The sequence below is a fragment of the Trifolium pratense genome, linkage group LG2, assembly GCF_020283565.1.
Source record: "Trifolium pratense cultivar HEN17-A07 linkage group LG2, ARS_RC_1.1, whole genome shotgun sequence".
NCBI lineage: Eukaryota > Viridiplantae > Streptophyta > Magnoliopsida > Fabales > Fabaceae > Trifolium > Trifolium pratense.
Window position 1 is genome coordinate 12,460,564 of NC_060060.1, and position 143,119 is coordinate 12,603,682.

The 143,119-nt window shown below is 32.8% G+C and overlaps 13 protein-coding genes, 1 long non-coding RNA gene and 1 pseudogene across 17 annotated transcripts; 5 read left to right on the forward strand and 10 right to left on the reverse strand.

Moving 5' to 3' along the window:
• The first annotated feature begins 1,630 nt into the window (after positions 1 to 1,630).
• LOC123910401 (GATA transcription factor 6-like) lies at positions 1,631 to 3,327 on the forward strand. Its single transcript, XM_045961497.1, has 3 exons — positions 1,631 to 1,809; positions 1,928 to 2,263; positions 2,390 to 3,327. The coding sequence occupies exons 1-3, from the start codon at positions 1,696 to 1,698 to the stop codon at positions 3,107 to 3,109; spliced, it is 1,170 nt and encodes a 389-aa protein (XP_045817453.1). The 5' UTR covers positions 1,631 to 1,695; the 3' UTR covers positions 3,110 to 3,327.
• Positions 3,328 to 7,378: 4,051 nt separating this feature from the next.
• Positions 7,379 to 10,346, reverse strand: LOC123911045. 2 transcript variants are annotated; one of them, XM_045962364.1, is made up of 4 exons: positions 10,191 to 10,346; positions 8,614 to 8,718; positions 8,260 to 8,441; positions 7,379 to 7,520 (listed from the first exon to the last, which is right to left on the reverse strand). In XM_045962364.1, exons 2-3 carry the CDS (start codon positions 8,687 to 8,689, stop codon positions 8,335 to 8,337), a joined length of 183 nt encoding a protein of 60 aa, XP_045818320.1. In that variant the 5' UTR covers positions 8,690 to 8,718; positions 10,191 to 10,346; the 3' UTR covers positions 7,379 to 7,520; positions 8,260 to 8,334. The 2 variants fall into 2 exon arrangements, with proteins under 2 accessions (XP_045818320.1, XP_045818321.1); XM_045962365.1 differs by having other exon boundaries at positions 10,195 to 10,344.
• A 5,360-nt stretch (positions 10,347 to 15,706) lies between these two features.
• Positions 15,707 to 18,906, forward strand: LOC123910207 (pre-rRNA-processing protein TSR2 homolog). The gene is made up of 4 exons (XM_045961291.1): positions 15,707 to 16,026; positions 16,109 to 16,197; positions 16,525 to 16,638; positions 18,379 to 18,906. The coding sequence occupies exons 1-4, from the start codon at positions 15,876 to 15,878 to the stop codon at positions 18,679 to 18,681; spliced, it is 657 nt and encodes a 218-aa protein (XP_045817247.1). The 5' UTR covers positions 15,707 to 15,875; the 3' UTR covers positions 18,682 to 18,906.
• Positions 18,907 to 28,802: 9,896 nt separating this feature from the next.
• On the reverse strand, positions 28,803 to 31,496 carry LOC123908889 (annotated as a pseudogene).
• A 2,005-nt stretch (positions 31,497 to 33,501) lies between these two features.
• On the forward strand, positions 33,502 to 39,489 carry LOC123907682 (cytochrome P450 84A1-like). The gene is made up of 2 exons (XM_045958042.1): positions 33,502 to 34,754; positions 38,671 to 39,489. Exons 1-2 carry the CDS (start codon positions 33,819 to 33,821, stop codon positions 39,292 to 39,294), a joined length of 1,560 nt encoding a protein of 519 aa, XP_045813998.1. The 5' UTR covers positions 33,502 to 33,818; the 3' UTR covers positions 39,295 to 39,489.
• A 4,356-nt stretch (positions 39,490 to 43,845) lies between these two features.
• LOC123910254 (protein FMP32, mitochondrial-like) lies at positions 43,846 to 47,909 on the reverse strand. The gene is made up of 8 exons (XM_045961342.1): positions 47,669 to 47,909; positions 47,231 to 47,533; positions 46,724 to 46,855; positions 46,498 to 46,557; positions 44,938 to 45,014; positions 44,781 to 44,837; positions 44,608 to 44,674; positions 43,846 to 44,292 (listed from the first exon to the last, which is right to left on the reverse strand). Exons 2-8 carry the CDS (start codon positions 47,426 to 47,428, stop codon positions 44,173 to 44,175), a joined length of 711 nt encoding a protein of 236 aa, XP_045817298.1. The 5' UTR covers positions 47,429 to 47,533; positions 47,669 to 47,909; the 3' UTR covers positions 43,846 to 44,172.
• A 2,250-nt stretch (positions 47,910 to 50,159) lies between these two features.
• Positions 50,160 to 57,701, reverse strand: LOC123904146 (transmembrane and coiled-coil domain-containing protein 4-like). Of its 2 annotated transcripts, XM_045953840.1 has the most exons (15): positions 57,212 to 57,701; positions 57,011 to 57,092; positions 55,571 to 56,074; positions 54,930 to 55,098; positions 54,677 to 54,829; positions 53,981 to 54,078; positions 53,703 to 53,794; positions 52,619 to 52,689; positions 52,395 to 52,530; positions 51,936 to 51,995; positions 51,769 to 51,851; positions 51,457 to 51,533; positions 51,273 to 51,343; positions 50,651 to 50,708; positions 50,160 to 50,520 (listed from the first exon to the last, which is right to left on the reverse strand). In XM_045953840.1, exons 1-15 carry the CDS (start codon positions 57,433 to 57,435, stop codon positions 50,398 to 50,400), a joined length of 2,001 nt encoding a protein of 666 aa, XP_045809796.1. In that variant the 5' UTR covers positions 57,436 to 57,701; the 3' UTR covers positions 50,160 to 50,397. The 2 variants fall into 2 exon arrangements, with proteins under 2 accessions (XP_045809796.1, XP_045809797.1); XM_045953841.1 differs by lacking the exons at positions 50,160 to 50,520; positions 50,651 to 50,708; positions 51,273 to 51,343; positions 51,457 to 51,533 and having other exon boundaries at positions 51,781 to 51,834; positions 57,212 to 57,639.
• A 953-nt stretch (positions 57,702 to 58,654) lies between these two features.
• On the reverse strand, positions 58,655 to 62,861 carry LOC123904147 (zinc finger CCCH domain-containing protein 44-like). The gene is made up of 6 exons (XM_045953842.1): positions 62,343 to 62,861; positions 62,163 to 62,242; positions 61,006 to 61,190; positions 59,291 to 60,823; positions 59,101 to 59,158; positions 58,655 to 58,960 (listed from the first exon to the last, which is right to left on the reverse strand). Exons 1-6 carry the CDS (start codon positions 62,615 to 62,617, stop codon positions 58,956 to 58,958), a joined length of 2,136 nt encoding a protein of 711 aa, XP_045809798.1. The 5' UTR covers positions 62,618 to 62,861; the 3' UTR covers positions 58,655 to 58,955.
• A 4,801-nt stretch (positions 62,862 to 67,662) lies between these two features.
• LOC123908644 (zinc finger CCCH domain-containing protein 44-like) lies at positions 67,663 to 74,537 on the reverse strand. Its single transcript, XM_045959338.1, has 10 exons — positions 73,837 to 74,537; positions 73,494 to 73,573; positions 72,601 to 72,788; positions 71,571 to 72,441; positions 71,348 to 71,475; positions 71,179 to 71,238; positions 71,046 to 71,096; positions 70,441 to 70,511; positions 69,777 to 69,931; positions 67,663 to 69,678 (listed from the first exon to the last, which is right to left on the reverse strand). The coding sequence occupies exons 1-10, from the start codon at positions 74,115 to 74,117 to the stop codon at positions 67,847 to 67,849; spliced, it is 3,717 nt and encodes a 1,238-aa protein (XP_045815294.1). The 5' UTR covers positions 74,118 to 74,537; the 3' UTR covers positions 67,663 to 67,846.
• Positions 74,538 to 81,681: 7,144 nt separating this feature from the next.
• On the forward strand, positions 81,682 to 87,096 carry LOC123907363 (PHAF1 protein At3g51130). 2 transcript variants are annotated; one of them, XM_045957585.1, is made up of 15 exons: positions 81,682 to 81,970; positions 82,378 to 82,460; positions 82,725 to 82,799; positions 83,816 to 83,883; positions 84,224 to 84,329; positions 84,417 to 84,477; positions 84,554 to 84,720; positions 84,868 to 84,930; positions 85,078 to 85,125; positions 85,716 to 85,829; positions 85,919 to 86,018; positions 86,123 to 86,202; positions 86,445 to 86,549; positions 86,653 to 86,708; positions 86,836 to 87,096. In XM_045957585.1, the coding sequence occupies exons 1-14, from the start codon at positions 81,874 to 81,876 to the stop codon at positions 86,701 to 86,703; spliced, it is 1,218 nt and encodes a 405-aa protein (XP_045813541.1). In that variant the 5' UTR covers positions 81,682 to 81,873; the 3' UTR covers positions 86,704 to 86,708; positions 86,836 to 87,096. The 2 variants fall into 2 exon arrangements, with proteins under 2 accessions (XP_045813541.1, XP_045813542.1); XM_045957586.1 differs by having other exon boundaries at positions 81,711 to 81,970; positions 86,656 to 86,708.
• A 486-nt stretch (positions 87,097 to 87,582) lies between these two features.
• Positions 87,583 to 92,505, reverse strand: LOC123907362 (probable serine protease EDA2). The gene is made up of 12 exons (XM_045957584.1): positions 92,169 to 92,505; positions 91,651 to 91,776; positions 91,278 to 91,433; positions 90,802 to 90,984; positions 90,565 to 90,681; positions 90,415 to 90,468; positions 89,974 to 90,045; positions 89,606 to 89,811; positions 89,393 to 89,487; positions 88,455 to 88,529; positions 88,257 to 88,340; positions 87,583 to 87,884 (listed from the first exon to the last, which is right to left on the reverse strand). The coding sequence occupies exons 1-12, from the start codon at positions 92,361 to 92,363 to the stop codon at positions 87,769 to 87,771; spliced, it is 1,479 nt and encodes a 492-aa protein (XP_045813540.1). The 5' UTR covers positions 92,364 to 92,505; the 3' UTR covers positions 87,583 to 87,768.
• Positions 92,506 to 94,365: 1,860 nt separating this feature from the next.
• Positions 94,366 to 97,388, reverse strand: LOC123909575 (B-box zinc finger protein 18-like). The gene is made up of 6 exons (XM_045960440.1): positions 97,082 to 97,388; positions 96,841 to 96,957; positions 96,260 to 96,356; positions 96,058 to 96,173; positions 95,606 to 95,854; positions 94,366 to 94,753 (listed from the first exon to the last, which is right to left on the reverse strand). Exons 2-6 carry the CDS (start codon positions 96,931 to 96,933, stop codon positions 94,748 to 94,750), a joined length of 561 nt encoding a protein of 186 aa, XP_045816396.1. The 5' UTR covers positions 96,934 to 96,957; positions 97,082 to 97,388; the 3' UTR covers positions 94,366 to 94,747.
• Positions 97,389 to 103,215: 5,827 nt separating this feature from the next.
• Positions 103,216 to 105,083, reverse strand: LOC123911006 (glyoxylase I 4-like). The gene is made up of 3 exons (XM_045962317.1): positions 104,738 to 105,083; positions 104,536 to 104,653; positions 103,216 to 104,030 (listed from the first exon to the last, which is right to left on the reverse strand). The coding sequence occupies exons 1-3, from the start codon at positions 104,911 to 104,913 to the stop codon at positions 103,731 to 103,733; spliced, it is 594 nt and encodes a 197-aa protein (XP_045818273.1). The 5' UTR covers positions 104,914 to 105,083; the 3' UTR covers positions 103,216 to 103,730.
• Positions 105,084 to 114,203: 9,120 nt separating this feature from the next.
• Positions 114,204 to 115,799, reverse strand: LOC123909075. The gene is made up of 3 exons (XR_006809813.1): positions 115,725 to 115,799; positions 115,506 to 115,555; positions 114,204 to 114,524 (listed from the first exon to the last, which is right to left on the reverse strand). It is a non-coding gene; the product is annotated as an uncharacterized LOC123909075 (long non-coding RNA).
• A 2,336-nt stretch (positions 115,800 to 118,135) lies between these two features.
• LOC123905493 (kinesin-like protein KIN-7F) lies at positions 118,136 to 124,590 on the forward strand. The gene is made up of 13 exons (XM_045955115.1): positions 118,136 to 118,955; positions 119,104 to 119,193; positions 119,295 to 119,395; positions 119,610 to 119,723; positions 119,807 to 119,888; positions 119,998 to 120,065; positions 120,156 to 120,221; positions 120,349 to 120,473; positions 120,742 to 121,081; positions 121,162 to 121,269; positions 121,359 to 122,327; positions 122,922 to 123,241; positions 123,997 to 124,590. Exons 1-13 carry the CDS (start codon positions 118,742 to 118,744, stop codon positions 124,322 to 124,324), a joined length of 2,925 nt encoding a protein of 974 aa, XP_045811071.1. The 5' UTR covers positions 118,136 to 118,741; the 3' UTR covers positions 124,325 to 124,590.
• Positions 124,591 to 143,119: the final 18,529 nt, after the last annotated feature.

Sequence of the window (143,119 nt, forward strand, 5' to 3'; positions counted from 1 at the left end):
GTATTGCTAACACCTTAGAGTACTTGTTAAAAACTCAAATGTACATAAATGACATTGATAAAACTAATATTTTTTTATTTTTTTTATTTAAACGAATGCACATATTTTAAGATGAATATTTCTATATTGTGTTTCTTAACATGTGTTCTTGTAGAGCATATGTTATAATTCTTCTTTTGTATATAGTGGAATTACGAATCATAATAGAAGTTTTTGTTCAACTGGCAATGTTAATATTACTAGATTGAACATCTTTGTGTAAATTCAAACCTAAAATCGTGCAATGTAGGTGACTTTCATTAGTATTTACCACATGATTGGAATAAAAAGAAAGAAAGAGAGCACGAAAATATATAAGGTGTTAACAAATCAGTTTCGATTTAGATCGATTGTCAAAAATCAATTTAAAATCTAATCGGTATCAACAATTTTCATAAAAGAATATCCAAAGACACCAAAAATATTTTGATTTTTTTTTTATAGTTTTTTTTATTGACTTGCAGTTTTAATTTAGATCGATTTGAATTTGAAAAAATCTAAAATAAAGTATATAAAAGTTGTGAACAAGAAGGAAAAAATGCTAAAATTATCACATAAGTCTTAGCTCAACTGACAAATATGCCAAAATTATTAGATCAGACGTCGTGAATCGAATTCAAACTTGGAATCTCACAATTATATGTGAATTTAATTTCAGTGGATTAATTTGTTTAAGAAAAAAAATATTGTGAAGAAGCAAATCCAAAATGAGCGGCAATCAGCACAGCACAGCACAGCACAGCACAATAATGGCAACAATAAGATAAAAGAGGTAATTGAGTGAAAGATTTGTCCTAACTAATTTTCAGATTTCAAATCACTTCTATCCCAAAGGGGGAAACAAAAGTTAAAAAGAGAAGAATAATTATAATTATTTTCTAAGTTAAAAAAGAATATCGTGGTTTCCTAGGTCTCACAAATTTTGATTTTCCAGTAGGAAAAGATAACACACATTGTCACATACAGTGAATGAGACACACACATACACTACCCTAACTTTGTTTCACACAAACAGTTTTAAATTTGTAGATACGGTAACTACGACTCGTCCTATTCCTACAAAACATAATAGGGAATCCTCGCTCGAAATTTCAGGTTTATGTTTAAATTTTTCACTAATTTATTACATCTACGGTTATGTATCAAAACCATATAAAAACGTATATTTTCAAATGTTTCAAATTTTTCACTATATACTCCTAAGGGTGCGTTTATCCGTAAAAGAATAAGTATCGGATAAAACAGAACAACACAGCACATGACAGAACAACACAGAATAAACTTTTATGATATTGAACATTTTTTTTCTCTTAACAATGTTTGGTGAATAAAATGATATTTTGGTATTTTAGACACTTGTACTTGGGACAAAAAGTTGTGTCGTGGTTTAGTGAGGGACAAAAATTTATGTTTTAGTCTTATCCTTTGCCTCTCAATTTGTATAATCCCTAAAACAATTTTACAATCAAACACAGTATAACTTGAGTTGTCATGTTCAGTCCCTTATTTTTAGCAGATCAAATGCACTCTTAGGATATATATAGAGAGAAAAAAAAAAAGTTAAAATTAATTTAGAGGGAGTGGAAAGAAAGAGAAAGAAGGAAACGGGCACTTTATAGTAATAATAAATTCTTGGACACTTTCACCCCTTATTCAATGCTTTACCAAACTCCCTATCCTCTTCTCTTTCAATTTCATCCCTTACCTTCTTCTTCTTCTTTCACCATTCCTCTCTCAACCATATCACAACCCCAACTTTCTCTCACAAAGGTATTAACACACGAATTATATATCTCAAATTTTCAACAAAAAATGAAGAAAAGAAACGTTTTTTTTTTCTTTCTTTTTTGTTTTTAATATTAATATATGTTATTATTTGTTTTGTTAGGCTTCAAAAACAGAAATGGAGTGCGTTGAAACAGCGTTGAAAACAAGTTTAAGGAAAGACATAACTCCTCAAACATTTGTTGATGAGCTTACGGTACTAAATGCACAAAATGGAACAACCTCTGACGATTTTTTCGTTGATGACCTCCTTGATTTTTCTCACGTTGAAGAACAACAACAAGACGAAGAACAACAAAACCAACAACAACAACAAGACTCTGTTTTTGTCTCCCTCAAACAAACCCATGAAATTTCAAACCTTAACAACAGCAACAGCAACAGTTTTTCTCTCAAAAATGATTATGCTTCTCTACCCACTAGCGACCTCAACGTCCCGGTAAAAAAAACTCTTTTTTAAATATTTTTTTCCGACAATATTTAGAAACCTTAAAAAAATCGAAACTATGTTGTTAACTTGTTTATGTTGTTTTTTATAACGAAAGTTTGAATTTTTATTGTGCAGAGTGATGATGTAGCAGATGATTTAGAATGGCTTTCACATTTTGTTGAAGATTCTGATTCTTTCTCGGAATTTTCTGCTGTTATGCCGGTTGTAACTTTAACAACAACGGAGAAAAACCCAAAGGGTGTTGTGGTTTCTGAGCCCAAGCCCAAGAATGAAAGCCCGGGCCCGGTTGTTACTACTTTCAAAACTCCGGTTCAGACAAAAGCAAGAAGCAAAAGAACAAGAAACGGTGTTCGGGTTTGGCCATTCGGGTCAAATACTTTAACCGAATCTTCTTCAAGCTCCACAACTTCATCTTCAACTTCTTCTTCATCTCCAACTAGTCCCTTGTTGATTTACACCAACTTGGTCCAGAAATTTGACTCGGCTCCGGCGAAGAAACCGAAGAAAATGACGGGTTTTAACGGGTCGGGTCATGGCACGGTGGTTGTAACGCCGGCGGCACCGCGACGGTGCAGTCATTGCGGTGTAACTAAGACTCCTCAGTGGCGAACTGGTCCTCTTGGTGCAAAAACGCTTTGTAATGCATGTGGGGTCCGTTTTAAATCGGGTCGGTTATTACCGGAATATCGACCCGCTTGTAGTCCTACATTTTCAAGTGAATTGCACTCTAACCACCACCGGAAAGTTCTTGAAATGCGGCGGAAGAAGGAGGTTGTTGATGGTGTTGAAATTGAAACCGGTTTGTCCCCTTCTCCGGTTGTTCCAAGTTTTTGATTAATTATTATTTAATTAAAAAAGAGAGGAAAAAAAAAACTAGATAGAAAAAATGTAGTGCAGATTTTAGACCCGGTTCAATAGGACCCGAGCCCGAGTTAGTGTACACATTTTTTTTTCCTTGTATTATTGAGTGCGGTAGTTAATTAATTAGGCTTTTGTAACTGTTTAGGAGATTTTAATTTGATATGCATTATGCTTATGCAACTCCTTTTTAATTTGAGTTTAATTGTTGTGCACCGTCGGTGTAATTTTTTTTTACACATACATCCAATGACGCGTTGCCACATCATTTAATGAATGTGACACATCATGTGTTTTTAATTACCATACATGATGTGTCGGTATATTATTGGACGCATGTGCAAAATAACTTTACACCGACGGTACATATAAATTAAATTCTTTTAATTTTGCTTTTTTTCTTCTTTATATTTTTATTTTTAATTTAGAAATTGTTTAATTTACGTTTAAAATTTAAATGAAGTGTGGTGGGATGTGTGTTAATGATAGTGGAAGTGGTTTCAATTCAAAATGAAACTGTTTATGGCTTTGTTTTTGTCATGGCCGTTGAAAGGCATGAATTTCATGAACCAAACAACACACAAAGAGAAGTGGTGTTAAACTAAACGGCTTCTTTGTTTGTGTCTTAAGATAGAAGGAAAGTAAAGTTAAGTACTTTATGAAATTGAATTATTTGGAAGCTTCATAAGATTGAAGATGATGGTACCATCCAAATCCAACGGCCCAAATTGTTTTGGTGAGGATTAAAGATTTTGTACTAAATACTCAGAAACTTGGTTTGAACTTTATTCAACACTAGATTTTGGACTGACATTATTCATGGGGTGGTACCACCGCCTTTTACCAGTTTGAAGCAAGTCTCTTGTGTTTTCTTCTTCATACTATAGACTTTTTTGTTTTCACTTGGCTTTATCTTTTCAACATAAAGGATATTCTCTAACAAACAAATCAGAGCATTGCAAATTGGAATCTCCGTAATTTTAATGATTTTAATTTGGTCGAAATAGTGGCTATCATATCTTGTTGATTTTGTAACCAAAAAAAATATCTTGTTGATTTGGTAGAGCCAGCAATCCATGAACATGCATGTTAATCACCATTGAAATCGAGATTATGCGGATTAAATTTTGAATTTTTTTACGATATTTCACTGTAATTAGGATTTTTGACCCTGACGCTTATGACTTAGACTATCTGGGTCTTCTATGAATCTAATATTTTAGTAGGCGATAGAATATCTGAAATTGTACCGTTCAAGTTTTAAATTAGGTGTTTTAGTTTTGTTCTATGAAGTATGAACACTCTTCGAAGCGTTTTCTGATGTCGTACATGCATTAGTGTCCAACAACGACACTTATGATTACATATTGAATTATGTCATTTTTTAAATTATTATCGGTGTCAATGTGTCAATGTCCGTGTCGTAGTTCATAGGTTTTGTTAAATCAAAATATGGGTTGAAATTAGGACTACTCAATCGTGACCTAACAATCATCTACAAACTAATCCAATTTCATCAGATATTATTACATATATAGTAACTAGTCCCGTTAACATAACTTAATTGGTAGAAAGATATTGCATCTTATATGCAAGAGTAAGAGTTTTTAAATTCTAGACACTTTATTTATTTATCTATCTATATAGGTGAAATTTTAGTCACGAAACTAAATAAAAAAAATGTTATGTAGTAAATATTATGGTATTAATATCATTATTGCTTGCACATACATATATGGTAAGTTATGCAGGGAAAACTACATTGCAGAAGAACACATTTACCTGTAACTGAACCTACACGGCAATCTTATCAATGGTACCAAACCAAACACAAGAAGGTATACACCACATCGACATTTCTTTGTCATAAAGTTTAGCAAAAGGACACAACATTCAAATTTATTTTGAAAATTGAACACTCTCGAACAATTACTAGTACAATTGTTTGGAGCGCGATACACGTGCATTGCTGCTACAAGATATTTTAGCATATTTCATGTAAATGCAGATGTAGTTACATCATAGCTATAGTCTATATTTGATAATATAAGAAAAAAACTACCTATATATGATGCATAAGGATATGGTTGATTTTTCAGAAATTAATCAAATGAGTTCCCTCCCTTTGTACTATTTTGCATTTTTGCTGACGCATTGGTTATAATTGAGAATTTTCATATATGATGTTATTTGTTTTGCTAGAGAAAATTGTGATGTTATGTATTTACAGGTCCTAATGCAATGTTAAATAAATGATGACCGGTTTTATAAGTGGAAATTTCTACTGTTACGACTTTTTTTTTTGTTAGGTAGCCTAATCGCTACAATTCCATTTTTTTTAAAGGTGAATAAGTGGAGTGTCCGAGGTTCGAACCCCGGTGCCTGCTTTACGACCTTTTTTTACTAGACTATAGTTAAAAACCAATAAAAAAAAATAATAAAAAAAATATAGGAAAATAATTGAAGAATAGAAAAAACATCAACTAATATTTTGTGGTTATTGAAACCATTTTTTAAATTGATTTTAACTTTTTAGCTTTTGTTTTCAGCACTAGTATCCAGTCCACTTAACCGTTTAATCTGATTCGGGGGTCATTTCTTGTTGATTGCAAAGTGGAAGCTGCATCTTATTCATTATTGAGAATGTCTTATATAGACTTATTACAAACTAAGTGCTTAAGCTAGTTTCACTTGGTCAAGCCAAGTTTGCTCGAAGCCTTGCCTAACTAGGCTTGACTAGGCGCGCGTGCTACACAACAATACACACTGCACATTATTTCGACTAAGCACATTACATGATTATACCTAACATTTCTGGCATCAAGTGGTTCCACAGCACCCTCCCGATCGTAGTTGCGGGGATCAAACCATGCTCATTCCTATCAAGTCTATCGTCAATCACCACTGTACCAATTAACGATTGATTATTTAAACAAATATATATATATATATATATATATATATATATATATATATATATATATATATATATATGTTAATTTCCTATTTTTTTTTTACTTAAATAGATAAACAGATTAAAATGATTGGACCATAGAAAATCTCTTTAAGTAACAGAAAATCTTTATGTAGCCAATGAGGTATACAAAAGGGATGGAGGGTTATACATTGTTTTCGAACTTACTACATTGTGTTTAACTTGAGGAGGAGCAGTTTATTTGGATTGGTATCTAAATTGGTTAGGTTTTGCTTTAGTAGGTGATCTTTCAAACTTTAATATTCAATGCAAACGAACCATTTAGTTATGGTGAATAAAGTTCCTACCTGACATTTTCACTCATACTTTTTTGAAAGTGATGCCACCTCCTAGGATCACTATAATTTATTAGGGTAAACGTAAGGCTCACACAATTCCACTTTATTTTTTTTTATCATGTTGTCAATGTTGATATTGTTCAATTCTTGAATTATTGAACATTTCTTAGTTTTAAGAAATCATGGGTGTCACATACCAACTTCAATGATACAAAAAATAAGGAACCACTGTATATCTTAACTCACAAACTCGGTCAACTGAAAATGTCATTAGAGCATTTGCAAGAGACACAATTTAAGTAATTCAATTTGAATGATTCATTGTTCATTTTGCTACATTACATTTGAACAACCCACTACATTTTTACTGTAATGGTGTAAACTAAAATAACTATTTCACTATCATTCAAATGAAGAACTCATTCAAAAAAGTTGTAATGGCATTATAGACATGATGTTTCTATCAATTAAGAAAATATCTTTGTCACTTTCATTACGACTCTAAAACTTTAGAAAAACATCAACCAGATCTTCTGCTCCACCTTGACCTTCTTTTGATTTTGCTTCTTTATGTACATTGATGTTTTCTAGTATCTAATCAATTTATCTATCCAACCTCTCTTGACTCGAGATGGAAAAACAGGTTTGGCACGTCCGGTTGACAATTTAGCTCATCTTTTTTGACAGGATAAGTTTCGATTTTGAACTCTAGTCAATCCGCTCCACCTAATCTACTCAAAAAGGGTTAATGATGTGGTTGGGGGAGGTTTGGCCATTCTGTCATCCCTATGTCAAGCTTAGGCCTCAATCCATAAACAATTTGAAGCCATTCAGCTGAAGGAAACAATTTTGGCTGTCCTTTTCCTGGTGATGCAAATTCTTCTTGGACTTCGCATTTTTTTTTGCAAACACACCCCTTGAATAAATAAAACTAAGAATCGTCAAAATAAAACTAAGTTGAAGAAAGTAAAGTGGGAAACCCCTTACCAAGGATCTTACAAGATCATCGTAGGTGCTGTGAAAGGCATGAACACATAAACTTTTTACATAACCCTTTCAGAAAGATTCTGATGTCAACAGATTTAATGTTTTACTGACAAAAAACAAATGCTATCTAGGCCTGAGCATCGGTCGGTTTCGGTCGGGTTCGGGTCGAAAATCACTAAATCGATAAAAACCGCAACCATTTAATTTGGACCCAATTCCGACCGTCTATATCTTCGGTTTGTTCGGGTTCGGGTCGTACGGGTGGTGGGTTGAACGGGTCGGTTATTACGGGTTATATCGAAACTTTGTTTACATCTAAAACTCATTCATTTTTCAAAAATTCCTAATTTTCGAATAGTTTAATACCTCGTACACAATGCAACAAAAGATATACGAAGTAAATTAAAAAACAAAGAGGGTTGGATGCAGTTACTTTTTTTCAATATGTAGATCTAAAGACAATAAATATCAAGTAGAAGAGACGTAGAAATTAAAATAGATCTAGAATATATATATATTAGAATATTTTTCCCACCTTCTTCATCACCATATTATTAATTATAAGCTTTGTAAAATATAACATTTTTATCTTATATCAAAGATGGATAAAAATAACAAAGAGAAGAGTATATGAGATTGAGAGGGAGAGAAGAAAAAAAATTAATTTGCATCTAATGGTTGTTCAGTCGGTTTCGGTTATGGAGAGATAAAATTTTAGAGACCCGCACCCGCCCGTATGCAACCATTCATGCTCGATTTTTCGCAATTTGTTGACCCGAGACCCGACCCGACCAAATGCTTCAATATGTTATCGGTTATATCGGTTTCGAGTCGAGTCTCAGGTTCATGCTCACCCCTAATGCTATCCATTTGTTATTGTTATTTTCATATCAAAATCTGCTAAATGGTACTACAATGTATTCATAAGTGTGCGACACAGCTTAAACGTCTTCACCATTGCTTTCCCCCAATTCCATACCCTTCAAGCCTTCAGCCAGCATCTTCTGCCTATTCTGTTTTTGTCTTTCTACAGCAACCATATACAGACCTAACAGGTATAGTACTAGTCATCCATAATGAGAAAAAAATATATGATTATACGAACAAAGTTCTACACGAAAAGGGAAATAAATATAACATAAAAAGTTATATTATATGTTAGTTCGATAACAAGGCCTCATGGAAGAAGATTCAATTGAGAAAAGGTCAAGAATGCTTACTAACAGCGCTTCCAATAGCACAAGCCCACAGAACTCTCATAGACCACTTGTCCGCAATCACTCCTCTGGTTCCCATGGCATCCAGTAAAGTCCAGCAACTTTAATCTGAAATCAAGGGTAAGGTGTGAAATTTGTATGTACAGCAAGTGTTGGGAATAGGATCCTTTCTTTGGGTAAGAAAGAATTCTCAGAATAGAATAATATTGAGTAATCAAAATAATGAAGATTGCAAAAGAGATACTAAAATTCTTTATTTTTCAAAGTTATCCCCTCCGCTATACGGCTATACCAATTGATGGTTATTTAACAACTACCTAACAAACTAACTAACTTCTCTAAAAGTGTTAACTACTCTAATAATCTTTTATTCCACATCCTAACAAGCTTTAGCCAAAGAGAAACATTCATAATTTGTTGAACTACTATTCCATCAATTGAAAACAAACCATTTGAAAATTTGAAGAACATAATAGACTTTTCTAGGTTACCACCAAAGTTACCAGTTCCAGCAAAAGCATTCAGAGACTATATTTAGGCCTTAGGGTGGTGGCCAATCCATCCCTGAATTTTGCAGTTTTCGTATCTCACCTCTAACTTCACGGCAATCTAAGAAACAAAGCACCATCTCACTCAACCTTGAAAACAGAATGTAGGGCATTAGCAACCAATAGTTGACACTCAATGGCTCACTTTCGTCCTTCAAGCAACAAACACTTCTATACTAAGACAACCATGCTACAATGCATATTGCAGAAAACCGTACTTTCAATAAACAGAAATAGACTTGTATCCCAATGGATTTTTCCGATAAGGTTTTTAATGAGGCAGTTGTGTTGACACAACATCGTCTCCTTGGATTTTGGCCTAGTCCCCCAAGTCTTATTTTTCCTTTGTTTATTTTAATATACTTATTAGAGTGCTGCAAGCAAATGATACGTGGTGACTCTGGGGTGGCAACATAGTTGGGATGTCACGTCACAGCTAATATGTGATGCCTCTGCACTCTAATTTCTTTGCTTATAAAAAAATCATACATAAATAGATTGTTACATATTATGTGAGAAAGCCAATGCAGACTCCATCCATTTTATGCCTATCTCTTCCAACACTCAACTAACAAACATCTACGATGCAGACACGACACGAGTATCAAATATATCAATATATAGGCCCTGTTTGGATAAACAACTTATTTGCAGCTTATAGCATAAACGCTCATCACAATACGCGCTTATGTATAGGCTCTTCCTCTTGAAAAAGAAACAATTAATTTTAATTGTTTTCGTATAAACTATAAACTATTTTCATACGCTATCTTAAAGAACTTATGAAAATAAGTTAAAAACAGCTTATGAATATGTCATATCATAAGTTGTTTTCATTTTCATAGGTTTTTCTTAAACAATCTCACAAAAATTATGTTAGATAATTGGATCTCTATCTAATCTATATCAAACTTGTCTAGATCAATTTCTCCAAACTCATCTAATGCTAAAGCAAATACAAATTACAAATTTTTCGAAGCTACCAATGATTATCCAATGAAATGAAGAGAACAAGAAGTGAAGAAAGAATACCTATCTCGGAGCCGCCCTTCAACTTCAATAGCAGACAGACAGAGCTTTGCTTACGGATTCAACACAAATAGAGTTCAGACTTCAGAACACAACGCAACGCCTTTTTAAGCTTTTTTTTTAAATAAAAAAAGAAATGATTTATGTTAATGAAAAATGATTTATGTCTTTATACTATTATCATAAATTTAATAAGGCAACATTGTTTTTTGAAAGTTAACATTTTTTAACACAGTGACTATTTAAACGGAAACTGAAATTCAATATTTTTTAATAACAAAGATTAAAACATGATAATTATACATCTAAAATTAATTTCCAACAAGTAAGGATTACTGGAATTTCCACCAAGTATTATGATAATACGTTGTTTTCATCTATCTTCATTTTGGTAATTATACATTTAAAAGTAATTTTGTTCAAAATTATCCAAGCAACCTGGATTGACAACAATCGATTTTGCGTTATTGTATCCAAACATAAATCAATTTTGTCAAACTTAATTCTGTCAAAATCAATTTTTTCCACCGCAGAACCAAACACATACGAAAAGAAAGATACTATTAAAAGTGGTCAATTAGATTTTTCGATAGAGATTAGTTATCAGCAAAAATAAAAGATACTTTAAATCACAATTGATCTAGATAACCAAAGTCACAAAAATTCAAAGATTTGGATTCCCTGTTGTTACATCGTCTTGCTGTAATAGATCAGGAATTCTCTGATCAACAATCAAAAGTTGAGATTTTTTATACTTAATTTTATTATATCTAATTTAAACTGTTCGATATGTAGTCAATGACTGAGATCGACTACAATGACAAACTGTGTGTGTTCCTGCTACTACAGGCAATCCAAATCCATACATACAAAGTTATAGTACTAAAGTAGCCAAAATTCAAAGATCGTCAATCATGATCCATTTTACACATGTCTTTTTTTGTTAAGCTGAACGTGTTCATATCTTAACGGAGCAATTCTTGTGTGGACACAAATATGTAATCACCTCTTTTGGTAACACATTCAAAAAAAATTTAAATCATATTTTTTTGTGTGTGACCAAAAGATGTGTATAAAGTTTTATGTCCATCTAAAAATTTCACATTAACGATGTCGATTCTCGAAAGTACTAAGGAAAGTGTGGGAAATGATGTTGAGACAAAATCCAACATGTTCACCATGATGAATCTTGTTTGAATTGGATCATGCTACCATGTGATATCTTGGTACATATTTTGAGACTTAATCTGAGTGTGGATTCAAGTTTTGAGATATTTTGTGTAACTGTGTCTAATAATCATTTATGGTTTCACTTTCCTTCACAGTTCACACCCATCAATTTAATCCATCTTGAGATTCTTTCTTCTTTGCTGAAACCAACTTGAAGGACCAATTTAAAACGTTGTATGATTTAAAAAACCAATCAAGAAAAAACGTAAACAAGAAACTGAATGAAACTGTTAATGCACCCAACCAAGCAAAGAAATAAAACAAACAAATTTCAATCTTATGCCAAAAATAAACGGTTTTGAGTTTAACACATTATGATGGCTAATATTTTTCTCCTTTACATATATTAGCTTCTATAAACTATCTATAATATAAAGCATTAAGTTAAATAGAACATAAATTGAAATCTAAACTCAACTATAATATATCACTAATTCACTATGACTAACAAAACTAAGAATTTAATGCTATAAAAAAAACAAAGCTAAAGCAAATCATATAGTTGATGCTAGGTACAAATCTGAATCTACATAGCTCCATATATTGACCAGCACAACCAATTTCTCTGCTCAATCCTTTATCCTAGGCTTTAACCTGACACAATTACACATACACCTTTGTTATTTGTAGAAATAATTGAAAACACACAATGATTAGAGACACTTAATGAAGAAAGTGGAATACTAGTAGTATGTTAATTACTTGTTCTGTGTTGGATTTGGTCTGCTTGGTGGTATGTGGTGAAGACTAGCAACTACCTCATGATGAACTTGAGTTGATTTTGATGACCCTTTATGTGAGAAAGATTGGAATGATGAGAGCATTTTTGAAACTTGAGATGAAGATGGGTGAGTTCTAGCTTTAGCAACATTTACCTCAAGTGAAAGGATTAATGTTATGGCAAAGATTATAGCAATGATTAAGGATTTCATTTTGGTATTTGTTGACTTGGAGGGATGTTTTTCACTTGCTTGATCTATGTAATGATGAGTTATTGAGTACTATACTATATATTATTAACTCTTTCATATATGTGTGTAGGGCTAGGCATCGGTTCGGTTCGGTTCGGTTTCGGGCTCAAACCTTAGAACCAGTCGGACCGATGGGTGACATATGTATAACCATATCGAACTAATTAAATACTCGGTTTGGTCGGTTTATGGTTTCTCGGATTGACTCGGTTTCGGTTCGGTTCAACGGTTTAAACCATTTTTTAAAAATTTTGTTTTTCTCAAATTTTTAATTAAAATTGGCCCAATATAATTGCAGGTTACTTGTGTCATTTTTTGTCCAAACGTTTTTTCCCCAATTTCAGGGCCTTTAAACTTAGCCATATTGTTAGCCCATTATTTTCTATTTTTTTATCCAAATATCTTGTCTAAATCTCTGGTCTAAATTTTTAATTACTTATTTTTTTAAATGATTATGCTGTTAGTAGCTATATGCTTGATAATAATTAATAATAATAAATTAATAACGGTTCGGTTTCGGTTTGCGATGGGCCAAAACCTTCCAACCGTAAACCACCCATTCAATGCCTTAATATCCACGGTTTACACAATTCCAATCCGCGATTCCACAGAAACCGACCCGAATACTCTGTTTCGGTTTGGGCCGAACGGTTTCAATCGGATTGGGTCGGTTGTGCCCAGCCCTATATGTGTGTAATGTTTTTTTTATATGAATACAGTACATAACATATGTAACTTGTAAGTATCTAGTTGATCATATTTTATTGCTATGTAACAAAAGCTGAGCATGTGCCTTGTAAGCAGAACGATCAAATTGATTTGTATATATGAAACTAAAACTATAGAAGTTGAGTTATGACTAGGTTGTGCATTGATGATTGGCGCAGAATTTAGTAGAGAAAATTACGGCTCGATCTCTCATAATTGCGATTGGGAGGAGGCTGAAATCACTTAATGCCAGAACTGACTCTCAAACCAGATTATGCGGTCTAGTAGGCCGAATATTTGGTGGTGATTTTTGGTAGCCTAATTGCTAGAAATTCCACCTTAAAGGTGAAAAGTGAAGTGTCCGGAGTTTGAACCCCGGCTCATGTATATACAATGTGATGTTCTTAATGGCTAGAAATTCCACTTAAAGGTGAATAAGCGGAGTTATAGTTAGTTGGTTCAGTGATAATTGATGCTGAACTTGATAGGGAGAACCACGATTCGATCTTCCACAACAGCGATCGAGAGGGGATTATAATCACTTTATGTTAAAACTAACTCCGAACCAAATTAAATCGATACTTAAAGAAAGAAAAAAGTGTCAAAATATCATTTATAAGATGATAAAAATATGTTAGTATTGTCCGATAGTTTGGACTAAAAATGTGAAAATTCAACAGGACATAGTACATTGCAGGTGTGATCATGTGCCAAATCTTTGACTAATTCAGCTTACAAGTCCCAAAGCTAAATGAGCACATGATTAGGTTTACATTGATTTTGATTATTCCTTGGGAGTCACGTGATGTGGAAGTGGAACGTGATTTATTTACAGTTGGTTGGTTGGCAGCTTTGGATGCTACTATTATTTCAGAGATTTACAATTGCTTTCAACTGATCATTGTTGATCAAACCAAGATAATCCAAGTGACTTTAGTTTAAAAGGACCGGTGAAAGATTAAAAATATGGCAAATGTTAACGAGTGTTTTCGGGACGCTCTTTAAGATCTTAAATAATAAATTTTTTATAGAATTTTTATGGAAATGTATAAAGTCAACGCATTGAAAATTATAATGTTTAACTTTTTGAATAAAAAATTTCTTTAAATAAAATACTTAAAAAATACTCCAAGAGCACTCGTTAGCAAGACCCTATTGTAGTTGTAGCTAGTGATTTGGTGTGTGTGTGATAAGAAAATAGTACACATTTTGTTATTTAATTTTTTTTCTTTGCTAATTGCTAATAGTACACACTTTTCTAACAGTTGAAAAGTTTGAATGAACATTCATCATCTTTTTCATCATGTTCATCAACTTCTTCATTACATGATAACAAAATTACATAAATTATATATTTTGTTTATCTCAATCTTATTTTAAATTAGAAAATTGAAATCTCCAATTTTCATTAAACCCTAAAATTCCCATATATAATCCTCAAAATTCGTAAAAATAAATCAACTCAAAAACAAATTCTGAATTTTAACTCATAATGAATGTTGTCTCAAAACCTTTGTTGTTCCATGTTTTCTATTTGCTAGCAAGTTCTCTCAAGCAGCAGCTACATGCTTGTTGAGTGAAGGAGTTATTGGGCATAACCCATGAGATTTTTGCGTTTCTCTAAGCAACTCCTTAGCCGTATACAGTATACTGATATCACACTAACTTACTTGAATTTTTCTCTTTCCCCACCACTCTTTGTTACGAATTTTTTATTCAAGAAAAAAAAAATGGAAAAACGCATTTCGAAGTTTTTATTTAAGCACAAAAACAAAAATTCAGGGAGAGAAAAGAAATGGAGAAGGGGGGTCCATTTAACACTTTAAAAATTTAAATTTTTATTTTTGAGACAAAACTCTTCTTTTATTTTCTTTAAGATAAAAGTGATCGACACACTTTCAAGATGTTGCCAAATCTAGTACAATTGCTACAATTATAAAATATCGTCAATCACCAGTTTACAATCTAACTTGGTTGACATTCTAGACATTTGTATCTCACCTAACGAAATTATAGTTTCCTTCAAACCCAATGCTCTTGCTTCCATAGTCGAGGGTGTGTCTTCAAACCACATGGTCTATACTTTGAGAAATTGACCTCTATCATTCTCAATACACACGTACATACCAACTTCAAACCGTTGGTGTAACTCACTAAAACTTACAACATCGACGTTACACTTCACCTCTCTCTATTTTTTTTATAAGCACTTCACCTCTCCTTCTGATGGAGGCTGACACCAACAAACATTCAGACTAGAGAATTTCTTTCCACCCCCCAACATTTCTCGCGCGCCCTCGAAAATTAAAAAAATACCTCATCGCTATTTAAGTAGCGAGTGCTAAAGGGCCGAGAATATGAAAAAACAAAGTTTGCTACTTAAGTAGCGAACTCAGGGGACAAAATCTTAAAAAACATAGTTCATTACTTAAGTAGTAAATTGTGTTTTCTTATATACTTTGCACCCTTTAATACTCGCTTGTATTTAAATAGTAAAGTCGAAAAGAAGAACTTTTTAAATCATCCAAAGTTTTTTTTTTTTTTTTGACATCAAAGATTATCTAAAGTATGTTGGGCCTTAATTCCCCATATGCTACTTAAACCCAACAGAGTGAAACATTGCCACGTCCACAAAACCCTCATAACAGAATTCTACTGCCTTCATCATAGCTGCTGTTGCCGCGTCCACAAAACCCTCCGTCAGCAAAAGTAGCCGCCGCAACCACCTCTTCCATATTTATCAATTTTCATCTCTCACTGTCACACTCGTCACGCTACTATGGAAATATTCCAAGAAGGAATTGCTTTGGTTTTTAGCCGTTGGTCGGCACTCAGACTCGCCGTTGAAAACGAGTGGGGTGGCCGAAACTCTCACATCAAAGCTCAACAGTTCGCCGCCGATATATTTTCTTGGTTCACTCAATCCAGAGGTACTATTTACTATTAATCACTTAATTCAATTCCTCTAGAAAAAATTCAATTTTTATTGGTTCACTCAATGTTTTTGCACAGACCCGCTTTATATTGATGACCTAGAAACGTTACTCGAAGAAGGTGCGCTTGAGTTCAATCTAGGGATTGAAGATGGCAGTGTTGAAGAGGTGGCAATTTTTTTTTTACTATAAAATTATTTATTTCCTTAATACTGCAAAGAATTGTGGTTAAGTGCATGTTTGGTATAACGGTAGGTTTGTCAAAATCACGGTGACACTTAGTGATTTTATAGAAGCTGCAAAGTATAGATTTTGTAAAATTACGGTGGCTCATTGTGATTCTGTCGAACTCACTTCAAATCAACAATTGCGACCTCAATTGCGGTCGTAGAGTCATAAAAGCATTGATGTTGGTGACTTGTTGAAAATACATGCGCATGTATGTGACCACATTGTTCACTTGTTCTTACTTTTTATGTACATGTTGATGATTAGGTAGCTGAAGAACTAATGATTATGCATGAAGAATGCTTGGCTGGTAATTTTGGGTCTGTTGAGCGTCTCAGGGAAGCTAGTCATAATCCAGCTAATTTTCCTCGTGCGGAACCGGTAAATTTTGGCAAAATGCATTTGGAATGGATATAAACTGTTTTATTATTATATTTGCAATGTAGAATTTGTGGGATTATGTGTTTGATTGATTTAGGTTTTCCAATTTCTACATGTTGGAGTATTTTAGGAGAAAAGAATATTAAATTATTACTTGATGTGATGCATGATTTGGTTGTGTTTTATTCTATAATTCTGCATGCTATATCTATAAGACTGAGTAATGTGGTGCTGTCTCACAGTAGTATATGATATTGGGTTTGATTAAAAGAGAGTGCAAACTTTACTCAGTTCTCTATGATACAATAGTCTCATTGGTATCTTTTTGTGCTCCAGAAATTTGGCTTTTATGCTATATATGAATAGTCAATTGAAAAATCTTCAAGCCTTATTATAGTTGCATAACATTTGTCAGTATTCTGTTTCCTTCCTTGGTACATCACATTTGTCATCCATGGAGGTTGGAGTGCTGGAATATATTCACAAATAAGCTTAGACTTATTGTATTTCTCTATATTAGAAAAAGGGGTAAAAGTTACCGTGCTTCTTGCGAGTAGGAATTGATATGTTCGTTACTTTCACTTATAGAAACAGTGAAGATATACGAATGTTTGTAGTTACTGTAGTATTAAGATTAACATTCACAAAGGCACTCTTCTGTCAACATAATGTTAGAAAATTTGTCTGTACCATACTAACATTTCCTACCAGATTTGAGATTTCCCTCCCATAATCTTCCTCACGTCAATTCCCTCTCCTATGTGTTTAACTGACACGCTTCTAAATCCTCCCATGTTTCACTTCCTCCCCTTTTGCCAAACACCTCTAGCATCTTTGATATACACTTTGCTAAACTTAGGTTTTAAGCCAAATAAGCTACTTGAGCTGTTGACACTTGATCCATTCTGGTTATTGAAAGTCACATTGAGTAATCTAATGAAAGTTATAATCTTTTCTACATGATATTTGTGTAATGATATAAACTACTCTTGTGCACCGTGTTAAAAAGAAATGATCAACTTTAGGGACTGCTTGATCCCTGGATTAAACGTTGTTGATTGGATTACTTATATGTATTAAGCATTTAATTTTAGAATGTAAAAAGAAACGGATTAAATTTTATGATCTTATTAGGATTTGTGCCATCTTAGAGTATGGTTCTATTAGGATGTTCGGCTTTATTGAGTATTTCGGTCTATAGAGAGGTCTTCACTGCAAAAGTTTGAGTTGTCGTTGCACCCTTGCTTAAAGGAATATTTAAAGTTTTATGAGGTTGGGATGGGAGGATATCCTGTCAAGAAAAACACTCAGAATACTCGTACTCCATTAAAAATCTACTCATGCTTCCTTGCCTGCATTCTAGCTTACCCAGTTTTTACGCCGTTATTTCTTTTTAATTCCTGGTCATCAGTCCATCACCCTCACTCCTCCCCTCCAAAAACCAGTTTATATCACAAACCCTTAATTAGATGGAAATGTTCTATAAGTGAACTTAATAAACATTGTGTAATTATAACTTTCATTGTTCTATGTAGCCAATCACAACATGTAGGAAAGAATGTGGTTGTTGATTTTCATATGAACAACATTTATGTTAATTTCTTTACATGGGACTAAATGATAGCAATTGTAAATTTGCCAACAATGTTAACTCATGTTTGGTTAATTGGTGTACATATTTCTTCTTGATTACACAATTAGATACTTTCCTTGAATTAAATGAAACATTTTTTGTGCTAGCTTGCGAATGGCAACGAAGACGACGATGATTCTGATGAAAACATTATTGAGGATGATGTTTCAGCAAACATGGATGTGGATATTCAACAATCCATATCTAACTTGAATTCCATGAACAATACAGTTAATGAGCCTCAACCAACGGTTGCAGGTGAAGCAGACACGGACATTCAAAATTCCGAATCTAACTTGAATTCCATGAACAATACAGTTAATGAGCATCAACCAAATGTTGCAGATGAAGCAGATGATGGATGGACTACTGTCTCCAGGAGGAGAAATAATGGTAGAAGAATTAGATGAAAAACATTTATATTATTAATTTTTAATGATATGTGTAGGCTCCAATACTTTGCTATGTTTGTAAGCCATTTCAAGCCTTATTGAGTTGTGTAATTGTGATTTATGCAAACTTTTTGTTTACTTATTTAAAAGATTCCATTCTATGACATGGATATCTATATGAAATTGAAAACAGATAAGTTGAGTGAATGATTTTTGAGAATGTTGCATCACTTTTTTTCCTCATACATTTCAATACTTTGTATAACAGGGGACACCCTTAACTCATGAGGGTTGAGACTTGAGATCCCTACTCTCCAGTCTCCTTCAAAACCCGTGATATATATATATACTTTATCATTTTCCCCTAGTTTTCTTAAAAAAATAAAAGAAATTTTAAATTTCTTCCATCCACACCTATACAACAATGTTTAGTCAGAAGGCATCTCATAGGTTCCCCGTTGCTACTTTGGTTAAATCAGCTATGTTTTTTTAGTTGTTTACGATATTTCAGATATGGATACTCCTCATGGTTCTTCCACTTATGCGAAGTCAAAAATTGCACATAAAGTTGTGGATCCTGCCGTTGGTGTGAAGTCAAACATTGCAACCATTCCATCAATGGGAGAATCCACAATTTCAGCTACAGTGTCTGACTTTTCATCAACGGAAGAATCATTCACATCTAAAACAACGATAATAGTTTAAGAAAATATAATTGTCTCAGGAAAGACATGTTTCAAATTCTAGAATTCAGAAATAGATTTTGAATTTTAGAATTCAAACATGCAAAATTCTAAAATTTCATACATGTATAAGGCGCGTTTGATTCTATAATCCTAATAGACTACTTTTATAAAGTTAGGATGGGCGCGAAACGTTTAGGCGAATGTAAAAGAGATTCACTTACAAAACATATGATCACTTGTCGAAAAAACAAACAATACCAATCTACCATTCTCAATTTGAAAAAAAAAAAGAAAAAGAAAAAATTGATACTCTCTTTTGAAGAATTTACTTGAAACTACTGCACCTAAGGCCCATACTCCCACAAATCATATATTCACATGTAATTCTAAAAGGATCTTTTAATTATTTCAATTAAATTAAACAATAAAAATAATTAATTTTTAACTATGTAAATTTAATTTATTTGTCTAATATTATTTTTGTTAACTAAAATATTAATTTAAAGTTTAGTAAAATTATTTACATGTTATAATTAAATTAAAACATTTCTAGAAATTAAATTATTGATGAAATATCTTCTATTTATTTTATTTTATTTCATCTAATAAATTTTTTAAAACTTCTTCAAACCCAACCCCACAAAATCTGTTTGTCAACAGAGCACCCCCCAGCCTCATTTATTGAAAAAGTATGGAAGCACAACACCGCAATCCCACAATTTTAAAAAATCAACGGCCATAATTAAAGAACTTTTTCAACCATATACATCAATGTTTTGAATAATTCTTGTCACATTAAGAGAAAAGTCTCTAATACTTGTATTTTCTCTTTAAATAATTTTGAAGTTTGGAGTGGATAGTACTATTCTTTAGACGGCAGTTTCTATGATGTTGGTGACAGAAAGGAGGATGAAAAAGAAATAAAACCAAACATATGATATGATATAACTATATATATAAGTGGTGCATTATTAACCAAAATAAATATAAATGGTGCATTATTAATTAGAGATGGTGTTTTTTATAAGCTAAGATGGAATTATTTGAGATGGTGAAACTAGGATTTGGGGACAAAATCATGAACCGTAACATGTACTACAAGTGAAACATCTTTTATGTTTGTTATATATTGAGGCATTCAACTAGACAACTAATATATTTTTTTGACACAAGGCATTAAAATAATTATTAATATTAATATGGACAACCTATCATTTTCTGAAATAAAGCATGCAATATGAATTCGTAATTCCTTTGAACACAAACTTATCCTAGAGCGTAACGTGTGTGGACAGAGATACTAATATGCTTCCTAAATCATAATTTCTTAAATCCTAATTATTCCAAAATGAAAGATGTTATGGACTTAATTCCTCTATGATATATAAAAAAAACAAAAATGTTATTTACTTGTTTCGTGGTTGAACTCTGTATTATTGACAATCTATTTTCTTGAGAATTAGAGGATTAAAAAAAATAAAATAAAAGATGCCATTTTATTTTTTTTACAAAATGAAAGATTTTATTTGAACATCTTAAAATTGTCAACGTATTTGACACCATACAAATGCATCATTTATACTATTTATTCAGAGAAAGAAAAAAAAAAACCTAATAAAAAAAAATGAAATTATATCTATAGGATATAATTATACAATGTGGGATAATTTTATACTATACGTTAATAATCACCATGTTTCTCGCCACATTACATTAATTGATTGTATTTGATTAGCAATGATTCATCAATGACTAATCAAATACAATAATAGTCTAATACTTAATATGACATGACAAATTGATAATTGTGTAAAACTATTTTACAATGTCAATCATCTCCATTAAACTCAAACTGTTCTCCAAAAACTATTTTTGTGCTGGAACCGTTAGAGTCATGTGTGGTGGTGATATTGGGGTCTGATGGTGGTCTTGGTGGGATATGAACTTGTTTTTTGTCTTCTTTTCTTGATTTCTTCTATTTCTCTATTTTTGGCCGTTTGGTGTTTTGGGCATTGGTGGCTCTCAATCTAGTCTGAGGATGTCTTAGGAGTTTTTTATATATGAGTTCACTGTATTTTTATTTTTATTTAGAGAATTAGTAATTCTTGTACTCCCTTTTATGGATTCTCTTTAGTATATTCTTTCTCACCTTTTTTTTACTCTCTTTAGTATATTTTTTCTCTCCTATAAAAAAATTTTTCGGCAGTCTCTTTTCATTTGAGCGATTTTGACATTTATGCTTTTCTTATTTGTAATCGGTAGGCCACTTGAACTTTTCTCATAATTTTATGTTGAAATAACATAACTTATTGATGTTGCCAAACTCAAATTTTAACTTTTTAAAAAAATGTAAAACAAAAAATGCCAAATAAGTTTATACACGTGAAAGGAGAAGGAAGTTACCACTTCACATGCAATGACCTGATTATTTGATTTTGCATGCATACTTCTTATGGTAATGTTAATGTCGGCTGTAAATTTACTCCTTATAATTTCTTTTTCTGAAAAGTGTATATTGACATTAATCATGTATATCTCTACTAGCTTCTCAAAAAAAAAAAAAAAAGTATATCTCTACTAATTCAAGAAGTCTAACGCCATTTTAAATTTAATCATATGCAGCTATATTAAATTTTCACATCACCTTTTTTATACTTTTCTAAGATATGTATGTGTATTCATGAATATATTATAATTAAGCACCCAATACTAAAATAATATTAACAAAATTAAAAAATGATTATGATGATAATTTTAGGGTACATATTTGTGAATATCTGACCAGTATCGGTATCTGATACATATAGTCTGTTTTTAGAGTATTATGGACTCCATATATTTTTTATTTTTTTATTTTTATTTTGTCAAATAATTTAGTGGCTATAAATTCCACATGTATAAGTGGGATGATTGAAGTTTGAACTATTTTTTTCAAAGGAAACAAAGATCTTCACTTAGAATGGTGTCTTATATATATAGATTATTTATTACCTAACCCATGCATCATTTTTACGTAAAACCACTCAAGTTATCATCACTCAGTCGCTGTCATTAATGTTGATTGTTTCTAACTCAAAACATTATAGGATGGAAAGATTAATTAAATGATAAGAATAAATATAATGAATAAAAAACAAGAGAGACATGCAAGATTAACCAATGATATGTTGAGCAAGGTTTGGATGTAATAATCAGACTGGCTCAATGTTTCATTGAGGATATATATGAGGAAGTTTAAGCAAAGAATTTAAATGTAATCATGATGCAAGCTTTGCATCTAATTTGGTCATTATCCTTGAACTCTTAACAATTAATTAATTAATAAATGACAACTAAGTTGAATTGCTATTATATATATACGACAATTTAGCTGAGAGTTGAGGAAGACATATCAAAACATATTAACTTTGAAAATTAGCTAGTATACAATCCTTTCAAACTCATGGAACTGTGGCAACTAGAAGAAAATAAATATCTATTTCCCTACCTTGTTGCTTGCTTGAGAAATAGAGCAAAAATGGTAGGTTTTGTTCTTAAGTAAAGAAAGCTGGGAAAACAACATCATATCTTTTCCATAAACTGATAATTAATAAACAAAATTACTGGTAGGTTTTGTTCTTACATTATTTTTCAAAAAAAAAACTCTTATATTAAATGATTATATTAAATGATAGTATAAAGTTTGAAGCTCAAAACATAAATTTAAAAGTTAAGACTTACCGCAACTGATTTTCTAGAGTTAAGTTAGGTCACTTACTAAGATGATATATTCTTTCTTTTTTTGTTACAAGATGATATACTCCTTCTGATCTTAAATATTATAATATTTTTTTTGTACGTAATATCATAAACATTTATTTGACAAAAAAATCTTCTTAAATATAAGCTTATTTAATAAACACATTAATTAACTGCTGTCTCTATGATCATTTTCAATATTTCTCTGTATGGTAATCTTACTTCAATGTATTCAGGTCTTACAAATCATTTTGTATTTCAAAAGCTTTTAATGTGCAAAACCATCTTCCTAAAGCCTCTGTCATTACTGAAATTATTTGGCAACCTCTCCCTCTCAGGTAGGTTAAGTGTAACTCAAATGGTGCTTCCAAGGATAACCCTGACCCTTCTGCATGTGGTGGTATCTTTAGAGACAATCAAACTAATGATGTAGGGTTTGCTTCCAATCTGGGTGTGTTAGCGACACTTTCTACTGTGTTTATTGGTGCAATTACTGCTACATGAGATTGCTCACAATAGAAGTTGGAATAATCTTTGGCTGGAGTGTAATTCCAAGCTCGCTTTCAAGTAAGAAACCGTTGGAACAATTGCTTACATCTGGTGAGAAGTATGTATTTTGTTGTCACTCACATATCTATAAGGAAGGAAATCAGGTTGTAGACAAGCTATAGCTAATTTAGGCCTTACTATTAATGATAGATTATAGTCTGATAATTGCCCCTTTATTTTTAGGAGTGACCTTGTTAGAAAAAGACTTGGTTCACCTAATTTTATTTTCTTAACCTTGGGGAAAGGTTTGTTTGTTTCTCCTTTGTAACTCTTTTTCATTTTATATTATATTTCTAGAAGTTGCCCTCTATGGCTTTTGTCTTTTGTTTTTAAAAAAAAAACACACATTAATTAACTACACTTCCATCTTTTTATAATAAGACGAGAGTGAAAAGAGCAATAGGTTTTTATATTTAAAGATAGATAAAGTATATTAGATTCAAATTTTAAGACTCATTGAATCACCATTATTAAATAATGCTCTAAATATTTAATCATGATCAGGATTCGGTGGTGTCAAGAGTTCCACCTTAAATGATAGGATCATGTTAATTGAGACACTAGTTAAAAAAATTTAAAAAGATAAATTTTACATAAAAAAGAACATTTTTATATTTTTAGAAATATACTATACAAGTTTTAAAATTGTTTTACTATGTTTGTTTTTTTTTTTTAACTAGTGCCCATAAATTACTAGTTAGTATTTTTCTAAATCATATATAAGGCTGGAACGTATATATATAAATTTATGAGTGGGACATATTAAGCTGTTTTTTTTTAGAGTTATGTTGGATTTAACCTAAATTCTAAAATTATTATTACATCGTTTGTTTTGAGTATGAACACTACGACGTGTATATATAACTAGTTCACCAAACACGACAACAACATCATCCATATCGATTAATAATATATGGCTACATTTTCTTCCCTATTCTATTTACTATTTAGAATATGATTATTTCTTTGGGCATTGACAAACAAATGACAATATAAGTCTATGATTTTAATTATTCAGAAAAAGTCTATGATTTTATTTCGGCCATAAATACGTGTTAGCAAACGTAGGGCCAATTTAAGGGTAAGGAAATTCAAGTAAGAACTTTAGGTATCGGAAAAAAATAAAATAAAAAATTATTAAGGAAAAGAGGTCCTTATAAATCATAAATCATAAGCTCGTCTGTTTAAATCAAGAAAAAAATTCATAAAGATTTTTAAGAATTTTAAGAATTTTTTTATAAAAATGAGACAACAATTTTACAACTTTTCAAAAATTCAAACAATTATAACATTCAAATTGAAACTAAAATTAATAAAATCTTATTTTAAATCAACAACGTCACAACAAAGATTAAATGTACTGACTTTTTCATCAATTTAAAAAGAAATGTAAAAAAAAGTATTATGATAAAAAGAAATGTAAAAAAAAAGTATTATGATAAAGAAAATATAATAAATGATTTTGGTTTGGAAATTTGTATTCTTAACATGTGTCCTTGGTGCACATGTTTAACATAGTGTTATTCTCTAGTTGTCATTTGACAATGATCGTAGTTTTTTCTCCGGTTTAGAGTTTCCATGTTATATTCTTGTATTTTTATTGTATTCTTTTATTTTATCCATGTTTGATTTTCCCAACATCTGGTATCAAAGATTTTGGTTCGATTCAGGGATGAAGTTCTTATCCCACTACTAGAAATTCGCGAATTAGTGAGGGAATTTAGGGAGGGAAACAAATCCCTCACAAATTGCCACGGAATTTTTATTTTTAGTGATGGAAAATCATGTTTTTTTTTAAATCAAATTTCTTAATGTTAGTGACGGAATTTGTGACAATTTGTTTCCCTCATAAATATTCCGTCACAGAATCCGTCATAAAGGTGGAAAATTTGTACCATGATTTATTCTTTCTCAAGTGATGGATGTTAATTTTATTAAACAATTTGAATTATAAAGTTTGTGAGGGACAAGCGAGGTACAAGCGATCTAGATCTTCCACTTATGATGGTATCTCATCATCTGAATATCAACACATGAGGACTATAATTTCTGATTTGTCTGCTGAAAATATGACTCTTAAAGAGAAATTGAAGACTCATGAGGAGTTGATTCATCAATCCCAGGAAGATTCGCATTTGCTTAGGGAGCAATTATTTCAATTTATGGAGAAGTTTTCTTTGAGTCATCTACCTCCACATTCGGATGCACCTCCGCCTCCACCACCCACTACTTGATACATATATTTAGTTATGGTTGTTTTGAGTGTTTAGTCGTATACACTTAATTTCAAGAACAATGCTTTTTTGATAAAAAAAACAATGTTAGTAGTATTAGTTTCAAGAACAATGTTATATTAGTTATGGCTTCCATGTATTTTGGTGATTGTGTATAAATATTTATGAACACAATTTAAAAAGTATTTCGTATTAAATATTGTGTATTGATGATTTTAATTTTATTTATTTAATATAGTAAATGCAATTGCTATATCATGAGTGAAATTAGGCAAGAAGTTTGCTATATTAACCATAAATTTAACATAGCAGTTTCCTTCATAATTAGTGAGGGAAACATAAACCTCACAAATGCAATATCAGTGACGGAAATGTATTCAGTCACAAATTTGTGATATAATGAATCCCTCACAATTAGAAAAGATTCCCTCATTAATCAGTGATGGAAATAAAATTGGTCTAAGATTCCCTCATTAATCAGTGACGGAAAAATTGGTCCATGATTCCCTCATTAATCAGTGACGGAAATAAAATTGGTCATGTTTGTAATTTAGTGACGGAATTTAACTTTAGTAGTGGATATATTATGTACCAGTTTGTGATGGAATTGAAATTCCCTCGCTAATAATTTGCGACGTTGAAATTGTTTACGGATTTAGGGCCGCAACAAATTCCGTCATTAAATTGCTTTGTGACGGAAATTTAGTGTTTAGTGACGGAATACTTCCCTCGCTAATTAGAATTTTTCTAGTAGTGTCCGCTGTGAAGTTTAGGCTAGAGAAAACTGGTGGAAGAATCATGTTTGACTTATAGAAAATCAAGTCAATGATGTGTTGATACGATCATGATATCTATTTTTTTATTAATTGATACGATCAAGATTACACAAGGTACTACTATTGGTTAGTACACATGCATTGATTGATGCAATGTGTGCTGTCAAATTATGTATTTTTTTTTTTTGAAGTGGTTTAACTTCAAGTGAAGTATACTCTTTGGTGAAGTATGATAATTCTTTTGAACTATGATTGTCGATGACGTCGACAATGAATTAAAGCTCATGTATTACTGTTGGTAAAAAATTCTTGTTGTATTATTTTCAATTATGGTGCAACTCCTGTGTTGACTTTCAGGAAGTTCTTCAGTCATCGACACATCTCACCACACACCTTACATCAATATCAATCAATGGATATGTGTGTTGTTCTGAATCCTCTAGCAAGATATAGCAGAAATATCATAAAGACGCACTTTATCTTCTAGATAAGATCATCATCATATCCCAAAACAAGGGAGATGTTGCTAACACTTGCCTAAGAGTGTGTTTGGATGAGGGATTCTAGAAATTCAAGGGATTTTAAATACTAAGCAATTCAATTGATTCAATTGAATTCCCTTGTTTTTCAAATTCCAGTATTTGGATAAAGTGTTGAAATTCCATCAATTGTAAAATTCTTTGTTTGAATAATGTAATTGAATTTCCTTCATTTAATTTTATTTATTATAATAAAATCGACCCTAAATCGGAAAATTTAGCTGAAGAAAAACCGAAAAAATCAGTCGAAAAACCTAAAATCGGTCAAAAACCATAAATCTGCCGATTTTAGGGTTTTTGGACGATTTTAAGTTTTTCGGCCGATTTTAGGTTTTTTTTGCCAATTTAGGGTTTAAAGTCAAATTTTGCGATTTTAGCCGATTTTTTGGGTTTATAGTCGTTTTTTGGGATTTTGGCCGATTTTAGGTTTTCGGCTGAGTTTTTTGACTTTAGGGTCGACTTTGGGTTTTTCGGAATATTTGTTTGTTTTTTACCGATTTTTTGGGTTTTCTGTCAATTTTAGATTTTTCGGCCGATTTTTTGGGTTTTCGGCCGATTTTAGGGTTTTATAGTCGATTTTTTGGGATTTTGGTCAATTTTAGGTTTTCGGCCGATTTTTTGGGTTTTCGGTCGATTTTTGCTTTTTCGGACGATATTTTGGGTTTTCGGTAGATTTTTGGTTTTTCGACTGATTTTAGGGTTTATAGTCGATTTTTGAAATTTTGGCCTATTTTAGGTTTTTCTACCAATTTTTTGGGTTTTTGGCCGATTTTTGGGTTTATAGTCGATTTTTGGGCTTTTGGCCGATTTTAGGGTTTCTCTACCGTTTTTTGGATTTTCGGATGATTTAGCGTTTATCGTCGATTTTAGGTTTTTCGGCTAATTTTAGGTTTTACGATCAATTATTAATTCTTAAAAGTTTATAGAGAATAAGGAATTTCAAATTCTTTAGTTTTAGATGTCATTTTGAAATTCTCTAAATTTAACTTAAACAAAATACTTCATAAATTTCCATCATTTTGAAAAATCTTCAAATTTTAATCCAAACAACGAAATTCACCTCAAATCATTTGAATTCTCTCAAAACATTACTTTACCTCAAAAAATTCTCTCCTCCAAATACACTCTAAAAAGTCTTTTTCATATATTGCTGCACACATCTCGCAACACTCTGTCACAAGAGAAATATGTGGATGCCACTGGATCAGAAATTCGATCTTTTGACTCTTATTAGACTACATACAATGGTTTCAACACCAAAAAATATTCAACACCCACTTTTTCACTCCACATCATTTTCTCTTTCTTCCACCTAATCATTCAACACACATTCAACTTTTACCCTCTCCAATGGTTTTTATATTCAACACCATACCCCACCACTTTCTCTACCCAACCACTTTCTATTTCATATTCTTATTTAAATTTTAATTTTTGTTTTTATGATTAAATAACATTATAATTATCGATTAAAATTAAATTAAAATAATACACTTAACAAAATTTATTTAAATATTTTTTTTCTTAATTTAAAATGCAATACATCACACAAATAACGTAATTAGTACGATACAAATTAACTTAAAATGCAATACAACACACAAGTTACGTAATTAATACGATGCAAACTAACTTAAAATACGAAACAACACACAAATACGAAACAAATCATCTTTAATCCTGAAACATTCCAAATTTTGTCCATATGTGCTTCACTAGATCTGCTTGCAATTCGTGATGAGCTTTTTGATCACGGAACTCAGATCTAGCACGCACATGATTTGCAAACGCGGGTAATACCTCGGTTGAATATGGTCGCGGTGCACTAGATCCACTTTCCTCAGACTGCTCAAATTCGGTCCAACGTTGAGCATATGAATCTCGCTCATCCTCAACAATCATATTATGTAATATGATGCAAGACCTCATGATGATACTCAGATCGGCTATGTCCCACAAGCGAGCTGGTTCACGGATGATTTTAAATCGAGCTTGAAGCACTCCAAATGCACGTTCGATGTCCTTCCGACATCCCTCCTGATATTTTGCAAATAACTTATCGGGTTCACTTTGAGGAAGTCTAATAGATTTGACGAAAGTTGGATAAGAAGGGTAGATACCATCGGCTAGATAGTATGTCATATCATAGGGACGTTGATTCACATAGAAATTCACACTTGGAGTCTTTCCCTGTTCCACGTCATCAAAAACAGGTGAACGGTCTAGAACGTTTATGTCGTTCAACGTTCCCGGACATCCAAAAAAGGCATGCCAGATCCATAGATCATGAGATGCAACTGCTTCAAGAATAACTGTGGTGGTTCCCTTATCCCCCCTAGTAAATTGACCTTCCCATGCTTTAGGACAATTTTTCCACTCCCAGTGCATGCAGTCAATACTCCCAATCATCCCTGGGAACCCCCGTAGTTCACTTACATGTAGTATTTTTTGTAGGTCATCTTGGGTTGGTGCTCTGAGATACTCTTGCTCATACAATCGTATGATTCCTTTACAAAATCTACGTAAGCACTCTAATGCAGTAGTACCTCCTATTTTGATGTACTCATCGACCGCATCTGCTGCCATACCGTATGCTAACATTCGCATTGCTGTGGTACATTTTGCTAAAGGTGATATACCTTCTTTCTTGGCAGCATCAGCTCGCTGGGTGAAGTAGTTATCACTACTTGAAAGGTCCCCAACGATTCGAAGGAAAAGATGTTTTTGCATGCGGTACCGACGACGAAACATTGCATCGTCATATGTAGGCTCATTGGCAAAGTAGTCGTCAATTAGTCTTTGGTTTGCAGCTGGATGATCTCTATTGACATATTTTCTACTACGAGGTGCACCATCTTCCAATATTTTTTTCCGACGCTCTCTAAATCGGTTGAGTACATAAGTTTCTTCAACTTCATGATTTTGCAAGTAGGCTGCGACATCAAAATCATCGCTTGATGGATCCATTGTTTGTGATATTGGAAGTAGATTGGGTGAGATTTAGGATATTGATACATAAATGGATGAGTCCCTATATATAGATTCAATTTGGTCCACTGACGGATTTCAAATAATTATTGTATAGAGTTAATTATCAGATAAGAATTGAGTGGTGGACACAATAATTAAAGCAAGTTGGGTGGTGGATACAATAATTAAAGCAAACACGTAGTACAAATACTTAAAACAAACCTTACACTGACATATCACAATAATTAAAGCAAAGACTACACTGACTTTCTTCCGGTCATCGAGATTCTCATCAGAACTTAACTTCAGATACATTTTCATTTTCTTAAGTCTGTTTTTCTCTTGTTGATTGGAAACTACCATTGCCAAATGTTCCACCTCTTTCTCCCTCATTTTCATGTAAGTATCCCATTCTTTGTCCACCACCTCTGTGGGTGTGGAAGCTTTCTTTTTTCCCTTCTTTTTGGCTGCATCCCTACCTATAGGACGAGCACTAGATCCTACAGAGTTTGAGCCACATGCATCACTCTCGTGAGATCTCTTAGATCCACTACTTCCAGATCCTACTTGACTACTATAACGTGGTTGATCACGGAGAGCATTCCATTCTTCCATTAAAGTGAACCGAACATTCTTCCCACATGCATATATTTCCTGCGCTTTTGCCAAAACATCATTCTCGGACCAACCACTTCCTTGGAGACGCTTAGCGCCATCATAAGCGCCAATCCATTTACCCAGTATTTTGTTCATATAATTAAAACGATTTCGGCATGCAACTCCATCACGCGGAGGATCGAATGAGCAATGCTCATTACAATAGTCAGCAATTTGACCCCAATATGTTTCACCTTTCTGGTTTTTCCCGACAACACTGCTTGTTCCAAATTTGATCCACCCACTAATTAGCACCAAATTTTGTTGAGTGTTCCATGATGGTTGATGGTTTTTCTTGCTCATAGGAGTTGAATCTTCATTAACAATAGTTAATTGTGTTGAAAATTCGGGAAAGTTAGTTGTACCACCACTCGAAAAATTTTCATTAACCATCGGCATGTAACCATTAAACGGGGGTGTTTGAGATGGATTTCTCAGCATAGTTCCATAATATGGATGAAAGTTTGGAACAAAGGATGATTGGTTGAAATTTGGTGTTAAACCAAAATTAGGTGTGTTTTGAGGATGTTGATTGAAAAATTGATTTGAATTTTGATAATTGTTGGGATTTTGATAATTGTTGGGGTTTTGATAATTGTTGGAGTTTTGATAATTGTTGGGATTTTGAGAATTGTTGAGATTTTGAGAATTGTTGGGATAATTAGAAGAATTGTTGGGATCCATTTCACTAAAAAAAGATTAAAACTTTAAAAGAAAGACTAATTAGAAAGATAATAATAGATTAAGATAGTGAAAAACTTGGTTTTTTTTTTCTGTGTCCAAATGAAATGAACCAAGTCTCTATTTGTAGAGAAAAAAAAATCACGAATTTTGGTAAAAAAATAAAAAAATAAAAAATTAATTTGCAATAAGATAATTGAGTTCAAAGGATAAAAATCAAAAAAATCGCCCGCCCCAATCAGAAGCAGCCACGTGGCCTGCTTTATCCAAAAGATGTTCTCTCTCCACGTTGAAGAAGCATTCACGCGCGCTGTCTGCGCGTGTTCCACACGCGCCTGTCTAGGCAAATGAAAGCGCGCCAGCTGTCCTCGATTGCAGTGTTCAACTGAGTTGAATATATTCATCTCCTCTTTCATCCAGCTCAGATTCAACATGGTAGGTGCAATGGTTTCAACACCAAATTTGCAATTGAATATACATTCAACATGACCATTGCACATAGTCTTATATATATGAAAGAAGACAATTAGGCTCCACCTAAACACAGTATGAGAATGTAGGCCATTTTCAAATGGTTATAATTGATTCACCTTTGTTTGTAGGTCTCACCCGAGAGTAGCATGTCCTGCAAATAATACGGAGGTAACTCCATTATTTGGTTTATCAGAAAGTTTTGTTTCCGTTTATTTTTTTTGATATGTATGTATGTATGTGTATGTGTTCTATTAGCTTTCTAATTTGTATGTACAGGTTTCTTGCTTCTTTTTTTTTTTAAAAAAAAAATAACAATCCTCCACTGTTGTCATTTTTTTTTTTTAAAAAAAGGATACTCCTCTTTTTCTTTTTTGTCACTTGTTTTTAATGTTAGAGAATTTGGTATTTTTGTGGTAATAATTATGAAAAGTTAATACTCAAAGTCGTAATATAGAATAGTAAACATTTGAAACAAGTATAAACATGATACGTATGATGAGTAATGACTAATGACGGTGATAGATCCGTATTTTCAAACGTGAAAATTCAGAAATAAAAATACTTTGACCAGTGTCATTTTCTTTTTTTGACAAACCATTGTCTTTTTTTTTTTTTTTTTTTTTGACAAACCATTGTCATTTTATTTATACATGTAAATATCTCCTATTATTATTCAAAAAAAAAAATGCTATTAGTAAATTCCTCCTTTTTTTTTATAAAGTTTTTCTAAACTACTCCTTAATAATTTGAAAAAATTTATCCAACAATCAATGAAAACAAGTCGTATACATTTACTAAAATAGTTTTTTCTTAATTATAATATGAAAAACACTACTATATAAACTACTCTTCACGGAGACATGCATGTTCCATGAGAATTAAAGTGTTATTGAAATCTAAAATTTATAGTGATTTATACGAGTTTAGAAATAATTTTATTATACTGTCAAAAAAAACTTGATTATTTGTAAAAAAAAAAAGAAATAACATTATTAAACAAAACTAAATTAGTTCTAATATTTTCCAAAAAAAAAAAATAGTTCTAATATTACAACCTACCAAATTCGGATGTTTTAATTTCTTATAATAAAAGTTAGAATACAGTCTAAAATATAATAAAAGTTAGAATAACAAGTTAATTAGCATAACTCGATTAGTTACCGAAGACATCCTATCTTTTATGCAGGAACATTCTACTTGACAAAAAAAAAAATAGCAAACATATTAACGTTACATTCTCACACATAAATAGTTAAAATCACTTAACTGCTTTCAATTGTTAAAAATAAAATTTTATTTAATTAGTTATTATTCTTTTACCTTTTAATTAGTTAATTCTTCTCTATTATTTTAATCTCTTAATTTTATCGGAGTTTGGATACTAATCATACATTTGGAGAGAGGACCCACATATATACCATGTGTACAATGTGAGATTTTTATTTTAAAATACACTATTTAAAAAAAAAAAAAAAAAAAAGAAGTCGAAATAGCAATAGAGATTTAGAAAGAAAAAAATAATACAATTCGGCTTGAGTTTTATTGTTTAGTGTTGAAAATATCAAATTTAGTCCAATAGAGACAAAAAGAAAAAAAAAATACAATGTTATTTATCTTTTCACTTTTAGCTATATATTTAGAGGTAGAATCCCCTATTCTTAATTACGTTTATCTTCCAATCAACTGTCGATAAGAAATTTGTATAAATAAGACTCCAACAATCTCCCTCAACTTAGCAACACTTATCATAGTTGCAAACAATACTCAAACCCCCAAAAATACTATATGCACATTCTCAATCTGGCTAGATATATATTTAGCCATCCAAATTAACAACACAAAAATAATAATATGGATTCTCTTCTAAAATTGCCAATCATAGATAACTTTAAGGAAGAACCATTATTCATGGCCATCATGTTCATCTTACCACTAATACTTCTTTTGGGTTTAGTATCACTAATCCTCAAAAAGCCAAAATATCCACCTGGACCAAAAGGGTTACCTTTTATAGGTAACATGCTAATGATGAACCAATTAACCCACCGTGGTTTAGCCAACTTAGCAAAACAATATGGTGGCATCTTTCACCTACGCATGGGATTCCTCCACATGGTAGCTATTTCTGACGCGGACGCGGCACGTCAAGTTCTCCAAGTTCATGACAACATTTTTTCCAACCGTCCGGCGACCGTAGCCATAAAATACTTAACTTACGACCGTGCTGACATGGCATTTGCTCACTATGGACCCTTTTGGCGCCAGATGCGAAAACTTTGCGTCATGAAGCTCTTCAGCCGCAAACATGCAGAGTCCTGGCAATCAGTTAGAGACGAGGTTGACCATGCTGTCCGAACTGTTTCAGACAACATAGGAAACCCCGTCAATATCGGAGAGCTCGTGTTCAACTTAACCAAAAATATTATCTATCGAGCGGCTTTCGGGTCGAGCTCGAGAGAAGGACAAGATGAGTTTATTGGGATATTGCAAGAGTTTTCCAAATTGTTTGGAGCTTTTAATATTTCTGACTTTGTACCTTGTTTTGGAGCTATTGACCCTCAAGGGCTTAATGCTAGGCTTGTTAAGTCTCGAAAAGCTTTGGATAGTTTCATAGACAAAATCATAGATGAACACATGCAGAAGAAGAAGGATGTTGGTGATGAAGAAACGGATATGGTTGATGAATTGCTTGCTTTCTATAGTGAAGAGGCTAAGTTGAATAATGAATCGGACGATTTGCAAAGTTCCATCAAACTTACGAAGGATAACATCAAAGCTATCATCATGGTATGTGTTCATTTTCAAATAACACTTATATTGGTAAATTATTGTATATACATGGTCCACGGTCGGTAAAAATGTTCAAAACATCGATGACGTTAAATGTCGTCTCTTAGTTTTAGAGGGTAATCGTCTTTATAATTTTTATAATTTAAAAAATAATTTAATTGATATTAGATTAATTAAAACAACAAGAAAGAAATATGCACGGGGTATATTAAACTTGTAATCAATTAAGTAAATTTTTAGACCATAAAAAATACGATCGTCATATATTTTTACTTTTTTAAGAGCATATCATCGATAATTATTATAATTATAATTTCTAATCATTTTTTACACTCAACCTCCATCAATTATTATATAGATAGATAAGATAGATAGATAGATATATCTCATTTTCTTGAATTGATAGTAACAGTTTTATTTGCCACGACGAAGGCGCTGTGGGTCTCATAGTCACGACATACAAACTACAAACTGTTCCAACTTCCAACGTGTACCAATATACACCCTACCCCGCTTTCTAGTATTTAATTGCACAAATCATTAATTTATTTAGCGGCGATTGACACTGAATTTGGTAGGGATAGCCACAGTTCGATTCTTGCAACTATGATGGGAGAAAGTTGTAATCACTTAATACCAGAATTGACTTCTGAATCAGATTAAATTACGATCCAGTGATCGGATACATGTGGAGGGGCGGAACCTGCCACAAATTTCTAGTGGGGCTAAAAAAATTTAGACATCACAATTTTTTTTCATCTTGATAATAATTCAGTTAAACAACAAACAATATTACAATATGTATATCCAAAAAAAGGACAACAAATCGGAAACTATTTATTCAAAAAAAGAAACCAATAAATTATATCTAAAAACCACAAAATTTCTATTCGGAAAAAAAAACTATAATTTATTGAATATATGTTAAATCATGCATATATCACTTGTTTAACTCAATCAGTTTATAACTTATAAATTTTTATTTCAATTTTACCTGTATTAACTTACTTGAAAAAATTAAATATATTAAACATTTTTTTATGTCATTATATTTACATGCTAGTTCAATTGCTAATTTTACCCAATCCTAAAAATTCAATAATTAGTTGTCCACTATCTTTTGACAAAAAACTCAAAGTTGATTTTTATAAAATTAAAGGCTTAATTACATATTTGGTTCTTTATGTTTATTTTTGGTTTCAATTTGGTCCCCTATCTTTAAAAAGTTTCAATTTGGTCTTTTTCGTCAAATTTTTGTTTAAATCGTCGACATATCTAATGAATTTGCGTACATGAACCACTTAGGAGAGTACTATGTGAAATTTTAGAAGAAATTAACTCAAAATTTAGCAAAAAGTTCGAAAAAATAACTCAAAATTTAACGAAAATGACCAACTTATGTTGAGATCAATAACATAAGGAACCAACTTGAAACTTTTTAAACATAAGGGACCAAATTGAAACATAAAATAAACATAAGGGGCCAAATATGCAATTAAGCCAAAATTAAACTATATAACTTAAAATAATACTTCATGTATAACCAAAAACTTGAAATCATCAACAATATACTATGAACTAATATTTGCACTAAAAATTAAACTAATATGTATATGAGATACTTACAATTATCAATAATAAACTCTAAACTAATATTTACATTAATATTTGTATGAATATGTATACAAAATGACTTAAAATTATTTATAAAATTTTTATTTTAGAAAAATTTGAGCTGGGCTGGTGTGTCTATAGCCACACCAAACCTTGAACAGGTTCGCCCCTGTACATGTGGTGGAAACAAAACAACAAAATATTCAACATTGATCTCTAAATATATCGAAATAACAAATACATATCTAGTACATCTTTTGTTAATAATTTTATGGACTATATTGACTAGAAAAAACATATTTAATAACCAAATTGATTACATAAACATATACTATTTGAGAACCAAAATGACTAATAAAGAAGATACTTGATGATATAATTACAATTTCGATACATATAATGACGAATGTGACACTTAGATACACTTTTGAGGATCAAAATGGTGATTTGTACGTCCTACAAATATATTAATGTGATTAATTTTCATGTCAACGACGATTTAAAGGTGACTAAGAAAAAACCATTTTTAAATTATTTGAAAAGGTATTTATTTTATTTTTGTCAATAGGCTAAAATTTCAAAACTTAAAATAAATAGGGTTTAAAAATCTGTGCAATAGTCTCTAACGGTGAGTCATTAATAAAATTTTAAAAAAATCCATAAAATGATGCATTAATCACTCCTTATCATGTGCAATGTTACACATGTTAGAAAAATTCAAATAAATAAATGAAGAATCTTTAGTTCAAATTCCAATATCTATATATATAATACGATATTTTTATCAATTGAGTATTTATTTTTATTTTTTGAAAAAGCAAAAGAAAAATTTATTAAATATGGCATAAGATATGCCAAGAATCAATACAACCACAGTCTCCACATGCACAAATATCAGATAAAAAGACTCCAATACAATGTGTGTGTTTGGTTTAGTGTTGGCTAGAATTGAGTTTAGTAAAATTGAGTTTGATAGAATTGATTTTGGTTAAAAGTGAGTTGATTAGAATTGATTTATGTTTGGATATATTAAAGGAAAAGTGATTCTCAACATTTGATATTGTTTGGGTAATTTAACCAAAATTGCTTTTAGATGTGTAAATTACTAAAATGGGTTTATTGGGTTTATTTCATATGCATATATTTAAAACTAAATTTCATTTAATATTTCAATATGGTTTTTTCTGGATACATTTCAATACGGATTTTAGTTCAAGACTTGTGAAGATGATTATTTAATTAATTAATTGATGTAACCCACCTCAAGTTTTATCTCATTAATAAAAATAATTTTCAATTCAAAAACAAACAAAAAAGAATTCTCTAGAACCTGACTTTTCATTAATAAAAAATAGAAAAATAGGACTATGAACTCAATTTCATCTCGCCCATTCTAAACTTGTGTACTTTTCTCTTGAAATTTCCATCTTCCTCATTCTCAACTTGTGAAATTCTTTTGTAACAATTTGTGGATGGCTAAAACAACTCCTCAATCTTCCTCATCCACTTTCATTTTTCTGCACAAAATAAGAAGAAAACGTTCCTGAGAAAAAAATTGAAACTTGAAGATGTTCAATGATGAAGAAGTTAGGGGTAATTAGGTAAGTATATCCGTCACCTAAAAATAAATAGTATGGAATCGATTTTGTTTTGACGTGGAAGCTCCAATTTGTGGCTTCCAAGTGACGCACGTTTGGGGCTAGATCTGCGTTTGAGGGAAGCGATTCTGCAGTTATCCAAACATTGACAAATTTGCTCAAATCACGTTTCCTCATCTAAACTCGCGTTTGGGGTAAAAAAACGCAGAACCAAACAGTCACAATATCATTAATATTATCAATTGAATATTAGATCAAATTTAAACACGAGTACGAAAACAAATTAAAAACCACCAACCAAACATACAGCGACTTGTGGTTGCATTTTCTGTGGTTTGAGTTGGTTAAAGGTGTCGCTTCCTAATCCATATATATATATGTCCACATTTTCTTAAGAAAAATGTTAACTTGTGCCCTTAAAACACATGTTAAGGAAGCAAAAATAGAAATTATTAAATGCTAATTTGTGCATTTTGACTTTTGAAGCATTAAATTTCTTGTATCATTAAATGTTGAATTACTATTTTGGTATATCTTAACATGTGCCCTAAGGACACATGTTAACAAGACCCTTTTCTTAATTTAATTACACTCAACCTTTAATTTCTAGTCCAAAACCCAACACTAGATATATTTTGTTGGAACGTGAACATGTTAATTAAATCATTAAATAAACTAATAAATTGTCATTTTCATTACAGGATGTGATGTTTGGAGGAACTGAAACTGTAGCCTCAGCAATTGAGTGGGCCATGGCTGAACTAATGAAAAGTCCAGAAGATCTAAAAAAAGTCCAACAAGAGTTAGATGAAGTTGTGGGCCTGACCCGTCGAGTCGAAGAGCCCGATTTCGAGAAACTAACTTATCTCAAATGTGTTCTTAAAGAAACCCTACGTCTACACCCACCAATTCCGTTGCTTCTCCACGAAACTGCAGAGAATGCTATTGTTAACGGTTATTTTATTCCAAAGCGCGCACGTGTGATGATAAATGCATGGGCGATTGGAAGAGACAACAATTGTTGGGAGGAGCCAGAGAGTTTTAAGCCTACACGGTTTTTGAAACCAGGTGTGCCTGATTTTAAGGGGAGTAATTTTGAGTTTATTCCGTTTGGGTCGGGTCGTAGATCTTGTCCTGGAATGCAGTTGGGTTTGTACGCGCTTGATTTGGCGGTGGTTCATTTGCTTCATTGTTTTACTTGGGAGTTGCCAGATGGAATGAAACCGAGTGAAATGGATATGAGTGATGTGTTTGGACTCACTGCTCCAAGAGCGAATCGACTTGTTGCTATTCCTACCAAGCGTATCTTGAGCCCTCTGGATTAGAAAGAATGGGAAAACATTGGATTTTTTTTTAATATCCTATTAGACATAAGTTGAAATATTATGTGAAGATAAAATAAGACACGTAATAAGAACGTGATAGTTTAAAAGAGTGGTAATTTTCTTTACTCTTCTTGATGTAAACTTCTATTTCAAATATCATCGTGTATTATCCTATAAAAAATGATTCCTTGTTTATTTTGTTCTTAACTTATTTTGATCAATTAATTCACTTTCTCGTTGTTGGACTATTTTCGCACTTTATGCTCTTTTTAGAGTTCGGGGAAGGGGGATTTGGAGGGAGGGGAGTTGAGAAAAAATAGAGAATTCCTTTTAAAAAATATAGTTTATATTTAATATTATTATTATAAATAAAAACATAGATTGGATTTGGAGGATTCATCCATTCCCTGTCAAATTCTATGATTCAATTTTTGAGTTCATCAAAATTAGGAAAGTTTTATTATATTATGAAGAAAAATAAACCATACAAAGCTCTCTCCATCTATCTTTTCTCCTTTCGTCTCTCTCCATCTTTCTTCTCTTTTCGTCTCTCTCCATCTGTCTCTTCATCCGTCTATCTCCATCCCCTCTTCATCAAAGAACTTAAGTGATTGTTATATTTACTAATTTGAATTTTATATATGACGTACTTAAAAACTCATACATCACACGAGTCAAAGTCTAGTAAATATAAAAATGAAGAAGGTATAAGAGAAAGTTCAGGAAAACAAAGAGGTGCTAGAAGTACAATCTACTAGAACTCAAGGAGCTACGCACGCCACCAACAAACTAGAACCCCTCATTGGCACCACCATGAGAAGCATAAAACCCTTTGGGAAGAGAGGCAACGATCAACCACAAGTAGAACAAAACAAGAGGACCTACAATCCCCCTGACCCACTGAGACCCAAGTCGACACCCCAATAAACTCTACTGGTTCCAACATAAAGTAACGACGGGAGCAAGGTTTTTTACCTAGAAACCACTTTCAAAATAAAAGTTTCACCCTATCGACTAGATACTCGACAGAAAAGGTTCATTCCAAAAAGAATACGTCATTTCGAGATTTCCATATAGTCTATATAATATTAATTATGCCAAATTAATAACAACCCTAATTATCTTTTCTACCCATGCTCATGTCCATGCCCAAGAGAGCCAAAAAACCCTAAAACATCACGAGGAGACACTAACTCCACACTCAAACACCGAATAATATCATATCAAATTAGTGAGATTTGGTTACAAGAACCAAATAATAAGTGATAAGTTTATTCGAACCCTAACCCCAAATAACACACATGTAGAAGCATTAGCATGATCCCCAATGACACCTCGCTGCCAGAGATTTTAACAAGTCGACAACCTATCAAGTTACCAAGAAAAACTGTAACTTTTGTAGGGGCGAAGGGAGTATTATATTAGTTACATTACTTGCATTGACCAACCAATATATTATAGTTTGATTCTCATCAAAGTAAAATGTTACGGTTTGAAGAAATTTTAGATGACCCAAATGCGATTTTTTAACAAGTTAGATTTCTAAGTTTAAACCAATTAAGGTACTTGCTTTGTCAAAAAAAAGACCTAGGTACTTAAATAAATAAACTTGACTTGACTTAAAGTTGGTAGCTAATTAAGAAAAAAAAACCAAGAAAATAAAAATGAATAGTATTTGCTATTATGGACACAAGTGCATAAAACAACCAAATCTTACAACATTAATTAATTATAGTCTGACAAATAAAAGTAATCTCAAAAGACGGCAACCCTATTTATTTTCTTCCTGAGCTGCGTCACCTTTATAAATTGGTTGTGTTCAAAATGACGACTTCTTAGTAATAATAACTTTTTTCTTAGTAGTATCCATAAAAGTAAAACACATCACATATATAATATTCCCCTAATATATACTAGTATGTGCATAAAAATCTGAAGATCGATCGAGTACTAGAATTTTAGTTAAGAAAATGTAAGCTTTGAACAATAACATAAAGAAATATGATTTATGACTAATATTTTCTTATAAATAAAACAGATACATATATAATTATATTCAATGCAAGATATGAGAATCAATGTTCTCTCTTTCTAAATGAGATAGCTAGGCTTCATCTTTTTAAAGACATTGAAGTTAAATACTCTTACCTCCGTCCCTAATTATAAGACTCTATTTGACCACTGCATGTACGCCAATGCACAATTTTGATCACTAATATATTTAATTGTCTATTAGTAAAAATTATAAAAATTTAATATTTTGAAAATACTCATCAAAACAAATTGAACAATATCTTATATGCTAATATTTACATTTATATATTATTAAAAAAATACGATCAAAACAAGGTAAATGAATAGTATATTTTTGTCAAACAGAATCTTATAATTAGGGACGGATGTAGTATTATTAGTCTAAAATGGTCTGCCACACACACGACTCAGACTCTTGTTAGATTCAGGATACGAAAGTGGAAGTCTTACTAGGTCACAAACCTAAATAAAAAAACTTGAGCACACACGCATATCAAAATATTATTTATATATAAAATTATCTTCCTTTACTTTTTCTCATTTATATGTGTGGTATATCTCCAAATCTTTTTCATTAAAAATTGTGACCAACAAACAAGTCTCACTCTACGAACGAAATATTATTTCGTTACAAACGTCTGCTTCCATATGTTTTCTTCTTATAATAATGTTGAGTGTCATAAATGTGAGAGTTTTGTAAAGTCTAAAATGTGACCATGCATGGTCCAATATTGTGTCACATTGAATCCGTCCCCAACTAACTATATCATTTACAAGCTGTTTGAAATTTCATCTTTAGAATTGTATTGTATGGTATACATACAATTAGGACCACTCTGTCATGACATTTTACCTATATTGCCTTGACATACCGTCCATGTTGCTTGTCTTCCTATGAAATCCGTGTGAGGACTTTCTACAACGTGATATAATTATTTTCAACATTAACAATACTAATTTAGGCAAACTTTTCTATGTTTTCACACTCTCCCTCAAATACTTTTTGTTTCCTTATTTGTTCATTGAAATATTTAACCGATGATGTGATATGTTTTAAATTACGTGATATGATTGATAATAACAAAATTTATGGATGAAATTGTAATTAATTCTACCTAAAAACACATAACTAAATTGGTGTTATCTATAGGGAGTAATAAGCATCTTTGTAGGATGAATTCGATTGCATAACAAAATTCACAATTTAGAATAGATAACTCTTAAATGTGCTCTAGATCTTTGAAGAAATTTGTCTCTCTTCAACCACACATGTAGGGTTTCCTAAATAATAAACGTAAAAAATGACATAAAGTATGTTATAATAACACGATAGATACAATCTAATCAATTAAATGTGAGATTTCATTTTTGAACCGACAAATATAAGCCATATCTTCATTCTATATACAATATAATATTATTAAATTTGAGATTTTATTTTTAAAACCGGCGAATATGAGCCATATTTCCATTTTCATAAAGTCACGTGTGTGTTATCATCAAGTTATGCATGTACTCAATTTGGAACTTTTTACATAACTACGAAGTTGAATTCAATTCCGAATGAAAAATTTCAATCTAATAATATCGATATTGTCAGTTGAGTTCGACATAATAAAGTATATCATATTTATTATGCTACACTAATATGATTCCCTCTTATTATTATTATTTTCGATAATTAGAGAATTTCATATCATTAAAATATTTGCCCACCTTTTGTTAATGATTGAAGAGAAAACTATCTTAAATCAAATCATTATCATAAAAATAAAAAAAATAAAAAAAAAAGAATGATTGAAGAAGGCCTACCCTATCATGTGCTAGTGTGCTAAATAACCAAACAACAAAATTACGACAAATACAAACGTTCTCAATATATCAATCAAAACACTTCAAATGGCTACAAGCCTACAACAGTGAAACTCTCAGATAGTGAACCTTGAGATGTGTGTCCTTCAAATTAGTTGATTGATTTTAAGCCGGAAGCAAATAACCATTTGATTCATTGTCATCTGAAAAGGAGCCATAATCAGATCTACATATAACTAGGGTTAGTACTTTTTACACCACATATTTCCAATAGTTCCACACCTACATAAAATGCTACTAAACTAGGAAGGAAACTTTCTCAATGAATTATGCTCAAGGCCACAAAATAGTACAAAGATGGGAAAAAACTTGAATGGACACAAAGAGTAGTTTGGATGTGGATTGCCTGTTGTAGCAGGACACATTTTGCCACAGTTTTCAATCTCAGCCATTAAATTTAGATTAGTCAGTCCAAATTCAATATACAGTTAAATGATCTTATCGGTTGATTCAGATCAGACGAGAGTTTCTAACAAAGATGATATGAAGATCACTATAGATTAGAACTAAGGCTTTTTATTTTATGTATCCTTTTTGAGTTTTTTCCATTTTAAGAAGGGGACAAATCTAAAATGGTACCTGTACTCTTTTCTCAGAAAATCACATCAACTTATGCAGTAAAATGAAAAATACAGACAAATCAAGTGTGTGTAATTATACTCATTAATTATATATTAAGGTACAATTTGTACAAGTAATCATAAGCAACAGAAGGCTAGTAAAATAGTTGGCCTAGTGTCACACTGTATTGAAAAGAAGAAAAAAAAATACAAATACATCAAGAAAAATTATATGTAAAGGAACATGGGCTTTGAAAAAAAAAGGCCCATTTGATATCTAATGGAAACTACTTCAGCTCCACCAACACTGCAATGAAATTGTTTCTCATACAGAACATACAATATCTTCCAAACAGCTGCTCTAGTTTTCTTTACCTTAATCTTGTTAGTGTTAATCTGAATACATTCTGTTTTACATCAAGATACGAATAACGGCAAGGCCAACGGCAGATATTGAAACAAGGGTTCCTATGCAGTATTTTATCACATCATACTTGGCTGCTTCCAGCTGAGCCCTTAAAGCATGGATTTCCTGAACATTGTATTAAAATTAAAGAAAATCAAAATGACAAGTTACATTTATGTTTCGTTTTGCTTTTACAATGTTACATTAAAAAATAATCTTCGCCGATTCTACTCTTAAATTGATATTGTCTGCACTAATTTCAAGTTATTATATTTCGCCGTACATTTATGACAATGACTAACAACCAATAGTTAATAAAGATAATTTTTTAAAATTGCAACAATTTTTAATCTATTTAGTCTTTTTTAATCCATGTGAAAAAACCTAAGAGGACAGTTATTTTGTACGGGAGAGAGTACTATTGTACACTAATTTGCTTACCCTATCAAGTTTGTTAGTCAGGTTATTAGTTTCAGCATTCTGATTGGCTAGCTCCTCCCTTATCCTCCTGCAATTACGGTAAAACATTAACAATCGTGGTAGAAAATGTGATAATAAAATGAAACACAAGTTCTGTTATGTTCGACAAAAAGTTTTTCGTTCATAATTCTTACCCCCTTTCGAGGTTCAAATCCAACCGCTGTCCAGCTGTTACTTTATCTATCTCATACCTACACGACAATCCAGAACAATGTACCATAGAGATTACAATTTGACAAATGAAAATAGTATTTGATCAAGGATAATCAATGACAGCATGATAAACCAGACCTCAATTCACTACGCATCTTCTCTATATCATTCCTAAGCTTCTCAGTCTCGTGTTGCAGCAGAGAAAAGTGATGTCCCTGCATTATGATATTTTCATTATATGACCGCATCAGGCAAATGAAATCCAATCTCAATTCCTATAGATCAAATATACTATTCCAATAAAGGGTAGTATATACTAATACACACAAATCATCTCTTTTATCCATTTCTTTTCACAACTAAATGCAGTTTAACAGACCAAACAATGGAATCAGAATGTTTCATTTCTGTACAAAACAATGACAAAGAATATTTACTTTGCATTTACCTACCTAATCATAACAGGAGAAGCATGACACACTTAATTCCTAATGGTAGCATATCAACAAGTTGTTTTAAGGAAGCCTCTCCCCTTTCTTTGGTTTTTCTCAGCTGTAACAAAGAAATTCAGACGTGGGAATAGTATTAAATTAAACTCTGGTCTGATACTTGGCTTGGTACATGTAGCTGGCAATCTTTGCTACCGAGGTTATTCCAACTATCTGAAGATAAGGAGGCCTTCATTATGGACATGGTAGAGTGGAAGGAATGAAGGATGATGTAGTATGTGGGCCTTGGAGGTGGAGAATGGAGAAGATCCTTTCTTGCATGGGAAGAAGACTTGTATAGTGAACTAGGCACGCTGGTTGCTTCCATTTATTCCTCTGAAGGAGAGAAGGAATGTATTGGTTTTAGATGGAGGATAGTCTAAAAATTATATTATGTCACTCTGTTTATGTATTTTTTAAAATCGTCAATGGTGCCCTCTTTGGTTTCTGCCGATGCTATTCTTATAAAATTGGAAAAGTTTAACTCCTTTGAAAGTACTGTCCTGGTGTTTGATTATGGAAAGGTTTCCCCCAAGGGCTGCCCTATCTAAGAGAGGTGTTTTTGTACTCTTCAGGGGCATATTGCATCCTCCGTCTGTCACCATATATGGAGAAATATATATGCCCAGCTTGGGTTTTTTCTCTCTATGCCTTTCTCTACTTTGGAATTGTACTCTCAGTTCGGGCAGCTGGCTGCAGGAAAAATTCAAGGAAATCCTTTTATTGCACTTGGCACGCTGTAGTATTGTCTCTATTCAGTTATTGAGGAACAACATTGTCTTCAAGAAAGGCAGGTTTGATATTTTTGCCATTTCAGACCTGATCAAAGTTAGAATGTTGTTTTTATTATCTTTTTCAGATTGGTGTATAAATTCAATCTCTTCTATTTCCATGTGTTCTTAGCTGCTAGACCTAGATTTATATTCTTCCAAGTTCTTAGGTGCTAGACTGCTAGACTTATATTCTTCCAAAAAAAGGTGCTATATTTATATTGTAAAAGGGTTGGACTAGCTTTGTACTCACATTTTTTTTATTGTTACTCTTTGCTAATAAAAAAACAAGTAGATGTAGTAAGGTTTTTTGTTATGATTAGCGCGGCTTATATACAAGACAACAGTAAAGAAAAATTTGCAGTACTTGCAGTCCATTATATATGCATACAGTCCTTTCAAAATCCACAATATAACACGATTTCTCAATTAATGAATACCTGCGAGCTCTGCACTTCTGCTTTGAATTTGGACAGGTTGGCTTCTTGTAGCATCTCAGTCTTGAGACAACCAAAGCAGGAATCAAAACAGCTAAAATCAGTACATAATTTTTGTATCACAATTCTAAAGCCAATAAAACTTGAAATAAGGCAACACAAGTAAAATCAAACATTCATAGAATTGTAAAGGGAGGACAGTAAATATGTTTGAAAAGGGCATTATTACCCTTTGCATTTCTTCTTTTGATACCAATGACTGAGATACATTCTCCAAGCTATCATTCAAAACCTCAGTTATAGCAGCAGTTATTGCCTCAGCTTGCTTTAAAGGCACTCCTTGTCCCTCAAGTCTCTTAACCTACACAATACACAAAAACAAAGGATGCAAAAATTAAGCCTTTCTTCATAACTACTAAAATGGAATAAGCCAGTGTTTTAAAAACCGAACCAGAACCAGATTAGGCGGTCCAGTGGGCCGGATACTGGTGGTGAAAAAAAAAAAAAAAAAAAACAAACCAGACAGCTCAACCAATTGAACCTTGAACCGCCCTTTACTATGGTTTAATTATTTAAGCAGCTTGATCGCAGTTTCATCCAAGTTCAAAAAACTGTTTAAGACGGTTGAACCACGACCCAGATGTCTCACTGGTTCAATGTCCGGTTTTTAAAACATTGGAATAAGGACATGAAATGTTAAAAAACAAAAAAGTATAAAAAGAGGAATGTGAATTACAAGGGCTAATGTATCAACGAGAAACAAGCGTTGTCCATTTGATTTCAGCAATTGAGAAAAGTGCATAGAGCTAGAATTATAAATGGAAGGTGAAAATTTCAAAGCCTTATTTCCAAAGGCTCCTCCAAATCCAGTTAAACCAATCCCAGAATTGGTCCCTAAAATTCCCAATCGTCTACAAGCCGCCACCGCGGCCATTTGATTCCAAACAACAAAAACTCTTATTCAAACCAGAAATTCCTCCAACAATTCCAAGCAAATGATCACACAAACTTTATAGCAGCAGCAGCAGCAACAAAAACTCTAACAAAGAAGAACACAATCATGAACCCCATAAGCAAAAAATGAATCAATTAAAACTAAAAGCAGAAAAAATTTGATCTTTATAATTTAATTTTATGGGAAACAAACTAAAAGCACAAAAAATTTGATCTTTACCTGAATGTGAAAATGAGAAGGAGGAGAGGTTAATTGTGAAGCATGAATGAATGATGAGATAAAATGAGGATTAGGGAAGTAATTGGTGGGAAATTAGAATATAAAAAAAGGGGATTACGCGGTTGGTTGGTAATTGGTTGATTCTTAGTTTATCAATCATACTATTTTGAATTGAATCAAAAAAATGAGATTGAGAGATACCATTACGATTACGACACGATTTTGTTGGTCCCAAACACAGTGCCCATGTGGGAATTGTTTTTTTTTTATAGGATCAACTAATGTACGGTTTAGATTGTGTTTTGCCTTCACAAGGTAAAGAAGAAAAAAGATTTTAATTTTTTTTTAGGATTAGATAAATAAATTGAAGATAAGAGATTAAACAAAAATTGAATTGATTTTTTTTAAGACAAATATTGATTTTTTTTTTTCACAATATTGCCGATGAAGATCGAACCTAAGACCTTATGCATACTACTAAAATCTTTCACTAGACCAAACTTTTACTAAGTCATAATACAATGTCTTAAGTACAATTTATTTAAAGAGTTTAATTGTTGTGTACCGTCAGTATAATTTTCTTTTACACATATATTTAATGACGTGTTGCCACATCATTTAATGAATGTGACACATCTTGTGTTTTTAATTATCATACATGATGTGTCGGTATATTATTGGACACATGTGCAAAATAACTCATGTAAATTAAATTCTTATGGGTAAATAGGGTTTTACCCCCTGCAAAATAAGCCAATTTTGCATTACCCCTGCAAAAAAAAAACTTTGGATTACCCCCTGCAATATGAAGATTCTCTCTTTTTACCCCTTGCTTGACAATTTGGCATAGAATCTTTATTTTTTATGAGGTGGCATGCATATGTAGCATTTATTTCATTTTTATTTTTTTAATTTGCACATGTCATTTTTATTATTAAATAAATTGGTGACAAATATTTAAAAAATTCCACTTAATTAGTTTTTAAAAAAATAAAAAATATTGTGTCAAAAAAAAATTATTAAAAATAAAATATGTTAATTCAAAAAGATATGTTAATCCATTATTTCTAACGAAAAAAAAAAAAAACTCACAATCTTTTCCTGTAACATAACACAAATCTTTCTCCTTCTCATTCTTCTTCTCAAAACCCAAAATTATTTTTTCTCTAACACAAACTCAGAATCCCAGAATCCTTTTTCTCTAAAATAAAACCTAGAAATCCGCCGAATCACTCCGCCGAATTCGTCGAAACAAATGATTGATGAAGAACAAAGGCAGGAACTAGGAACCGGATTTCCTATAAAGGCATAAATTGGGTTTTTGAATTTATGGGTTAGGGATTGAATTGATGGGGTGAAGAATTGGGAAGAAGAATTATGTTTTTGGGTTAGGAAGAAATTGGGTTGTTGCAAAGGGATGAAGAATAGAAGAACAAAAGAAATTTATGATTATGTTTCTGGGTTTATCGAGATTGATTTTTGGAAGAAAAAAAATTGGGTTCTTTTTGGATTGTTGTTCTTGGTGGTGTTGATGATTTTGTTGATGTTGTTGTTCTTGGTGGTGTTGATGTTGTTGTTCTTGTTGAATGATGAAAGTTATCGTGGTAGGGATGAAGGAGAAATTAGAAAAGAATTTATTATTATTTTTTTAATTTTTAGTTTATTTAATAATAAAAATGACATGTGCAAATTTTAAAAAATAAAAAATAAATAAATGCCACATATGCATGCCACCTCATAAAAAATAAAGATTCTATGTCAAGTTGTCAAGCAGGGGGTAAAAAGAGAGAATCTTCATATTGCAGGGGGTAATCCCAAGTTTTTTTTTTTGCAGGGGGTAATGCAAAATTGGCTTATTTTGCAGGGGGGTAAAACCCTATTTACCCAATTCTTATTTAAAATATCAAAATCATATTTTATCCACTAAATATAGTACAAAATAAAAAATTGTTCACTACTTTAAATGTTTATTAAAAAAATGTTTTTCTAATTTTTACCTTTTCCAGATCAGACGGATACTACAAATCTATAAGTTTTTTTTTTAACAACTATGAAGAATTATTCATGATTTTAATAAAAATATATTTGTAAAATTAAAAATGTGTTTGATTTTTTTTTGGTAGAGTAAATGTGTTTTATTTAGTACCCAAAATAATAGACTGTTGTTAAATGGAGAAGTATAAAACCGGTTCATCAAAATATCATTTATAAATATAAATATATATATATATATATATATATATATATATATATATATATATATATATCATTTTTAAATTTTATATTTGATTAATGTTTCTTCCAAACTTTTTTTCTTTAAATGTTTCTTTAATGTTTTTTTTAACGTAAATGTTTCTTTAATGTTGTTATCATTGCATATTGTAAATGTGATGATCTTAATTCTTCATAACATACTAATTTGTACCCATCGAACAATCCCATATCCATCTCTATGTCGATCATTAGACTTTTAACAAAAATAAATACACAATTTTTAATATAAAACTTCTATCTTTGATACATCAAAAGATTAATCTCTCACAACAGATGTTTCTTTATACAGATAGATCATGTATCAAACTCATGATTACATTTTTTAGACTTGGATATATGAAAACAATACACACCTCATATCATCATACATGAGGGAATACATATCATCTTGACAGTCACACTATAAATTTATCTTCTTTATATTCAAACAAGAAAAAGGTGAGATTGGGATGGGTTTACTCTTTAGGAAGAATGCTGTTATAAACAGGATAATACGTTTCCAGTTCAAGTTCATCCAAGACACGTTGTGTAGCCCACAAATAAGAAGAGTGACCTTCAATGTGATCTGTCACATCAACCTGAAAATCCAAATCCAATAAACTATGAATTCTAGCACTAATCATGCAATTACAAATTTGTAAATGTAACCAAGTATATTATTAAAAATATCTGAAAATAATGTGTAGCAAAGATGATGGAAAAATGTACATTTTGGATCCCAGGAATATCGATTGGTTGGATTCCAGCTAAACCTTGAGTAAGTAGGCTGCATAAAATTACAAGATTAGTTTCTGTTTACTAAAAGTGTAGAAGTAATCCAAATTTTTCTAAAAGTATGTTAGTGAAAACTTTATTCAAATCACCAAAGCATGCACTTAATCAATAAAAAACAACTGTGTCAACTGTCATGAGAATTCAACCTTTCTCTCTATGAACTAGGTGACAAGGTGCCTCTCGGACACAAGAAAGGTATAATGCAAAAATTGACCATTAATCCCAAAATCATGAATTCATGATAAGGTTATGGGTCCAGATAAACAGATGAAAATTATGAAACAAAATCAATGAAAATATGGAATACTATTCACTGTTGCAGCATCAGATTGTCCCATTACTTGCAACTTAATGCATATAACTGCATAAAAAAATAAAAATAAAACTAACACATAGATTATGTACTGAGAACCACAAATACAAAATTTCAAGCCATTCCATCATTTTAAATTTTTAATTTTGAACTGAATTCTTGCAAGAATTGTCCCTATGTGCTGTGGATCAACTGAAAGAAGCCACAGCGCTGCGTAAATTCTACTACTACATTTTTATGTACCTGGCACGGAAAGCAACACCAAGCATCCAGTCCGTCCTGGAATAAGCATTTATAAATCTTCCTGCTACCACCTACAGAATACCAGGAAATCATTGAAACTAATAAAAACAATATTTTTTATACATGTGAGAATGAGAATCTACCAACGTCTAACTATTAAGAGAAAATTCAAATTCCTTTCAACCTTTCTAGCAGCTTCCCAATTCTCATCCTTGATTGCAATGGGTGCTCCAAGAAGGACAACTCTTTCTACAAGTTCAGCTGCCAATAAAAATGAGCACCTTTGAATCAAAATCAATAACAAAGGTCATCTCATTTAACCGATAAACACACATAAGATCCACATAGACATGAAGTCTTATGTAATGTATCCATCATCAGAGTTGAAAAGTTTTAAGGGAGAAAAGCTTATCCTTTGACCAGTAATAAAGAAAGGAAAATAATCTATAGTATCGAAGACAAAAAAAATTGAAAAAAACAAAATAGAAATACCTACCGCGGTTTTCTGTTTCAGCCAAACACTCTAGACACTTGAAAATAACTCTTGCTCCAAGTGAGTAACCTATAAGTGTCACAGGCCTGAAACTCAGATTAAAAATATTGCATATTCCACGGGTTTATCTGAGCTTAATTTTTTAAATAAATTCTAAACAAGATAAATACCTATTTCCCTGCAATCCTCCCAATAATACTTCAGCAAGCAGCTTCCCTGCCTTGTCTGATCTGAAAAGTAAAGTAAACTATGAATGAAATTTAGACCGTAACTTTTCACACTTCGTATACTATATGGTTTTGACTCTATTTTTGGCATTAAACAAACAGAAATTAGGTGCAATGCAAGATTCCATGGCTATGATGAAGCCTTGGAGCTAGGAATAGCACATATGACTACATTCATTATCAACTTCCATGACAGTTTTTCAAGCATAAGCTATCATAATCCACTGACAATCAATTATATCATGGTAAAGTGACCAGCAAAAACTACTGAAATTCCATGAATTGCCTAAATCACATTAACAAAAGGCAAGTAGATGATTTTCCTTTACTTTGCAAAAGTTATATTCCACTTAAAACTAAGATAAAATTCATTGCAAAAAAAAAACTAAGATAAAATTAAACCTGTCAATAGCAATTGTCCAAATGCTGTCGATGAAATCAGTAGCTGAAAGTAATGTAGCCGGCCAAGCCAATGCAGTTAAAAGTCCACTTAACACAGTCAACATTGCCCCTTGTCTCATCAGCTCCGTCGCAATTCCTAATGTATCACAGAAATATTGACATTATATACAATTCTACTTTACAATAGTAAAAAATATTAGTAGCCTCAAACCCAAATCAATTACTTGAAGTAAGCCAATCCTGAATTGCAGTGCTCACGGCAAGTAGATTCTTGGACTCCCACTGCAGTGCATACCTAACTTTTGGCAAGGCCGTATGAAATGTCATTTCTTTTGCTAAGATCATGAATCATTAGGGTATTAACATTGGAATTTTACAGATATAAAGAAACAGCAGGAAAATACGTGATTACAGTATAATACAATGATTTCCCATCAACATGTTGAATTGGAATGTATTTGGCTAATAAAAACTGTATTAAACAATAATATTTACAAACAAACCCGTTATAATTGTTATCAACAAACAGATTGCAGAAAATGGCGGAAAGCCATATAAAATGGTTGATAGCATCGCAGCCAAATAGCACAAGTCCCAAAGCAGTTGAAATAAATCGGCTACATATATAAAAAATCTATGCTCTAGTGTACACAAATTATTCTAAATAAAATACTGAAAACATAAAATATTTTTCAATAAAAGACAAATTCTACTCATCATGCATCCTTTGAAATATTTCACAGACCAGACCAAACGGTGAAAAAGTACTAACTCAAAAGTTGAAATGTTAAAAACCAATTGAATCGAAATGAAAGACAAGAAACAAATATATTCACAACGCGTCCTTTTAAATATTTTCCAAACCAATTGAATTGTTAAAACAAAAAAACTAACACTAAAAAGGTCAAAATTAAAGACAAAACAAATATTCATTCCATGGTGCATTACCCTTTAATTCATAAGGAAATAGTCTTATGAAATATCTGTGATTATTCGGTTCTTTTTTATTAAAAAATAAATAAAACTACGTTGTATTCCTCAATAGGCAAGAGATCTACCATACTCGCTACAGTATTTGCGACCACAATAGCTGCTTTTGTGAAAACCATAACATAATGCAATACAGAGAATAGGCTAGACTAACTCAGTCTCAAAAGATAAATAGGGAAGGATTATCAAAGTCAATTGAAGTAGTATTTCTGCCTTATATCTAGCCAGCTGACGTGTGATCTTCATAATATCAACTACCTTTTCCAAATAATGACTATAAAAAAAATTCAGTGAGATGGAAAATGGTAAAATTACTACCGCTCCAAATTGTCGTTTTGTCCTTCCCACGGCCTTACAAAATCCTCTTCTGCAAAGACAAATCCGGAGACCAATATCTCAACCGCCAGCCTCTGCAAGCAGAAGTCGAATAAGACTCTGATATGGAACAGTGAATTAAGTGCAAAGGTATTGTTATATAATACAAGAAAGGTTATTAAAAGTCCATGCATGCATGTCCTTGCATTTACATGAATCATAACTAGATCAAGCAAGAAATGTCACCATAAAGTAAGAATATGAAATCAATAAAAGCTTACGCCTTGGTTATGGTTGTCTCCTATAGTTTTGAATTCAAATTCGTCAACACTCCCAACTCTCCTAGCCATTTTGGTTCCGGAAAGTCCTGCTCCAGCAGCTGGTAGAACAAAGAGATCCATGAATTATTTTAATTGTCTAGAAACGGAACATCATTAACGGTAACAAGAAAAAGGTAGAAGAGAATTGTCCTACAGATCATGTATGTCCTAAAAACAGATAAAAAATAGCATGTACTATACTACAAAGAAATATTGTAAATTGAATCCCGTCCTCGGGATAATAAAATATAGGACGTATTAATGGGCATGTGTTGAAGAACTTTAAAACAAAAATCCCGTGTAATATAACCTTCATAACCCATCTTCTAAATAGGCAACTCAGATGGTTCCCTTTATAGTTTGACTGGCAGTTATAAAACTTATCTCATTCATGAAATTACTGCACGCAAGTTAATCAACAAATTGCAGCAACAAAATGTATAAATTACGTAGTAATGTAGCACAAAAACCATCACGTTGAGAATCAATCTAAAACCCCAAATTGAAAATCATGCTGGCCTAAATGTCTAAGACACGAGCACATGAATAATGACTTGGTGATCCTGATGGTATCATTAAACAACACTGAAATCATAGAGAGCTACTTGGCATGAGAAGATTCTAAAAATTCAATCACACATAGGCATACATTTATACCTCCAAACGAGGCAGCAACAGCAACAGAACCAGCAACGGTTCCTGCAGCACTAGCAGCTGCTGCAAATCCACCTGCTCCAATAACAGGGATCAAAGTACCTAAAGTCGGAGCCAAAGCACCAAGTCCTGCAGCAATTGCTGGGGCAGCTAATCCTGTTTTATGCTTAAAAGTGAAAACAGTCAAATCCACAAGGAAACTTACTCGATTCAAATGAAAACACAGAAAACATGTTACGGAGGTATTCATTTATACCACCAGTAATAGCCATCAAAGTTCCCCCAGTTAATGCTGCAGCACCAATAATACCACTCCGCTTCCATTTTGCCCAGCCGCTTTCTTTTGATTGAGTTTCTTCTTTATTTGATTCTTGCTCTTTAACGATAGCCATTGCAGAACTAGAAACTATCATCTCAACAGCCTCCTGCAAAGTGAATTTTCATTATCATCATTAGAAGTGGAAGATATGGGGCAATGGGGCTAGTTAATGTGAGATTTTAAAAAATATAATCTAAACCAAAGCTTATAACATAAAATCATGTAGAATCAGGCTCCACATGTGACTTAAAAATCAAGATGAATTTATTTGCTGTATTCACCAGAGTGAGAATGGATATTTTTCTTTGGTCAAGTAGCCTAGTGGCTAGAACTCCACCCTTAAGGTAATAAATAAGTGGAATGTCTGGGGTTAAAACCCGACTCTTGCATATAAAATGTGATGTCTCCACCAACTGAGTTATGCTCACGGGGACAAGGATGGACTGTTTACATGTCTTTTAAATACATTATAAACAGTAAAAGCAAATCTTACAGTCATATCTCATGATGGCCGCAACTTATAAAAAATTGGTTCCTGGTCACATAAAGTTACTAATGAAAAGATTTATTTGACAAACCATTTTTGTCCACTTGATATCAAGCCAAGTTGCAAGCAACCGTAGAGCCACACGATGTCGAGCATCATATCCCTTTCTTCTCCGAGTATATTTTGTGTCTTTTTCACCTAAATCTGACAAACAAGCAGCGAGAAGTTCGTAGAGAACTGTCACTTTCCTCTGATAGCTGAGCTTCATTAACTCTTCATCTGGACCCTCATCAGTCTTACTGTTAGGAGATCCCGGATGTGGGTCTCCTTCGCATTCAAAGAAAAGATTATCTTCCTCCGGCTGACTTTCCAAATGCATGTCTACCTTCTCAGAGTTTGGTTGAACATCAGCAGTCGAAAACTTCTCACGACATTGATGCTCGTATTCACGCGACTTCTCTCTTTTTGACCTCGATGACTCTGAATTTTTTTCCAAGCTAATAACCAAAGCATCAACTGCTTCCGACAAAGCAAGTTCTTGATCTAACCTTTTAGCATTATCATCATCATATTCTTCTGACAATAATCTCAAGAACTGCAGCATTGACAAGCATTATCTCTAAGTGATTTACTAGGTAAAAAGAAAATCAATAAACAAACAGGTTTGGTGTTATAATCCCCTCATCATAAAAAACAAAGGGTGTAGGTAATAAATGAAAAATTAACACTTAACATGATTCCGAATATAGAAAGAAACATACTTGGCAGTTAGCAACAAAACATTAGAAGACATAACTGTAAAATGTGAAAACATTACTACTACTACATGAGACTATATACGACACTAGGTACGTGATTGGATTCACTTATGGAAAAGCCGAAAGAGATTCTGAAATCTTAAAATTGATTTTGGTATGTTTGATGGTTCTCAATTAGAATTGATTTTGCTTCTACAATTGATTCTGACTTGAAACTACAATTTGTAACCTTTTGCCTCCGTACTTGAATTTTACACTTAAATTTCTTAATTAAGTCACTTGTGCATGAAGATATCTATAATGTAAATCATTTTACACTAAACTCAATTTTACAAAATTAATCAATTAAATCAAAATCTACTTTCGTTGGGTATATTTGGTTCCACTTTTAGAGGAGCCAAAATGGATGTAGAACTGATTTTGGCATGTTCGGTTCCTCTAGAGTAAAATTGATTTTGCCTCCAGAAATGATTCTACTTTAAGCTAGAAATTGTAGCTTCTAATTCTAGAATAGCTTTTACACTCAAATTTATTGTTCAACCCGCTTTTACATAAATGTATTCAAACATAAATCACTTTACTTTCACCTCAGTTTTAGCCGGAATCAATTTTACCTAATCAATTCACTCAAAATCATACCAAACATAAACCCAATCCCAAACACACACCCAATCCGTGACATTTTATACGCAAATTTTACCTTTTTAAGTTCCTTGAATAATTAATGTATCTGGACTATAAAGTCCAAATGTGGGAGTAGTAGAATAACATACCGGTCCCACATGACGTGTAGCCAAAGAAGACCCAGAAGTTTCTTCAAGTCCAGACCATGCTCCAGAATCAATATCAAGAAATCTGCAAATAAAACAGAACCAAACATAGCATTATACATCTCCAAAACAAAATTGCAATAAATAAAACCAAAAAAAAAAAAAAAGTCTAAAACGATGCAATTGTAATTTTGAATATCATACATGAAAATGGGGCGAAGCAAACCGGAGGTGTGATGAACCCAAAGGTTGGGATCTTCGGAAACCGCGCCGGTGGAGGAACTACTCGGAGAAGGAAATTCATCGGTTGAAAGGCCCAGTGGACGAGTCTGGTGAAGCTGTGCTTGGTGTAGAGCGAGGCCCATTAAGGCTCCGGCAGCGTATCTCTGCGTCGGCGTCAGATACGACGACGGTGGCGTTGACACCATGAGTTCCGTCGTGCAGAGTGATCAGAATTGAATTGTAATAATTCTGATCTTGCGATTGTAATTTTTTCTCTCTGAAAGTTTGTTTCTAATTATGGTGGTGGCTTTTGGAATTCAACTTACTATAGCGTCAAAGTTTTAAAGCGGTTTTGTTTATACTCTAACTGATTTCTTTTTTTGATGAAAAGAAAGAAGAATACTTTAACTGATTTGATGAAATACATTTCCTTTTTTGTTTTTGGTAAAAGTACAACATTTCTATTTTATGGATTCTTTTTTTCTTTTTTCTTTTTAGAGAAATACTTAAAGAAGAGTTTAATTTGGTGGAATAAAATGAAGTAGCTTATCTTTATTAAGTTATTTTGTTAAAATTATCCTAAAATTTACTGATGCGTTAGTTAATTAAATTATGTTAGTTTGGTAAGTTATTAATTACTATTGGCAGTTCCGCGCTTGCATGTGTCTGTCAAAAAAAAAATATGTCTCTCCTTCATAATTACTCTACATCTCTCTTCTTCTCTATCTCTCTCTCTTAACTTTGTTCTCTAGCACCCTTGCTCTAAGCCTCTAACTAGATATTTTGTACACGATACTTTAAAAATGACTTTTACACTAATTTATTGATATAGACATTTTGTTATTGGTAGATATTTTAACATCATAAAAATCACTTCTTTTTTTTTCAAAATAAATACCTTCTTAAAAATGCTTTTTTAATAAAAGATGACATTTAAAAATATATAAGAAACTATTTAAACCAAATTCTCATTTGAATTTTTTTTGAAAAAAATCCCTTCTAAAAATATTATAACATAAGATGAAATACTTTAAAAAACATTTTGAAAAAATAAAATAACAAATGCCCCCACAATCATAATAGCATCATACTCCTACCATTTAAGTTTAGTAAAATTGGGTTCAAAGCACAGCACTGAAATGTAAAACATTCAATTTGATGATCCAAATCTAAACAAAATACACTGATGATTGCAAGCTAAAGTTCTTTCCATTACTATATATGGAGAAAGAAGAAAAGCAAACATTTTTGTTTCTCACAACGGATCGCAATCCGTATCCTTCATCATACTCCTACGTAAAATGTTGGCACCTTAAAGTGCACAACTTCAGTTTCATAATATATTAAGCTGTGCATGCATCAAAAGAATAAATACTAAGGCAAGCTGTTCATATCAATGGCAATCTGAATAGTATACCATCCATATAATGCGAAGAAAGAAATATATACCGCTGATTATAAATTTCTTCGATAAAAATTAAAGTAACGAGAATCCATTTCTCGCATTTAAAATTCAATGAAATGAAAATCAAAATAACGTTGGCTATGAAGAACGACGCTCTTCCGTTTCTTCCTCAACATTGAAGGAAGGTGAGAGGTCACTGTTTGCAAAAGAATGTTGTTATAACTTATAAACACAGGATATTAAGTATCCGATTCAAGTTGGTCTAAGATCTGTTTTAGCCTAAAGACGAGAGAAAAATAGCCTTCGATGTGAGCTGCCAAGTCAACCTGAAAACCCAAACAAACTTCTTAGCAAAATATCCAAATTCAATGAATTATGAATTGAAGAAGCCTTGCAATAATTATACAAGATATGAAAGCTACTTGCAAAAATAATCATGGGTGAAGCAGGTAGAGAAACAACTTACGAGTCGGATCCCATGAAAATTGATGAGTTGGATTCCAGCTAATACGCGAAAAAGTAGACTGCACATAATTGACACCAAATGTTAATTTAAACTAAATTTTGAAAATCGTTTTACATGAGACCAATGGATGGGATGGTTTCCAGAGCCTGACTCCAGTTGATTACATAATAATTATATTCTTTGTACGCACCTCAACTTCAGGAGCTTTTGAGGATTGTTCCCCACATATAGTTTGATGATTATGCACGTCTGCTTGCCGAAATGGCTCCTCTGCTGCATTGGATTGCGATGGTAAATGTAAATCACTTGAGGAGCTCAGTGCATCACCTTTACCTGCATCAAGCATTGGGCTAAGTGCATTAGCGGCGAAACTGAAACAATCAGTTATAGCACCCTCAGTCAACTCATCATCCCACTCTATTGCTGTGGGAGTTTCCAATACACCATCTTTCTCCTTTGCTGCTACTTGTTCCAACAGATCTGAAACTGAATCATCAACTAATGGGCAATCAGTATCGCCGAAGATTGATGCTATCCATGAAGAAGCATCCATTGGTGGATGATGAATTACACTAGGGCCTCTCCAATTCTGACCAGAAGATTGGCCCGAATTCTCTTCATTGTCAGATTGCTTTTGATCACTTTGCCCGCTATTACTCGGATCCTCAGAACACCTATTGGAACCCAAATTTCCATTCACTTCAGATTTTTGCTCATTCCCATGACCTTCCACCACTTTATCAGAAGGTTTGTCAATCAATTTCTCATTAAAGGCAATTGAAGGTAGTGCAGGGTGTACGTTGGGACCATCATGACAAGAAATGTCACATTTGGGTGATGCTTCCCTTCGTTCAAAATGACCACTTTGCCCGTCACTTATATTCCCATCTGCTTGTGTAGTCAAACCAGGAGACGGAGTGTGCCCTCCATTGCTCTTAACAGATTCATCCGTACCATTAGGTGGGGTATAAGTATCACCAACCTTTTCCGCCTCGCCCTGCTTGACAGTTTGATTGTTAGCACTCCTTGTTTCATTGCTAAGACCACCGTGACTATTTTCTGTGGTGGTTTCTAATGTAACACTGGCCCGCAAAGACTGTTGTTCACAGTTGAGTGGCAATGATACTTTTTGGGAACACTTGAAACTCAGTGCATCAGATAATAATATAGAGTTTTCTTGTTTCTCATCTATCCTCCATATTCTGAGATCTGGAGGGATACGTTCAGTTCCTTTCAACTTGCAGAGAAACAACATACTAACAGGACCATGAACATTCCCATTTGGATCCTGATAATGCCAGACTGGTTCTCTTAGTCTCACAAATCTTGGATTAGTGGCATCATCGATTGCTGATTCGTTAGGACCGATTTGGTTCTTTATTACACATGTATTCCCATTTAGCTCACAGGTAGTCGACAAGTCTTGTGCATTGTGTCCGGCACCGTCCAAGAAACTTGTCCAAATATTTTCCTTAACCTTCTTGTTTTTTGGACTATTTGAATCTACTACACAGGAATTCTCGGATCCATAACCATTGTCAACTTTAAGATGATGAAGTTTTCGCGGAGTTTGAGCCTTGCAACTAGCACGAACAGCACTTTTCCATGGATTTTTAGCTCGATGGATCTCATCATAATCAAGAGATAGCTTTCCTTTCAAGTACATCCAATACACCTTGAAAAGATACTCCCAGCTGCTTTTGTCATCAAAATCTACTTCACACTAAAAAAAGTAGCAGAAGGAAATAAAAAGATAAAAATTAGACCATCATGCTTTCATGCATCATTAAATCAACATCTAATGGCATACTATCCCCACCTCCCCTCGCTCCCTAACAATCAAAATAAAGGGAGAGTGATGGGAAAATAGTAGAGTACTCATAACGAAGTTCAACAAACTATTACCTTAATTCCCAGGGCACTGTTTTCGATCAGCATTATTGTCCTCTTGCATGCTCCACACAAACCTTTGTTTCCTCTGACACTAACAAAATCAGATTCTTTTTTTGTACATCCCTTGCACAGGGAATATGTACAAGTATAGCACATGTAGTGGCATGATTTGCCACAATCGCTACATAGATGCCAACCTAAGCAGTGCAAAAAAGAACACTTAGCTATGCCATTAGACTCTCGATAAAAATAAAAAACTACAACAAAAAAGAAGTGATCGACTTGTCGAAAATAAGGAAGGTGCACTAATTAGCAAATGTAATAATAGTGACTCTCTATAAGAGATAATAAAGAATAAATGAATAGCATTGCTAAATATTGAATTAATTCTACATACTTGGAGACATTTATCCACATCTTTCAAGCAAAGATACAAATGAACCATGCACAAGAAATCTATTCTATAAAATAAAACACGATCGATGCAAGGGATCTAATCTAACGTCACTTGCACATTCATCTTTTCCAAATTAATGCACCCTTGACAAAATTGGTAAAACCAGTAATTAACCCTAAATTTTCATTGACGTATTTATGATCGTCAGACATGTGCAGACAGGAAAAAACTTGAACTGGTCAACAGACAATTGAGATCAAGGAAGAGAAAACTAGAACTACAACCCCCTACAACAAGCACCGCTCCTTGATCCTCAACAATTTCCATAAACAAAAACCCAAAATTCATGCCTAATGAAACCAAGCCCCCATACTTCATATATATAAGCCAAAGTAAAATGACACCATCGATCATCTTCACATTCACAATAAGTTTTCTCAAGGCTATCTAGTATCTAGGCAGCAACATTTTCTCCAGTTTAGTTCATCCACCACAACAAAAACATAAACTATTTTACAAAAAAAAAAAAAAAAAAACTTAAATCCAAAAGTGATTTACAAATGATCATATTTCATTCAAGTGATTAAACATATCTTATCCATCCTCTTGAACACACAATAAAATTTCTTATATCATCATATAACCAAACAAATATGACAACATTATATCCAACTTATAAATAAACTTAAATCAAAATTCAAAACACCTTAACAAGTATAAATCACTGCATGTTAACAAATTAAAACCAAAAAAAGTACAAAAATCAACATACCACAATTCCATTTCTCAGTTAAACGGAAAAACTCTTCATCACGCTTAACACACGTTGGATGATACGCCTTAGGACAACCCCTAAATAAAAACAAATAAACAATTATAGCTCAAAAATCACAAAACTAAAACAATCTGTAGCTAAATTTCAACAAACAAAAACTCATCACTATGAACTCACCGATAATCACAGAGAACAAGTGAACCACCATCGAAACAAATAAAACAAACATCTTCTTCATCTTTCGGCTTTTTCAACCGTGGATGAGGAGGAAGAGTTCCTTTCGGTGGACGACCACGCTTCTTTTTCAAAACAGTGTCGTAACTACCACCGTCGGTCATCGTGAAGTCAACATCGGAAGCGTTGACTCCGATCGAATTCTCAGAAAACCTAACTTCTCCGGTGACCGGTATCACCGGTTGCTGAATCTGTTGCTGCTGTAGTTCTTCCATCATAAGTCAATTTTGGAATCTAAGATTGAAGAAAATGAGTTGAATTGAGAGAGAGAGAGAGAGAGAGAGAGAGAGAGAGAGAGAAACCCTAGGAATTGGGGGGATTTGATCTGATTGATATGGTGAGTGGACACACAAACACGGAAACTGAAATTGAAATTGGGGAAATGGACTAAGTGGAGATGATGTAACAACACCTTTATTTATTTTTTGTTTCTTTCTTTTTTTCATCTTTACTCTTTTTATTAGTAATATTTAGTCAAATTTTCTATATATTTTATTCTTTTTGCTTTTTTACCTTTTATAACAAATATGATATTTTTAACTAAAAAAGAAAACAAATGTGATATGCTAATTATTTGTTGGTATTTATATTTGGTAATTATAACTACTATTTCTTAATAGCAGGTTAATTAATTTAAATGGTAAAGATTTTGGATGATACGGTGGTAAGAGATTTGAATAGTATCTAAATATCATGGATTCGATTCTCGGCTTAAAAAAAAATAGATTTTGGATTATATTCACTATTTTTTAATGTTTACATAAACTTAACTCAATTGACAGAGACATCCCACTATATATATGTAAGAATCTATATTTAAATCCCGAACACTTTATTTATTTATCTTTAAAATAAATTTTTTAACCACTAAACAATTTTACAAAAAAAATCACTATTTTTCAATGAAAATTAATCGTGGTTTACTGCTGTGAAAGGAAGAAGAAAAAAAAAACTGTGTGTTTTTACTGTAGTAATGTGATGATGAGTGGAGAAAAGGTGTGGATGAGCGTGTCGGAATCTGGGTCTCTCGAAATGCACGTGGTTAGTTGTCATCAGAGGGAAAGATCACACCCCTCAATGTGTGTGGGACCCACATTATTATTTACATCCACGACATAAACATGATCCATTTCATCCCTTCCTTTCTCAATTTATTAGTCATACATTTTTGGTCTTTGCATTCTCACTTGTCACTGTTAAAGTGTTAATTAATCATGAAATTGTTTAATCAAGAAGTGGCAGTTAGGTAAATAATCTTTCCTTTCAAATTTCGTCAAAAAAAATATACTCCCTAAAAATAAAAAATAAAAAATAAAGGTAAAATATCTTTTATATCATGGGGTGATATCACAAAATTTTTGGAGTGCTTTTCTCTTCTAAACTGGACTTAAAGGCCTAATCACTAAGGAAATTGTCTAATTGCACAGTTGAGCAAGACTCAATTGCAGAGCAGCCCACGAAGATTCGCCATAAGTTAACGGTCGCAATATTCAGCCATATTATAATGGTCGACCATTGAAATGATGATTATTAACTGTTCATCATGGCTTTCCAGTCGTTTCCAACAGCCACTGATGGCATTAAACATGTTCATCAACGGTCTTAGCCCAACGTTGGGACTATATATAGTCCTCTCACACAAAGGAGTCAGGTACATTATCTTACACTCTAAAACATTTGTTTCACGCCTTCACTGACTTGAGCGTCGGTGCACATGCAGATACACAACCCTCTCTCATTCACCGGAACGTAAGAGAAGCACTGCCGACGAGGTCATCTCTAATCCAGATAAAATCACTTGCAAAAATAAATTGAAACATGTGACTTTTTGTGAGGATAGTCCTAAGGGTAAGACAACTAAAGCAAAGACCTCAAAAAAAAATTAATAAGGAAAAAAGACCTCTATAAGTCATTAAGTTTATTTGTTTATGGTAGAAAAATACCTTAGAGAATAACATAAAGGCCTCCAAAAAACAAATTATAAAAATGAGACAACAACTTTACGATTCTTCTAAAATTCAAACAATTATTTCTTACTTAAGCTTTATTTTTTACTAGTTGTTATTGGAATTAAGTGTCTTCCATGTGTACTATATATGAAAAAAAGGGACATAAGTCGATCCTTAGATAAAATTTAAAATTAGAAAATTAAAATTTTAGTTTATTGACTTTTAAAATACCAATTTGATGATTTCATTTTATTTTTTTTCAATTAGTAAATTGATACTTTTTAAAGACAATTAAAATTGAAAATGGAAAGTCGTCGCGTGTTATCATGTCATGCTCACGTCTTGTCGTGTAATCAATGTTGTCGCAGATATGATTAGAAAGGAGATATAGATCATTGGAAGAGAAAAGTTTCTAATTTACGTCTCCCCTTTCGATTTTTGGCTCATGCGTATGGAAAAAATTCGGTTGAAAAGGGAAAACTCACATTTCCCCGACTGAGATTAATCATCGTTAACGACGGTGAAAACTTTATACCAATATTATGATAATAAAAAAAAAATCATATCACAAAGTACATACTAATAAACATCATTTATTGATATTATATAGTTCACGACTATTTTGAACCAGTTTATTTTTGTAAGGGACTACCTAAAGAGGATCGTCTTTTTTCTCAAGAATTAATTTGGTACAGTAATAATATTTTCTTATTTATCATTTTCCTTTTTTGATCTTATTTTCTTCCAAATCCAAATTCCAATACAAACTGTTGCCTACATCCTTTGCCTGTCAGATATAGAAAAATATTTATCCGAATATTGCACTCAACCTCATTATTTTGTTTCTATATGCTCTAAAATAAAACTTGTTGAATCCTTGCCAACTGCCTTTCCCTAATCACAGCTTAGATTATAAATTGCACCGCAGAATTTAGATTTGCCATTTGATGTTGTAGTGATCAGTAAATTTTTTATGTGAAAACTAAATAAAACCATTTCGAATACCAAAAAAAATATAAACCAGTTTCCTCCATTTCTAGCAGTTTTAGGAAGGTATTCAATGTGAAAAGGTTTAAGCTACCATAATGGTGGTGCAAGAAATTCAAGACATTGGAGTATACCGTAATTGGAAATTTATAGGAATCCAGATTTGTTCGATACAGCTTGAAGCTCTTCATATATGGAAACAAGTGATAATGTGCATAGCAACTAAGACATGTCCATAAAAAGCAATTAAAACACTCCAACCGCGACATGAAAAGGCAACAAGGAAGGTAGAGGTTTTTCACCTCATCATGGAGACCTATATAATTGCTGGATAGAAATTAACACATCGATAGTACTTAAAGCAATATTGACATCATACACACTACTTAAATATACTACACAATTGTACTATCACTCAGAAACCAAAACCAACTAGGCAATTATTGCAAATCTATCTTCTTGCAAGTGCATATGAAATGTTCATTTGTTTTACTATGATCGTCGAACCTTAAAATATTAGCATTGGAGTTTCTAAATCAAGTTAAAATATTAGCATTGGAGTTTCTAAATCAAGAGAAACTGAAGGAAAATACAAGGTGGTTACAAATATAATACATCAATTTGCATCAATATCATTCATATTTAGTGCTAAACTGCTAATGTTACCTTCATTGACCAAGGAGAATTAATTGTATTCAAGGAAAATGTACACAAATACTAAACTCGTAATACCCGCATAATGATTAACCAAACATGCGTACTGTGTCCCATATTAGGAGATGGCAAATGGCAATGATGTGTACCTATCACTCTATCCTTTACAGTGTCCTTAAAAAGTCCTCATTGCTGAATCCAGAGCAGAGATCAATATATCAAGCTGCAGCCTCTGCAAGCATAAGTTCAAAAAGAGACCAATTTGTAAAAATAAACTAAGCACAATAATAGTGTTTCATAAAACGAGAAAGGTGACAATGTTCGGGAAAGAGTGTACTCGAGCTCACACGCATCATAACTCGAGTAATAAGCGGACAGTAGCATTGTGAAAATTGAAATGAATAAAACTTATGCCATAGTTATGACATCAAACCGATTTACACTCCCAACTCTCCAAGGTCCTAAAGCAATTTTGCTTCTACCAAGTCCAGCTCCAGAAGTTGGTAGAAAAAATGATACAAAAAAATGAATATCACCATGTCACTGATTGTACCTTCTTTGGGATAACAGAACATAATTGATGGGACTGAATCACTCATCACAAATTCATCGAACAGCCTTTGCAAAAACTGTTATGAAAAGAAATCAAAAGTTCCACTCCCATCCCATCTTGACCGACAGTTATCTAACTTCTTACTGCTGTAAGCATGCAAATCAATGAATTGCAGCAACAAAGCTATAAAAAAAGTAATGTAGCACAAAAACCATACCGAGGACCAATCCGAAACCCCAAATTGAATACGAAACTCAACACATAAAATTTGAATAACTCGGTAGTTCTGACAAAATCCTTAAACAACACAAGGAAAATCACAACAGGCTGTTTAATTGCCATGTAGAGTGAAGATATCATTTACATAGGGTGAGAATATGATAAAAAAAAATCCAATCACATAAGGCAAATATACCTCCAAATGATGCAGAACTAGCAACAGTTCTAGCAGCACTACCAGCTGCATATCCACTTGCTCCAATAAAAGGATCAAGGTGTCCAAAAATTGGAGCCAAAGTACTAATAGCTGGCCACCATTACCTTTCAAATTGATCTCTCGTCACACCAACAGTTGAAAATCATTCACAACATTGATGCTTGTAATCCCAAAACATCTCTTTTAGACCTTGAAGACATTAACAGTTTCTAACAAAGCAGTTCTTGATAACCTTCAAGAATATTCATCACCAGATTATTCTAGTAGTAATCTCAAGAACTCCAAAATTTACATGCATAATGATAATGCATTGTCCTAGAGTGCTATATTGGGAAAAATCAAACCATAAAAAAACTAAATATATATGAGAAACAAAACAAAAGCCTTTTCTTAATAGATTAAAGGGCATCATAATAGCCAGAACAATTTCTTTAACTTATCTTTTTTTTTCTCTGCTGTGTTCTATTGTCACCGACTCACCTGACTCGAGCAGAGGCTGACATGGAAACCCACTGCATTCAGAACTGAATGTATTAGTTCTATTGAGATTTGACAACTCCAACTATTTGTTGAGGAAATTTTTGACAGCTGACATCCAAGAATATATCCATACTAATTGGTATCACAAGAATAAAATGAAATTTTGGGGTTAGAAAGAAAGAAAGAAAAAGAACGGAAACAAAATGAGCAAACAAATTGATAACGAGCAATCAGAAAAAATAGGTAAACTGTGCTAGAGTAGTTCATATAAAAAAATTGACACTTGACTAATACTGCCAGGTTAAATTACAACAATTGGAAAGAGCCAACTTCAGATATGTTACGGATTACAAAAATCAAATGTGACCAATGCTAACGGGATCCAAAATCATGGGTGGAAGTAATCACAGGATGCCCCTTTCTTACAGTACCCACTTTCATAAAATTTACAAACTCGCTGCCCTCTGGGCGGAGGTCTATATGAGCCTCCATTACCAACACCAAATACTGGTTGCCTGTTCCACTGAGCTCTACCTCTAACTAAACCAGGTTCCCTGCCATGACCAGGAAAACCCCGATCTCTGGGCACAGAAAACCGATCATTTCCATATCTTGTTTGGCTATCCCCAAAGCTTGGAGTTACTACAGAAGTGCGTGAATGTGAGCTTCTGTTCTCATTTACTGCCGTCTGTCCTACTCCCCAATTTGCGTTTGCATTTCGTTGATCCATTCCTCCCCATTCCAGGTGTGTACTCTCCAATCCAAGTCTCCAAGTGGTGTCTACAGTCATGCTCAATGTTGCAGTGGATGGAAAAATATGAGAATTTTCCGAGCCTGACTCCCATTGATTACTCGAAACACATATGTCCTTTGAACCCACGTCAACTTTAGAATTTCTTGAGGAAAGCTCCAGTGATATTCTTTGATGATGTTGGACATCTGCTTGCTGCAATGGTTCCTCTGCTGCTGTGGATTGAGATAGTAACTGTAAATCACCAGTGGAGCTCAATGCATCGCCTTTACCTGCATCAAGCATTGGGCTGAGCTCTGGAAAACTGAGACAAAGATTTTTAGAACCATCAGTCAATTCCTCGCTACGTTTCATGATTGAAGTGGGAGATTCCAAGCCACCAAGTGACTCCATTGCCTCCACCTCTGCCAAAAGATCTGAAACTGATTCATCAAAATCATCCGGTTCACCAATAATAGCCTGCCATGTAGTTGCATGACATGCTGGAGGAGAAGGCGGTTGGTGCAAATCAAATCCCAGCTTAAGAGGTGATGTTATTGTCCCAGAAACATGAGTCGATGTGGTATCCAAGCAAGTGGAAGAAATATTTACATTTGGGTGTCTCCAGTTTTGCCCTGATGATTGCCCTGAGTTGTCTTCACTATCAGATTGCTTCTGATGATTCTGACCACCAGAAGTCCTGTTTGAGCCATGATTTCCAATATCTTCAGAGTTTTTCTCAATCACACGATCCTCCCTTAATTTGTTGGTATGATTCTCATTCAATTTTTCAGAAAAGGCAGTTGGTTGTAGCGAAGGGTGTACATGTGACTGGTCATGCCATCCATTGCTCCTAACGGATTCATCTTTACCATTGGACTGGGTAGAAGTATCATCCACTTTTTGTTCTCTTATCGGTTCGATGATTCGGCTATCTGCAGAAATTTCATTCGTCATTGAATTCCTCCCACCATCCTGACTGCTTTCTTTGTCACCCAATGCAACACTGGCTCCTAAAGAGAGCAATAGGCTGTTGTTCTGCAATGACACATTTTTGGAGCACTTCCCATCAAGTGCATCAGTTAACAATATGGAGTTTACTGGTTTGTCATCTATCTTCCATATTCTGAGATCTCGAGGGAAATGTCCGCTTTCATTCCACTTATACAGCTGCAACATAGAAAAAGGTCCTTGAACCTTCCCGGATGGATCCTGATAATGCCATGATTTATCATTCATAAAATCGTCAAATGACTGCTCAATCCCTGTAGAGAGAAGTGGAGATGAAATATCCACTGCAACACTAGACACTTCTGATTTCATTACAACATTAGCATTATCATCAGTAGCAGTTTCGTTAGGGTTGGTATCCTTCTTTGCTAAGCATGTATTCCCAATTGGGTCACTTGTAGTGGTTAAGTCTCGTGTTCTTCCCCCAACACCATTCAAGACACCATCCCAAATTCTGGAGAAAATAGGCATATTGCCATCTGCATATGCATAATCGTGGTTACAGTGAGATAAGCATTATCTGGATAACTGCTAATAGAAACTCGAAAACTAAGTCGGTGGAGCAAATGAATTCTACCTTTTTTATTGTCATCTGATTCTCCAGCATCTTCATCAGACTCATACAACGAATCCAAATTAGGGTCAGAGTGTACATCTGGAATTTCATGCAGCCTGCGCTGACGTTCCTCTGGTGAATTTAGTAGCTGCAACTTCTCCACGCATTCTTTAAGCGTGCAGTTTGGTCAAGGAACCATGATCATGTCTGTGGGGCATGCATGAATAAGCAGAAAAGGCAATCGCCAAGAAACCAACTAACACGCACCTACCCACTTATTTCTGAACATATCCTTGTAAAATTTATTTCTAGCATGCGTGCCTAATTCTTGGTTAAAAAATTGTGAACCATGTCACATTACTGCTAATTCACTCAAGTATTAAGCAGACATAAATTATGGACAACACAGTAAAAAAAATGTAGATAACTACAGCAAATAGATGCACTAGAAGAAATTAGAAAGAATAATGAACAGAAGAGAGGGGAGGGGGGTTGCTTCATATGCCTACACAATTTTCCTATGATTGTAACATCCAATAATCTCTAATGGCTTAATTTGTATAAACTTGTGTCCAGTTATAAGTAAACATTTCATTTTATTTATTTTTTTACGAAAATAGAATATGTTTTATTCAGTACCCACAGTTTAGCATATTGAGAAAAGAAGTAAATGGTAAAAGGATATTCTTTTCTGTGCCCCTTCTCGCTTGCTCTATCACGAAGATTATTAAGCCGCAATTTCTCGGCTTCCAACAACTGCATCAATAAAAGAGGCGTTTAAAATTAAGCCAACAGTCAAATTTTAAAGAAACAATATTCAATGATGACATTGATGATGATAAAAAGGGAAAAAAAATAGTGTGCTTTCAAAGTTCAAGAGTTGCGATTTTAACCAAAGCATTTCACAAATTAAATTCACATGGCATTTGGCAATAGTTTTTTTTTTTTTTATAATATAGAGGGCCTAAGCCCAACAAGAAAAAGATTACAAATGGACTAGTCTAGGGGTAGAGATCCCCATCATATCCTTTTCACAAAACTCACTAACTTGGGATGGACAAACATCAAAGAAAATCATCTCTCCTATTACAAATGGCATTTTGCAATAGTTACGTACGTAACAGTTAAAAAGCATGGTGTTAAATTATTTAGGCACGGTACTTTGCTAAATTTCAGTATGAAATAATTTTTACACATTGATGTTTTATACAATTAAATGAGCATTAATCCTGAACCATAAGTCAGATACCTAAACCAGATAAAAAATAAATAAAAAAATAAAAAACTTACATCATTAACTCTAATTTCTTGAAATGTCAATGCTTTGTTTAGAATCTCTCCCTACAACCAACAATAACAACCATCGTAAACTCGTACAAAATATAGAATACTTTATGGAAGCTGAGATAATATGCACACTAACCACAGTCAATCTCTTTGAAAGCCCATACTTTATACTCTGACGCAATCGCTTGCATTCATCCTGGACATAGGATACATATATTAATCAACAGCAAACTCCAATGGAAGAAACTTGACTCCTATACACGATTTAAAGATTCATAACATGCATAAAGTAATTTCTTATTTACCTCAGAGAACTCCTGATTCGAAATCTCATCTATGGGTATGACCTCCTTCCGGTTTAAGTTTAAAATTTCAAGCTTAATATCAGTTGTTCTTGTGCCAATTTTGTAGGGTTCAGCAACCTTGCTTGTACCTGCACAATAATTAGTTACCAAAACTAATTTCAAGTTATGAAATCTACAATATGTAAAATTCACCAAGTATCAGATGTGGTAAAAGTTCACATGCCTACAACTTGGACAAGTCTATACATGTCTTGTTTCTGATCACCACTAGAGATTCTTATCCGCACAAAAGAACCAACAACCTTCTCATGAATCCTTTCAATATCATCAGTCAGACTCTCCATCAGACTTCGCCGCAAGTAGATCAAGTTAATGTTGTGAGCATTTATTGTAGCATATGCATCATGATTATTTTGTGGCACAGGCACATCGGCCTTTTTACTTGTTGTACATCTCTTATCATTAACTAATATCGACTGTTTATTGTCATTGTCAGTGGCCTCCTTTCCATTAGCAGCAGCATCACTAATTCCTCCAATAGTATTTTCTGCACCAGTATTGTCTTTTATAAGAAAGTGGGGCTCAAGGAGCACTAGCATTTCAATGTAGCCAAGACGTGCTCTTCCAAACAAATTTATTAGTCTAGAGTCACAAACAATCTGGGATTTCTGTTGAGGATCACGCAGATTGTTTTTCTTAACATACTCCAGCAAGAGATTCTGGACATCAAATTGAGTCAGGAGAGATGTATCACCATTTTTCATATATGAGACAAACTCTAGAAGCTCCTTTGATGCCCATCTCGTGCAATCAGGCAAAGACACACCCGTGTCACCACCTGAAGGTCCCTTAAACTTCTTGTTTTTCGAATTATTTGATTCTATGTCTATACAGGAGTTCTCAGAGCCAGAACCTTTGTCATCTTTACGATGATGAAGTTCATGGGAAGTTTGTACCATAGGAGCAGCACTTCTCAAAGGGTTTTTAGCTTGAAGGAGCTCATCAAATGTTAAAGATAGATTCTCTTTCAAATATACCCAATACACCTTGAAAAGATACTCCCAGCTGCTCTTGTCATCAAAATCCACTTCACACTGTAAATGTAGCATAAGTCAAAAAAATTAGACAATCATGTAACATTTACTCAATCAAGTCCCCCCTCTCTCTTGGCACACATGAGAGAGAGAGAGAGAGAGAGAGTTGGAAACATTACTAAGGGTATCAGCATACAAAGATAAGATAGATAAGCATACCATTTCCTTATTTCCTTGGGCACTGTTCTCAATCAGCATTATAGTTTTCTTGCATATTCCACACAAACCTTTATTTCCTCTGACACAAACAAAATCAGCATTTTGTATACACCCCTTGCACGAAGAATACGTACAAGTATAGCACATATAATGGGATGCTTTCTGACAAGAGCTACATATATGCCAACCTGAGCCGCACAAAACCAAATGTCTATTAAAGGAAAGCTGTGCGATTTGATCAATACATAATAAATAATGAAATATTAAAGTCCAAAACAAATATAGGCGATAGATTTCTCAAAAAAAAATAAAAGAATGAGCAAGTGCTGATTGGCAAATTAACAAATGCCACACTCTATTAATTGGGCTAATAGATTCATAATAGCATAGAGTTGTATTATTTTGACATCAAATTTCAACAAAAAAATAATTTGTTGACACAGTTCAAATAGTATATGGTTAACTATATTCCATAGATGGTTAGTGAATATAACAAGGTGTCGTCGCAACTCATTAATCATCCGCTGAACATAATTAACCACAACGTCGAACACCGATAACTTCAATTTTTAGTTTTCAAATATACTCTTAAAAAAAATTTGGTAAATAACATTCAAAATTGTGATTATTATGTTAAGTGAATGGATGATGAGCTGCAGCGCCTTATCCAATTTGTGTCAAAATATCATTTCTAAATAGCATGAAAGAATATTTGAGTAGATTTTGTATAACCTACTACATTTATGCAAATGTTCCAAGCAAAAACACAAAGAACACACATACATGAAACATATATAGGGTTAATTAAGTAAAAATCAATTGCATGCAAATAATTAATAAATGAAATAAATAAACCTGAAGAACCAACACGGTTTAAGAAGTAAATAAAATACCGCAATTCCATTTGGCCTTTGAACGAAAAAACGCTTCATCTCGCTTGACACATGCCGGATGATATGCTTTAGGGCAACCCCTAGAAATAAAAATGAAAAAAATTAGATATTAGATAGAGAAAAAATAAATAGATAAATTACGATATACAAAACATTGATGATAATGATTAAAATTATATAACGCATGAGCGACCTTAAAAGCCAATCGAAGATAGAATCTATAAAATCAATATTGAATAATCAAAGTTCCAAATCATTCCATTTTTAGCTGAAACAATCGCTTAAATCTCTAAACCGATAAACCCTCACAATCGCAATTTCAAGCATCATCGTCGTGACTCACCGGCGATCGCAGAGAACGAGACTTCCACCGTCAAAGCATATAAAACAAACATCCTCATCTTCCTTTTTCTGCTTCGGCGGAGGAGCTGTTTTCGGAACTCCTTTCGTCGGACGACCACGCTTCTTCTGCAAAATATCACTATCCACGGCGGCAACAGCTAGAACTACTTTAGGCGGCCAACAACCACCGTCTCTCTCCGTCATCTTGACATCGGAAACAGTAACTTCGACTTGCTTCGTCTCCGTATCAGTCGCCGGTGTTTCCGGCTTCGGATTTTCCATTAAAAAAAAAAAAAAAATCGAATCGAAGAAAGAGAAAATCAATAATCAATTATGAAATAATTAGGTAACATGAGTTGAGTTGAGTTGAGTTGCGTGAAGTAAGATGAAAATGGAAACCCTAGTTGAAGGGAATTGAAGCACATGGAAGTGAAAATGAAAATGGACTGGGTTCAGATGTAACAAGCAACTGTTTGGTATTTTTTTGGTAATTTCGTAACAAAAAGAAGAGAGAGAGAGAGAGAGAGAGAGAGAGAGAGAGAGAGAGAGAGTTATAATGCTAGAGAGATAAAGTAGAGAGAGAAAGTGTGGAACTCTGACCTCTGACTATTATCACTCAGAAGAAGAGAAGAAAGAAAATGAAAGTAAGTAGACAACATGCCTACTATTGCTCACTCACGATTGGTTCAATGTGGTACACCCCCTCTAATTACTCCTTTTTTTTTCTTTTTTTATCCTTTTTTTTTTCCTTTTCTATGAACTTTTCATTAGTAGATTAATTATTAATTTTTTTCTACAAAAAGGTTCGAGTTTTTTTGCAATGCCAAACATGCCAAAATTTAAACTTATGTACCTAAATTTATTTATTTTTAGAACTTGGTATCTGACCTTATGTACCTAAAATTTTAAATTGAATAAGAGGATGTATTAAGATTTGAATTTTTTGTAAAAAATAAATAAAAATTTCAATTTTTTTATATTATATGCATTGATTTTACAAACTAATGTATTTTTTTTTGTCATATAGCTTAGTATATAGAAATTTTACCTTTAAAATGGATAAATGAGATGATCAAAGTTTAAACCTCAGTATATATAATTCAATGCCCATGTCAATTACGTTAAGTTCACAAGATTTTACAAACTATATTCTATCCATTTATTTATTTTTAAATAATTAATATATTTAGTTTATATCACGAAGATGAAAGCTTTGATAAATACAAATACATTGATAAAAAACAAATAAATTCTATAATAAAGAATAAAGAGAGTAACTTATAAGTTTATAAGATAAAAATAATTTGTTTAGTAATATTTTTTTCATGAGCTTATGATTTATTTATTTTTTATCAATTTTTTCTTACTTAAAAAAGTAAATTATTTATTAAATATATATTTTATTTATTTGTTATTTTTCATCAAGGATTATTACAATTTTAACAAATGAAATACTGTATCTATTCTATTCTATCTACACTAACAGTGTACGTAATCTTAATTTTTTGATAAATATCTGATTAGTGTTTCTGGAGCAGCACCACGTGGTTAGTGGGTGCCAAAGAAAGGCCAGCCAATGTGGGAGCCACTTGGCCTATTTTGTTCAACGCCGAAAACACGATCCAACTCTTGTGTTTTTAAAATGATAAAAGTTGGGTCTGGGGTTATTCATGTGACACAAAAGAGGTATCTTATTCTTTTTTTTGTTTCATGATTATACAGTGTACAAACTTTCCTATCTATCTAGCTACGGCTTTTATTTAATTTATTTATTTTAATTCAATGCCTTTTTGGAAGGGTATTATTATTCTAAAGTGAGTCAGGCATAATGTTTTTGATATTCTACCTAAAATATATCTTTATGGAAAAAAATAATGTGAAGTAGGAGACTGAAAAATGAATTTATCTATAACAATATATAAAAAGGATATGTGAGTTTAGGATGAACTTTTCAATCTACCTATTTTACCCTTGACTTAGTTTCACAACTTCCATTAACTAATCAATTTAAAAAAATAAAAAAATAAATTCAAATCATAAAAATGTGAATAAGTGGCAAATGAGTTGTCTATACATGAATGATTACCAACTTAATACTACATCTATATTATATAAAAAGATAATACAAATATTTTTGGTGTCGATTTTTCATAATACCAACAATATCCTTATTTTTCTAGCAATAAAAATCTTTTATTAACAAATTCATCATAACATAAAATATTTTTTTGTATTTTTTTGGACATAAGTTAGACACAGATAGGCGCTAGTTATGATTAAGGGATTAACTCATAGCACAAGTTTATTAGGATGGATACGTAACTAGCATTATTTATGTAATGAGGTGTTCAAATAAATGCTTGGTTTGACTCATTTGATTGCGTTGTTTTGAGCTAAAGAGTTAAAGAGAACGTTGATTTTGTTTTGAACTTGTGACTTGGCTAAACTGAAACACATGTTCCACATGGACGTGGTGAAAAGACACCAAATATATGGAGTAGTTATTGATAAATACTATCTCTATCCCTAATTATAAAATTTTATTTGACCACTACACGTATGTCAATGCATAATTTTGATCATTAATATTTTTAATTGTTTATTAGTAAAAATTATAAAAACTTAATATTTTAAAAATACTCATAAAAACAAATTGAACAAAATTTTATATCCTAATATTTACACTTATATATTATTAAAAAAATACAGTCAAAACAAGGTAAATGAATAGTACATTTTTGTCAAACGATATCTTATAATTAGGGACGGAGGTAGTAGTACTATATGGACTATGGAGTAGTTATTGATATCAAGCGTCTGTGAGTTTAGCTAAGTTGGTACGACATTGCATTATACGGTATATGCAGAGGGTTGGAGTTCGATCTCACTTATTCACCTTAAGGTAAAATTTCTAATCATTAGACTACTTGAGTTATGGATATCAAGCGTGATTTGCAATTCACCTCTTTACTTTAATTTGGTAAACTTATTTTGAAATCTCATTGAGCATGAGTTTTTTCATATCATTGTTTTTTTCTTACGATTATATTCATTCAACCAATAATTGATAGAGTACATCAGATGCAAATATAAATTCAATATTGCTAGAAACGAAAATGATGAATTTGTGAACAAACTTACAACATTCAAGTTAATATCATACAACGGCATAATGCCTATAAATAATATGATAAAAATAAAGTGATCATAATATCTATGATTTTGGATCTGCAACTTTGATGTTCAAATCATTGATTGAATCTGCAATTGATTGAAGTTGATCTTTCAATGTGTGAACTAAACGGACACCACAACAAGAGGGAAAATCAAACAACATTGCACCAAGACGATGACAACACAACGCCGCACTCAAGCGACGAAAACACAAAAAAAAATCACTTAAAAAACTTGAACTATGTGAAAATCACTTATTTTAAATTAAAAGAGAAGAAAAAATATGTAGATGGGTGATTTTAGGCCAAAAATGACCTAAAATCGCCCCTTACCGGTGAATTGCACAACAATTTTTTTTTTCCAATGCAAAAGTTGCTTTTTTTGTATCCTTAACTAGTGTTTGCCCCAAAGGCAATAGTTAGCATTTTCCTATTATATTAAAGTTGTTTATTTTTTCCCCATAAAAACATGATACTACCTTCGTAATTTTTATAAGAGATACATACGTCATTTTTATAGGAGGTATATACATGAATTAGTTGGTAAAATATATATACACATGCATTAGTAAAATTTGATTTGATGTATTTAAGATTTAGTCGTATGTTTTTTTATAAAAATGTCAGACAAGGAGATGTAGGGAGGCAAAGTCGAGGCATCTTATCTTCTTCAGCACATTTATGCGTATCTGAATATGGGGAGGCAGAGTCGGCGTATCACTTATTCATCTCTTGCGGCTTCTTTGGTTCTTTCTGGGCTTTAGTTTGCACTTGGATTGACATTTCATCGACGAGCTCCACTACTATACGGGATTATTTCGTTCAGTTCACGTAATCAGCTGGTGGATCTCGAGCACGCCGGTCTTTTCTGCAACTTATTTGCCTTGTTAGCGTTTCAGTTATATGGACGGAAAGAAATCACATATTGTTCAGAGGCTCGATCAGTATTCCTCATCAGTTGTTGGACAAGATCAAACTTTTTTCCTATAGATGTTTGAAGACGACGAGTGTTACTTTAGCTTCAAACTACCATAGTTGGTGGTCTAGTCATTTGTTATGTTCGGGCCTTGTATGACTTTTGATATTTGTATTTTTTTCGTTGTCTCTTTGTAAACTTTGGTAATCTATCTCGACACACCTAGTGCTGAGGAGGCTGTTTTTCGGTTAATATATATCTCATTTTGACTTTGTTTAAAAAACAAAATTGATATATCTGAGCATCTCTGGTGGATATAATTTAAGGAATTCAATTTAGGTAGTTAATTTTTTATTTAGTAAACTTATTTTTCTTAAGAAGTAAAAGGAAACCTTACCAAAAAAAGGAAGCCAAAGGAATATATATATATATATATATATATATATATATATATATATATATATATATATATATATATATATATATATATATATATATATATATATATATATATATATATATAACTTTAAGCATAAGGTGTGTCAAAAGAGAGACGGTTATTACGAGCAAAATGACAAAAGGATTAAAAAATTAAGATGTGGAAAGCCTAAACAAGCAAATTGATTCGTCATCCAATGATGTAAATCAAAACAGGAGTCCTTTTTCCTCGCTTTAAACCACCACCAAACTTGAGCTTTAATGTTGAAAATTAATTTGTCACGAGAGAAGACCTTATGCTCGAACACTCTCTTATTTCTTTCTTTCCAAATAGATCAAATTGTAGCTAACCAGCACTACTAGAAAACTCGGCTTTAGCGACCGATTTAGAGACCGATTTTCATCAAAATCGGTCTCTAAATCCGCTAGCGACCGATTTTGCGACAAAAAAAAATCAGTATCAATGGCCCTGGTCGCTACTCCATTGTGACATAACCTGGTTGCTTTACGAGACATGTGTGCTCCACAAAATTGATTAGCAAGAGAGATAACATTATTTGGGAGAGCATAATGCACACCCTTCCAACTAATAATATCACCACAAATCGATAAAAACAAAAAAAACAAAAAAATCAAGAAAAGATGATTAGAATCCTCTAGAATTCCACAACCAGCAGGGCACATGGTTGATTCATTATGCAAACAACCGCGAACAATTAAATTGGACTTAGTAGGTAGCCTGTTACTAAGAAGCCTCCAAACTAAAGTATTAATTTTCAATAGAACAAACTTGTTTCAAACCAACTCGCAATCAGTCGACAATTCTATCGTAACCATATGGCTCAGCAGATGATACGCCCCTTCAACAAGTAACATGCGTCAGGATCAGCTAGCCACGCCCAAGAATTTGGTAAAGAGTCGTGTAAAACAATGTTATCCAAAGCAAAGCCACACTCGCCCCGCAACTCTTCCTCCCACGCAAACAACGTTTGCGCCACACCCACCCATTTCCACCAAGACCCCAACCTAATCTACACATATCTGCCACTAAAATGTCTTTATTTAAACTCAAATAAAAAAGCCTCCCAAATTGAGACTTTAGTGAACCCCCATTTAACTACTTATCCTTCCAAAATAAAGTATTATGACTATCTCGTACCTTTCTCTCAACATGGTCACGAAACCAACTTCCACCGCCTACATCATTCCCACATCTAATACTATTGATATCTTTCCACAAACTAGAAGCGATACTACCCCCGCTACTCACCTGACCATCCATAATCCCATATTTAGCCTTCAACACCTTATACCACAACTCATCTAGTTTCTTCAAAAGCCCCCAACACCATTTACCAAGTAAAGATAGATTAAATTCCTTCATCCTACGCACCCTGAGCACTCCTCTCTCCTTATCAAGACAAACTTTATCCCATTTGATCCAATTAATTTTCATAGATTTCCCACTCCCATCCCAAAGAGAAGCTTTAAAATGGTAATGGGAAGCTTTAAAATGGTAATGGGTGTCTCCGAATACTTTTTATGAAAGTTTTATGAAAATGTGTAAAGTCAATGCACGGTAAATTAAAATGTCTAACTTTTTAAATAAATAATTTCTTTAATTGAAATCCTTAAAAATTGCCCCAGGGGCGCTCGTTTGCAAGACCTTGAAATAAGTCATTATATTTTTTTTTCTCTAATACTGTATTGTATAATTGTACAATTAATTTTGGTCAACTTTTAGGATAATTTTTTTCTCATACTCTTGATGTGTTTTTACTCTCTCTCTTGCTATTTATCTTTATTGTTTTTGTCCTGAAAAAAGAAAAGAAAAAGGTTATTCTAACAATTGTCCATTGATTATAAAATATGTCAAATGCATTTTAAGTTTCACGTTCGTAATAGTTGAGTTCTTAAGTTTTTTTAGGTAATAAATATGTCATTTAAGTTTTTTAGCTATCAGTTCTTTAAATTTATAACTTATTGCGTCGTTACCCTTCTTCCAATTGGGTCTCAATTGTCTGGACTTCATGGTTCACATGAGATTGAGACTCAAATACATCACGGTTAATATCAAAATTAATGGTCATATCAGTATTTTTGTAAACTTATGATAATAGGAACGGTGCAACAAGTTATAAATTTAAAAGACTTATTTATTACCTGAAAAATTTAAGGATCTAACTATTAAACGGGAAATTTAAAAGACCCCTAACCCTAAATATATTTTGCCATAGAAATATCCTATAAAAATATCATTACTCAAAGCTAAACAAAGTTCAACCTTTTACACATATGCTTATATGCAATTAACTTGTTTTGGTTTGGGTTTTTAATTTTGTGCTTGTTTTGTTTTGACTTTTTTTACACATAATAACATACGTATATATCTCCTTCATGATATATATAGTCTCACATGGAGAGGATCCTGATCTTAACTGTTGATTAGAACAGGTAGATGACCAGCTGATAGTCGTTGAGCAGGTGGTTGACGGCGGGTCGAACAGCTGATCCACAGAGGGGGGTTGTACCTGTAGGTACTCTAATGCCAAAGTTAGAGAGAAAGAGATCACTGGGATACTAGAGAGAGAAAGTAGATGAGTGAATGAATAGTGTTACATTGCTCTCCCGTATAGGAGAGCTTATATAGCCCTCAACGCTGGGCCAAAGGTCCTCTTATTGGGCTGAATCTGTTTGGCTTAAGAAGACAGACTGCCAAGATATTACCCTTAGATAGAGGATGAAGCAACTATCTACTCCTATCCCGGTGAAGAGGATCCACCATGTTCTGCTGAGGTGGATGTGGTGGGCACACCATGTTGGGCCAAGTGGATATAATGTTGGACTAATCTTGATCCAGTCCATAACAGATCCTTTTATGTGTGACAATATATATGCTTTACTTTTTGTATATGGTTTGAGCTTTCGATCAATTTTTGGTGCAACCATTTAATTAATGTTTCAATCCTTTGTGCTCATCAATCTTATGTTGCTTTTATAATATCTGATTTGATGATATATCTTTCAATCTTATGTCCTTATTTGCACGTCCAAAATTTGTTAGGGATGTTGGAGCTACTCGTGCTTCCGATAATGTAGCTTCATAAAATATTTCACATAAGCTCAAAAATAAATTAATCCAAACGGACCGAGAGAGTTAGTATGAGACATAAATACAAGTTAGGAAGAATCAAAGTGAGTTACATTATTGTTTCACACAAAAAAAAAAAAAAAAGAAGATAAAGGTGGATTTGGGTGACGTGCAAGAGGGGGCATGTGTTGCGTTATGTGGTGTCCAAAAACAAACTTTTTTGTTTTTTCGTCCAAAAATGAAAATGAAAATGAAAATGAAAATGAAAAATCCAATCATAAACAACCGCATCATATATATCAGCATTCAATTCAACACAACACCTTGGAGCGCTTTCATCACCACCGAAAGTGACGGAACCAATTACATCAAATCCCTAAAATACCCTCCAACTCCTCCTTCCTTCTTCTTCTAACCACTATGTTGCAGAGACCTAGACGCCGTTGCGAAGGCACAGCCATGGGCGCTATCGTTCTCGATCTTCGTCCCGGTCTCGGAATCGGTCCTTTCTCCCTCGGTAATTTTCCATTTCCCGAGATTCCGTTTTCTTCTTCCATCATTTCTCCGATTAAATTACTATTTTCATCGCTCTTAATTTCCAATCGAATAATTATCCCAATTTCACTTCATTTCATTTGATTCCATCGAATTTGACTTTAATTTGTGAATTATGTTATAGTAATTGTTGTTCGTTAGCTTGTTTATGAATTTAGGTCAAACGGATTGTGATTTTTGTTTTTTGTTTGCTTTTGAGCGATTTTGGATTATTAGATATTAATAGTTGTGTAATAATGTTGTTAAGTATTGTGGAGTTTTTGTTTAGTAGCTTATTTGATAATTTTTTTGGAAGAATTGAAGTTTGTGTTATTTGGAATCTCATTTATGGTGTTTATGTTAGCTAATGGTTTTCTTTGTGATGTTTAGGGATGCCTATATGCGAAGCATTTGCTCAGATAGAACAACAACCTAATTTGTATGATGTGGTACACGTGAAGTATTTTGATGAGGTTTGTAACTTCTTGTCGTTTTGTCGTCAATGCTCATGTGAACTAACTCAAATACTGGTAGAAACCAGAGATAATGGAGTTGTGAAATACTGAAATTCACAGCATTGAAGCACAAAAAATAGTAAAGTATTGCATTGCATTTGTAGTTTCTTCAATTTTGTGAAAGTGGCTTATTGCTGTGGGTTGACTACTGTTGATAGTTTTGGATCAGGAGGCATCTGTTGTTCTATATTTTTTAATTCGTAATGCTTTGTGCATTTGCAGGATCCTCTGAAGTTGGATATTGTTATTAGCTTTCCTGATCATGGTTTTCATCTTCGGTTTGATCCCTGGTCTCAGGTTTTTCTTTTTTCCCTGTTTTTTTTTGCCCTTTTATGATGCCAAAATCACAAATATTTTTACAATTTATTTAATGGGAACCATAATTGTTTGTTGCTTTAGTTTAGTGTTGTGGTTGTCCGAATGACTATTAAAATTTGATTGAATTATTTGGTAGTATATTTAAGAATGTGTATATGGATACCTGCAGAAATTAAATGGGTTCTGAATGTTTCAGGATTTTCATAGGAAAAAGTATGTAGTTTTTAGTTTGTATTTTCATTGAGTTGATGCAATCTACGTAGAATTATTGAGAAAAATCAAAGTTCCGCATTGGTTAGAGGTATGATCTAAATAGAGCTTATAAAGCTTAGGTAATTATCACCTTGCAAGTCAATTTTGTGGGGCTAGGTTAAGCCCAATGCTATCAAAGTCTCCTGAACCAATTATTGGGCCTTCCCGCATTATCCATGCAGCTGAGCAATAGTCTTGGACAAGACCGAGGTTATTGTTAAAAACTTGAGTCCTACATTGGCTAGGGATATGTCTAAATAGAACTTATGAAGTTTGGACAATCCTCACTTTACAAACTGATTTTGTAGGGTTGAGTTACACTAAGCAGAATCTGGTGAGAGAATAATAACAATGAAAATTGTGCAAGGATCTTTTGTTCCTATCCCCATGCAAATGTATGCTCTGGGAGGGAGTATGTAATTGTAGGTTAGAATTTAGCAATACTTTATTTCTCCAAATTCATTGGGGGTGGATTAGTTGAAACTGAGAGGTTTTTCTACACTAGGTCTGTTTCTTTTCTTATAGTTATGTGTTCTTTCCTATGAAGATGGTATCATGCTAGAGAACTTTTATTTTTTAAGCTGATATTGCGTAGTCAAAAAATTGTGCAATACTTTCAATCTTCTCTCTCTTCTTATAGATTTAAAGCTCCAACCTCAGCTGTATGTAGCTGTTCTTATGCTTTCAATCATTTGATGTTGTCACTAAGAGATTGATTTTTATTGGTTTCCATACTATTTTAGAGACTGCGCCTTATTGAAATATTTGACGTAAAGCGGCTTCAAATGCGCTATTCTACTTCTTTGATTGGGTGAGTCTCTGGACCTACAATTTTGCTACAATCTATACTTACACCCAGTTGGACTTGCTTCTAACTTAGACGCTTCTTAGTTAATACTTTGGTTCTTCACTTACAAAAAAGTCACTGTAAGCTTTATAGGTATTTGTGGATAAGTTGAATAATAGTTTTTTCTGAACATAGTAAAATGCAGAAGCTAATTTCATCTTTTGTGAAAGGCTATTGTTTTTAAAGACTCATAGTTACTATAATTTTCTGTTAGCATTCCTTTCTCTGCAAATGCTTATTGAGCAGTTTATCATATAACTAACTCATTATAAAACACTTAGCTGATATTCTTTTCATCTTCTAGGGGACCAACAACCCTAGCTACTTTTGTTGCCGTATATGCATTGTTTGGGCCTACATATCCTGGAATTTTCGATAAGGATAGAGGCATTTACACGCTGTTTTACCCGGTAATGCATCTGTGTTGGTCTTTATTTTGGTTCTACTATTCAAGATTAAAATATTTTGGCTTATATTTTTCTTTGATTGATCTTTAGGGCCTTTCCTTTGCATTTCCTATTCCGGGACAGTTTTCAGATTGCTGTCATGACGGGGGAGGTATATCATCACAAACTTGAAAGTTTTAAGTTTTCTAGTTTTCATATGTTAACTTTGTTTCTTTTCATTATGAAAGTGGAATTGCCTTTGGAGTTTCCAGATGGGACAACACCGGTTACATGTCGTGTTTCTATATATGATAGTTCCTCCGGTAAGAAGGTTGGTGTGGGGTCCTTAATGGATAAGGCTTCTGCTCCTCCATTGCCCACTGGCAGCATTTACATGGAAGAGGTTCATGTTAAGGTTTGATTTCTTTAATCTCTAAAGTATAAATTAGTTTGTGTTTTTTTATTTAGTATGACACCTTTAGTTGGCTGCATACACTTTCTGCTTGTTTTTGTAAGGTATCTGTTATTTAGTATCTAATTCAGTTCTTTCTCTATTATATAGCTGGGGGAAGAATTGTACTTCACTGTTGGCTCTCAACACATTCCTTTTGGGGCATCCCCACAGGTAAGCTTTACATTTAATCAAAATCGTTAGTTATGCTTTTATCAGATTATTATTTTCCTGTGCTTTAATTTCTTCTCTTGTCACCATCCACTTGTTTTTTATTCTTTATCTGAAACAAAGTGTATACTCTGCTCCTGTTTTATGCAGGATGTGTGGACTGAGCTAGGACGCCCCTGTGGTATTCATCAAAAGCAGGTACCATAAATTAGTAGTTCTTAAAAATGGGATATGTTTCTTTTGTAGGATTCTTGTGGACTTAAACTGATACACTATAAAATAAAAATGAACTCTTTGCATCTTCAATTGTTGATGTACCTGGGAAAAGTGAATTTATGAAGATTTATACAGCACTGCTGTTGATATTTTGGTGTACATTTTTGAGTTTGTCTGCAAATATAAATTCAATTTCAACATAACAATAAACGCCTTCTACCTTTTAATTTAATGGATCATACGAGGACCTAGCCAATTGACTGCTGTGTTTTAGCCAATTCACAAGTTCCTTGGGTAGATATGTAAGTTCTAAATTATCAAGATAGAGTTTACTATCTAAAGAAAATCTGAAGTTTTTTATTTTTTTATAAGCAAGAAAATCTGAAGCTAATTATTTGTAATTTGCTCTCTTCACGGAGTGATGGTTCTTGCTAGATAGTTTTCTATTTATTTTACGGAGGAGAAATCTTAATTCTACCTACCTTGAGCAAATAGTGATATTGTAATATTGATAGCTACTAAACTGCTTGAATGAGTATTTCGTTTGTTATTCTGACACATTAGTTCTGCAGGTAGATCAAATGGTTATACATTCTGCCTCTGATCTTCGGCCACGGACAACTATCTGTGGAGATTACTTTTATAATTATTTTACTCGTGGTCTGGACATCTTATTTGATGGACAGGTTTGCACCTTACCTATTCTTTTGTAATCTATACACACAATCATACAATTGACAATCGATGCTTCCTCTTATATGTTGTGTATTTTCAGACTCACAAAATCAAGAAGTTTGTTTTACATACGAACTACCCGGGTCATGCTGATTTTAATTCATACATGAAGTGCAACTTTGTTATCTATTGCTCTGATGGTAAGCAATCTTTTATTTGCATTGCAGTATTTAGATTGGTCTCATTGTAACAGTTATATCATTTTTGCTGCGAAAAGTGATTAAATCATTTCCCCCCTTTCCAGCTGTTGGAGGATCTTTTCAGGATGTAAATAATAGCAAACAGAGGGTCATTACACCTAGCACAAAGTGGGAACAAGTGAAGGTGAGCTTTTACCCCTTCCAAATTGTATGGCCGCCTTATAATGATGTTTCCTCTTGTGTTTAAAAAAAAATGATGTTTCATCTTGGGAGATAGTGAGTTATGGAAAATCTGTATGCAATATGTAAAATATACTCCGTATAAAGTAATTTGGGGAAGAAAATTGCGAGCAGCTTTGATGTGAGTTTCTTCTAATAATAAATATAAGTTTTTATTATATAATGGCATGTAATGGATTCTTGTAGGAAATACTTGGGGATTGTGGGCGAGCTGCTATTCAGACACAAGGGTCTGCCAGTAACCCATTTGGTTCTACTTTTGTATATGGTTATCAAAACATTGCTTTTGAGGTGCGTCATTCTTTGTGTTCATAGTGCTCTGCTAAATTAATTAACAGGTCAATCTATTATAGTGCCTTTCAGTGACCCCTAAGCTATACTTTGGTGATTTTAGCAGGTGATGAAGAATGGTTATATTGCAACAATAACTCTGTTCCAGTCATGATGATGGTACATTTCTTATATTGTGTGTTTTTATGTAAATTTCAACTTTATTTAAATTACAGTAAATAGCAAGTTAAATCTTAATTATTGGTTCAACCATTTCATGGAAGTATGTCTTTATGCAATGCTGCAGGGGCTTTTGGAATTTGGTTACTCAATCTTTCTGCCTATCATTCCAAGGTTTGTGAACCGTTGGTTGCAGAACTTCACAAGAAGTAGCAGGCTTTGTACGGTCATTGTGTATAAAACATTGTATAGTTCAACCATCACATCAGTATTGTGTCAATGGCCTGTGGCAAATTTGTACAGCTGTGTAACAAATTGTACATATAAATCATGTAATTAACTGATACAGTCGTGCAAATGCAATAAATTCCTAATGCTCTAACTCTCAGATGACAGTTCACTTTGTGAGATTCTCTTTTACTTTCTTGGGTCTGGGTTAGTTAACCTGATATCCAATTAATCCGAGCGGTATCAATAAAAAGCATCTGAACTGTATTATCGAGTTGATATGGTTCTCTTAAAGCTTTTTTGTGTAATCGTACATAGTACATAGACGTGTGCCTGTGCCTCACTTGTTCTGTCAAATTTCTTCGTACTCATTTCACAACGGTTTGAGCTTCTTCCATTTTTTTCCACATGCCTTTGCTTGTAAAGTATCTTGTCCTCATGATCCTTTTCTTCTTATGCCAACAAATTATCAATTCTAAGCAAAACTGGGAAGAAACAAGACAGAAAATAATAACTCATTATGCACCGGTGGCTAAAAAGGAAGAATGACCAAAGGCATTACCCGTAAACATATTTTCTTAGTAGATTTTCGCAATAGGCAACTGTCATCCAAATGTTTTTTTTATGCATAAATGTCACCCAAATGTTACAAATAATAACTAGTACACTGTTATCTCGAGATTGCATGAAATTGCATTATTATGTACAAATCTGTTTTGCCTTCCATTTAGTCAGCTTACACAATTATTCAAAACAATATAATTCAGTGTTAGTTGTACTAGAAATCAGAGTAACTTCTAGTCATACATCATATTGCGACAAATACAAATAATCATATACAATAACTGCTCATATCCTCGCACTGAGACAGCCATAAATCCATATGCTCTATGATCTTTTGCCTAACTTTGTGAACAGCATCAGGGGATGTGCAGTTCTCCTCATTGCCTAAAAAGAGATTTCACAATTAGAATGTAAAATATGTAGTGTCCAGCCAGAATGAGCTATTGCGCGAAACCTAAAAAGAGATTTCGCAATAGCATAATAATATGTACATATTAAAACTAACACATTGGTTTGTCACTTTCTTCCTTAACATTTTCATCATTATTACTATTAATTTTTTCCCTTTTTGATAAGCATGGGGTTTATTTGTTGATGCTTTGGAGAAGAAATCTCGGTGATCACATAGGCCATAGCTAATATACTGATAAGTGATAACAGCTTGAAGTTAAATCTTATAAATTGAAGGGTCAAGATTGTTGACCTAAAACGTATCATGATGGCAATAATGATTAGAGCACTAAGAATTAGACGAACCTTCAATATTAAATGGACTTTGAGGGCATCCTCGCATATCAGTTCCATGGCCGCAATTATGACAAGTGATTGTGTAGGAAGGCACTGAAAATACAGTAGTGATAAAACAGTATTCAGAAAATGTTCCAAGAAAACAGTAATTGTTACGCGAATAAAGAATGGTTTTGTCTAACTTGATTAAATTAAATTCTAACTCACTATCAGGTGATGAAATTTGTTTAGATGCACGACGCCAAGGATCCTGTGAGCCATTTGTGAATACTATTTTGGAACCTGTCCATGCACAATAAATTTGGATACATGAAATGAAGTCGAATTTCAAGATGATTATATAATAGAATACTATATTCAGAATAAAACCCAGAAGAATGTAAAATACTATGTATTGTCCAGCCAAAATAAGCTATTGGGAAAAACCTAAGTCCCAGTCCCACATAGGCTAGAAGTATGACCTAAAAATAGCTTATAAAGCTTAGGCAATCTTCACTATACAACTTATGAGGTTTAGGTCGAGTGAAGTTCAGATTCTAAGCTCATATAAGAGTTTATCATAGGTCTGCCTAAGAAGATCATATAAAGCTTATACATTCCTAACCTACAAGCTGGTTTTGTGGAGTTAAATTGCCAAAAGCCTATATTCTAAGATAGTCATGAAAAAGTTTTTAACCAGAAGACTGTTTTAATAACTCATAATTAGAAGTACCCAATTTAGAATAATTTTTTTTTTTTTGAAAACTTGGTATCCGACCTTAGGACCGACTAATCCAAGGGGACCAATCCCACCGCCCACTTGCGGGGGCCCCATTTAAAAGCCAGAGTTTTTTTTGCTCTGTTTTAATATATGCAAACATGAAAGATACATACATATTCACAACGAATTTAAAGTCCAGGAACAAGGCATGATAAAGATAACATTTAGTCCAATATTTAGCAAATTGATATTTACAAATTCATAGAATTTGGGCTTAATTAAGCTTAACTAAATCTAAATAAGTGGTTTTAATACGAGGACTGTCCAAGGCTTGTGACATATAAGCGCTACTAAGGTCATATCTCTAGTTGATGTGAGACTCAAAACAATCAAAATAAAGAAAACAAAAAGAAACATAAAATTCAGGAGGAGGCAAGTTTCTAACCAGCAATTTTTGTGCCTCCGTAATATATATTAGTTGCATCAACATCAGGAAATATACCCTTTCCAAAGACATTTTTGCAAAGATCCAAATGGTATCTGCAATTTAAGAGAACCAACTCATAAACACTTATGCGATAATGATGAAAACATATGCAAAAACTAGAAATATTAAAACTATAGTTTAAGGAGAAAAATATTGTCAAGGAAGAATTGCCTCGTGTCAACTTTTGAGGAGCGTATACTGTCATTTGAGGGAGCCACCTGAAAGTATGCAACCTCCGTGCAAACTTGAAACCACCATAGTCTATCTGAACTGTTTTCATCGATAGTAGTTTTCTTCAAGCTCTTTTGGTTATAAGATTGTACACTAACACCTTCAGTTCCAAGGTAAAAATCTTTGACAAATTTGGCATAAGCATCCTGCATAGTGAATTATATATGTGCCAACATAGAGCTATATAGTATTCTCATGTACATGAAGCCAAGAAGAAAAAATAAAAGGTGCATTTAATTTGAATATCGAAAACTAGGATTTAGCTGTTTCAAAAGGTTTTGGAGAAGTAGCTAAATTGAAAAGCATACCACCAAATCCTCTCCATCCTCCTTTGCTTTAACAATAGGCTTGCATAATATATCTGGATTTCCATACTGAAACTGAAACATGTACAGAAAACCACAAAAAGAAGAAAGACGCGGTAAATTTTGAATACAAGATATTGCAAGAATAAATTACTCCCTCCATCCCAAAATAAATGACCTAATTTTGACTTAGTGTACTATTCATATGATCTCTTTTGACCTTATTTTTCTACTAATATATACATGCAAATATTATCATATGAGATGTTTGATTTGTCTCGATGAGTATTTTCAAAATATACAACTTTTATAATTTTTAATAATACATAGCTAAAGATATTAACGATTAAAGATGTGCATCGACAAACGTAAATGTGGTCAAACAGGTCATTTATTTTGGGACAGAGGGAGTAATATAGAAAAAGTACGAGGCATATCAATTACCGCTGTAACAGCAGCATCAGCCAAGAAATACAAAAAGTCGCCATCAATTTCAAGCTGCAAAACCAGGAGAAGGTCCAATATGAGAATCGTAAAAGAAAATCTAGTGGCGACGGGAGCGTGATTTGTTTAAACAGAAAGGAAAAAACATACATCAGCTGCATTAAAAGAAGCCTTCAATGCCTTTTTATCGGTTACAAGTTTTTGGTCGATAAGTTTCGTAATTTCTTGTAAAGCTGCCTTACATTCAGGACCTGCTGACTCACCAATCTGCATATTAAAGATAGAAATCTAAACTTCGACACTAAAATATAGGGAAATTTGTAAAATGTTCACCATCTTGTGACACACAAAAAAATATTGCCAAGAAGGCGAAATCACTATCTTCACCTGCTGATCAAATTCTGTGAAGTTGTAAACAGCAAGAACAACTGCAGAACTTGCAAGACTTCCGCATGTTAAATGGGGAAACTTAAGACGGAACCATGCACTGAGGGCTCCAGGATATGAGACACCGAATACAAACCAGGGATTACCGATTTTTGTTCTATTAATCTTTGCATTTAAGGAGTCCTGCAAGAATACACTACCAGTTTTGGATCCACCAAGATTATTTCATTTAGTACTACATGCAATGCAGCGCAACTAGTACTAAATATATGGATTTATTAAATTGAGTTACAGAAAACAATCAAAGAAATCCTCAAATCCCTTTACAGCAAGCATTTGTAAGTTTATAAATTCTATAATTTGATTTTAAGTAACTTATAATTATGCATGAACTAGATACCTAGATATCTAAACATTTTCAAATACTTTCTTAAGGTACTATTTGATTGCATTCATTTAACAGGAAGGTAACTTGCCTGATAATTCTGGCGGAAAACAGCCAAATCAAACAGCGCCTGCTTCGATGAAAGATATCTCAAATTTTCTGTCTTCAGAGATTTAAATGGCGAACTTTTCCCATAATAGCGATGCTCAAGAGAAACCACGGCTGCTCCAAACTTCTTTGCCAGAACCTATGTTAAAAAGTAAAACACATGTATATATATTATTATGTAAGATTAATATATATTAGCTTCATAAAAGCCACAATATATTTAAAAGAAAGACAGTCAATCTTATTGGTGACTATGATATATCGGACTCAATCGAGGCTTATTAGGACAACAAATATTGAGCAACAAAAGGCAATATGTATGATAGTACAAAATTGGACCAAGAACAACAACTTACACTAATATAGTCATTTTTTATCCCATTGCATGAATATTCACCACAGATCACCAAAAAAACCGGTCCATCCGGAATCCGAAAATAGTCAAGGAACTCATAGTAACGCTGCTGAAATTTGCGGTGATCCTGTAGTGCATTGATGCAGCATACAAATAAGAAAAATCAATCAAATAAATTATACTTCTATAGGCAAAGGGAACAAACAGACCGGCGTCCACAGAAATTTCAGTTTTTGTCCGGTGCCTGATCCTCCAATTTCTTCGGTCCCAGAAACAATTTTAAAATCAAACACAGCACAACTAAAGTTGTAACGTCTAGTCACTTATTTTGTTTAGCTAATTAAAGGCACTCAAAATGTGATATTATGTGAATTCAATTCAATATAGGTCATATTGAGTACTGTTAAGACTTTAATATGCAAAATAAGGTACTACACATAGAAATCTTGAATTTAGTATTATTAGGAGCATAACAGTGTAAGTAACAAACAAAGAGATGAAAAGAGAAGAGACAAGTACATAGGGAGAGTAGTGGTCGAGAGTTTGGGAAAACCATAATTCTTCCTTGGTCAGATAATTGTTGCTGTTTCCAGTTTTAGATTCAGACAAACGATGTTGTAGCGAACGAGGTGTTGCATCCACCGTAGAGAAGAACAGAAGTAACAGAAACACCGACAAACACGGTAACTTCGTCATCGTCCAACACTGTCTCATCTTTTCCACGTGTTCTACTAACCTTTGAAAATGAATTAACGAGGATTTTGACTTTTGACTAGAGAAATAAATAAATTAGAAAATGTTATTTTTTACTAGTAAAATTTAAAATATGGAAGAGGAAAAAAAAAATTCTCAAAATAATAATAAAATAGAAAGTCGATTCATTTTAGCATATTTCTATTGTAAAATTTAGTAAGTAAAAAGTTCAAGAGATTATTTTATCATATGGGTGATTTTATATACAATATGATTAGTCAAACATTTTAATAATTTAATGGTTACGATTGACTAAAAATTGTTATAATATTTTCTCCTGTTCTCTTTTATAAAGATTTGTATTTTTAGATTAATTGAATAATTTGGTGTAAAAAAAAAATTAATTGAATAATTGATGTATTATTCAACAAATTTAAAAAGATATTTGTCTCTTATACAAAAAGACTAAATAGTGTATATATTAAATCCTAAATTCAAATCTAGGCGATAAAAAAAATTGCAAATAAATAAATGGATTAAATCTCCAAATCGTGATAAATTTCAATTTTTGACGGTTTAAAAATGTTTGTTTTTTTTATTTTGATCGTCGTTTTTTAAAGGTTAAATTGCTATTTTGCTATTTCCAAATCGTGATAATTTGCTATTTTGGTTCATAACTTTTATAATAGCACTCCTTGTTCAAAAAAACTTTTATAATAGTACTTTTAGCCACTAACTTTAACTCATTTTGTAAAAGATCGACGCTTGTTGACTTTGTCAAGGACAAGACATACATGGACAATGACTCAGACGCCACACCAGCTTGTCATATGAGTCACTGCAAAACATAGATGCATGACTTGGTCAAATTTAGTGGGAATCTCTTTTGCAAAACAAGTTTAAATTAAAGAGTCAAAAGTGTTATTATGAAAGTTAGAAGACCAAAATAACAAATTTATGAAAGTTAAGAGGCAAATATACAATTTAGTATTTTTTAAAAGTATAAACTTTGGTCCAAAATAATAATAAAAAAATTGGATATTTAGTATTTTTTAAAAGTATAAACTTTGGTCCAAAATAATAATAAAAAAATTGAGTTCAAAACATGCTTGAAAAAAAAATTCTCATTGAAATTTAGAATTTTCTTAAAATGAGAGGAATAAGATGTGAACTTTTTACATTTTAAAAGATAAAGATAAAAGTAACCAAAATTTTGACTTAAAAATCAAATTATTTTATATTTTTTTCGAAAAACTATTTATAATTTTTAGGACGAAAGGAGTCCGTAGTCCGTACAATTCAAGAAGAAAAAAATGATGTCGGTTGGTTAATGTAATCCGCAGCTTGACAAGTTCAATTGAAACAAGAAAGCGAGTGGAGTCTTCCAAAAGCTATTCCTATAAGGAGACCACACAAACCTCATACACACCACAAAACACAAACATGCATTGAATTTATACAACAAATGCACTCTTAACATCATTATCAATCTTAATCAGTATACAATTAGTTTGATTATTTCTTCTACCAATAGCAACAATGTTAGCTCAAATATAACCTTCAATTATTTGGTTCCTTCTATGCTCAATAAACAATTTGACTCTTTGAAGGAATACATTTTAGAAAAGTAAATCATTATTGTACATCAAATGTTGATCTCAAATACATTATCCTTTTGTTTTTTAGTTTATTTTTGAAATGTACTGAAATTTTAGAAGATAAAAAAAAAAAGATAAATATATACAATATCACTTGTTCAGTCATGCAACGCGTTTAGAAAAACCACGTCAAAGTACCACATCAACATAGAAGCTGTGTTTTATAGCTTCCTAGTTCTTACGGCAAGAAGGTCTCAAGATGCAAAAACTTTGGCCGCAGTTCCAAACATTCGCATAGCTGTATAGGTTTTCATTCTAGTTCAATGTAGTTCATCAACCGTGAACACCAAATTTTTAAATATTGCATGGTGTTTTTAAAGATTGATTGATGGATGCCTAATAATTCACAAAATGTAGTCCTTTGATTTCTGCCATCAAATGTGATTTGGCTAAACACATTTTTTATTTTATTTAAAAAAATAAAAGAAGTATTATCCACTATGTTCTGGAGATGCACAAATGTCACATACAAAACTGAAACTAAAAACAAAATTCAACACACAGTTCATTGAAAAACATATGTATAGTTAGCAATTCATTGAAGTACAGATACTATGTGTTGAACTAACACTAAATTCCTACATGAGAGAACAAATTCTTCAGACTTTGATGCTCCAATGCTTCATTTGCCATAATATGATGTTAATAGAACATGCCACTTTTGTAATTAACATGCATGAGAGCAACATGAAGCTTTTGCCTTTGAGAGATTTCTGGTGTCCGAATCGTGTTGTCTAGTAGTGAGACCTATGGCTGCCAAGAAAAGAAAAAGCATTTTTGAGATGCATATATATGTCAATCAATATGTATGTGTAACGGTAAATCGAACATGTACTTAAAAGTTTCTACTTCATCCGGGCGTTGGATGATTGCATTGAAGACGGAAAGATGAATGGATGTCGTTCAAAAAATAATAATAAAGAACCAGTCAGAAAAAATTCAAAATAAGTTTCATACATTTTTTAAGGTGATACTTCAAACCACAATAAAAAGGAATAATCTCTATTTGTCGGATTTGGATTTGCTGCAGCCGGCAATTCCACACATTGACATAGTCAACACTTCGGTGGTTGTTGGATTGAGATCAGGCAATCTAGATTTCAATGTTATTTTGATTTTTAAGAAAAATTGAAATACCGAGCTTGAAATCTGGACCGTCTGATCTCAATCCAACGTCACCAATATGCTAAATGTGTGAACACATGGATTGCTTGCTGCACAAATCCATGGGACCTGATTCACCTGTGAAGTGAAATGTGGAACTAGATCCAGCATGGTGGATGATTACTCATTCATCGGAATAGTTCAAAAAATTTGAAGATTCAATTCAAGTTCAACTGTGACAAGTTTCATTCGTAGATAATCATAAAGTAATTCAACAATCGCATGAAATTGCAGTTTCGGTCCCATATCCCAATCATAACTACGTTAGCATCGGCTAATAGCTATACAAACAAGTTCACAATATTTAATGCATTAGAGATTAATTTAGCACCACTAATTAGAAATGATTCATATTTTAGTGTGATTAATGTGTACTAATAGCAACAGCCAATATGTTTATCAATTTCAGCCGAACAAAATTTACTTTGCATGCACTCTAACCTGATGATTTGATGCATGTTCGTGTATTCTGTTGTTAGGCTTCATGTTCAAATCAATCAATTTATTGTCCATCTTAGTATTTCCACCAGCATCAGGTTCTGAAGTTGGAACCGGAGGCATCCGATGATTATTTTGTTGCTTCTCTCCTGATTTTTGTTTGGGAAGCGGACTTTGTCCTCTTTTAATATCACCGGGATCCAAAGGTTGTGAAGCTGGGTTGTCGGCATTACTAGGTTTATCACCTGGAAACTATGGAACAAAGAGATATTATACATTTTAAGGTACGAAGATGAGAGTTAAAAGAGTTGAAGTAGTTAAAAGATCAGGGTTCAAATCCTGGGGAAGGAAAAAGTACGAACATAACAACTAATATACTAACATTTGTCTTTCTAAAAAGACGGTATGAATCTAACAAATAGGACCAATTCAATTTGGATAAAAGATAAACACACCTCAACTCTTTGCCTAAACAAAAGATATCTTCCATGTGTTCTTTTACCACCAACATGAACTATCATATCGCATTGCAAACAAAGGGAACTTCCATCCGTTTCGCAATAAAAGAAAGCTACAACGACATTGAAAAGACAATTAAGCACATAAGCAACAAAAGAAGATTAGGAAGAACTAGGGTAAAAAGATGAAACTTCTTACCAGGTGCATTCTCACATATGTCGCAGCGCGGCACATCACTTGGACTTGCAAGACCAACCCTAACATGTCTACTAGCTAGCTTATTGCACATATGAACCTGCCATTTCCATAAGTTCCAAACATTAAGCCATTGGTCGAAAGACATTGACTAGGAAAGTCAATCAAAATCAAATTCCAAATTAATTTAAAAACCAACTTAGATTTTTTCAGAAAAAAATGGGCATAATGGTCATTTTTTAACCGTCTCCAAGACGATTTAAACTTTGTTATAAAGTCAAACTCTTACCGCTAAACTCAGACCTTAGATTTCAAATTTACACAAGTCCACAAAAAATATCACATCATACAAGAATTATGAAACTAAATTGCAAGTGGTCCCTCCAATCTTTAACTTAATCCAACATAAATGAAATTCTTCATGTTAAGCAAGATTTCATATTTCAATATTGATACATTAATAATGAAACATTACACTTACAAAAAAAAATCATATCATAACAACAAACAAAAACAAGAATCAAGATGAACTCGAATAGTGATTATAAGAAATTAATCAAATCAAATATTAATGATAAAGATACCTTCTCATCACAAGCACGACAGAGTGCAGCTTCATCAGCAGCACAGAAAACAATAGCAGCAGCGCTCTCACAAGCGTCACAAAGCGTTCGCATAATTAAACACTCTCACTTTCATTGCTTCAAAAAATTCAACAAACAAAAATAGAAACAGAGTTGAATTCAGATACAGAACAAGAATAATAATAATAATAGAAAAAAAATAAAATAAAGAAGAGACCAAAAAAAAAAGACAGATATTCACCAAATCCATGTTGGTATGTAAGAAAGTTTTGTTTTTTATTAAAATTTGATGTTGGGTTGTGATGAAGTTTGATGAAGGTGGTGGTGGTTGTTGATGATGGAAAGTTGTAGGATTTTGAAGGTGTTGGGGGGACCTTTTGGTTTTTTGGGTTTTGAAGGGTTTGATTTTTGAGATGTGAGAATGCAAAGAGAGACACAAATAATAGAAATAATCAAAAAATGAATATGAGGAGAGAGAGAGAGAGAGAGAGAGAGAGAGAGAGAGAGTATTGTTTGTTGAATGATGTTTGTGTTGTGTTGTCAACTATGATGTTACTTGGTAGCCACAAGTTCAAAGCCAATGTGGGGTTGACACCAACTCTTCATTCATTCTTAACCACCAATTTACTTATCTCACATGGGACCCAATTTCTTGTATTTTTGTTTGTTTACTTATAGTTGTTCACCCTAATATTTGCCTTTTAGTCATGCTCATGCCTTCTCTTCCTTGTTCAACCACCACCAAAGAAAAATGATACATATTTTTTTAAAAATAATTTAGTGGTTAAAAATTTCACCCTTAAGTGAGATGATGAGAGTTCAAATTTCAATCTCATACATTATAATGTTATTCTACCAATTGAACTAAACTCACGGGATAAATTAACATATTTAGTATCAAAGAAAAATGATTAATATATTTAGTAGTTTAGAAGTGACTTATATTAAGAATAATTATAGAAAAAGTATATATTTTTTAATTATTAATTAAAGTGACATTATATATATATATATATATATATATATATATATATATATATATATATAATTAAACAAGCTCTTTAATTTCCCACAATATAATATCCGTATTTATTAAGATTTTTTAGAATGTACTCTCTCCTTCTTAAAATATAAGAATAAATAAATATCATCTTTCTTGGCCCAAATGTTGAAATTAATCTAACGTCACCCTGAAAATTTGATGGGCTTAACATCCCAACCTATGACACTTAGACGCAACCATTTAAAAAACTCTATGCTATAAGTATATTAAATCGCGCATTCACTAATAACAATCACTTTTGGTGTAGTGATAAGCGTTTGGTCCTACAACTATAAGAGAAAAAACAAACAATTATATTTTTTTTTTTGACAATAACAATTATACTTTTCAAGATTTTTGTTTCTTCTCATTTTCATGAAATTAAATGCAATCTTTTAAGAAGAAAATCAATGGTGCTCGGATGCTTCGAAATTGTTGGTTGAATTGGGTTGATCTTACCAAAAGAATGACTTTTATTATCGCTCATATTTTTCGAGAAGGAAATTAATGTGATGACAGGCTTGTTAATATTGGTTTGAATATTTTAGACTTTCGACGGTAGGATACACACTCTAATATATGTACTAATGCATTTTCTTGTTAATATTGGTTTGGAGCACTTCACTTTTTTTTTTTCTTTCACCTAGTTTTTTCTTTTGAATTTCACAAGGCTTTTTTTAGTTAATAGACGAAATGACAACTCCATTGAAAACTGACACATATAAAGTGGAGTAATCGCGGTTCGAACCCCGCTCCTGATATATGATATTAGCAATTTCGATATTTCTATCAGTTGAGCTAGAATTTGTGGACACAAGTAAGCCATTTAATTATGTATTTGTATTTTTTTTAGCAACCCATTTGGATGTTGGTCTAATCCTCCCTCAAGTTTTATTTTTCATTATTTCTCTTTTATAATATTTATGTGTTGACTCGCTTTTAAATTAAATGCATAAGTGCCAACATAGTTGGGAGCTCTTTTGTCTAATTTTTGAGCCATCACTTTGCTTCAATAAAAAAACTTTACAATTTTCATTTATAAAATTTACAATTTATCTCAAAAAATTCCAGGTAAAGAAACTATTTTAATTTTTTTTTGACTAAAAACCATTTTAATTTTTAAGTGTGGTCTTTTCATAAATAAAATGAAAATAAGTGTGGTCCATTCTTTATCTAACAATTTAGATCTACAAATGCGGAATATGTGGATGATGACAAAATTCCAAAATGTGACTCATAATCTATTGAAAATCCAAAAATTCTAGGAGACCATTGACACGTGTCCTTAGGTTTTTAGAATTAGAAAAATAATTAATAATTCAACCATAGCTTATCTCCCAACATCCCTTTTGGGATTTTATAGAATTAGAAAAATAATTAATAATTCAACCATAGCTTATCTCCCAACATCCCCCTTTTGGGATTTTATTTTTATCAAAAAAGAAGGCTTAACTATACAATTGGTCCCTTATGTTTATTTTAGGTTTCAATTTGGTCTTTTACGTTTAAAAAGTATCAATTTGGTCCCTTACGTTTATTTTAGGTTTCAAGTTTGTCCTTTCCGTTAATTTTGTCATATGTGGCAGTCAATTTGCATATGTGGACTGACATGTGGCACTTGGACATGCTGACACGTGTACTGTTCAAACAGTGTTAGTGAAAAAACTAACGGAAAGGACTAACTTGAAACCTAAAATAAACGTAAGGGACCAAATTGATACTTTTTAAACGTAAGGGACCAAATTGAAACCTAAAATAAACGTAAGGGACCAAATGTGTAATTAAGCCAAAAAAGAATTTCCGTTTTGAGAGAAACATAATATCGCAATGATTTTATTGTGCAATAAATTATTTGCAGTTTAGAGAGCTTGGTGGTTTTGGATTGATCGATATCTATGTACGTATGCTAGTGAAGGGTGACATGTGAAAGAGTCAATAATTTTAAACAACTTTCTATAGTTTAGCAAAAAAACAAATAATAGACTCTACATTGCTGTTCACACGAGTCCATATATAATTAGAAGAACATTAATAAATCAATAATTGTTGTTGCTCCTAGAAGAACTTTCCCAAATTAGATGTAGAAATGGACACCACAGAAATGACTCACATTTTAAAAGCTACCATGTTTTGTTTAACTAGATATTTGTTGCTGAAAATTGCTTTTTTTTCCCATTGTTTCCTCCAAGGACCTCAAAGTGACCATTTTGACCCTATAAATGCGTTTGGACTCTAGAATCCGAAATTTGTTTGTTATGGTCCATACAATCCGAAATCAGTTTAAACAAGCAATTGGCCGGTTATGCCTGTCTTGTACGTGATGTTTTGCCCTGGAAAACCTGGGTTTGGACTGTACAATCCGAACATCCTTATTTTTAACAGTTTTGGAGTATGGAAGCCGAAACTTGTTTGATATGGACCATACAATCCGAAACCAGTTTAAACAAGCCATTGGCTGGCTATGCCTGACTTGTACATCGTTGATGATTTGCCCAGGAAAACTTGATTTTGGACTGTACAATCCGAAATGCTTTGATTTTTAAAATTTTGCATCATTTCGGATTCTACCAACCGGAAACACTCATATTCGGTGTGTAGGATCCGAATAGAGTCTATATAGCCTATATTTCAGAAGTTGCACTTTCATAACCACTTGGACACTCAATTGGGAGCTTTGGAGCTAGGGCGATTTTTTTGGCGTATCAGAGACTTGAAAGCAATGTTTATTCACTCAAAGAGGGGCGCAATACTCAATCGGAGTCATACAAGAGGTAATAAGCACTTTAACCGTTAATTTTTTCAATTTTCATGGTTTTATGATCGCAGTCGCGTTTGGCTCATACAATCCGAACCCATTTCGGATCCCACATGCCAAACTGGACAACTTTTAATAATTTTGAAATTTATTGTGATAGGTAGGGTTTGTGATGGCCGAACCTCCGTTTGAAATGAAACCAAACATCGATGAACCCGACATTGCACAACCTAATGTAGTTGAACCCACAAACATCGATGTCCACCGTTGGATCCATCTGCACGCATTATGTGTGTTGGTATGGTTCCAAACCATTTTGTATATGTTAAATTGAAGGTTGGGTGTCCACTGCCTCCAACTTGTAAGGAATGGAAAAATCATAGGGTGCCAGAGACTGAGACTTGGGAGGATACATTTATGGACCGGATGGTTGAGTTTGACGAACTCATGAAGAATGAAAAAGGTGACATGAAGATGGAAACAAATGAAGATGATCCTATAGTTGTGAGAGACAAATGAAGATGGAGCCAAATGAAGACGAACTCATTTTGCTTGAATTGTTTTTAAGTTTGAAGTTGTAATTTACGTTTTAGAGTTTGAAGTTGTGATTTATTTGATTATGTTTGAAGTTATCGTATGTAATGACAATGGTTATTTTTAACTTTTAATTTAGTGCAAAAGAGCAAATTCCGAACATGCATAATGTTGGCCTGTAAAACTGTAAAAAATTTCTGCAGAAAACTTGATTTTGGACTGTACACTCCAAAGCTGTAATTTTAGTGACCATTTCGGTTCGCAGGATCCAAACCTGTGATTTTCGTGACCATTTCGGTTCGCAGGATCCAAACCTGTGATTTTTGTGACCATTTCGGTTCGCAGAATCCAAACATAATTGGTTTTGGATTGTAGACTCCAAACCAACGTATAAACACAATTTTCGCCCCCCCCCCCCAAACGTGTTCCCATCTATAATTGGCTTGTTTCGGATCCCACGAACCAAACATAATATATTTCGGATCCTAAGATCCATAGCTTCCTAAACCCCCCAAATTCAAGGTTATTTTGGGATTTTTGGGGGGTTTAAGAGGAACATGGGGGGTGAAAAAAGCAATTTTCTTTGTTGCTTTGGTTACACTTTTGGAGGAATTACTATGTGAGGTGGGTGGAGGTGGAGATAGTGGCTTTTTGTATGCGAGAAAGAGTTGTTGGAGGAGTGTTGTTTGGTCTTGACTAATTTTGTTTTGCTCGTTAATATTTTGGATAGATGAGTTTGGCGTTGGACTATAAGGGTGAATATTCGGTGAATGGTGTGTAACAGATGCTCACACACGTGTCTTAAATGGTCTTATCAGAATTGCAGGCAGTTATGTGAAATAAATTGGTCTCCTTGAAAATGTCTTTTTTTGCTTGGCGTTTATTTAATTACATGCTTTCAACAAAGGACAATTTATTGTGACGTGAAATTTTAAATGTTTATTCTCTATTATGTTTAGGAAATTGTGGAAAATAGAAAAATATTTCTCATATTTTGAATGTGCTTTTTATGGAGAAGTGTGAAAATCGATCGCTAAATAGTTAGACGTATCTTGTGTTTTTCTTAACAATGTTCGTGATCATGCTCTCCAGTTTGGTAGATCCCATTTATTTTGTAAAGTGATACTTTGAAAAAATTACATAGACTAAAGAAGCTAATTTTTCTCATTAACAATTATAAATTTTTTATATTTTATACCAAACTTAATCCTAAATTAACATGGAAAATACGCCTCTCTGATTTATGTAATACTCCATAATTATCCAAATAGGACATTACTGCAATTATATATGAAAAAGCACAATTAGTTAATTACCCTTCATGCTGAAATGTGGGGAATGTATACAGGAATGGAAATGGCGAGAAGACAAGGGTATACACACCTCATAGTGGAAAGTGACTCCAAGCTTCTGATTGATATGGTAACGGGAAGGTGCAAGCTCAATGGAAAAGCTCCTATCTTGGTTAATCGTATCCAAGACCTTTCGAACCTACAGTGGCACGTTATGTTTAAACACACATGGCGCGAAGGAAATAGATGTGCGGATTGGCTAGCTAGTTTTAGTCTCAACCAGAGTTCATATGATGTGAGAATTTTGGAGGATCCTCCTAGGGAACTCCAACAACTCCTCTTTGATGATGTATCCGGGGCTTGCATGCCTAGGAGTGTTAGAGTAGTTCTGTAGTTGTTCTTTCTCTTTGGGCTTTGTCCTCTTTACTCACAAAAAAAAAAAAGAATATTACCCAATAGGATATTACTGCTGCAACTACGAAACAAGCAAGAGTCTTCAAGATTTTAAACTACTAACGAACACCTTTATGTGAACACTATTATTTGCATTTTCCTTGATAGACATTCTTTGCATTTCATACCCACAAATTTATCACAAATTAAATGTTGCTATACTTTTTTACATTGAATTTGAACCATACAATTGGGGACCTTGTACCCTTGCCGACTTTACTTTGCACTTTGTGGAAGCAATACAATTTTGGCAAGCTACAAATTTCACCACTCATTGCCTCGTGCCAAAAAACCTAAGATACAAATAGAAATATCTCACAATTTCTTATTATTTTAAACACCACATAGTACAAATACAAATACATGTACAATACAAATTTTCTTTGGACCACACTCTTCCCTTACAATTAAATCAAGACCAACAACTTTTGGATACATCTAAACATTTATCAATAACAATCTTACATTCTTAATTGCCCTCCAACCTATCATATATTTTGTTCCATTTTGATTAACACAATTTTATTATCTTATTTTTTTTTTAATAATTAGAAATAAAATTCAATACCTCATAATTTACAACACTTACAAAATTTGTTGACCAACCATTTGCACTAGACACTGATAATAACTTTTCCTATCTAATAGTAACCAAAAAAAGTAAGTGGAATTAGTCTATGTTCGACATCACGCAAATACGTCTGAATTACGATGATCCATCATAATTTTTTAAAAATTTCACGATGGATCACCATAATTCTGGCGTAGTCACCTAATACCAAACATAGGCTTAATGTTCTTGACTTTTGTCAAATTAAAAGGCAAAGTCCATCATGTGCATGCTCAAGCTTTGCATCATAACATTCTCCATGAATCCACACTTGGAATTGGAAGTAGATCTCTTAAAACTATGGCTTCTAGGTTTGAAAGAGGCAGAGCATGAAGAAATAGGAATGATTGGGATATTCTCACAGTTGCATAGCTCAATCATGTAGCCATCAGGGTCATGGAAAAAAACTTGGTCCACTTTGATTCCTTCATCCTCTACCAATGCTGTAACATATCTCATCCCCTTTTCTTCCAATCTCTTCTTAACAAGTTCAACGTCCGTACACTGCACAATTCCAAATTGCAAAAGAAAAAGTTGTTAGACATACCAATCATCAATCGCGATCGATGTGGGCCATATATTTTTCAGTAAACAAATATTAGTTCGTATAGTATGTTACATTATTAGCGCGAGGTTGAACCTCCACCCATAATGTGCAATCTTTTTTATATAGGTTGTATTAAGTGTTCTTTAAAAAGTATTGTATGAACAATCGTGTTTAAAAAAATATGTGCTCGAAATCTAGGTCATTCAACCATGGTTGGATTAGAGATGTTAACTGCGTAAATACAGTGTGTGTGTATATATATATATATATATATATATATATATATATATATATATATATATATATATATATATATATATATATATATATATATATATAATTGGGTCCATTCATGCAAAACTAATAACTAGCATTTTTTCAAAAATTACATAAAAAAAATTTTAGCTCAACAAATTTGTTTCCATAACATTTCAAGTCACAATTGCAAATATATGTTTTTACCTGGAATGAGATATGGTTATCCTTGGGATTAATAGGCCTTGATTCATTTATGTAGGTATCAAATTCATCAATCTCTGGATTCTGAATTAAATGTATTCCAATACCATAATTATAAAACCTACAAAATAAAAAAAAAAGTAACTACACTAATATTTTATGTAGCAAAAAATTGATATATAAATTATAATATAAAGTGACTAACCATGCTCCAGTAAATTTGAAAGAAGATGGTCGTTTAATGGGAACAAAGCCCAAAACATCTTCATAAAATTTCATAGACTCCCAAACTGATCTACAACAAAGTGAGACATGATTCAATGAGAGCAATGGAAGTGCTTGTGATTCACAAACTTCTTCAATTTCCATTTTGTAAGACATTTTTCACTCTTGTTCTATTGATGAATCAAGCACCTGCATTGATCAGCTTAATTAATTAGCTTTCTACTTTGCAGTGAATTATCCCATTAATAAAAATCGTTCTTATATAAAGCATGAATTTGGTTACCATCTAGGAACTTTCCTGGAAGATTCTTTTGATCAAAGGAAACACATTGACATGGGGCAATATTATCATCTTAACATACTACTAGTTACTAGTACTATGCTTATGCCTAACATTTTTTTTTTTTAATTAATTAACCTATAGTTTATGGGGAAAGAGGTCAAGTAATTCAGAGTTCGGCCGCGAAGTAATTAAAGATTCATCTAAAGTTAGTGCGAAATTGTACTTATTAACTACTTGAACTCAATATTTTTTTGGGTCTTGCTAACTAGTGCCCCGGGGGCACTAGTTAAGGAGCTAAAAGAAGAAATAAAGGAAAAGTTATGTATTGAAACAATCAAAATTTAGACTTTTCATGTGTTGACTACACAATACTCAAGAAAAACCTTCTAAATTTAAATTCTTAACCAATGCTCCTGGGGCACTATTTAGCATTTGCCTATTTTTTTAAAGGAAGATTCGAATGTAAAACCTTACTTAATGTTTGTTTGTTCCTAACAAATGTTTAGAATTAAATCTATTTTTAGGAAAATTTAGAATTAAATATTTAAAAAAAAGTAAGTAATGAAGTCCTAGTAAAATAAAAACAACCGGATGTCTTTAGTGCATGATAAGATTAGTGTTCCTCAAATTACGAATCTTAAAAAAAATAGAAATATTTCATTGCTTTCCTAATTTAAAAATAAAAATAAAAAAATCCTCTCTTATCTTCTATTTTTGTTAAAAATCATCTATCCAAAAGATACTACAAGAAAACGTTAAAAGAGTTGAAAATGGAAATTCCTAAGCTTGTATCAGTGAGGTCCCAGGGGAGAATATACTGAGAAATTTCTATGATGCTTCCCACCTCAAATTTGGAATTATTATTGTCCTTTGTGTATATTCCTAGAAGCTTCCCAACTCAAACTTACCAGTATGCACTGCAACAAAAATTTAAGGATAACAAATAACGTTTCCTCAAGAAAATAATATATTTAAAATTCGATTATTCAACACATTTTTTAGTCTATGTTTTAAACAAATTAAGTGTAAAAATTAATATTGTAAAGATTTTGATGTATAAATATAAATATTATTTTTAAAAACAAAAAAGCCGTCTAGGATTAAATAGTTTTTCCATTTTCGTGAGCTTAGTTTAGTTGATAGAGATATCACATTTTATATGCAAACCCCACACAATTCACTTATTCACTTTAAGAATGAAATTTCTAGTCACTAGACTACTTAAAAAAAATCCAATGTACAGGTTACTGTGAATTGAAGAATGAATTGGGCTGAATGCTTGTAGTTTGTTTGGGTCAGAAAGAAGGGCTTAAATATAATATAATGATATACATCATACCCATACCTAAGCATTTCGCCTCCACATAGTTATATACTTTATTGTACAAAAGTACATTTAATGTAAAATTGAATAAATAGGAGTCTCGTGGCTTAAGTATCATAATATTGAACAGTTTTATCTATTCGATGTGGAACTTCTAACATTGTCACACTATTTAAGAGTCAGCGTTCACAATGACTTTCACTCAATCGATACTGACCTGATGGTAACCCTTTCCTTTTAGATGGCTTCACTCACCTATCAACATTCGGTGGAACACCTTAATTCAACCTATATGTAGCTATTTCTTTGACCCAACTCTCAATAAAAACATCAATTGTTAGGACTTAAGCACATGAGGATATGAGAGTAAAATCAACAATTAAAATTTTTCAAATATATTTTATAAACCTCGTTAACTTACTTTATTTTAATGTACCAAAAAAAAAAAACTTAATTTATTTTATGTAAAATTTAATGTGAATATAATCTGAAGGTAGGTAAAGGTGAAAAATGTTATTTATTTTATTATTTAAAAATATGTGGGAGGTGAGGAAATTAAGTATGGGGGAGTAAAAATGTCATTGTTTATAATATTGGACAAATCACTTGTAAGCCCAATATACAACAGTGGCCCTAAACCCTTGTAGCAGCTGCTCTTGGAAAATTTCTCAACCCACCACAACATTTCTCCCCTACCCCTAGCGCACTTAAAAAAATTCGGAAAATACGTTCTGAACTGTTTTTTAGTGTAAAATTTACACTATAAAAAATTCGGAAATCATTTTCCAAATCTTTTAGAGAGTAGGGGAAAAAGTGAGTGGGTGGGATGAGAAAATTTCCAGATCTTGTTCTGCCTTGGGCCATCAATAAATGGGGCAGGGTACACTGGCCCTCTTAATCAAGGCATCAATATTTTGTCTACTCAACCTCTGCCAAACAACCATATTAACCAAAAAGTAAACATGACACACCATGTGTGGCAACTTTCAAGTAACACAAAGGATGAAGATTTTTTCTCCTTATAATAATTTCAAAGCATTTTTCAAAGAATTTAATGGACAATCCCATTGTAACTACTATTCTCTCCAATTTCAAAATAATTTATATAGTTGATCAATTCACATAGATTAAGAAAAGTGTACAAATGAAAAAGCGAGAAAGATAATTTGACTAAAATATTCTTATCATGTATTGGTGTGTTCACCTTTACCACAAATGCAAAGCGAAAGATAGTGAATCGAGAGTAATACAAATAATATTAATTATGCTCTCCGTTCATTTTTAAGTGTTGTTTGAGAATCATGTGCACTATTCATATAACCTACTTTGACTATGTTATTTTATTAATACATAAAAATAAATGTTACTTGTAGCATATAAGATATTGTTCAATTTGTCTCGATTAATATTTTCAAAATATAAAATTTTACCAAAAAAAATCTCTTCCTCCGTTTACCAAAACAAAAATATAAAGAAAACAACTAAAAAGAGAGATATATTTCCCAAAATCTCTTCCTCTTTTATTGGCAGTGCACTATCTTTATGGTCATCTCTAAATAAATACAGTACATGTTAGTTGGGGATTTTAGCTGAGTTTGTGGTGTTCACGAGTAGCATGACAAATGAGTTTAACCGTACCTTTTTCTTTGATAGAAAGTACTTACATAGTTTTGTTGGGGTACATTCATGGATTTTTTTTGGTACATACGTACTTATACAGTTGAATGTATGGATTATATCATTTAATAAAGTTGTGTTGTCATCAATATAGTCTTGTTTGCTCTACTTAGAAAGATAGAAATAATAGAGTCTTTAGTCAAAATAATTTTTTTTATTAAAAGTTGATTTTCAGCATCTAAATTTAAATTTAGTGATAGTTTTTTTTTTTTTTTTGAGCAACAAAGAACACTTTTATTAACAAAACTCATATAACATAAGATAGTTAAAAGGAGAAAAAATTCATATGTTATAAGGAGAAAAAATTTAGTGATAGTTAAAAGGAGAAAAAATGTTGTTGTTATGACATAATATAAATTATTGGATGTTAAATTCAAAAACTTGCATGGACTTATACAAGACCGTCTCTGAGTATTTAGAGGTCTCGTGCAAATAATATGAATTTGGTTGTCCTGACCCAAAACCGGGCTTGGGCTTATAATAGGGTGATGTTTTGTTTTTACATTATTTTTTATGTATGAATTCTTATTTTATTTAGACCCAACTTATACTTAAAAGTGTTTAATATACGGTATTTTTTTGGCTTCTTAAAAAAATGGTAAAAAAATAAAAATAAATAATAATAATAATAATATAAATGCATTCAATTATTATGGTCAAAACTCCAAATGTTACAAGCGATTGTGATTTCACGTTTGTGCAACCTAATCCACACAAGTGCAATGAGCAAAAAGTAAATGCTAAAAATATTAAGCTATAGAGTACATGTTTTTATAGGCAAAGCATTAAGCTATGAATAGGGATGGCAATTTGACCCATATCCAAAGGGTACCCACAAAAATTACCCACAACGGGTAGGGTAAAAACCCGTATTTTGGGTACGGGCACGGGTATGGGTAATTACCCGCAAAAATGAACGGGTATGGGTGCGGGTACGGGTACCTTAGTACCCACCCCGCCCCATACCCGCATAATATATATTTATTTATTTTATTTATATTATTATATTATAATATATGTAAATCAATTTAAAACAATACAACTCTACTAAACTATTACATATTTTTAATAAAAATGTTTATTTATAACATAATATAAAAATAATATTAATATTTAACATAAATATGAACTTTAACATAAGGTTAGTAATAATTTTGTTTATAATTTTCATTGGTCAATATTAAAATCTTTGAAATTTTTTTAATTCTATTAAAATTATATGATAGTTTATAATTGATCAATTTATTTTTAGTAAAAATGCGGGTAACAGGTACGGGTATGAGGACCTAGATACCCATAGGGTATGGGGACGGGGGCAAAGGTTGTTACCCACACGGGTATGGGAATGGGTACGAATATTTTTTCAATATGCGGGTATGGGGATGGGTACTATAGTACCCTACCCATACCCTACCCATTGCCATCCCTAGATATGAATCGTTGTTTTGTTACACTATGCGTTTGGCCTTATTTGTCGGTTAGTAAGCATATATTTGATCAAGTTTAATTGATAATTACCCCTCACCTAATGCTCCTTAAAACTCATACCTAATCTCCACCATCATCATATGTTCATCACTAATTCCCTTTCACTTTCAATTACTATCGTTGTTATCACTCCGACAACGAGATAAGTTGAAATTGTTATACTTGCACATTTTAAAAATACTTTTAAGAACATATTGTTTTAGTTTTGTCAATACTAATTCACATTACTAATTTTAAGAACATATTGTTTTAAGCCTATAAATATGTTTGACCGATTCTAATTGTTGATACCAAATATAGACACTTCTCCCATATGAGACTCGAACTTTAGTAAGGTGTAGGATTTTTTTCCTTTCATCATCAGTTTAATTTGGTTCGGGGGTCAGTTCTGACATTAAGTGGTTACAACCTCATTCCAATCGTAATTGCGGAGAATCGAACCATGATCCTCCCTAATAAACCAACTAGCGATCGGTAGTAAGATAGAATTCTTGTCCGTTCTATTATACTCAACCAGGGACGGAGGCACATAGACCATCCTGGGGGCACAAGCCTGCACTACATTTTGAGAATTTTTTTTATATAGTATGCATGTGTTCACACTTGACTAACTAGGCCCACAATAATTAATCACCCAATAGAAAGTTTGATCTATTGTTTAGCTATTGCTTGTTTGAGATTGGAATGTTTTCAACAATAACTTTGATATTTATTTAGCTATTGGCTCAATTTTATCGTTCAAAGTTTTCTCCTATTCAATTATTGGCTCTAGATTTTCAACTTAAAAATTATTTTATAGATGTATGTTGTGAAGATGCATTTTCAAAATTAGAGGGGATTAGTGATATATTAGTATAAAATTACAGTAGAGACAAGAAAACATATTGTTTATCTGTTAGTATATTTTTTTTTAAAGTTATCCTTGATACTACATGTGGCAACAACAACTACTGAAAGAGCTTTCTCTGCTATGAAGATTATCAAGAATGAGTTGCAAAATAGCATGGTGGATCAATGATTAAATGATTGTTTAGTTACTTATATAAAGATGTTTTTATTGAGATTGAAAATGAGAAAATCATTCAATATTTTCAAAATATGGCAGATCGTAGAGAAAATTTGTGATGTATATATATATTTATGCGCTAATAAATGAAATATAAAATATATTTAATGCTACAAATATATGGTGCCCCCTCTCCATGAAATTTCTGGCTCCGTCACTGTACTCAACTCTATTGATTATCTCATCTATCATTAAAAATAGTTTTTTTTTTTTTCATAATCCAAAAGTTCTCATTAATTATCTTACAAATGAATGTAAAATAATTCCCCATTCTATAATAAAGAGCATGCATGCATGTGCATGTGCTAGTTGCTTAAACACTTTATTTATAGTAACCAATATATAATATAAGATACATAATAACATGCATTCTTATGTTTAAGATTCTCATATATAAGTTTTGTATTCTACATACATTGTCGTTTATGTAACACATTCATTTTTCATAGTACAAATATTCATATGAGTAATGGATCTTGCCGATTCTCTCTCCAATCTTCAATTAGGACCCCCACAACATGCACATGGTATGTTGAATTTACATTACTTGTTTTGGTCAAAAGGTCCCCAACACCCCTTTTTCCATTGCCTCACCTTTGGGAATAATGCTAAGAACGTAATACTCAAAAAAAGTACACAAATACGTATTTTTTTTTGTCCATTTTGTTAAGCAAATAATATTTTAAACAAGCACAAAAATTCTATATAACAACAAAGAGCAGATATAATTAATATGTTGTAATTTAAGTGTTTTTTTAATGGTAAATATAATTATATACAAATAATAAAGAGCAGATATACTAAAATAATCCATAAAAGAGAAAACAAGAAGTACTGAATTTTAAAAGTAAATAAAAAATACAAAGAGCTCGTAGCTAGAAATCTCCTAATTAGCAGCCCCTGACTAGACCGGGAGCAACCAAACCCCAAAAACAGTGGACGGTCCAAAAAAAGAGAGAAAAGAAGAAATCTATAAAAGAAGGCAAAAAGCAAGCCCTAGGATCACCACCACACATGACTCTAACGGTTCCAACATAGGTTGAACTTCCCGCTCATAAAAGAGAACAAGGCCTGGCATGATTTTTGACTAGATACCACTTCTAAGAAAAATGTTTCACCCTACAACAATATATTCAACAGATAAAGATCATCATCAAAGATTAAGTCATTTAAAAAATTCCAAATTGTCCAAATAACAACATGCCAAATTATCAAACACCCTAAGTATGACCTCCTCCTACCAATATTCATCCCTAGTAAAAACTCAAACAAACCTATTATCTCCCCGACGGTATGAACTATTGTTCTTTTAAGAGCCTCTAAAGTCAATATCTTTTACCATTTTTTTTTCTTTCTTTTGGTGATAAAGGACTTTGAAACTTGAAAAGAGTTATTATAACTTTTTTGCAAGCTATGAAAAAGTGGTGAAAAGGCACCGCTACCACGTGTTGCCCCCACCTTATGATGGTTGGACTATAATGGATTAGAGGCCTATTATATATGGCGTTATTATGTGATTCAACGTTATTTTGTAGTCTTTTCGATCATGTTCTCTTGCTATAAAATTATGGTGCTACTTTATTATTTATACAAGCAACTCGTAAAATTAATCAAAGTCTTAAATTTTTTTTAGATAAGTTAAGATACCAAATAGTTGGCACTTAAATAGACTTTCATTTTCTACAGTATTCTCATGATAATATAATACGTATATAAGAAACAAAAATTATAGGAAAAAAAAATTAGGCACATAAAACCTAACCCAACCCAACCCAATAAAATTATACAAAGTGTATGTTAATTTCAATAAGTAATGCAAATACTCAAAACAACACAAGTGTACAAGTGAGTCTAACCTTACTCAAAAGTATACTAATTATAGGACCGTTAACACGAAACAAGTTTAAGAATTAAACAATTATATTCTATTTAAATTATAAATAATATATATAATACTCAAAAATATACTAATTATAGTGAATGAATGGACAGTTAACATGGAACAAGTTTAAGAACTAAACAATTATATTCTATTTAAATTATAAATAATATATAAAAATTATTATTATTATTTTATAACATTAAAAAAAGACATATTAATCTAGAATTATATTTGATGTGAAAATTAAAATGATCTAGTGATTGAGTTGTGAATGATTCTATATGAAATAGTTTCAATTCTATTTTTTCTCAAAAAACTTATCAATTTTAATTTAATTTAAAATTTATTAGAATTACAATTATTTAGAAAAATAGCACTATAAGAATTTGAACCAAAAACCTTGCACATAAAAAATTTATAGTCTACCACTAATTTATTGAAGTACATATAATATTTTATGAACATTTAAAATATATAACTATTATTATAGGATTTTAAAATTTTAAGACCTGATATCATCATATACCCGAAACATGAGAGTGGGTCGGACGTAAGAACAAGTAATGCAATTATATTGAGTTAAGGATGCAAAAGCTTAGTTGCCAGAAGTCAAAGTTAATTAATTGAAGATGAAAATTCAGTTAGGAAGTGATAATGATTTCAAATGAAGAGAGATGTAGAAGTTTCTTTTTTTTTTTTACAAAAGAGAGATGTAGAAGTTAAAATTAGTAAAGGTGAGATATATAGCTATTATAAAAATTCAATTATATGAAATGCAATTATATGAAACTCAACTATATAGTTATGGTAGGATCTTCAAGCTTGGTTAAACATTAGTTTTTTTTTTTGTTTTTTTTTTTATATTTGGTTAGACATTAGTTCTGTGTTATCAAATAATAGTTTTTATGATGGTGTAATTTGTATGTTTAGAAAACAAGTAAAGAAGCGAATTCATTCTATTTGACTAGCAAGTATGTGGTCAATTTAGAAGCATCTAATAATCATGGTTTATGGAAATAAATAAACTAACATTTAGTATATTTAAATGGTTAAACTATTACTCTCTTAAATCCTTAATATCAAGAAACAAATAGATTTATTGAATAACAAAAGTATTTGATTTATATTATATATCAAATACATAAATTATTCAATAAATTTAAAAAATAATTTCTTTTTTATATTAAGGATCGAATGAAGTAGTTGTTTCTTTATTTTTTTTGGTTTTGTGACACGGTTGATTGATGTCATTTTGTAATCTTTGACTTATGTTCCTTAATCACTACAAGAAAATTGCCAGTTTGCGACGGTTCTGGAAGGGTTTTGCGGCGGTTTTTGACCGTCGCAACATCATATTACGACGGTTCAACAAGTGACGCAGTTCTTGGCGTCGGCAGCACAAAATAGCGACAGTTTTCCAAACTGCCGCACAAACCGTCGCAAGCGATGTAGCGTCGGTTTGAAACCGTTGTTAAAGAATTTCAAACCGTCGCAAGTAAGAAAATTAGTTTCACCCTTTCCCGGCGGTTTAAGACCGTCGGCATTGTCTTTTTTAGTTAGCGTCCGTCTAAAACCGTCGCTATTCCTTTTTTTTTTTTTTTGCCTTTTTCTGTTTGTTTATTATTTTGTTAGCTTATAGCCTTTCTTGTATTTTTAAAAATTTCTTTTTTTCATACTCAAAACTACTAAATAATTCATAAAAAATCCAAAACATAGTAATCAACAATGGAAACATAAATGTGTTGGGAAAAGCCGTTCCCTCACTATCACTTGATTTTACTTATCCGAGACATTCACATGATGGTCGGGATATGTGTATGAGCCATCAAATGTTTTGATTTGCAAATATTGCGTAAAGTTGAAAAATAAAAGAATGAATGTGTTATTATTCAAGGGAGAGATACATAGAAATCATTAAGAATACAATATAGATGAGGAAGACTAGGAATCAACAGTGTCTCATTGATCCTTCCCCTTGCCTTTTCCTTCCGAGACTTTTACCCTATATGATGAGAGAAAAAAGGTGCTTTGATTTTTCTGCAAAAACCTGCAATAGATTCTACAAATAATATTAACATCACTAAAGGAAGCAGAGTAAAGTTCTTCTCTTATAAGCAAAGCTCATTAGTTAAAGTTCTCCAAAAAATCATGATTTAATGTATTCTCTATTACATATGGATGACATAGCTCATTAGCACAACTTAACAAAAGAGAGAATGGCATGTATGATTAACAGATAGTAGTTATATTCAACTGAAAAATATGGAATAAAACACATCTTTTGAACATGAAAATTTAACAAGACAATTACTTCCTCTTTTAAACATCAAACTGCTCAGCCATTAACTGAGCCTACCAATGAAACTGTTCTGCCTACACCTATTTCTTTCTTAAACATACCATTAGAAAATCATCATCCCGCACCTCTGCCGATTACAATTTGAAAATCCTCTAGACTACATAAACCTATGTTGTTTACATTGGACTGTTGGATGAATACATGGGATGGAGTACTACAACTGTTATTTGTGCAAAACAGAGCATTACCCTTCAGCTGTTGCATCTGGCAATCAGGTTTCTTAAAAAACATAAACCATATCAATGATGCCAAAACAGAACATGATGCTACCAGCAACATTAAATATCCTAATCTCCAAAAGCAAACACCAATACTGATTTCGTTGGTAGGTATGATTCAACAGGAAAAGGGTTTACGGAAATGAATCACAGAGGAAGCCTAGAACATACATAAACCACCCTCATATTTGCAAGATTACACACAGAAGGTCACATATATCTTATTCAAAATTAATAATCAGTTATGCTAAACTTTCCTCTTCCTATAGAGATTATGTCTTGCAAATTTCCTCTACTGTTCAGCCAGAATTTAATCATCAAGTTGTAAAATCTACACTTTAACTATTAATTTGAATGCATTAGATAACCTTTTTTCAGCATTTGTGTGTAGGTAATTTAGTCATTCTAGTACTAATCACTACGTATATCAAGCTTCAGAATGATCACTTACCAGCCATGTAAGATTCCCTTCATCATATGTATGAAATGGATTCAAATAATCTGTACATTAAATCAAACAAACAGACCCTCCATCAATACACTTAAAACTTTCAATATACAAAAGAAGGACATATAAACCAACCAAAGCCTAAAAATATTCAATATACAAAATATACAAATTTAGAGTTAAACAATATTATATAATAAATACATAGAGAGATTGTCTTACATGGTTTCCTTTCATATTAGCCATAATAAAAGCAAATTGTTCTTTCAACTAATCAAATTCAGCAACTTTTGTGTTGTTTTAATTTATAGTTTTAATTTCTTAGCCTTTAGTAAAAGAAAGTGAAGTTGAAAGATTTTTTTTTTTTTTTTACAAAAGTTGAAAGAAATATTTGGAAATAGTATATGTGTATGTCTGATATCAAAGTAAATATATCTAAATTATAGTAATACACCATAATTTTACAGAAGTTATAATTTATATATATTTTTTTAATTCATGTAGATCACTGTGACTCTAATACAGTCACCGTGATACCATTATGAATAGAGGTGGTCGTATTCGAACAAATCTAAAAGTAAAATCGTAAAGCGAACCAATTCAAACCGAAATCGCAAAATATCGCATTTAGTTTTAACCGCATGGATCATTTTTCTTCTAAATCGCACGGTTTGGTTTGGTTTGCGGTTTTCATTTCAGAAAACCGAACCAAACCAAACCGCATTACATAACTTAACTCTATCAACAATTAGAAACCAACCCAAATTGAGTTCATAAAACAGTAGACTGCCAAAACATATCATTTCGTGCAATCCATAAATATACTGTTGGTATTAAAAATAAGTTATTATGTATATGCAATTTATGTATATGTATATTGTATCATGTAAACAATAAAATAAATTAAAATTTATTATGCTTATTTTGTAACAAGTTGAAAATATTGTCATATTTTTTATATTGTGATAAACTGCACAACCGAACAAATCCTAACCGCATTGATTTGGTTTGGATAACATTTTAAAAACCAACCGAACCAAACCAAACTGCATGCATTTTTATCTCACGATTAGGATGACTTTTATGCTCAAAACGAACCAAATTGCACCGCGAACATCTCTAATATTGATTTACGTTATAATTTTGGTTTTTGTTGCTATGTTTCTATGAGTATGAAGAAATAATGTAACATATATAAATTTGCGAGAGACTAACTTGTCCCTTAGTTTTTCATTTCAATTCCACAAATATCAGAAAACTAACACCATTAATATCACATAATTAACTCACAATCCATATAATTATTTAAGTAGTCCAAAAAATTTAAGAAGGAGATGTAATAACTTTCACTCAATTTCAAAAGCTGAGTCTTAGCAATTCAGAGACATCTACAGGTAGACACTCCCTTTTGACAGTAGTAAAAGATAAAGAGAGAAAATGCAATTTCTGCATTCACCTTTTACTTTATTAGCCTCTCATTTATTTTCTTCCCTATTGATGATCTTCTTTAACATTTGACAGCTCATTTGCATGAGTTGTAATTAAATTATTTTATATTTTCTTTAAATGCAATTCTTATTTTTTCTTCATTTTGTTGAATCTGTTGACTTTGAAACTTGAACTTCCACATTGTGTTCTTCACCCCATACCACATTCTAATTCTAATAATAATATAGAAACTTCTATGTACATTGCATTATTATATACGTAGAAGTAAGAGTTTGAATTCATAATTTTTTACTTATTCATGTTAAGAGAGTAAATTTTAACTACTAAATTACTCGAAGAAAAGAGAAAAGAATATTAAAACTCATCAACGTAGATATGTCTTGCAGAAGAGACTAAACTCATATAACGTGATAAATCAATGTTCAAATTTCAATCAATTAAAAGAGATTTTCACACTTATAATTTCGACAAAGAACGACTCATATATAATTACCTCTTAACTCTGGTGGAGGAAACCTAATACATATTCTTAGAATTAAGTATTGAGTCTACATCATCCTTACAAAATCGGCTTATAAAGTGATGATTGCCTCTTACTTATAATCATCTCGCAACCGATGTAAGACTTCTTAACACGCCCCTTCACGCCCAACATATTCGGCTTGGTGCGTGAATATAAACGGTGGGTGACCCGATAGCGGAAACCTGATATATAGTAGGCGATCTCACGGGTCGTGAGACTCTGATACCATCGTAGAATTGGGTATTGAACTCAATTCATCCTTACAAAACTGACTTGTAAAGTGAAAATTATCTCTTACTTATAATCATCTCCCAATCGATATGAGACTTATTAACACTTATAAATATTTTTTACAAAAACTTGTTGAATTCTTCCAAGTTATAGCTGTTTAATAAGGACGTGTTTGTCTTAAAGTCTAGAATGAAACAAGAAATTTAATTTTGTTTGTCTATGCTTAAAAATGTGACATTTACTTGCATTTGAGGTTACTTATGTAATACAAATTTTCTCTGTCAGTAACAATCTTAGTTTAACTCTGACAATTTCTAAATTTTTAATTTCCATTTTCCACTAAGCTTCTATTTAAATTACACTATACATTCCAAATTTAGAACTATTGAAAAGAAGAAGAAAAAAAAAAAACCAAAATAGAACACAAGATTTTTAGTGACACAATCACACAACCATTCATTGTTTTCCTCCTCCTTCCATTTTCAGAAACATCTCTATCTCTCTGAATTTATCTGCACATAAAGTTAAAGAATATTGAATAAAGAATAAAGAATTTTCTTTACCCTATGGTAAATTTCCCTCACAAAAAAAAAAAAAAAAAACCAAACACTTTTTTCCACATTCCATGTGATGTTGTATTTGACAATCTGTTCAATAGATGGGGGACCATTTCACAAAACTCCAATCTTTCCATAAGAATACAGAAACCAACTCATTTTAATCTCATAAATAAATCATACAACTTTATAGATTATTGCTTAAATCATAGAACTTTATATATATTATAAAGTACATAAACATGTCTACAAAGTATTAATATTTTTTCTTATGTTTATTTAACCTTTGATTAATTTGTTTCTGCAGATAAAATGATTGGGGGTTGAATCCATGAGTGGTCCTTGTGTTTCATACCATCCCAACAACACAAACACAAACCATTCAAAAACAACAACATTAAATAAATTGTCACAATGACATGTGATGATAATAATAACAATAAAGTTTAGATTTTTTATGAGAAGAAACTAAGAAAAAAATGGGTTCTGTTGGAGGAGAAGAGGCAATTGAAGAAGCTGGAAAAAATCATGAAGAAAGAATTCGAGTTTCGGTTCGAATTCGGCCTTTAAATGATAAGGAAATTGCAAGAAATGATGTATCTGATTGGGAATGTATCAATGATACTACAATTATATATAGAAATAACATTTCAGTTTCTGAAAGATCTTTATATCCTACTGCATATTCATTTGGTATGTGTGCACACTATGTGTTTGATTATATTTCTTTACTATAAAGTTTGAATTTAATAAATGTGTTAGTATATTTTTGTTGTATGTTACAAATCTTGGTGATATGAATGCATATAATTTGTTACCTTTTTTGGTGATTTGGTTATAGATAGAGTATTTAGATCAGATTGTGGAACAAGGGAGGTGTATGAAGCAGCAGCCAAAGAAGTTGCTCTTTCTGTTGTTAGTGGAATCAATTGTGAGTTTATTTGATTTGATTTTTTGTTTTATTATCAGAATTAACTTGAATGGAAGTTTCATTTCATGTTAACATTTTTCTTTGATGGTTTAATCAATCAGCAAGCATTTTTGCTTATGGACAAACAAGCAGTGGTAAAACATACACCATGAGTGGTATAACTGAATGCACTGTAGCTGATATTTTTAACTACATTGAGAAGGTAAATGAGAAACACACACGCGCGCGCACGTACACATCATTGCATTGCGGATTCAGATCCTCTCCCACGGTGGAGCGGTGGAGCAATTTTTTTTTGTAACTAGAATAAAATTTTTGCTACACTGTTGTAATGTAGTAGAGTATCTGAGTCCTTGCATTATGTCGACTTTCTAAAACGATATATATTTTTTGTTTGGATTTACTTGTTTTTATAGCACATGGAGAGAGAATTCATGTTGAAGTTTTCAGCAATTGAGATTTATAATGAATCTGTCAGGGATCTTCTTAGTCCAGATTGTATTCCTCTTCGACTTCTTGATGATCCAGAGGTAAGTAAATAGATTCTTCATCATTTGCCAAAGAGATAGTAAATATGCATGCATTTTTCTTATGGTTTGTGTTAATTTGACAGAGGGGGACAGTTGTTGAGAGACTTACTGAGGAAACTATAACAGATTGGAACCATTTTACCGAACTTATTTCTTTTTGTGAAAGTAAGAAGGGTTTGAATTACTAAATCCAGATACATAAATTGAATTTATTTCCTTTTTTGTTTTATTTTTCGCTAATAAAATACTTATCGTTCGATACGAAATTTTGCAGCACAAAGGCAGATAGGAGAGACATCACTGAATGAAGCAAGTTCTAGATCTCATCAGATTCTTAAACTGGTATGACATGTTGTAATTTTTGTTAAAGAACTTTAGGGAAGTTTTATGGCATATCTTGTCTTACATTTGCTTAACAATGTGGTTCTTCAGACAGTTGAAAGTTCGGCACGCGAATTCCTTGGAAATGACAAGTGTAGCTCTCTTTCTGCTTCAGTGGTATGACTGATTTGCTCATTTTATGAGAATATATTTCTATCATTTTATGAGAATATATTTCTATCAAGTTTGTTAAGTTAATGGACATCTTTAGGAAATATGATGCTGATTATTTTTTATGCTACAGAACTTTGTTGATCTTGCTGGAAGTGAAAGGGCATCCCAAACCAATTCAGCTGGTGCCAGGTTGAAAGAAGGTTGCCACATAAACCGTAGTTTACTAACTCTAGGAACTGTTATCCGCAAACTCAGGTTAGCTTATGAAGATTATGTTCCAATATTTATGATATGCTTAAATTCTAAACATAGCAAAAGCACTCCTTTATTATGCATTTAAACTCTTCTTAGGACGAATTCAAACTTAGCCAAACACATTGTGTTAGTCTTTTCTATTTTAGCGGATCACATTGTGTTTCAAGCCAGTCTTTTCTATTTTCAGAAACTTCAAGCTATTCCTATTTTGGGCAGAGGGGTGAATATTTGTTTCATTTTTATTTAAAAGTAATGAATTTGGTTGCAGTAAGGGAAGAAATGGACACATTCCTTTCAGAGATTCAAAGCTAACGCGCATATTGCAATCCTCATTAGGAGGCAATGCTAGAACTGCAATCATCTGTACCATGAGCCCTGCACGGAGCCACGCTGAACAAACCAGAAACACACTCTTATTTGCAAGCTGTGCTAAAGAAGTTGAAACTAATGCACAAGTCAATGTAGTGGTGTCTGATAAAGCACTAGTCAAACAATTACAAAAGCAGTTGGCTAAACTGGAAAGTGAATTGAGATATTCAGGATCATCCCGTCCTAATATTTCTGATTCTTCAGAATTGTTGAGAGAGAAAGATCAAGAAATTGAGATGGTAATAATAAAAGCTTCTGATTCAAACACTCTTTATATGTATTTTTTATTTTATTGTAAATACAAACTCTTTATATGCAGTTAAAGAAAGAGGTAAGGGAGCTGACATTGCAGCGTGATCTTGCGCAAATTCAAATTAAGGACATGCTCCAAGAAGCTGGAGATAACGTGTCTTGTTTAATAGGAGTGGTGAGTTATATTTGCATACACTATAGCCTTAACAATAGTAACCATGCCTTTTTAATTTGACCTAATCTATTTTCCTTCCAAATCTCCAGGAGAGTTTAGTAGGTCCCCGGTATCCCAAACTGCGCGTGAGAAATACATGGAACTTTGAAAATCAAAGACAGGAACCGGAACCAGAACCAGAACCGGAACCAAATGTATTAAGTATTGACTGTGAAGAAAGTGTTAGGTCCTTTGATGCATCTCAATATTCAGATGGACATAGTATTAGTTCTGATGATAATTTGTTCCAACTCCCTGACCTTGAAAAGAATCTTATGGTTAGAAATTCTTCACCAAGGCTATCAGTTACAAGCATTAACAATGCTTTACAGAATGATTTGGATCAGAAAAACATTGAAGATCAGAATGAAGAGGACTATTGTAAAGAAGTTAGGTGCATTGAGATAGAAGAGCCTATCACAAACACACATGCACATACAAACTCAGAAGATTTAAGATCAAATACATATACTGATTCTAGTGCATCATCTCCTCATCAAGCAAAGACAGATATGTCAGGATTGATTGTAGTCGATGCTGAGAACAAAAACGATACAGATTTGTGCTCGTCGGTGTTAAAGGAAGACCATAGACTGATCAATATGCGCGAATATTTTGCTTTTCCGACTCCAGAAAATAGTACTCCTTGGATGATAGAAAGTAATAGAAGTAGTTCTAGTTGTAGATCTTTGAAGTTGAGCCGAAGTAGAAGTTGTAAAGCTGGTCTCATGAGGAATTTATCTTCCGATTGGTTTGAAGATGATGATGTGATTCAGAACACACCTCCTATAGGGAATGAAAAAGACTTTTCTGGAAGACCTGAGGGATTTCCGAGGAAGGTTCATACACTACATTATAATGCAAATGCAGAGAGGAATTCTATGGAAAATCCTGCTTCTGATGATGTACAGATTGTGAAATCATTCATTGACAAGGAAAGTGAGAGCAATGGTCCTTTAACTCCAAAAACAAAGGAAACAGAAAATCTTAAGAGACTGAATTTACTTGATGACCATGAGGTAAGCTTCTATTATAAATCTCCACTCCTTGTTTTGTTTTTTCCATTTCTTATTGGCTTCTATTATATATATTTTAAAACCGTTGCTCTATTGGTTCATTTGGATAATTCTTCTGTTAAGAGTCCAAGACTCCAAGTGTGTGTAAAGAGTCCAACATTAGATGAGATATTGTCTGAAAATGAATATATAAGTGAGAGACATCCCTCACCTTATAAGCTGGTTTTGTGGGATTGAGTTAGGCCCAAAGTAAATTCTAAGATAATATTATCATGTTTTTATCGAAGATCTGTAGGGTCACACTTCATATATCCAATTCTGGGAGGGAGGCAATTTTAAGTTAGCCCCAATACAAATCTCTAGGATGATGTTAGAATCTATCAAATATCTATTGGTCCACCCGCTATCGGGCCACCTGTTAGGCAACCCTCGCCTTATAAACTGATTTTGTAGGGTTGTGTTAGGTTAGGCTCAACCAAAAATTTAAGATTTTCATAACCATTTTTGTTATTGAGATAAGTAGCACATAAACATGCCAAAAGCCTGGTTGTACTGAAAATTTAGTCAGTAATTGTTTGAGTTTGTTTTGCATGATAGGTTCCTGGGACAGGATTGGAGGTCATCATGTCCGGAAAGAATGTCAAAGATATAGGTTTGGACCCAATGCAAACTGATGGAGAAAGTGATTCAGACTGGCCTTCAAAATTTAACAGGCTGCAAAAGGAGATTGTTGAACTCTGGGATGCTTGTAATATTTCCTTGGTTCACAGAACTTACTTTTTCCTTCTCTTCAAAGGGGATCCATTAGATTCTATTTATATGGAGGTAGAACACAGAAGGCTATCGTATCTTAAGCAAACTTTTTTACAAGGCAATAAGACTCTTGAAGATGGAAGAACACTTACCCCTGAGACAAGGTAACATTTCAAATATAATTTTTTTTTTTATTAAATTACATATTTTAAAATGAAATATATAATTATGAGATATTTTTTAAAAAATAATATTGTGTGATCGCGACGACATATTAGACATTTGTCTAGTTAATTAAAAAACATAAATTTATCTAATGTTCTGTAGGTGCGCAACTAAAACATGTCATGTAGACTAATTTTTTTTAATTAAATTCAAATTTATTTGGGTTATAAACTTTATACTAGTCCCTTCCCTTTCTCCGAATAATAAGCCCCCTGATCCCTTTCTTTGTCTTTCATCCTCCCTAAACTGAATAAGTAAGGCCCCGTTTTTTAGAATAAAAAAAAGAAAGGGCGAAGCGAAGCGCCCATTTGAAGTGGCGAAGGCCTATGATATAGTAAGAAAGTACGTTAAATACACACTCTATTCGACAAGATGCCAAGAGATCTCTTCCAACTTAACCATAGGTTCTAGATTCGAATTCAGCTCTGGGAGTACAACAATGTTAAATATCTTGAGTGAGAGTTTTGCCACCCATTGTGGTCCTACCCAACTCAAGGGATTAGCTTTTGCAGCTGCGTGCAGAGATACCTGGTTCATAAAAAAAATGCAGTCTATGTGTTGAATTTCAATTAAAAAAATAGTAAATACAACACACAAGGAACTACAGCTATCTATGTTTTGCACTGAATTGAACTATTTAATCTTTTTTAATAATGAAACTTACAAACTACAATGTTTTTTAACTTGAAAACAGCATGAGATATCTCAAAAGAGAGAGGCAAATGTTGTGCAATCAAATGCAGAGGAAGCTATCTAAATCAGATAGAGAAAATTTATATTTGAAATGGGGCCTTCGTTTGAGTTCAAAGCATAGGAGGTTACAGTTGGCTCATCATTTATGGACTGACACAAACAACATGGATCACATTAGAGAGAGTGCAGAAGTTGTTGTAAAATTGGTTGGTCCAGTAGAGCCAGAACAAGCTCTTAAGGAAATGTTTGGCCTCAACTTTGCTCCAAGGCCCACAAGTAGGAAATCTTTTAGTTGGTCTTTTACTAACAGTATGAGGCAGATTTTGTGAGTTTGGATTACTTTTTTTTAGGTAGTTTGTTATGACCATGTTAAAAATTTCAAGGTCTTATATATATGTAACATAATTCTCCTTTCTCCATATGTTGTGATTTTTTGTTGTATGTTTCTAACTCTTATTTATATTGATTGTAAATGTGTTATTGTTGTAAGGTTATAGGTTTGTTCATATATTGTAGACTCTCTGCAAGAGTCCAAGTATGGTTAAATATGATTGTTGACTGGATTTCTTAAATGCTATATGATTTTCTTTGTAAAGTACTTGTATCTGCTATTGAATTCTTTTAGCTTTCATTTTTTAGTGGATATTAGGAATGGTTTGAATAGAAGCAATCTTTAATAAAGGTAAACGGCACAAAAACAGTACGAAATAAAGATAATTCAATCAAAACATGGTATTGGACAGAATAAGCTGGAATGTGAACTTTATTAGGCAGTAGGATATGTTTCAAAAAGATAAAGGTGAGCAAGAAAATAATCTCAATTTGTATTCACATCAGACCATGTCCCTCTTTGTTGTGGAAAGGAATAAACTCAATTCATTTCAATATGAATAATGTCCGCAATACAAGTTGGCATGTAATTAAAAACTTGGTGACTAGTAAATAAACATGATGTCCTCGCCAACGAGTGAGCAACACACGCCGTGAATTTATTATGACAATCTAGAAATTGCTTACAAAATATCTGCCTTTGAGGCTTTGTACCACAGACAAACAGTCCATCACAGTATTTTGGACTTCCCCAACATTCACCTGCTGGAGCCATTTTAGTGTCTCCCATAGACCATCCGCCTCCTGTGCATCTGGTGAACCTAAGCACCATGTTGAAAATGCTTGTAAAAATTCTCCTCGTTCGATGTTGCACTTGATGGTTCCTATCCTTGGTTTCTGCCCACGTGTGTGCCTGGTGACTTTGATATCTGGCTTCAGTTTCACTGCAGTGGTACTGCTACTAACTCTGCAGTCTGCACCATATCAGCTGCTCTCCTCAAGACTGCAGTGACATTTCGATCCTCATTCTCCCGAATTTTGTTGTTTCTTTTCCACCAAATCCCTTGCATGGTTGCTGCAAATAAATTTCTCTGCTGACCTGGAAGATTTTCCAGCATGAGGAATACAAAATCTGCAAAATCTGATCCTGTGATATTTTGCAGTTGATTCTAGCATCCTGCCTCGGTCCAGACCTGCAACGCGTGATTACAGCCAATAAAACAGTGCTAGTCGTCCTCAAAAGCCTCACCATGCAGAACGTGTTGTCGCGGATGGCTGAAAATCAATTAACCGGAGGCGTGTAATCACTGAACTAAGGAGTTATCCGCAATATTGCGCAACTCCCCCAGAATACAACCGGTTCTTCTCGACGATAAACATGCCGAGGCTATCAAGACACGAGAACATCAACAAGGTTGGTAACTCAGACACTTCACATAATGAAAAAGGCTAAATATTGAAACTTATAATAATATACAATATTTTTCTCAAAACCTTTTGTTTTCACGATCAATATAATATTGAATATATCACACATAAAAAACCACCCTATCATTCTGATGTTGTTTTTTTTCTTATAAGCAATTAACTAAAAGGATTTAACGTTGCAAAACCACAAATGCTAATAATTAGGATTGTGTAACCGTCCAATAGCAAGTAAATAGGTACAATTAGTTTGAGTTAAAATAGCAATAAAAGAAAAACATGTGAAAATAAGTTGCATTGCCCCATTAATTTTTAATCATTTAAAATAGAGTTCCTCAAATAAAAATTAATTAATTGAATCACAATAAAATGCAAAATATTTTACTTTTGAAATATCCAAAATATCCAACAATCCCCCACATATTTCAAAAGTTTAAATTAAAGAATGACAAATTAAAATTGTTTTAAAACATTGGCTGAGTTACTTTTGAGTGTGACGCATCAAACTGGTGTAGCAAGCTATATGAACCAGTGCTAGAATGATAGACTTAACACATAGTGAAATTGGTGTAGCAAGCTATATGAACCAAAGACACTTGACGTGTGTTAGCGGTCTAGCACCCGCATCACACCCCCACAATTCTCGTGTTACGCGGTGTTGCGCATTTAGGCCGTGCGCGTGTCTGGTTTTCATGAGTGCTCTAGAGACCCGCCACAGTCTCATGCAAGCGGCCCCACCTGACACTCATATAGGTGATTCCATCTAGCGTATGCTACAACCATACACCACCCACAAGGGCTTATGGTAATCATTAAAAGCCTTAAGCTTACCCCTCAAATTAATTTTAATTTAGCACTTCTCATAGCCATTATCATAACACATAGGAAATAGACAAAATTTTAGTGCTAACATAACCAACAAGTAACTTGTTTTTACCCATATGAACCTTCTTCATGGGATCTCCAATCACAAAGGTTGGGTTCCCATTACTTGTCGTTTTTCAGTGGCATAGTCCATTCCTATCAATTTTCTTCCCAGGGGTTAAGTCAACGGATCCGATCAATTCACTAATATTGACTAAGACGTCTCAAAGTCAATTAATCTCATAATTTCACAAGTTTATAAAATAAACTCGGTTTTCACAATAAGTTTATACAAGTCTACTTAGATGGCTACTAAGCGACAACTTATTCATCAATAAAATAAATCTACTTATAGATTTATCTCATTGGCTCTTATTCAATTAACATCATCATTGTATATTTGTATCATACAATGGATCACCACACTAAATAATATCTCATATATCCTATTATAGATTTGTTATACAAGTCTACTTAGAATATTTTCTAAGTGACACCCCCACATTGAATAAATGTGACCTCATTTGTGGATCTATCACACATGCTTACTTGAATAATTTTCAAGTGATAAAGACTCTCACAATAGAGAAATAAATCTCAAATATATATTTTTACATAAACAAATCTCATGATATATCATTGTATTGTTCTAATACAATGACTAATCCACACTATAACATATAATCTTTTATGATATATCTCGAAAATCCTTAGTCAAGTATCTTTAGCTAGGATCATAAGGGATACTCAATATTTTAATTCCAAGATAGTTGAACTTTCCAAAAATTTATCAACATAATTATAGCTGTCACATCCTTATAATCTTGCGCTACAATTCATACTTGATCCTCTTGTACTTTAATTCACATGAGGTTAGAAGCTTCACTTTCCTTTACATAAGTGTTAGTATCATAAGTCATAACATATATAGTCAATAAAACTATATCACAAACAAAATGCACCAGTAAAGGGAATTTCAATACAACACGGATCAAATATCATAAACTCAATGCATATACCAAATGATTTTCAAATATATGTATTCAAATTTTCACAATTTAATCAATACTGATATAATTAAGCCCTCAAAATAAATTTAATACCAAATGATGTTGACACCTTTCAAATTAAGACGATCCTCCTAATAACTCAAATTAAATAAGCTAATTTGATTCATACCAAAACAATTGAATAGTTCATCATGTCATGCTCAAACGCAAGTCTATATCATATTTGCATATAATTAGTTCATCATGTCATGCTCAAACACATTCTCAAAAAACACTCAACTTTGGTAAATGACAATTATCCTAATCCTAATAGTCACAAGTATTCTCCTTTTCCACAATTATATATACCACACATAGAGATAATGGCCTTTCACGAAGCGATTACTGCACTTATTCTACTCACTAATTGACCTCAAAAAAAAAATTACGAAATAAACTACTATTCTTCATTAGAAAAATTGAATTTCATTTGCACAAAAAGAATAAATTAAACTTCACATGTATCGTAACCCCTCCAAGTTTGTTTCGTACAAACATGACTAAAATATATTATTCATACCTTCAAAATCCCTTTCTTTCTTTCTATTTTATTTTTATAACTACCATTATCTTCATAAAATCACATTGCAAAATAGTTTATCTATACAATTCCTTCAATAATAACAATTATGAAATACACATGTTCAACTAATAAATAGGTCGTCACCGACCAATAAATAAAAACATTAATTTCATAATTCAATTTAGCATTTCACAATCCTAAAACATAAGTTAGGTTTTCATCAAAACATTTTCAAAGGCTTGATACTCTTAACAATTAATATTAATTTCTTTAGCTAAAATAGATATATCCATACCAACATATATAAAACAATTACACCAAAAATAGTTAAGAGAGACTTACCTGACTCCTAGCAAGCAAAGAAGGCATACCCCCACATTCTAAGGTCATACAAAACTGATTCCTTTAGTAGACTGACCCCCACATTTTTGTGTCGTGCATAATAGAGAAAACAAACACAATATCGTCGTGTGCCGGTAACTGCAAGAGAAGTGAAACCATCTACCTTGTTGTCATTGAAATAATAATCTTCAGCCATAATTCCTTAGATTGTTGTCGCGGATGGCTGAAAATCAATTAACCGGAGGCGTGTAATCACTGAACTAAGGAGTTATCCGCAATATTGCGCAACTCCCCCAGAATACAACCGGTTCTTCTCGACGATAAACATGCCGAGGCTATCAAGACACGAGAACATCAACAAGGTTGGTAACTCAGACACTTCACATAATGAAAAAGGCTAAATATTGAAACTTATAATAATATACAATATTTTTCTCAAAACCTTTTGTTTTCACGATCAATATAATATTGAATATATCACACATAAAAAACCACCCTATCATTCTGATGTTGTTTTTTTTCTTATAAGCAATTAACTAAAAGGATTTAACGTTGCAAAACCACAAATGCTAATAATTAGGATTGTGTAACCGTCCAATAGCAAGTAAATAGGTACAATTAGTTTGAGTTAAAATAGCAATAAAAGAAAAACATGTGAAAATAAGTTGCATTGCCCCATTAATTTTTAATCATTTAAAATAGAGTTCCTCAAATAAAAATTAATTAATTGAATCACAATAAAATGCAAAATATTTTACTTTTGAAATATCCAAAATATCCAACAGAACGCATCGTATTGGAAGGACCCCGTGAGCATACCTCCAAATGAACATTTTGATCTTATTTGGCACCATTAATTTCCAGATTTTGTTCCAATCTCCTTGCACTCTTAATTGCTTATTATCAATGACTCTTTCCATTAGATGGTAATAAGCCGATTTGACTGAGTATTTTCCATTTCTATTTAGCCTCCACACCATTGTGTCCTCTTTTTCATGAAATTGGGCTGGTATTTTAATATCACCTGTCTATCCCTTGGGTTTAATAGATTCTGCAGCATATCTGTAGGTCAACATGGTAGAGATGCATCCATAATGTCTCTTCTGATACATGTAATTCTTCATACTAGGAGGTGGATTGGAAGTCACCTAAACATTTTCAATGTTAGGTAACTATTAAGAGTCTCACATTGAATGAGATAGAACCTAAACAAAACTTTATAAGCAGAGACAATTATCAGTTTATAGAAGACCTTTTTTTTTTTTTTTAATCTGCTAAATTTTATTAATAGACAATTTCCTAAACAAGAAGTATAAGGAATTGTCAGATGAAACAAAGAGAGACAAAGTGATTTATACACTTTAACCAATCAAAAAGTACAACACCACCCCAATCCACCACTTACAATACATCATCTAAAATTCAACAATGACTCAAATTCGTCCTACACCAACGCCAAGCCTAAAACCAAAACACCAAACCTAAAACCAGAACCGAACACTGAACACTGAAGTGGAGCATAAAAGAAACATCTCCCACCGAAAACACCATTGCCGAACCAAACACTTTCCAATAAAAAGAAAACGCCAACAACTAATGTTTAATAAAAGTAAATTGGTAAGATTAGTATTTTCTCTCTCTCTCTCTCTCTCTCTCTCTCTCTCTCTCTCTTATTTACATTCATTGTTTTTGCAAAAGAAGTGACAAGCACCATAGAAACGCACAGTAACTATAAAGTCCTGAGTTTGAACCTTTATACATATATTCAATCGTAAATTGTTTTAGTCTTACCGACTATTTACTAATCTTTTCGCTCTCTTTTATTTACATTCATTGTTTTTGTAGACGAAGTGACAAGCACCACAACAACACACATAACTGTAAAGTCCTGAGTTTGAACCTTTATACGTATATTCAATCGTAAATTGTTTTAGTCTTACTGACTATTCACTGGTATTCTTTAATTTGCTTGAAACTGTGAGATATAGAGAATAAATGACAAGATGACAACGAAGGGAAATGTCTGTTTCACTTTTGAATGTACAACACACTTCTGATGGTCCCATTTGTAAAACATGCATGATTAATACTTTGTGTGACAAGCGTGCAACCAATACACTTGAACATTAAGCGTCCACCCAGGCAAAATAAACTGTGACACTACAATAATGCACCAAGGCCTGAGGGAAGATGTTTTTAATAAGTTAAAAAATAATCAAACATTTTAGCTCAAAGTTAATTATAAGAATTTGTAAATATTTTATTTTGATAGTAAATATTTTACAAACTACAATCATGTAACAAGCTGCTGGTCAAGAAGTCTTGTTCATGGTGAGGAGAATATAAGGTCTGAGCCACACCTTTCAAATATCTACAATCAAAAGTAATACTGAGATTGTTTAGTTGAACATTTTCATTCGAGTTTAAACTCGAAACTTCACCGTTGTGGCCCTTGTGGGTGTACGTTTTTGTGGTGCTTCTCACACCATTAAAAAAAATATACTATGGGTTAGATAACATCTTTATTTTTCGATATTGAGTTACATGATCGTGACCCAAATTGCTTCTTATTTGACATTCAATTTAATCACAAAGATAGACATACTGTATGTATAGGTAAAATTGAATGCCCTATTCTCGCTAAACACAATAGTTTCATGATGATGGAACTTCAAAGCTTTAAATTGAGGCATGTCCATAATTCCATTTCTCACCCACTTCACACCATAGGGTCACTCACTCCCTCCTATTCATCCCAATTAAGCTAACAGGTTTGTGAGCATTTAATGGCACTGTTAAACCACTTACTGCTAGATGGACCATCGTTCAATTACTACATAATTATGAGATGAAGAATCATGTCGTTAAAATGAAACTATTTGTTTTGGTCAAAACATGAAACCCTTTTGAATTGGCATAATGTGTGTACTATAGATCAACAATGACCAATATTGAAAGGGCCATGCTAACAAGTGGGGCACTTGTTAATTAATGAATTAAAAAGAATAAGTATTTTATTAAAAAATCATCTTTTAAATTTGTAAATAATTTAGTATACAACTTTAAGATATTATTACGTTCAAAAAAAACTTTAAGATATTATTATTATTATTATTATTATTATTATCATCATTATCATAAGTAAATTATGACATTCCAAGTCTCGACTATATTGGCACCATAAGATAACCACCTCCTCATTCACAAAATAAAAACTACACTCCTGTATAGGAGGTGTGTTAGTGTCAAGGAATTTTTCTCATTAATCACAATTGTTAGCCACATATACTTTATATAGGCAATGTACCATATACAAGCAATGGGCTTAAAGTACAATCAATTGATATTGGGCTTGCACAACTCTAGGCCCAATATACAATATCCAACGTATCCTCCCCTAATTGTATAACCCTACAATTACAAAAACAAATTATATACAAACTAGAAGAAATTGCTAGGCCAAGCTAAGGCAAACACACTAGCAAGCCAAACAAGAAAAAACTGCGCGCGCGCCTAGGCCAACAAGCAAGCCTAGCAAGCTGGTTAGGCCAGCCAGTCAAGCAGGCCACTGCTGCAGGCAACACAGCCAAATAGACCAGTCCACAAGCAAACTGTGTTGGCTTCATCACATTATCATTTCACTGCATTCTTCATCCCTAAACCAGCCTTCAATTTGTAGAATGCATCAATCTTCAATGGTTTTGTCATTATATCTGCAAGCTGCTCCTGAGATGGACAGTGCTTGAGCTCAATTGTGCCTTCCTTTGCAAGATTCCTCAAGAAGTGAAATCTGACATCAATATGTTTGCATCTACCATGCATAATTGGATTCTTGGACAGCTTAATGGATGAGCTATTATCACAGTAGACAATAGTTCACTCTCTTTGTTCAACCTTCAAATGACTCATGACATTTCTTAACCATAATCCTTGGCAAGCACATAGTGAAGCTGCTACATACTCAGCTTCAGTGGTGGACAAAGTTACAATGGGCTGCTTCTTTGAAGACCAAGAGATTGCACCAGTTCCAATCATAAACACATATCCAGAAGTACTCTTCCTATCATCTAAATCTCCAACATAATCAGAGTCAGACCATCCAACCAATTTGGCTTCATCTGAGTTATGACTGTACATTATTCCATCAGCAAGAGTACCTTTCAAATACCTCATTATTCTTTTAACAGCTGTGACATGAAGCTCAGTAGGTCTATCCATAAATCTAGCAACCAAGCACACAGAAAAAGCTAAGTCAGGCCTGGTAGCTAGCAGATACATCAAGCTACCCACCATCTGTTTGTATTCTCTAGCATCTGCAGCACTTCCATTTTCATCTTTGACAAGCTTGGATCCAGGAACTATAGGACTGCAAACCTCATTACAATGTTCCATGCCAAATCTCTTCAATATCTCAACTGCATATTTGTGCTGATTTATGAATATTCCTTCCTTAGATTGAATGACTTCCACTCCAAGAAAGTATTTCATCTTTCCTAAGTCAGTCATTGCAAATCTCTTTTTCATAGACTCTTTGAATGCTTGTATCATGTGCAAGTCATTTCCAGTGCATATCAAATCATCAACATATAAGCTAACAATCAGAACCTTACCATTTCTATGATACTTCACAAATAAAGTGTGTTCATGAGGACATTTCTCAAACTTCTCATCATTGAAGTACCCTTCAATTTTACTGTACCATGGTCTTTGAGTCTGTTTCAAACCATAGAGGGCCTTCTTCAATTTGTACGCACTATTCTTATTTCCCTTCTGATATCCAAGAGGTTGCTCAACATAGATGTCTTCATCTAAATCACCATGTAAAAAGGCACTTTTTACATCCAATTGAAACACATTCCAGCTCTCTTTTGCAGCAAGAGCTAGGATTGTTCTTATAGTATCCCATCTAGCTACAGGAGCAAAAACCTCATTGTAATCTATTCCATGTTTCTGAGTATATCCCTTAGCTATCAGTCTAGCTTTATGCTTCTCAATTTCACCCCTTTCATTGTATTTAGTCTTGAAAATCCATTTGACTCCAATTGCATTGGATCCTTCAGGTAGAGTTGTCAACTCCCAAGTGTTATTATTTTTTATAGACTCCATCTCCTGATCCATTGCAGTTTTCCACACATCTTGTTTCTCAGCTTCTGCATATGTCTTTGGATCTTCAGCTGGTGTATAAGTAGTCAGATTGTGCAGATCATCACTATCAAACTCACTACCAGATACATAGTCATTGTGACTAACTGGTGGTCTTCTGTTTCTTGGACCCAATGAGGTTGAGGCTTGCACATCAAGATCATCATCTTCAGAGTCATTTGGAGTTTGAATAGGGTTTGAAGGGAGACTTGCATCTGAATCACTTCCACCCTCTTCTACATTCTCATCTAAATCATTGACTGGTTCATCATTCTCTTCTTCAGGCTCATCAATAAACTCACTATTTCTTTTGATTTCTGATTTGTTCCAATCCCACCCTTTCTTTTCTTCAAAAATTACATCTCTGCTGACTATAATTTTCTTTTTCTCTGGATCATACAGCTTGTAGGCTTTGGATTCATCACTTATTCCAAGATGTATGCATTTAACACTCTTGTTATCCAGCTTAATCCTCTGACTATCTGGTACATGAACAAATGCCAAGCAGCCAAAGACCCTAAAGTGCTGCACATTAGGCTTCTTCCCACTCCAAGCTTCCTGAGGAGTCATATTTTTAACAGACAGGGTAGGGCTTCTATTCATGACATAAGTAGCCCATTTCACAGCTTCAGGCCAAAAAACTTTAGGTACTTTCTTACCAGCTAGCATACTTCTAACCATATTCATCAATGTTCTATTCTTTCTTTCAGAAACTCCATTTTGCTGTGGAGTGTAAGCAGCAGTTAACTGTCTTTTGATGCCTTGATTGCTACAAAAATCATTGAAAGCAGTGGAGACATATTCACCACCTCTATCAGTTCTCACACATTGGATAGCACAACCTGATTCTTTTTCAACTAGCACTTTAAATGTTTTGAAAGTATCTAATGCACTAGATTTTTCTTTCAAAAAATAAATCCAAGTCTTCCTTGAGAAATCATCTGTGAAAGTAATGAAGTACCTGTTGCCTCCATTGCTTGTAGGGTTTATGGGACCACATATGTCAGAGTGTACCAGCTCCAACCTCTCATTTGCCCTCCACATAGCTTGCTTATGAATGACTTCTCTGTGTTGCTTGCCAGTCAAGCAATCTTCACACTTGTACTCAATTTCTTTCAATACTGGTAATCCATCTACCATTTTCCTTTTAGCTAGCACATTTAGGCCTTTAACACTCAAATGTGCATATCTATCATGCCATAACTGTGACCAATCCTCTTTTGAAACTGTTAAGCATTTGGGTGAGATAACTGTAGCAGTCAAAGTATACATCCTGTTACCTGACATTTGAGTGGTGAACAGCAGACCCTTGTCATCATGAAAGATCTTGCAGGTATCATTCTTGAAGATGATTGTGACATTCTTCTGTTGAATTTGACCAATGCTTAGAAGGTTGGTCTTTAGGCCTGGGATATAATACACTTCAGTTATAACATGTACCCTGCCATTGATTCTTAGCTTGATGTTTCCCTTGCCCACAACATTCATCTTTGAATCATCTCCAAGTTTCACAGTGTCTCTATAATTTTCATCAAATTCATAGAGCCAATTCTTGTTACCAACCATGTGGTTGCTGCAACCTGAATCAAGATACCATCTTTCAGTCTCAAATTCTTCACAATCTTTGTCTGTCATAAGAAGAAACTCTTCTTCATAGTCTGCTTCAGCATATTTTGCTTCCTCCCAAGTAGGACATTCATTCTTGTAGTGGCCTAACTGATGACATTTGAAACATTCAACAATTTCTTTGCTTATTCTTCCTCTGCCACGCCCTCTTGATGAACTATTCCTTCCTCTCCCTCTCCCTGCACCAGAGATTGTGAGAGCTTGTTCATCATGGTTCACCACTTTCTTGCTTTTCATCTTTTGCTCATGCACTATCAGGCTGGATTGAAGTGCATCTAGAGACATTGTAGTCACATCATTGGACTCTTCTATTGAACAAGTGACATAATTGAATTTCTCTGGCATAGACCTCAAGATTTTATCAACAATGGTTGCTTGCTCCATTCTTTCACCTTGAGAAGTCATCTTGTTCGCAATTGCCATGATTCTTGCAAAATACTCAGTCACAGTTTCACTTTCACCCATCTCAATTACCTCAAATTCTCTGCGAGAAACTTGAAGCTGAGCTCTTTTCACCTTAGTAGATCCCTTATACTTCAATCTCATTGACTCCCAAATATCCTTTGCAGTATCTTTAGCAAGAATTGTTTCTAAAATGGCACGATCAATAGATTGAAACAGGTAATTCTTTACCTTCATATTAGTAATCTTGCTTGCAGCTGCAGCTTTGATTTGATCTTCGGTTGCATTTGCAGGCGCAATTGTAACTCCATCCTCTATCAAAGACCAATACTCCTTTGATCTCAGCAGGTTTTCCATCAACATTGCCCAGTGATCATAAAATCCATCAAACTTAGGGATTGAAGGTTTCAGAAAATCTGAATTCTCTGTCATGACTTGATGCGCAAGAAAGACAAAGAATTGATGGATTTGCAGAAAGATGCAGATTGAAACTGCAAGATCGTTGGAAAACTGAGGAAGAAAGAAGTTTGTTGAAGAAGAAACAGTTGGAAAACGGTTGTAACAAACTCTTTGATGGTGGTTTTGCAAAACCACTCCTAGGTCCTTGGAACTTTTGGTGATGATACCACTTGTTAGTGTCAAGGGATCTTTCTCATTAATCACAATTGTTAGCCACATATACTTTATATAGGCAATGTACCATATACAAGCAATGAACTTAAAGTACAATCAATTGATATTGGGCTTGCACAACTCTAGGCCCAATATACAATATCCAACAAGGTGATCCAAATCCACTATCAGTTTATAGTATCCTAAAAAATATTTAAGTAAAATAAAGAAAAATAAGTAGCTAGAGGAACTAATTAAAATCCAAGAAAACAAAGATGTAGTACAACAATTATAGTAATTTGTTAAAAATCTTACTAAGAAAACCCAAAGATAGTGAAGAGGAAAAAAGTATAGTGAAAAAAACATTATCCAAAAAGATTACATCAAGCAAACTAAACAAAAGAAGAAAAACCTAACAAATTTGAAAATTCTTAAAAAAAAAGCTTAAACCTTATTGTGCATAAGAGCATATCCAATAAAGATATCTAAGAGAGTTTCATAGACTAATGATACGGTACCTTAACTTTTTTATCATTGGATTTCCATGACGTGACACAGATGTATCAAAATTGATGATATCGGTACCTTAAATAATGTACCGTATCATCAATTTAATATTATTGTTATTTTTATTTTTGGTATATAAATTCAATTTAATAGCTTCCATATATGTCAAAATATTATCGTTTGTCATTAATGTATGATACTCAAAAAGTGGTATCACAATGAGAGTAAAATATGTATGAGTTGCATAAATATTACATAACATTGTAAGGACCACTTGTTATTAATGTATGATACACAAAGTGGTATCACCGTTAGAGATGCTCTAAGGTATCTTTAACGACCATCTTTAATGCAACTTGACAAATAACTCCAATTTATGTGTTACCAGTTATACTCTTTTTTTGGTTATTTTTTTTTTTCGCCTAAAAAAATTAATTGTTTGTCCTCAGAAATTTTAGATTATAGATTGAGCTAGGATTCGAAGGTCTCACATGTTCGATTTTTTTTTTCACTATCACTATCCGGTCTACTGAACCGTTTAATTTAGTTTGGGGTCAGTTCTGACATTAAGTGGTTCTGGCCCCTTCCAATCACGGTTGCAGGGATCGAACTGTGATATTCTCTATCAAATCCAGTGTCAATCACCACTGAACCAACTAACAATCGATTCATTCTTCAATTTGTTAAACAAGTAATAGTTACCCTTCTATTCTCTTCTTTTATTTACTAGTATAACTTACCCGTGCTATCGCCCGGGTTAATGTTCTATGAAAAATATAGATCATTTTTTTTCACACATGAAAAATATGGATTATTAAAATTTTAATATTGTGATTTTTTTAATTATTTGTAAAATTAATTTTATATTTAATGTAATAGTTTATTTAAATATGATAAAAGATCCAAATTTTGGAGATTTTAAGGAGAAATGACATAATGGAGAGTGATACTCCACTCCCCGTTCCCAACTCACATGTTCATATATTTGTTCTTTTATTTTCATAAAAAAAAATGTCATTATGCAAAAACTAATCTAACGGTTAATATATTTGTTCTTAATCGTCATCTCTCTCCTTTAGACATTTATTTTCTTCAGGAGTATTTTATCTCATGTCCTCGTGTGAAAAAATTTCACATTTGAGAAGCAAAATGGGGCGATTTTAATTTTAATATTATTTATTTAAAAGTAATGAACAGTAGAATTGTTTGTCATTTGCTTGACACAAAAAAAAATATATAATTTTTTTAAGCATATCTCATTTGTTAATGTGCAAATTTTAAAAAATGTATCTATTTGTTTTTATTTTTATTTGTTTATTTTACAGTGATGTATGGAGAATAAAAATAAAGTAATACATGATATTATTGCTTTTAATTCTTTTTATATATATATATAAAATCATTGTTACTTTCCCTGCTTTCAATTGATATCGTATTTTTTATATAATAAAATCTACAAATGTATGTCTCACCCCGTGTAAGTTATTTTTTGCTTAATACCTCCATGTAGGTTATTTTTTTTATCAATACCCCCGTATTTTAATATTTTGTTTGGTACAAATCACTATGTATTTTTTTTATTAGAAAAACCACGTTAAGGTAAACCATAATTAATAGAATAATAAAATGAAATAGAAAAATAATCTATGAAGTCAATTACTTCATTCCTTTTATATTTCAGACAATGACACCTTTTTCTCTACTTGATAAGTATGAAGTTTAAGAATAATTTTTTTTAAGCATATCAATTTCTCAATTCCACATTTTTCCAATTGATTCTATAGTATAGTCATTCGAGGAGTTTCTATTATTTTATCAGTGTATTTGTTAAATATCACATGAAAAATTAGACAAATAAAAAAATAATGAGTAAAAAAATAGAGTACAACATTTATTTATAAATAATAGTAAAAAAACATTTATAACCATGATTTAAATCCAATAAAAAATAATATGAACAACAATTCTTTTTTAATAAGTAAACATATGATTAAAAAAAAATGACAATCATTAATTTGTCAGATATTGTTAATTTGTCACACTAAATATTTATCTTGTACATGATATATCGTTTGTCCGATTGCAGGCTAAAGGAATGAATTATCTCCATTGTCTGAAACCCCCAATCGTGCACTGGGATCTCAAATCACCAAACTTGTTAGTGGACCAAAATTGGACTGTGAAGGTGGAATGAAACTAATATAGCAGTTTATTGAGTTTTCATAAAATTTTGTACATGTAGGTGATTTCTTTTTTCATTTCAAGCTTAGGTTTGTGATTTTGGATTGTCCAGATTTAAGGCAAACACTTTCATACCCTCAAAATCTGTTGCCGGAACAGTTAAGTCTCTGACTCTATATTCATTTTGTTGGAACAAAATTGATTTAAAAATGTTTGCCCCTAAATCTATAAAGGTTTTGATGATAACAAAGTATTAATAAACAATTGGAAGGACTAAAAATTTATTTTAAGTGCGCAGATATAAGCATCAGATAAGCTCTGAGTGAAGCTCAGAGGATGTGAATTCAGAAGTTCATAAGCGCTCAGAAGATGTTAGACTTCAGAAGTTACAACGTTCAGAGGATGAAGTCTTCAGAACTTCTTGACTGACTTCTAGCTTCATCAAAGTCTGAAGATCTCTTTGAAAGCTGTGAAGATTCCCTTTGCTAGTCAACTCTTCTACCAATGAAGAAAAGGACCTTTCAAGCCTGATCAGTTCAGCTACTCTCGTTTTGTCTGTCCTAACTTGAGAACGTGGGTTTTCAGTTTTGTTAGCTGAATAAGGAAAGTCCACTCTGCAGTAGTCAAAGTAACTGAAACTCTTTCTTAGTTTTGGATACAACCAAACTGCATCAAGACAGACTGCTTGAAGACAAAAGATTATCAACTCCAACGGCTCCTTTTGCAACGACTCTTTTCTAGTGGTATATATACTAGAAGATTTAGCTACAACTATATACAATTATTAAGGATTGAACATACGCCGAACAAACTCTGAACTCTGTGATATACAAGCTCTGAACCTCTGTTAAGTGTTTTTGCACTTTAGTCAAATACTCTGTACTCTTTGTATTTGCTCTCTTTAGGTTCATCTAAGAGCATTTGTATATTGATATTTACTTTTCTATTACTTGAGGAAACTTAAGCTTGTGTGCTTAAGTGTGAAGTCTTAAGCTTGTGTGCTTAAGTGTGAAGTCTTAAGCTTGTGTGCTTGAGCATTGTTGAGAAGTCTTAAGCTTGTGTGCTTGAGCATTGTTGTGAAGTCTTAAGCTTGTGTGCTTGAGCATTGTTGAGAAGTCTCTTGCTTGTGTGCTTGAGCAGGTGTAATCTTATGTGATTATAGTGAAATCCCTTGGAAGTGCAAGGGGACTGGACTACTCTCGTTTTGTGAGAGGAACCAGTATAAATTGCTTGTGTGATCTCTCTCTCTCTTGTTATTATTTGTGTTATTTATCCGCTGCTAACGTAGTTGAGTTAAGAACTTGAAAAAGTTTTAACTTAGCTAAAACACAATTCAACCCCCCCCCTTCTTGTGTTTTCACACCTTCAATTGGCATCAGAGCACCTGGTCTGTTACTTTCACTTAACAGTGAGACAGTAAAGATCTTGTGAGAACACTATGTCTGGAGGAGATGATAGTAGTACTAGAACAACCGGTGAAGCCGGTGAGGCCAGTGGTGCTGGTGGTGGTACTAGAAATGCTTTTGGTTTTGACTACTTAAGTAATGAATCACATGAACATAGTGGCAACAGAAAAGCCCCTATATTCAATGGTGATGCTTCATTATTTGAGTGGTGGAAAGAGAGATTGTATAGCAATATTACTGCTATTGATCATGAGTTGTGGGATTTGGTTGAGTTGGGAGTAACTTTTGAAAACTTAAATGAACATGGAAGGTTGTCCATTGAGCATAGAAAGTTACTCACACCAGCTAACTTAAAAACCTACACTAAGCATCATAGAGTAAATGACATTGTTGTTGGTGCTATTAGACATGAGGATTATGTCAGAATAGAGAACAAGTCTACTGCTAAATCTATCTTTGATTCTATGTGTGCTACCTATGATGGTAATGAAAAGGTTCAAGAGGCTAAAGCTAGTCTTTTGATAAGACAATATGAACTATTCACTATGCAACAAGATGAAAACATTGAGACTATGTTTACAAGGTTTCAAATCCTTGTATCTGGTCTTAAAGCTCTTAAGAGAAGTTATTCCACCTATGACCATGTTCAGAAGATTCTGAGAAGTCTTCCTATTGCTTGGAGACCCAAGGTCACTGCAATAGAGGAAGCTCAAAATCTCAAGACTCTGAGTCTTGAAGCTCTGATAAGCAATCTCAGAAGCCATGAGATGGTTCTGGATGCTGACTCAGAAACTAAGAAGAAGTCCAAGTCAGTGGCTTTACAGTCAACTAGGACTACTTCTAAGGCTCTTAAGACTCAGCTTCTTGATATTGAAGAAGAATCTTCTGCTGATGGTCAAGAGGATGAGATGAATGAGGATGAGTTTGCTTTATTCACCAAGTTTCAGCAATGGAACAGATTTAACAAAAGAAATTTCAGAGGTAACAGCTCCAGAAATTTTGTCAGCAAAAAGGATGATCAGAAGAACTGCTTCAACTGTAAGAAGCCAGGACACTTTATTGTTGATTGTCCAGAAATGTCTGCTAAAGACAAAAGCAAAAGATACAGCTCAAAGAAGCAACAATTCAAGAGCAAATTGAAAAAGAGTCTGATGGCTACTTTTGAAGAGCTATCATCTGAGGAAGAAGTTGAGGAAGAAGAAGAGGCAAATCTAGCCCTGATGGCTTCAGCTGACTCAGATGCAGACTCAGACGATGAATCAGAATCAGAATCAGATTCTGAAGTAACTGATGAGGTATTTTCTGACTGCTCTAAATCTCAACTTATAACTGCACTTAACAAGGTCATTGAGAAACATCTCAGAGTGTTAAGTAAACAAAAAGTTTTACAAGAAAAGCTTAACACTCTGACTGAACAAGCAGAACATTTTCAAGGTCTGTATCAAGAAACTCTGAATAGAGTAAATGACTTTGAAAAGGGTTGTGCTGTTTGTCACAAACCTATTGATGAGCAGGAAATAGCTCTTCAACAGTTTGTGCATCTCAACCTTGGTAAGAGCAAAGCTGCTAATCTTGTTTATAATGTCATGAGACATAGAGGAGAGGGACTTGGCTATGAATATGGTAGAACATATTCAAAGCTGAAGACCTCTGCCAAAAAGGTTGGAAAATCTTGGGTTTATTATGTTGTTCCACAAAGTGAAGAGGGAAAGAATCCTGGTAGTGTTGAAAATGACAAAAATGATCTGAGTGATTTAGAAGCTGACAGCTCAGAGGAACCCAGTTCCTCAGGATCTGGAAGAAGATGTTCAGAAGATAGAAGTTGTTCAGAACCTGAGAACATCAGTTCAGAAGTTCTGAAAGCTTCAACATCTGAAACTTCAAATTCTGGATCCAAAGGAACTTCAGTACCTGAAGCTAGTCAATCTAAAAGATCAAAAGTTTTTAAAAGAAAAGATTCTAAATCTCAGATGGAGTACAGGACTCAGATTATTTATGATTCTAGAGTCAGTAGATATAATCAATCAAGACATGGGATTGGTGATAAATACAAACCCTGGAATCATAAACAATCCAAATCCTGGAATAATAACAGATTTCAAAAGAAAAGGTTTCAAAAAGGTTATTATTCCAAACCAAGATCTTTCTCCAACACTAGACAACATAATAAGCATTTGTGGACTAACAAGCGTGGACCCAGAAGATGGGTACCAAAAGCTGAAATTATGTACCATTCAGATTTACCAACTAGGAAAGGATATGTCCTACCTAGTGTGTGGAAACAAGTCTTATGCAAGGGAAGAAGGGCTTATGTCCTAGACCAATGGCTGACAAGTTCTCAAGTTAACAATCAGAACTTGATAAATGAAGAGGAAGAATACTGGGATGACTTTATCATTAACCTTGATGAAGAATTCTATCGCAATGATTAAAGTTGTTTCTCATACAGCCTGCCACTCAAAGAAGTATCATGAAACACTCATGGTATCTGGATAGTGGATGTTCAAGGCATATGACTGGTGACAAACAACTATTTTCTAAGCTGACTATGAAAGAAGGAGGATCTGTTGGCTTTGGAGGTAATCAAAAAGGAAAGATAATAGGTACAGGTACAGTAGGTAATTCTTCCCTATCTATTAATGATGTTTGGTTAGTTGATGGACTCAAACATAACCTATTGAGCATAAGTCAATTTTGCGACAATGGTTATGTAGT

Excerpts from the sequence above, each read along its gene's own strand:
- LOC123910401 (XM_045961497.1), top strand. The coding sequence starts at position 1,696 with ATGCTTTACCAAACTCCCTATCCTCTTCTCTTTCAATTTCATCCCTTA. Across the intron at positions 1,810-1,927 it reads CCCAACTTTCTCTCACAAAG|GCTTCAAAAACAGAAATGGA; the intron begins GTATTAACACAC and ends TTGTTTTGTTAG. Across the intron at positions 2,264-2,389 it reads CTAGCGACCTCAACGTCCCG|AGTGATGATGTAGCAGATGA; the intron begins GTAAAAAAAACT and ends TTTATTGTGCAG.
- LOC123911045 (XM_045962364.1), bottom strand. The coding sequence starts at position 8,689 with ATGGGAACCAGAGGAGTGATTGCGGACAAGTGGTCTATGAGAGTTCTG. Across the intron at positions 8,442-8,613 it reads TGCTATTGGAAGCGCTGTTA|GTCTGTATATGGTTGCTGTA; the intron begins GTAAGCATTCTT and ends TATACCTGTTAG.
- LOC123910207 (XM_045961291.1), top strand. The coding sequence starts at position 15,876 with ATGGAAATATTCCAAGAAGGAATTGCTTTGGTTTTTAGCCGTTGGTCG. Across the intron at positions 16,027-16,108 it reads TTGGTTCACTCAATCCAGAG|ACCCGCTTTATATTGATGAC; the intron begins GTACTATTTACT and ends GTTTTTGCACAG. Across the intron at positions 16,639-18,378 it reads ATTTTCCTCGTGCGGAACCG|CTTGCGAATGGCAACGAAGA; the intron begins GTAAATTTTGGC and ends TTTTTGTGCTAG.
- LOC123907682 (XM_045958042.1), top strand. The coding sequence starts at position 33,819 with ATGGATTCTCTTCTAAAATTGCCAATCATAGATAACTTTAAGGAAGAA. Across the intron at positions 34,755-38,670 it reads ACATCAAAGCTATCATCATG|GATGTGATGTTTGGAGGAAC; the intron begins GTATGTGTTCAT and ends TTTTCATTACAG.
- LOC123910254 (XM_045961342.1), bottom strand. The coding sequence starts at position 47,428 with ATGGCCGCGGTGGCGGCTTGTAGACGATTGGGAATTTTAGGGACCAAT. Across the intron at positions 45,015-46,497 it reads CAGAAGTGCAGAGCTCGCAG|GGACATCACTTTTCTCTGCT; the intron begins GTATTCATTAAT and ends ATCATAATGCAG. Across the intron at positions 44,675-44,780 it reads GATTTGAACCTCGAAAGGGG|GAGGATAAGGGAGGAGCTAG; the intron begins GTAAGAATTATG and ends CCGTAATTGCAG.
- LOC123904146 (XM_045953840.1), bottom strand. The coding sequence starts at position 57,435 with ATGGTGTCAACGCCACCGTCGTCGTATCTGACGCCGACGCAGAGATAC. Across the intron at positions 54,079-54,676 it reads TGTTGCTGCCTCGTTTGGAG|CTGCTGGAGCAGGACTTTCC; the intron begins GTATAAATGTAT and ends TTGTTCTACCAG. Across the intron at positions 53,795-53,980 it reads GAGACAACCATAACCAAGGC|AGGCTGGCGGTTGAGATATT; the intron begins GTAAGCTTTTAT and ends TTCTGCTTGCAG.
- LOC123904147 (XM_045953842.1), bottom strand. The coding sequence starts at position 62,617 with ATGATGGAAGAACTACAGCAGCAACAGATTCAGCAACCGGTGATACCG. Across the intron at positions 60,824-61,005 it reads ACAGTGCCCTGGGAATTAAG|TGTGAAGTAGATTTTGATGA; the intron begins GTAATAGTTTGT and ends TACTTTTTTTAG. Across the intron at positions 59,159-59,290 it reads CAAAAGCTCCTGAAGTTGAG|TCTACTTTTTCGCGTATTAG; the intron begins GTGCGTACAAAG and ends AATTATGTGCAG.
- LOC123908644 (XM_045959338.1), bottom strand. The coding sequence starts at position 74,117 with ATGGAAAATCCGAAGCCGGAAACACCGGCGACTGATACGGAGACGAAG. Across the intron at positions 71,239-71,347 it reads CGAATCAGGAGTTCTCTGAG|GATGAATGCAAGCGATTGCG; the intron begins GTAAATAAGAAA and ends TCCTATGTCCAG. Across the intron at positions 69,932-70,440 it reads GAGAAGGGGCACAGAAAAGA|GCTTAAAGAATGCGTGGAGA; the intron begins ATATCCTTTTAC and ends ACCAAACTGCAC.
- LOC123907363 (XM_045957585.1), top strand. The coding sequence starts at position 81,874 with ATGTTGCAGAGACCTAGACGCCGTTGCGAAGGCACAGCCATGGGCGCT. Across the intron at positions 82,800-83,815 it reads GGTTTGATCCCTGGTCTCAG|AGACTGCGCCTTATTGAAAT; the intron begins GTTTTTCTTTTT and ends ATACTATTTTAG. Across the intron at positions 85,126-85,715 it reads GTGGTATTCATCAAAAGCAG|GTAGATCAAATGGTTATACA; the intron begins GTACCATAAATT and ends TTAGTTCTGCAG.
- LOC123907362 (XM_045957584.1), bottom strand. The coding sequence starts at position 92,363 with ATGAGACAGTGTTGGACGATGACGAAGTTACCGTGTTTGTCGGTGTTT. Across the intron at positions 91,434-91,650 it reads TAAAAAATGACTATATTAGT|GTTCTGGCAAAGAAGTTTGG; the intron begins GTAAGTTGTTGT and ends TTTTTAACATAG. Across the intron at positions 90,046-90,414 it reads CTGATGCTGCTGTTACAGCG|TTTCAGTATGGAAATCCAGA; the intron begins GTAATTGATATG and ends TACATGTTTCAG.
- LOC123909575 (XM_045960440.1), bottom strand. The coding sequence starts at position 96,933 with ATGCGAACGCTTTGTGACGCTTGTGAGAGCGCTGCTGCTATTGTTTTC. Across the intron at positions 96,174-96,259 it reads CATATGTGAGAATGCACCTG|CTTTCTTTTATTGCGAAACG; the intron begins GTAAGAAGTTTC and ends ATGTCGTTGTAG. Across the intron at positions 95,855-96,057 it reads TGTTTAGGCAAAGAGTTGAG|TTTCCAGGTGATAAACCTAG; the intron begins GTGTGTTTATCT and ends TTTGTTCCATAG.
- LOC123911006 (XM_045962317.1), bottom strand. The coding sequence starts at position 104,913 with ATGTCTTACAAAATGGAAATTGAAGAAGTTTGTGAATCACAAGCACTT. Across the intron at positions 104,654-104,737 it reads TTCAAATTTACTGGAGCATG|GTTTTATAATTATGGTATTG; the intron begins GTTAGTCACTTT and ends TTTATTTTGTAG. Across the intron at positions 104,031-104,535 it reads ATAACCATATCTCATTCCAG|TGTACGGACGTTGAACTTGT; the intron begins GTAAAAACATAT and ends GGAATTGTGCAG.
- LOC123905493 (XM_045955115.1), top strand. The coding sequence starts at position 118,742 with ATGGGTTCTGTTGGAGGAGAAGAGGCAATTGAAGAAGCTGGAAAAAAT. Across the intron at positions 119,724-119,806 it reads GACTTCTTGATGATCCAGAG|AGGGGGACAGTTGTTGAGAG; the intron begins GTAAGTAAATAG and ends TTAATTTGACAG. Across the intron at positions 123,242-123,996 it reads ACACTTACCCCTGAGACAAG|CATGAGATATCTCAAAAGAG; the intron begins GTAACATTTCAA and ends ACTTGAAAACAG.